This window comes from Anabrus simplex, chromosome 14 (genome assembly GCF_040414725.1).
Source record: "Anabrus simplex isolate iqAnaSimp1 chromosome 14, ASM4041472v1, whole genome shotgun sequence".
NCBI classification, from domain to species: Eukaryota; Metazoa; Arthropoda; class Insecta; order Orthoptera; family Tettigoniidae; genus Anabrus; species Anabrus simplex.
In genome coordinates, this window is record NC_090278.1 from 6,124,923 (window position 1) to 6,229,232 (window position 104,310).

The following is a 104,310-nucleotide window of genomic DNA, read 5'->3' on the forward strand; positions in this document are numbered from 1 at the left end:
GGACTCCCACGCTGAAGGAATGACTGAATAAAATTCGAGCAAAGAATATTCACTTCAAAGATTTGAGTAGCGAAGTCACTGATTGTATTAGTGCCTACATCTCAAGAATAACTATCCCAGGTGCATGTATGCAATGATGAGGTCACGGTACCTTGGTACGATTGTCATTCGGACTAACGCCGAGTATGTATGTATTATCCCATTATAATCACTGATTTTTTCTGTAAATTGATCCTTTGATTGACGTTACATTTCAATAAACCCTTATTTATCTTTTCTCGGATTTTTACTCCTAGTAGTGTTTGTTACTAACTTGTATTGCTTGAGGTGAATAACTTTTCCAGTTCAGGGTAATGTCTTTCGCCCTTCCTGACCGGGGTCCACGCCTAGTTTTCTCTTTCAATCCTCGTATTTAACTATGTGCGTACATTAGTTAGAGGGTGGGTGTGGCTCAGTACACAGTTTGCCGGGAAACGGCAACTCCTGAGGCGGCTGCAAGCTCCGCCGACAATTGCCTTGCAGGTGCACTTCAATTTCGTCGAGTGGTTAAGGCCAGATATCGATCCTGCTGTGGGGTAGTTACCCTTGGTCGACCTGGTACTGGCCTACAACTAACATCTCTTTTGTCTCGAAATCGTCTCCAAAGCCTGGAAATGCACTTTGTGGCACATTCAAGGATACGGCGACTTCAGTCTGTGTCTGGCCTCCTTCCAGGCGGCCGAGTATTCTACTCTGCAAAACGGGGTCCAAATGGCGTCGTCGTGCCGTTATTTTATCACGTTCACCACGAGCCTACACTCCGCACACTATAACAGGGCAAACACGACTGAGGAAACATGGGGCACAGGCACTGGCTGTGTTTACCTTATGATTACGCCACTAGTCAGAGCACGGAACACTCCTTTCCTATACAGAGCGAACACATAAGGTTGGTAGGTGCATTTGTCGTGCGATTTGCAGTCTATTTCCTGTTACCCTACTTGCTCGTAACTTGTGCTTAACTTTTGGACACTAGTGTATATAAAGAGGCAGTCTTGGGAGTGGAGTTGAGTTGTTAGCGATCATGTGAGTGAAAGTCGTTAGTCAAGTGTGTGAACTCATGTTGTGATTTTGTTGTGTTGGTAGTTGGTTGACATGCTAATATGGCAGTCCTTTTCTTCTTCTTCTTAGAAGCAGTGTTTTGTTCAAGATAGCAGTTCATTAGTGTATGTGTAACGTGTATATAATTGGTAAATAAAATGCAGACAATTGACAGCATTTCGTGTGCACGTCTTTGCAGTTACGACAGTCTTTGACTTTGACACAAGTAAACGAACATGGCAGCTCATCGGTGGCTGAAAGAAAAAGAAATTGAATCTTTGCTTGAAAGTGATAATAATTATAACAGTAACAGTGAAGTGAGCAATATCAGTTCTAGTTCTGATGATGACGAATTTAATACTGCCATAAATGAAGAGGAGGAGGAGGAGCAAAGAGAAGGTAAATGTGACGTACATGTGCAAAAAGTGTACAGCTCCGCTGCATTTGGAAAACGGTTTTGACGCATACCACATGCCTGAACTTTATAAGCTACAAATTCCATTCTTATAAGCTATAAATTTCATTTTTGTTCTGTATTGAAGTGCAATTATAAGAATAAATTGACAAGGGTGTCCACTTTTTCAATACAATATATACAATATATATCAAGTAGATGATGTTACATACGTCTTGGGAATAGTTTCAACCACTTAGTGGCCATCTTCAGCCAAATAAAAATTAAACAAATCATGTGATAACTAAAATATATGTATAACAGACAAAGACAATGTTGTAGGAATAATTATAACATTAAAATATATATACAGTAGTAATAAAAATTCAGGTTATGATCTTCTTGTCACAACATGATGTCTTTAAGTTGACTTAGAACCTCAGGCAAAGAAGTAAATCTGGAAATGATAGCCAGAATTAGGAATGAATACATATACCTCAAAGAAATTAAAAAGGAGAAAAATTATTACTTATGAGACTCACCTCAAATGTCTGATGTAGAACAAGCACTGACTTGCTGGACGAAGCAGGCAATGTGAACAAAGGAGTAGATAGGGAGAGGAGGGGACAGGGGGGAGGGGGAGGGAAGGGGTGTCTAAGGTGGGGCTGAAGGATAACGGAAGAGACTGCTGCTGAGAGGGGAATTTAAAGAGAATATAAAAGAAAGAATTATTTTTATCTGCAGCATGATTACCAAAGATGGGAATTAAAAGGTCACGCCTGAACTACTAAAGAGACTGGATAATATGTTTTAACATGCAATGTTCTGTATTTTGTCATATTCATTTTCTTTTTATGTTTTGAAAGTTTGAAAGTTTCCCAATTATAATTTTTTTTTTTTTTTTACAGAAAGTTGTAGACAGAAATTTCCTTTAAAATAATTCCAGCTACAGGGCATATTCATTGTGCCAACAATGTCTGCCTCGATGGGTGAAGTTTATTTCATTTTTAGGCCATTCAGAATTATTTATACAAGAGATAAATCTACTTAATAATAAGTACTTAAATATTATGTGTAACGCGTTAGGTTTGTTCTGTTGGTATAAATCACTGTCGTTCAGTCTATGTTCATGCATGGCTGCCGTTATGTGCACACTTTTGTCGAGTCAACACACGTCTGACATGATTTGAAAGGAAGAGTATGCTGCGTAGACCTGCAGTTTGCTGCCATCTATATATTTTTTTGAAAAATATATGAACCACATTGTATACCGCAGTGCCAATCAATGCACATAGTACGTTTCATTTGTAGTAACATCGATGAAAACCAGAGAAGGTTCGCCGTGTGGGCTTCGTTTTCTGCAATAAACGACTCAGCCCGTACAGCGTATGGCCTTCGACCTCAATGTGTTAATGGTGATTTGTCTATCAGATAGGGCCATTAAGCTTTGAGCAGACCCCTCAGTGTTATTCGACAGGAGTAGGCCATGTACCAACACTGGACATCACCTATCCTTACTCTTATCACACTCACTCTCTCACCGAGATCTGCAGGTCACCCACGTACGTCACCTAGAAAGATCTGCAAAAGGCCTCTCCAGAGAACACCCGACATCAATAAATTCTTTCGAGTGTACTGCAATGTGCCGCACGAGACTCCGCCGTGAGAAGTAAGTCTTCATACAATGCAAACATGAATACGTGTCTTTGTGTCTTGTGTTAGTGTGTCTTTGAAGATGTTTTAGCATATCTGACCTCCATCGGAAAGAACTATTACAAGTGTTGCATTCAAAAGGTTTGCCACCGGTATGAATCTGTTGATGCTGGACGAAGTTCTCTCTGCGTGTGAATGCGCTGTCACATACGGGACATTTATATGACTTCACTCCATTGTGGCTCATTGAATGTCTCTTCAATAATTCGTTTCGGGTGAAAGATGCATTGCAGATGGTGCAGCAGAATACCCATTGCATCCCTTTGTGTATCTTCCAGTGTCGCTTGAGGTTGAAGAATTTTGAGAAGGAGATATCGCAATTGGTACACTGGTATTTGCCATTCTCTGTATGAGCCAAACGGGCATGCCTCGATAGATGGAACCGATTCTTGAACCTCTTGTCGCACTGCGGGCAAAGGTTGGTCTTCTTGTCGTTCTCACTTTCCAGTGGACGAATGACATTTGTATCCTGCAGACTCTCAGGCTGGTCCCTGCAACATAGGAATACACCATTATCGAACCGCCAACAAAATGCTAGTCAAACCACAAGAAACATAAACAACCTGCAGACTGATCAAGTAATATTCCCTCTCATCTGCGCAAACCTTGTATGAGGTCCTTAACTCTTATAGTGCCAGGCGGCCAATCTATCGGCCATGTGAGTTGTTGCTAAAATGCTTTTCTTTTGGCTGTGTGCTCAATTTAATATTCTTACTGTTTTTACGTCCCACTAACTAGTTTTTAAGGTTTTTGGAGACACTGAGGTGCCGGAATTTTGTCCAGCAGGAGTTCTTTTTGTGCCAGTATATCTACTGACACGAGACTGACGTATTTGAGCATCTTCAAATACCACCGGACTGCCTGTGTGTTCAAATTCCTGCTGCACGATGGCAGCAAAAGTAATACCGCCGGAAAAATCGAAGCTTTTACTTGCTGGAAATATAAGTAACATGCGACATCAGTGTTTTATAAAAGCTTTCTTTCGACGCATTGCAAGTTTCGCGCATGGTAGCCCTGCGCTCTGCAGCTTGCGCGATTATACGTTTGTTTATTTACTTCCAGTAGCATAAAAGATGGGATAAGTATACGAAAGATTATTAACCCAATGAGTGCTACGCCCGCCTATAGATGGGCTGACGCGGCCGGTCCGCCAGTGCTACGCCCGTCTATAGACGGTGCGCGAGAATTTTAATCTTTTTGAGTTTCCCGGTTCACTTTTGAGTGCGAATTTGATCTCTGACATATTCTGCCATCTGTTGGACATTATGTAGAATTAACTGATCAGAGATTATAGCTTCGAGAAGTAAGTTACAGAGCTTTATGTAGACGTCTGTGGAGTTCATCTGTGATGTAAACAAACATGGCGGAACAACATTTTAGTTACTCTTGCAGCGATGTTATTTCGGATCATAGAATCTTTAAGTTATTAACCACAGCGGAAAATGATGATGGAGATAATCATTTTAAGGAATTGTTAAGCGATTTTGAAAGTGAGAGTGACAGAGTGCCGAAAATATTGTATTTAAGAGAGAAATAGAGCCTTCTTCTAAACTAAAGAAGAAAAACACGGTGAGTACAAAAGCTATTTTATCGCTAATTTTGTGGCGGATGGATTATTTTTCTTCACCAGAGTTTCAGGTAACTGTGACAGGCTCTGAGGGACAAGTAGTGTTTGATGACAACCCGAAAATCATTGATTTTTTAGAAACTTTTGTGCCAGTGGAGTTGGTGCAGATAGATGAACAAATCGGCATCACAAACAAACAGTAGAAAATATTTAACTATCACCACATTCCAGGTTTGGAAAGTATTTTAAAATATCAACTTATATACTTCTAAGAAGTTACATGTATTAGTTGCCTACAGATTTTAGGAAATAATATTATTTTGGGCTCTTTACTTTGTATAACGATAATGCACGAATGGGCACATAAGTGTAATTTTGTTTTCTCTCAAAATATTATTGAACATAGTGTAGGATTTTCCATTTGCATTTAGATTTATAAACAACCAACATTTATAAACATTTTAAGCTAATCACTCCACTGATAAGTTAAAAATTGAGGCTTCTACAAATTGTTTTGCATATGAATGAAAAACTCAGCACTTAAAAGGTTAAAATACCTAATGTTTTAATATTAAGTGATTCTTTAGAGAATAATTTATCGAGGTTATTGTGTATTTAACCTGCATGTGTATAATTTTGTAAAACTTCATAATTCTCAAAAAGTACTATCAAGAATTACATAAAACTTTAGATTTTTATTCAAAATTAGCTGAATATTCTCAGGTGGTGGTGGTGGTGGTGATTATTGTTTTAAGAGGAAGTACAACTGGGCAACCATCCTCTATATAAAACTAATCAGAGAGAAAAAATGGAAGGGATCCGACACTTCGAAAGATGAACATATCGGCCAAAGGAAGACAAGGGCCACGAAAGGCGTGAAAATGAAAGACTCCCTAGCCCTCGCAAACCTAATAGCGTCGGGGTCGGAAAAGAACAAGAGTTGACCAAGGGAGGTCGGACAGGATAGATTAAAGTGAGGAGCCTGGCACAAGTAAGTGGAAGCAATGCCAGGACTCAGCTGAGGGCCCCGTGGTCGCCAACCCACGCTCCAAAGTTCTGAGCCCCTGAGGCCCCTTTTATCGCCCCTTACGACAGCCACGGGATACCGTGGGTGTTATTCTACCGCCCCCACCCACAGGGGGATGAATATTCTCACAGAGGTATCATACTTATGATAAAAATACATTATAAAACTAACAATTACGTCAAATTTTGAAATTTAAGTTTTAAAAAAACCCAACATTTGTACACTTTTAAATGAAGAAAATAAAAATCTATTACAATTATAGTCATACTCACACGTTCTCTATTCATCTGTGTGCAACAGGAAAAAAGAACAGGGATTTACCTCCAAAAATGTAAGCAGGAGAATATTTTCATTTAGTGTGTGCATTTTCATTAAAATTGCCTTGGTATTCTTAGCACAACCACTACATTTCAGCCTGGCATCACAAGCATTAATGCAGTACAATCTTCACTATTCCGCAATCATTAGTCTGCCACAATCAGTAATATGGACTCCCTTTCCTCCTGACGTGCTATGTTGAAGCACCAGAATTTGAACTGTGACCCACTGTAGTGCATATAAAAATTCCCTTGAAAACAGGAAAAATTAAAATAAATTAAATTAAATTAAGTTAAATTATTCAATACAAATCATATCTAACAGACTTCAAAAAATCAGGATTAAAAAATTGTACCAGATCATCTTCAGCTGTACAAATTAAAATACAATGACTGATAAAATGGTGAATGAAGTCAAATGATACAGAGACGCCCTCTTGTGTGCTTCTACAACTGTACGGAGCTAACCTTGGTTACCCTCTTCAATTGAAGATCCTCTGCGTGGTAAGGGGGACTAGTAGCTCCTTTCTTGAGATGCTGAATGGAGCCCTAAGGTTTAGCGTGACCTGTGCCGATGGGGTGCATGGCACACGGGAGATGTGTCTTGAACAGAGCCTTCGAGATACCTGGTGTCCTCTCGAAGAAAGCAGCCTTACCCAGGTATGCGGGGCTCTGCCTGGGCAGACACCATATTTCCCTAGCTACTTGTGAGACCTACATGAGTACTGTAGTAAACCCAAAACCGGAGAGCTCCTCTGGGGCCTCTGAAAGAAATACCAGTTCAACCGATGGGGACTCTTTGGAGATTCCCTCGGACAGCACTACATCGACTGTAAGGGAGCTCACTCTAGAGGTGGTCAATCTTCCCCATGGAGGGAATTAGAATTCCCATAGAGGGAATTAGAATTAGAATTTTCCATTCAGAATTGCTAGGCGGGCAATAATTCCATTGTGGAGATTTATCTCCTGTATGCAGTTATCAGACTGTGCCTCTTATAAGGGCTTCTGATAAGTTCACCTGCATACACCCCAGCGTTAGTGGGTAGGGTCTGGCACATCCCACTCTGATGAGTCTAGTGTCAGACCCAAGACGAAGCGCTGGTTAACAGAGCAAACGCCTGAAAAGCCTTACATCTGATATGTTTTTGACATTTTTGACATGCTCTATTGGTGAAAAATATCTAATTCCCTCCATGGGAATTTAGAATTTTCCACAAGGCTCACAAGATCATGTGGGCTGGTCACACGGCTGTCGGTAAGACTTGAGGCCTAAGACCCAACCAGTGGCTTTATATTTCTATCGTACGGCCCACGATCACCTATGCATCTTTAGTCTGGTGGCCAGTTTCTGAGAGTTGAGCCACACCCTCCCTAACTAAAGGACACACATAGTGAATCACGACCAATGTAGGGAAACAAATTTGCCGTGGATCCCCGATCAGGAAGGGCGAAAGACATAGCCCTGAGCTGAAAACGTTATTCTCCTCAAACAATTAAATCTAACAGCTAACACTACAACGAGTTAAAATCCGTATAAATGATAGATGAGAATTTATTGTAATGTAACGTAAATCAAAGGGATTAATTAGATGAAATAACCAGTAATAATAACAAGGTAATACATACATATTCGGCGTCAGCCCAAAAGATAATCGTACCAAGGTCTCGTGACCTCATCTTTTCTTACATGCATAGGGCACAGTTACTCTTGAGATGATAGCATTTATTCCACCACTGACTTCGCTACTAAAAACTGCGAGCTGAATATCATTAACTCAATCTTTATTCAATCTTTCCTTCGGCGAGGAATAGAAACGCAATTTCAAGCGTGGGAGTCATTTTCAATATCCACCTTTTTTTTTTTTTTTTTTTTTTTTTTTAACAATCCCCTCTCATATCGATTCCCACACACCAAGGAGCAGATAAAATAATAAAGTGATTAAATCAGAAAACTGCCAGACCAAGGAAATAATCCACAAGGGGCAAAGACAATGCTCCATGGAGCAATGAACGCAAAGCAAAACAATAACAGAAAACATGGACCTGCACACGGCCATGAAAGAAATAAACCAACATGGCGAGCTCCAGGTCGTAAACAACTAGGATGCACACCATACAAAATAAAGACTTCGCACCCAGGAGAAAAAGAGGCGCGATAGGGAACAAATAGGCATAAATTCAACAGACCGATACGTCATCTTGGCACTCAGCTCATTCAACTACACATTCATTCAATCACGCGATCCTTTTGCCCCCAAAGGCAAATAATTCCGGCAGATTGGTGCGAGTAAATAAAATCAAGGCAACTCGTAGAGTGCAGTTCAACATTTCATCAATAAGGTCTCACGTCAATAGTAGATATATAGCCCACCTAGGGCAAATGACAGTAGGACGTTTGTGACCCCACGGTCACGCATAGATCCATCACCTACATACTGCGTACGGCTAGAATAGACCTTCTGGCCGACATACAGACCATACCTCCAAATAATGGCAAAATGTTACATAGAGAAATTCATTAAAAATAATCAGAGACCAGATTTTGACGCACCACCAATCACCTACACAACTCATACACATGCCATTCTCGCCTTGAGTGCCGAGATGGACTTCGGTCGGCCATAATAAAAAGAAAGATAATACATCAAATAAATTTAAAACGTAACATTACCGTCAATATCATTCATCGAAGCATGCAAATGATGCAGCAGTTTTGCATAGTTTTAAACTTATAAAACCACCATAAGAAAAGCAAAAACGCCGCTCCTGTGTGTGTGTGACACATTTCTTCATTCCCCAGCATCTCGCCGAGAAAGGATCCTTCACGTCGCGACAGAGGGAGCTGCCCTCTGTCGACAGAAGGTTGAAATACAATAACTATTGGAACAGCCAGATACCTACTCTTGGAGACATCGGTATAATCACATTAGAAACCATACTAAATTAGCATGTTTAATCATCACACCGCTCTGCCTTTAAAATGTGTCCGATCTTGATGATCAGTCAAGGGGACACATTTTAAAGTAAGGCCCCAACGCTAAATATGATTACTTATGTATATAGTGCGCACTATATAACTAAAATTAACTAACCTAATTACTAACCTAATTAATCAGAGTAACAACAAATAACATTGATCATCACCAACAGCCACAAGGGAGCATAGATTGGCGGAATACATATTGCTTAAAGTTCAATACTTTAAAAGGAAGGAAAGGCGTTGAATTTAATCAGTCTTTTTCCTATCATTAATACGACACTTTAACGAATCGGTTGCAGGCAGGTAAAGGATAACAGTAGTCATGCAATGTTCGTGTCGTAGGAGAACAGTAGTAATGCAATGTTCGTGTCCTATCAATAGGTCTGTTGTTTATTTTATATTATCCTTGTCCTTCGATACTGAAATATCCTTTGACTCTTCTTTTCTTTCCCTCTCTTTCCTTCTTTTCCTGAAAAGAAAAAGACTTTAGAACAACAATTCTAAGAGTGATAAATTAATCAAATCACGTTACCACCAGGTACTAATAGCTACTAGATCAATTATTTCTGGCCCCGTGAATGATAGTGCTTCAACAGACTCACGTGAGCTCTGGATTCCCTCTTATTTATTTCATCCTCCAACAACACGGTAACATGTCCCAAGAATTTCACAATACGGTTGGGACCAGACCATTTTAGGCAGAGTTTCGCTCCAATTTGGTCTGCTGCCGAGCTTGTCGGGAACCTTTTAATCATTACTAAGTCTCCAACCTTTAGGGTGACTTCTTTCCTTCCCTTGTTGAACCTTTTGGCTACACGATCTCTGGCATTGATCAGTTGCTCGACCGCTTCCTTCCATTTTTCTTCGACGCTCTTGGTCCTCAACGGTTCGGACAAATATCCAAAATTCCATTTTAATTGTAATGGGTCAGCAACATTCCTGCCCAAGAACAACTCCGCCGGTGTGTGCCGATGCGACTCATGTTGAGCACTGTTGAAAGCTAGAACAAAGAAATTTAAGTTTTCGTCCCAACTGCGCTGATCAGCGCTGTGGAATGCGGTTAGGCAGGCCTTAAGATTACAGTGAAACCTCTCTACATGAGACGGTTTAGGGTAGTGAGGGCTGAGAAATATCTGGTTCACTCCCCACTCAAAACACAATTGACGAAAGTTACTACCGCTGAAAGTGGATGCATTGTCAGTTACCAACTTTTTTGGGGGGCCATAAATTGCAAAGATGTGACGAGACAAGAAGTGAACGGCGTTATTAGAGTTGATTTTGCGCACTGGGAACAACCAGACGAATTTTGAGAAACCATCAATGACAGATAGGATACCAACGTTGCCTTTACGGGACTTGACGAGAGGGCCAAAATAATCTACGAATAACCTTTCTCCGGGGTACGTTGCCACATCAGCGGAATGCAACCCAACTTGAGATGATTTGGCAGGTTTAGACCGTTGACACACATCGCAGCTTTTCACGTAGTCGAGCACTTCTTTCTTCATATTTGGCCAGTAGAAGTCACGAGAAACGCGATGTAATGTCTTGTACTGACCCAAATTCGCCCCCAAATAAGAGTCATGGTAATAATGTAATACCATGCGTCTTATGTTATCTGGAATGTAAATCTTGTCCTTTCCCCTTTTACCACAACGACGAACTAACAATCCACGTTTAATACAAAATGATTTATCATGAAGTGACCCATCGGCGACACCTTTCATCAGTTTTTGACACTCGTCATCAGTATTCTGGTGCTCTGAAATATCAGAAAATGACCAAGGATATTTCTGCAAAATATTAACACATCCAGCACTATCAGATCTATGGTTTTTCTCCGCGTCCTCGGCTTCACTCATGTTTATTCCGTCAAACATACGTGACAGACAGTCAGCCACGACATTTTCCTTTCCGCGAACATGTACAATGGTGAACTTATACGCAGACAGTCGAAGAATCCACCTGGCTGTTCTTCCAAGTCGTTTGACGTTGGCACTCATCCATGACAGGGCCTGATTATCAGTGTGGACAAAGAAGTGACGGTTTCGAGGTAAGTTCTAAATTTTTCTACACCCAACATGACGGCCAAACATTCTTTTTCATAAATGGAGTAACGTAACTCGGCCCCGTGTAGTAGCTTGCTAAAATATGCGATCGGGACTAGTTTTCCGTCCTCATCGGTTTGGTTTAGCACAGCGGAAATCGCAATTTCACTGGAATCGCATTGGAGAACAAAATCCCGGGAGAAATCGGGGCTGTGGAGAACAGGGGCTCGACAAAGGGCATCTTTCAGCTGACTGAAGGCAAAGGTTTGGGCTTCACCCCAGACGAAACGACAATTCTTCCTTTTTAGAAGATTCAAAGGGGCCGAAATTTGAGAAAAATTCTCAATGAACCGACTGTAAAAACCCACCATACCCAAGAACCTTCTTACGCCGCGGACGTTCTTGGGCTGAGGAAACTCTTTAATACATTTAACCCTCTCAGGGTTTACAGTTATACCGGAATCCGAGATGACATGCCCCAAGAAATTCAATCGTTTGGAACAGAGAGAGACCTTTTTGGGGTTGATAGTAAACCCGTGTTTGCGCAGACGACTAAGTACCTCACGTAGGTGAGCCAGGTGTTTGTCAAAGCTTGCATAGTATATGAGGAGATCATCCAGAAAATTAAATACATAGGAGAACTTTAGATCGCCAAAGATCGAATCCATGACCCGGCTAAGCGCTTGTCCCCCGATCGAGATGCCCATGAAATGAAAGAGACCAAAAGGGGTGACAAAGGCTGTACAAGGGCGACTTTTTGGGTCCAAAGGAATCTGGTAATACGCCCAGTTAAAGTCGAAGACAGTGAAAAACCTAGCACCATGAAAATGCTGAAAGGCGCTTTCGATGGTGGGCAATGGGAAGCTGTCAAACACAATGTTACTATTTACCTTGCGGTAATCAACAATGAAACGAAAATTCCCGTCTTTTTTAGGGATTAGGAAGGCGGGGCTACCATAAGGTGACTTGGATGGACTGATGACCTTCTTTTCTAAAAGTTCGTCTACACATTCTCTCATGGCGGACAACTTTGGAGACGAACATCCGAAAGGAGGGGACCTAACAGGGGTTTTATCTTTGAGTTCAATTGAATAAGAAAAGTTTTTCGCACAACCCAACTCAGGCGTCAAAACATCAGAAAATTCCTCCATTAAACTGTTTAGCATCAAATTCTGCCCGTTGGTTAGGTCACACAACGCACTTGGAGTCACAAAAGTAGAAAGAGGGCACACAATATTACGCAGAAAGGGGGTTTCGAAAGGATAATTTACGTCAGACCGGAAACGGAAGGCGAAACTTCGAGTAATGAAATCAATGGATAGACCCGTCGCTTGCATAAAGTCAGTCCCTATAATGATCGGGACAGACAGATCAGTAACAACATAAAATTTCCAATTCCACGAAAGATTATTAATTTTGATGTGGCATACGACGCGGCCCACCGGACACACTTGACGGCCTTCAGCAGACATAAAATCTATCTTCCCGCAATCCGAGAGATACTTTAAATGCATGGAAGACACAAGGCTCAGATTCAAAAAGGAAACGCTGGAACCGGTATCCAGCAGGGCGTATAGCGTGCGGGACCCCATACAAACTTTGGCCCAGGGTGTCGACGAAGGAAGGCCCCAGATCCTTTTGTTAACACCGACATTTTGCGCCAACGAAGGGCCATTTCGCCGGCGCGCGTTCAGTTTCCCTGCCCGGAACTACATCTAGGACATACACGCGCAGTGACACCAATGAGGCCACATTTAAAACACTTCAGTCGCGATTTTGACCAACAATTTTTAGAAATATGTCCCGCCTTACCGCAATTCCAGCACTTTCTTGTAGCGGAATCACTTTCAACAGGCGACTCGGAGGGTTGGATGGCGTTAATACAGCGTCGAGCTGGAGACACAACGCTGGTCCTTCGCTCGGGACTACTCGAGGGGCGTGACGGCGAAGGGGGTGCATCAAAGGATACTGACTTGACGGATGTGGCAGGCGACGTCGGGGAAAGAGCATTTGGACGGAGTCGGAGGGGGGCGATATTGTTTATTTTGACATACGATCGATTCAAACTCGCGACCCAAGTTAATAACATCATCGACGCTCTGAACCTCGGATCTCTTAATGAATAATTTGTATTGAGGGGACAGGTTTCGGTAAAACTGGTTGAATATTTCACACTCAGGAACCTTCACACCCAGTCGGTTATACAGGGTCAAAATACCAGTTGCATAGTCGTCAACTCCTTCCCCAACGCCTTGGGTTCTTCTAAAGATCTCTTGTTTCAGGCGATAATCCATATCGGACAACCCGAAACGCTTTTTAATGCGATCAGCGAAATCCTCCCACGACCGGACATTTGCTTTAACCAACCTAAACCACCTTCACGCCGGCCCTTCGAGCATCCCCAGAATTACAGGAACAAAAAGGTTAAGGGGTATCGAGCTGCATTCAGCGATGTCCTCGACCCTCTCAAGAAATTCAACCACATTAGAATTTTCCCCTTCCCCGGAGAAATTGAGCTTCCATTTCCTAACTATACCGAAAATGGGGTTAATATGAGGACTACGTTCACTACTGGGTCCATAACAGGGAGAAACCAAATCGACACGATTCTCATCGAGGGCACAATTTCTATCAACAACAGCATTGTTATTTCCTAAGCACATATTACTCTCACTACCTGATAGGGCAGAAGCACTATCCCGATTAATACGTTCACGCCTTTCTCTTTCGACATCGGAGACCTCTCCAGCAAATACATTACTCTCACCACTCATGTCAACAACTTTATCACTTTCCATGTTTCAGCCAAGGTTTCGTCAGCAATGAAAAACCCACACATACAAAATGGTTATCGAAAGAGTTAATTAATAAACGACACACAAGATCAGAATTACTATAGCAAGTTTCAATAGGTTAAATCGAAAAGAAATAACGATTTTTCTTAACGCATCCGAAAAAGAATACCATTCCCAGTTCTATCTCACCCGTGCCCTTTTCCAGATGAGATATCCTGATCGAGCACGTCTCTGATACCATTTCTGAGCCAACCCTCCGTAACTAAAGGACACACATAGTGAATCACGACCAATGTAGGGAAACAAATTTGGCGTGGATCCCCGATCAGGAAGGGCGAAAGACATAGCCCTGAGCTGAAAACGTTATTCTCCTCAAAAAATTAAAGCTAACAACTAACACTACGAGTTAAAATCCATATAAATGATAGATGAGAATTTATTGTAATGTAACGTAAATCAAAGGGATTAATTAGATGAAATAACCAGTAATAATAACAAGGTAATACATACATATTCGGCGTCAGCCCAAAAGATAATCGTACCAAGGTCTCGTGACCTCATCTTTTCTTACATGCATAAGGCACAGTTACTCTTGAAATGATAGCATTTATTCCACCACTGACTTCGCTACTAAAAACTGCGAGCTGAATATCATTAACTCAATCTTTATTCAATCTTTCCTTCGGCGAGGAATAGAAACGCAATTTCAAGCGTGGGAGTTATTTTCAATATCCACCTTTTTTTTTTTTTTTTTTTAACAATACCCTCTCATATCGATTCCCACACACCAAGGAGCAGATAAAATAATAAAGTGATTAAATCAGAAAACTGCCGGACCAAGGAAATAATCCACGAGGGGCAAAGACAATGCTCCATGGAGCAATGAACGCAAAGCAAAACAATAACAGAAAACATGGACCTGCACACGGCCATGAAAGAAATAAACCAACATGGCGAGCTCCAGGTCGTAAACAACTAGGATGCACACCATACAAAATAAAGACTTCGCACCCAGGAGAAAAAGAGGCGCGATAGGGAACAAATAGGCATAAATTCAACAGACCGATACGTCATCTTGGCACTCAGCTCATTCAACTACACATTCATTCAATCACGCGATCCTTTTGCCCCCAAAGGCAAATAATTCCGGCAGATTGGTGCGAGTAAATAAAATCAAGGCAACTCGTAGAGTGCAGTTCAACATTTCATCAATAAGGTCTCACGTCAATAGTAGATATATAGCCCACCTAGGGCAAATGACAGTAGGACGTTTGTGACCCCACGGTCACGCGTAGATCCATCACCTACATACTGCGTACGACTAGAATAGACCTTCTGGCCGACACACAGACCATACCTCCAAATAATGGCAAAATGTTACATCGAGAAATTCATTAAAAATAATCAGAGACCAAATTTTGATGCACCACAATCACCTACACAACTCATACACATGCCATTCTCGCCTCGAGTACCGAGATGGACTTCGGTCGGCCATAATAAAAAGAAATATAATACATCAAATAAATTTAAAACGTTACATTACCGTCAATATCATTCATCGAAGCATGCAAATGATGCAGCAGTTTTGCATAGTTTTAAACTTATAAAACCACCATAAGAAAAGCAAAAACGCCGCTCCTGTGTGTGTGTGACACATTTCTTCATTCCCCAGCATAAACAGCCCAACATTTACATCAAGGAAAAGATATTAAAAAGGTCTCGCCGAGAAAAGATCCTTCACGTCGCGACAGAGGGAGCTGCCCTCTGTCGACAGAAGGTTGAAATAAAATAACTATTGGAACAGCCAGATACCTACTCTTGGAGACATCGGTATAATCACATTAGAAACCATACTAAATTAGCATGTTTCAGAGTAAGACTGTGAACAGCAAGTTAAACAGCGTCCAAAGATTTGTGTGTGTGTGTGTAGGAATAACAGGGGCAATGGACATCACACTGTTATGTGCAATGGAGGCCATCCTAAATCTGCTCCCCTTACATTTATATGTTTTTTTTTTTTTTTGCTAGTGGTTTTACATCGCACCAACACAGATAGGTCTTATGGCGATGATGGGATAGGAAAGGCTTAGGAGTTGGAACGAAGTGGCCATGGCCTTAAATGTGGTACAGCCCCAGCATTTTCCTGGTGAGAAAATGGGAAAACATGAAAAACCATCTTCAGGGCAGCCGACAGTGGGATTCGAACCCACTATCTCCCGGATGCAAGCTCACAGCCATGCGCTCCTAACCGCACGGCCAACTCGCCCGGTCATTTATATGTTAAGGAGATGGAAGGAATGAGAGCCTACTGCCTCTGGTCACTCGAAAGATGGCCTTTCAAGTATCCGAATAGTGGACATGCGTCTATTCTTACAAGGCTTCATCAGATAACGTCCGCGACAATGATGATCGGGGACCTGATGAAGCCTACTTTTAATCTGAACTACAAGTTCACAGTGGCGATACCCACGAGGGAGGAGTGGGTCATGGATGCTGGGGCCCGTCTCAAGTCTATGGGCTGTACATGGTACACAGATGGCTTGCAGACAGAGACTGGTGCGGGCGCTGGGATCTGGGAACCTAAGACAAGACTGTCCCTTCTCATGGGTAAATATGCTACTGTCTTCCAGGCCGAAGTATATGAATACTGGCCTGTGCTGTACATGTATGGAACATGATTGGGTGCAGAAGATGCTTCACCATTTGCAGCGACAGCTAGACAGCGTTAAAAGCATTATGTGCAGTTAGAACACGATCCAAAATGGTATGGGAGTGCCAAAGGATGCTAGATACACTGTGTGAACTACCAGTTACTCTATTATGGGTACCCGGGCACACAGGAATCTGTGGAAATGAAGAAGCTGACAAACTAGCGAAACAAGGCTCAAAATGTCCTTTCATAGGACCAGAGCCCTTCCTGGGAGTATCACTCCAAAGTGTGAAACTGGTAATGTTCCAGTGGAAAAACCAGTCTCACTTACACACTTGGAAGAGGTTAACCACAGCAAGGCAGGCATGCAAACTTATCAAAAGGCAGTCAAAGATATAAAAAGCTCCTAATAAACTGTAACAGGACCAGAATACAAATGTTAGTTGGACTGTTGACAGGCCACAACATCTTACAGAGACACCTACACATCATGAAAATTAGCCAAGATCCGATGTGGAAAGATGTGGTAGGGAGGAAGAGACCTCTGCGCATGTGCTGTGCCAGTGCGAGGCTGTTGCACACACTAGATATCGTTATCTTGGTTCACATTTCGTGAACCTGGAAAACATCAGGAATGCCAACATCTGGACACTGGTATCCTTCATAGGAGCACTAGGGCTGGACTAGGTGAACCTGTTTAAGGGACACAAAGGGTCTTCATAGACCTATGTGTGGAGTTCTGCGAAGGCAGGGCTCACCCATTCTTTACCTATCTATATAATGATGTAGAGAAACACTGTTTAAAAACTTCTATAAAACACAGTCATTTAGAAATAAATGTTAATCTTTATGCAACAAAAAAAAAAAAAAAAAAAAAAGTCCATTAAAACTGATAATTAATTTTTGTGGCTGAAGAAGGCCTAATGATGGCCAAAACAAGTACCACTGTTTCATCCAAATTTTGTCAAGTTTAACAGATATGATTTGTATTGGCTAAGGTGGACCTTTCTTTTTAATTCTTCCTTTTTTTTTCAAGGTTCATGACGGAATAATGAGAATACAAGATCCACAAACTGTCATTGTAGTGCGACGTTTAAAACTGTCCAGCATCTTGTTTGTTGCTACTGTGTAAGATTATCGTTACACAATATACTATATGCTATGGTTCTGAGATCCATGTGCAGCTGAATATTTTTGTGTGTGCGCATTAAATTATATAAATTAAAAAATTAATATATGTTTTGTGATTTTTTTAGTATATCAGTTTTAGGTTAATTCTAGACAGCTAAAGGTGGCCTAATGCGGGCAAACCCTGTCCTGTAATTTTAATAAGATGCTTTTACAACTTTGATTTGTAAATAAATTTATAAGTATCTACTAGGTGGACCCATAAACTAATTTTTTAATGTATATAATATAATTTTTTAGCAGTATTTTGGCCATCAGCTAGTATGAGGTCAAGTTGTTCCCAGCAAGCTAAGGTTCCGCCTACGGCCAGAGAGATCAGAGCAATCTGAGAGGATGGGGGCCATGGTAATTTTTTTTTTTTTGTTATTTGCTTTACGTTGCACCGACACAGACAGGATAGGTCTGGGAATAGGAAGGAAGCGGTCGTGGCCTTACTTAAGGTACAGCCCCAGCATTTGACTGGCGTGAAACTGGGAAACCATGTAAAACCATCTTCAGGGCTGCCGACAGTGGGGTTCGAACCCACTATCTCCTGATTACTGGATACTGGCCGCACTTAAGTGACTGCAGCTATCGAGCCCGTTCATGGTGAATTTAGCACATATTGAGGAGTCTTCCATCTTTAGAACTAATGCTCAGCATGAAGGCAGAAAGAAGACCATCACAAAGTAGTTGTCTTTTTTATTGCTCTCAGCTTGTTGGCAGTTCAGATAGCTAGTCACTCTGATTTCCAGTGTGCCAAGGTGGTTCGACACAGGTGAGAACAGAATATCAATATCAGGCACATTCATAGGTCTAGGTAGTAGGAGTACTGCTTCTTTTGCAGCTTGATCCACAAGTTACCTGCCCACAACCTCGACATGGTTTGCAGCCATGCGGAGGCGATTCTGGTGCCAGCATCGCATAACCTGGTTAGAAGAATCTGCTGCACCAGCAGATGTTGCGGGAAACAGGTATCAATATACTGCAGAGAACTTAATGAGTTGGTACATATGACAAAGTGGCATCATTTGTGACACAACGCAAACTGCAGAACTTCTAAGGTGGCAAAGAGTTCTGCAGTATATGAGCTACTGACGCTAGGAAGCAAGATCTTAGTGCTGATATCATCAAAAGCAAACGAGCATCCAACATTATCTCCTACCTTAGAACCATTCCTGAAGAGAAGTCGCACATCCAGATATTGGTGAATACCTCCATTGAACAGAGGCGTCCGTCTTCACTTTAGGACCACGGAGTACATCTAGCCGTGTATCTGATCATAGAAGCTTAAAGGGAATGTGGTTGGCCACTGCGAGTTTCCACCATTAACAGCCTACCGAACATCACGTGTGGCTGCTGCAATTTTGGCGGCCCACCATGGGACCTGTTTCCGGTGAGGAAGATATTGTTTACTCCGCTGCAACCAGAATTGCAGTTGACAGTGAAAGATTGTGGTGGTCAACAGATCCCAGTACCTCATCGGCCATTACTGCGCATTTTGTCAACTCTGGCCAATTCACTTGGCGAATTAGCTAACACTTCGACAATTTGTTTTGTTTTTTTAAATTCAAGAGCTAGAGAAGAATGGTCACTAGAGTGGTCATCATATACTTGCCACCATAACAGGACGACTAGTACACAGCCACACAAGGTGACATTTATGTGCACAACTGAACTGAGTAGGTTACAGTGTGTTAAGCACGCCTGGTTTATCAATCATTGAATAATCCTCCCACTAGTGCAGGAACACGGAAAGCCCTAGGGGGTGTTATAGGCCTTAACTCTTCCCGCAAGGGAAAGGAGGAGGCAACTGGAGCAGCCAGATCTTATAACTCATGTATGCGAGGATCGTAATCTGGTGGAAAGTACAGGTTGTACCGTTATTATCGACAACAGTGTGTGAACTGTAATTACTTCCAGCGAAGTACCTAGTGGCACATCTCCACTGAAATCAGATATTACTAAGGTTCAAACACCCCCAGGCCAACTCACCATCTACAGCTACTCGGTCATTGAAAAAAAAAGATGGCCCTCTCATATGTGTCATGTCCAGGTCTCAGAAGATATTCCTGTAGACAGACACTGGTGGCTGCACTGACATACATCACTTGATGTAACTCAGCTTGATGACAAATTTCATATTTGAGCATCTTCAAATACCATCCGACCTTGCATAATCTTGGGCTCAGAAAGCCCTCTGAGCTTTGCCCCTGAGATCTACTGCATAGTGCAACTCCATGGCTGAGTTGTCAACATCTTGGAATCGAATCCTTAGTTTAAGTCCCAGGCAGGTCGAAGGAATTAAATCCTAAATACTTAATTTCCTTGGCTCGAGGACTGTGCTGTCCTCAAGATTCCTGCAACTTACACATCACTATCCTCCAACACACTAATGTGCAGTTTCCCCAAAAAAGCAGATGCTGTCCACTCTAACAAGAGGGTCTACCTTAGAAAGGCTGTATCCGGCTAGCAAGATCAATACAAAATTATTATTTTAAAACATGTTCCTAGAAGGAAACCATAATTTAATTTCATTGATTGCAAATGTTAAAAACATTTAAGCTCCTTAAGTCTTTAGGTTTTTTCAATTGTGAAATTACCAGCGTTTCGCCCACGTGTAGCAGTGGGCTCATCAGTTGGAATGCTGCACCTTTCCAAGACGTGCTAGTGCGCCGTTGAGACACCGCTGCAAGCCTCCTGTGTAGGACAATGCGGTGGTGTCTCAACGGTGCACTAGTGCGTCTTGGAAACACTGGTAATTTCATGATTGAAAAAGCCTAAAGACTTCAGGAGCTAAGATGATTATTATTTAGAGTATTTTATTCGTATATTTTACATTTTATGGCCAATTATAAGAAGAAAAATGCTTCCAATATTTCTTCATCCTCTCAGATGCCGACGTCCTTTCTTCATAATGCCAATGTAGTTGGTCCGTAATTGGACATTATAAATTTTCCAGCTAACTCATTCCTGGTTGCCAGCGATTTGCCCCAATGTGCTAAGATGGGCTCATCAGTTGGTAAATAGCACACCTACCAAGATGCATGCACACCTGCCAACTTTACAAAACCAAAAAGTCAGGAGATTTAGAAATGAAAATCAAGCAAAATCGAGAGGACTCAGAAGATACAATTGGTCAAAACTGCTTATTCTACATGTCTTGCACAATACAAGAGTACTATGATATATTGTAACACTTATTGTCTCAAGATTTGACTGCTGCTATACGAGGCTACAAGGCTAAAAATTACACATCTCTATTCCCCCACAGGAAGTATGTGAGTGAGATCAGTTTGGGAAATTATTAAAGATTCGTTCTTACATCCTAAGGCCCAAAAACTAGCTGCCTATCATAGCCTAATATAAAGGGCACTAAAAACTCCCCTTTCGCCAAAAAGTTCAGAAACAGAACTAAATTACATAAGATAGTTGGCTCGGCACAATGGCTTTAAAGTAAATGTGCTCAATCGGTTAATTGATAAGATCAAAATTAAGTTATCGTCCAACCTAGTCCCAGAGAAATCAAAGACATACAGCTACACCACCCTTACGTATATTAGCCCAGCTATCCATCAGATCACGAATATTTAAAAAAAACGCAGCGTCAATATAGCCTTCAAGACAATAAATAATAATCGGAACATATTCCTCAACCACAGTAGAGTCAATAATAACAACATTTACTCAGAGTCAGGTGTTTATAGGTTAAAATGTGCCCAATGTGGGTTTACATATTTTGGACAAACCGGGAGGAGCTTTTACACGAGGTATCTGGAACATTACAATGCTTCCAAGCATAATAAGTATTCGGCCATGAGCCAGCATATGACTGAAACAGGCCATAAGTTCACCTCTACAGAAAATGATTTGACGGTCATTAAAAACCTAAGCAAAGGGAAATTATTGAACGAAACAGAAAACTTGTACATTTATTTGGACCAATCTTATAACAAAAATAATAATCTTAACGATGCCATCGATGACAAAAATCCGTTATATGAAACAACTCCGAGGTTAATCCAGACCATAAATCAGAATAAAGTTCCCAGTATGTTTAAATCACAGAACGCATGCGCTCCAATAGCCACACCTAATGCCGGGCCCGCCCAATCCAATTCAAGTAACGCCTCTCAAGCAACAATACAGACGCACAATTTGAATATCATGTCCCCTTCCCCACCAGGCTCCACCCCTCCGCTTCAGCATCGGTACTACACTAGGAGCAAGCTTAGCCGTTTAGACACAACCGGAACAATGCATCCCAGCTAACGTCGACAAGACAAGTAAGTTCATACGATAAACACTCACTCTACTTTATTACCGTATTGGGTTCCACATTCATCATTATAATTCCCCGTTTTTTCTCTTATCCAGTTACAGACAACTCATATTCCTCCCAGATTGAATATGCACCAATGGGAAGTTTATCCACAAGAATGACGGAATATTTTTATTCCGATAAACAATGATTGAAATCAACAATATGTATCCTACTTACACGCTTCAACCTTAGAACATAGTCATGCTTCTTTCTAAAGGAATATTCAAACTATTTCAAACCCTAACATGAACGACTTTAACCAAGGTTCCGGTATTGTTAAAATTTCTTACGATCAGGCGACCACATCAGCTGATGAAACCCCTATTCACGCTTGACCAATCCAATCCACAATTGGAATTCTAGTCATTATAAAATAAGTTAATACAAATTTCATTGTTCATAATACGAACAGAATTCAGAATAAGGTCAACGAGATTTGGATAAGAAATGTAATTAAAGCATTGTACAAAAGAAAGCCCTCTTAAATTTACAATTATATAAATTTCATTTATTTTTTGCCCAAATGTTGTCTTTGTTTGAATGGATTTCATTTCCAACTACATGTGGACTATAAATTGAATATTAACGATTTTATCCAAGATTCCGGTGTTGTAAAAATTCGTATGACTCAGGCGACTATAACAGCTGAAGAAACCCCAACTCACGCAGTGATAAATTCTAGTCAATACTATTGAGAAGCCCCAATTCAAGTTGTGATCAATCCAATCTGCAATTGGAGGTCTGGTCATTGTAAAAAATGTAATTCATTGTTCATAAATTCTGGCAAGGTTAATGCACTTATTGTATATACTGTACATATTGTAAACTGTGTAAATAGCATAAGACAATTGTATTTAGTATTAAGTTAGTTTACTATAAGTTCCAATGTTTATATTTTTAATTCTTGACCTTAGGATTAATATAGGCTGAAGATGCCCATAACTAGGGCGAAACATGTCCCTAACTGGTGTGTTTCATTCATGTAGAATTTAACCACTAAAAATATATATTTGTATTGAAAAGGTGGACACAATAATTTTAATCTTGAAAGAGTTTACTGATCAATTTACCTCGGAAACCAAATAACAGAGAGAGCAAGAATGCCAGAAAACAATCAACTGAGGTATCTAGATTAGACTTTCAATCACACATGCTTTCACCTACAGCTAATACCACTCGGACGTGTTGTTATATGAGACAATGATGCACGGCGTACCAGTCCGGTTACACATATTTAACTCGGCTGACAGAGCAGAAGAACAACACGGGTTCAGGAAAGGTCAAAGTACTGTCAATCTTACCTTTGCAGTCAAAATGCTCACAGAAAAGTACTGGGAATATGGAAAAAAATCTTGTTATTGCATTTGTGGACACTGAAAAAGCATATGATAGTGTTACTCAAAAGAAGATATGGGAATGTCTGGAAGACCTAAAGGTGCCAAAGTACTTCAAGTCAAGATGCTACACCAGAAGTGCCACAGCTGTGTCCAGATAGGCAACGGATGATCAAAATGGTTTGAAACAAAGAGAGGTGTCCAACAAGGAAGTGCCCTATCCTGTTTGTAATAGTAATGGACATGGTCATAAAATCTATCAAGAAAATGGACAGTGAGCCAAACACCCTGGTATTTGCTGATGATGTGCTTTTATAGGGAGAGACAGAAGCTGAAGTACAGAAGAAACTTAACGAATGGAACAATACATTCAAAAATTTTGAACTGAAGATGAGCAAAACAAAGACAGTGGAAATGACCATCAACAGCGAAGGAACAAGCTCAAACATATTTCTAGAAGCACAATCTTGAAAGAAAACACTGTTAGGCAGGAAATACTCACTAGGACAGAGAAGGCATCAAACTTCTACAGTCAAGTCAGAAATTTTTTCTGGGAATGCAAAATGCCACATAAAGCAAAAATAATCATGTACCACACTTATTTCATACCAATCCTCATGTACGGTTTAGAGACATGTACCCTACTAAACAAAGACTTCAGTAGAATCCAAGCAACTGAGATGAGATTCATAAGAATCATGAACCAAACTACCAGAAAGGACAAGATCACAAATGAAGTGAATAGGAAAATAGCTGGTATCGAGGTTCCTATTACCAGTGTCATAAAGAAATGCAGATTTCAGTGGTATGGGCACATAATGAGAATTAACAGGGAAAGAAGACCTGCCAGAAAATATTTTGACCTTCATCTCATAGGAAGAAGACCAAGAAAATGCTGGATAGAGACTGTAAGATCAGATGTGGAGGAGAGAGGACACAAATGGGAGGATGTACTGGATCAGATGTTGTTTTTTTAATAATTTTTTTTTTTTTGCTAGTTGCGTTACGTCGCACCGACACAGATAGGTCTTATGGCGGCGATGGGACAGGGAAGAGCTAGGAGTGGGAAGGAAGCGGTCGTGGCCTTAATTAAGGTACAGCCCCAGCATTTGCCTGGTGTGAAAGTGGGAAACCACGGAAAACCATCTTTAGGGCTGCCGACAGTGGGGTTCGAACCTACTGTCTCCTGAATACTGGATGCTGGCCGCACTTAAGCGACTGCAGCTATCGAGCTCAGTGGAACAGATGTATGAAGACAGAAGGAGATGGCGAGCACTTGTACACCACACCTGGGAAACTGGAGTTAGGAAATGATGATGATAGAGCAGTGTGTACCAGTCCGTTTACGGGTGCATATGGGTTAATATCTTTAATTTCTGTGATCCTGATATTGCTATTTAATAATAATAATAATAATAATAATAATAATAATAATAATAATAATAATAATAATAATAATAATAATCCCGTGGGGGGTTTGCCTGTTCCCCTATCGGGCGCGTCCCAGGTGGCGGATCGGGGGGCTCGCCGGACTTGTCCAGAGGGCTTGAGGGAAATAAAATACCTCTTGCGGACCAAAAACAGGCACAGCCAGAAAACATCTTGAGGCAACCTCTGAGGCTCAATACCTTAGTTGTAACTATGAGATTGACAAAGATCAATCTCCCCATTATCTTCAACTTACTAGCATGATGGCAACGTCAGTTAATGATACTACTACCCCAGGCCCTAATATTCATACTAGGTTTTCTCTGTCATCGGATTCTGGGGGACCGAGAACATCATGCGGGAATGTATCGGAGCTTCCCAAATCTCTTCGCCCAAAGGAAAAACATTTTATTGGCACTTTAAACATCAACACGCTTCGCAAAATTGGAAAGTTGAAGCACTTAACAGACACATTAGACCAACTCAACATCCAAATTCTGGCACTCCAAGAAACTAGGTACAGTGACGAAAATCATTTTGAATCAGGAAACTATAGAATTTATAAAGGTAAACCAGCTACCCTCCTCCCTAACAAAATATTACAATTTGGCACTGGTTTTGCAGTGAGAAAAAATATCACAAATTCGGTATTATACTTTACATCTCCTTCTGAAAGAATTTCGCTAATGACAATCAAATCAGGAAACAAAGCTTATACACTAATCAATGCACATGCACCTACAAACAATTACAATCAAAAAGACCCACAGAAGGTAGATGACTTCTGGGAATTACTAGAAGAAACTACAGCCAAAGTTCCAAAACATCATGTCAAAATTCTGCTGGGGGACTTCAATGCACAAATTGGCAAAGAGAAGAAATTTAGGACCACTGTAGGACTTTACCCTGCTCATAAAAGAACCAATAAAAATGGAGAACGTTTAATTGGCTTCTGCGAGAATTTTGATCTAAAATTGATGTCAACCCATTTCCTGGCACTTCCACAAAAGAAAATGACATGGAGATCCCCGAACATACATTTAGGAGAATTTCAACTAGACCATGTAGCTATTTCCAAGAAAAACCAAAAAGAAATTATGAACGTTAAAGTCAAAAAGGGAATTATTGACTCCGACCACCACCTATCTCTTGTTAAAGTAAAGTTTCAACCCAACAGGAAGAAAACCAAAACAATCAGGAACCCAAGAATCGACCCTGAATTTCTGAGACAGAACTCAGACAATTTCCTTGCGAATATCTCCAACGATGCTCCTTCAAACTGGCTAGAACTCAAGGACACACTCTTGAAAGCTTCACAAAACATCAGCAATCCCCCAAGGAAACGCAAACACAGGTGGTGGAATGACACCTGTGACAAGGCCATAGAAGTCAGAATTAGGTCCTGGCTAAACTGGAGTTCCCATAAAACTGATCAAAATCGTGATGAATTCTTCAAAACACAGAAACAAACCTCAAAAATCATCAGATCTGAAAAACGAAAATATGATCAAAACAGACTGGTAGAAATAGAAGATGATTTCAAGAAAAACAATACACGGAACTTCTACAGAACATTCAGAGAAGAATTATCCAATTACCAGGCACCTAGTCTCTGTTTCAAACGTACAGATGGGACTTTGGAAACAAGTAATAAGGGAAATTGTGAACTCCTAGCAAACCATTTCATGGACCTTTTAAACTGTGAATCTCCAAAGGAACAATTCACCTATGAAAAACCAACACCTAATCCAGATTCAGAACCCCCCACATTACAAGAAGTCAAACAAATAATCAGAGATTTAAAAGACAACAAAGCACCAGGAGAAGATGGAATAATCGCTGAAATGTTGAAAATTGGTGGTGACAAACTGGCCCAGAGTATTCAAAAAATCTTACAGGACATTTGGTTTTCTGAAGAAATTCCGGAGGATTGGAAATGTGCATTGATTCACCCACTTCACAAGAAAGGAGACAAATCAGATATTAACAACTACAGAGGAATTTCTCTCCTCTCACTTGTATATAAAATCTTCTCTAAAGCTCTACTTAATAGATTAGAGAAACAAACAGACCACCTGATCGGAGATTATCAGGCTGGATTCCGAAAAGGGAGATCCTGCGCAGAACAAATCCTAAACCTAAAAACCATACTACAGATTCGCAAAACCAAACAAACAGTAATCACCTTTGTTGACTTCAAAAAAGCGTATGATTCCATAGATCGGCAGACCCTGTTCAACATACTAGAGGAATTTCAAGTCGACAGGAAAACGAGGGAATTGATTAAACAAACTCTGACCAACACAACATCAAAAGTTAAGTTCTTGGGAGAAATTTCTGAACCGTTCGAAATCAGAACTGGCGTCCGACAGGGAGATGGACTATCCCCACTACTATTCAATTTAGTTTTGGAAAAAGTGATTCGTGAATGGAGAAAAGAAACTAAAGGTATAAACATTGGCAGACTTCTTAAAGACAAAATTCACCTTGACTGCTTAGCTTTCGCAGATGACCTTGCGATCCTTTCGAACAACAGACAAGAAGCAATCCAATCCATAGAAAAGTTGAATGAAATAGCCGCAAAAACCGGACTTCAAATTTCATTTGAAAAGACGCAGTTTATGGAAGGAACTAAATCAAGATTCGACAATCAACCATTAATCACCAACTGTGGAATAATTTCCCAAGTAGACAAATTCAAATATCTAGGTGAAATTATTCAGCCAGCAGGGTTAAATCAGGAAGCTAACAAAGAAAGAACTGCTAAACTGCAAAGGGCTTACAAAATCACATGGAACAGATACAACAAAAGATGTATATCAAAAAATGCAAAATTACGACACTACAATACAGTCATCAAACCAGAGGCACTTTATGCATCTGAAACACTGATCATTGGCGGCAGGTCACAAATGAAAAGCATTGAGAAACAAGAGAGGAAAATTCTCAGAAAAATCCTAGGACCAAAGTTCGAAAATGGAATTTGGATGAAAAAGAAACCACACAAAATTTTTCAATTCACAGAAAAAATCACAGATACCATCAGAAAGAGACGACTAAAATTCTACGGACACCTACACAGAATGGATAACAACAGGCTGACAAAGAAAATTCTAAATCTAGCTCTAACCCTGAAAATCCACAACAATTGGTTAGCAGAAATTCATGAAGATCTACAAGAAATGGGTATTGAGGACGAAACCATTCAAGATAGAATGAAATTTAGAAGCTTAGTAAACAAACATAAATTTGCAGAGAAACCAACAAGAAAAAATACAGGCTGGACAGAAACACGCAGAAAGGAACACAGTGAAAAAATTAAGAAATATTGGGAAGAAAAGAAGAAGAAACATTGTGCAAAATAAGTTCAAACGCGCTCCACAGCTGGGCACAACGAATCAAAAAAAAAAATATATATTTATTTATTTTTTACGAGGGAAAGTGTGGGAAATCTTTCATTAGACACTTGTGAGGGTCCGCACTCCACAAGCGTGTGATATTCCTACTCACTAAAACCTACACACCCTTTTCCCACGACGTATATTTCCGCCCCGGAACCGCTCTCGCATTACTTCAGGGCGGTGTCGTGCTAATTTCTCAGGTTTCTTCTTCCTTATTTCTCCTTACTACCGTTCAAGAACATTCATATCTCTCTTTTTCTGATGCAGGATGCCTTCTACATATACTGCTGTCTGATCCCAAGATTCTTGGTTTCGTAGCATCACCTGCACAATAGTTTCTGGTGTCAACTCTCCTGGCTCAGTATATAAACATCTTCTCTGAGTTGACCAATGATAGCATACGAAAAATGTGTGAAATACATCGTCTATATCATTGCAATAAATACACACCAAGTCGCTCGCTCTACCTACACTATGTAGAAATTTCCGGAAGTATCCGTGACCCGTCAATAGTTGTGTAATGTAAAAGTTAACCTCGCCATGAGCTCGGGCAACCCAATCAGTTAGGCGTGGTATCAACCGCTTAGTCCATTTTCCTCGAGGATCTTCCTCCCATCTTTGCTGCCACCGCTCCATTCGTTGCCTATAAGCTAGCTCCTTAGCGCGCTTCTTTCCAAGCTCTCCTTGAGTTTGCCAGACTTCCCGTCTCTCTAAGGCAAGTAAATCAATTGGTGCTACTGCTGCTATCGTAAGGACCGCAGGTTCGGATACTGTGCGATATGCGCTTGTAATACGCAAAGTTGATCTCCGCTGTACCGCAGCTATCCTTCGCCGGTATTTTTCAAACTTCAGAGATTCAGCCCAGACTTCGGCACCATAAAGAAGTGTCGAGTGAACTATCGACATCAGAAGTCGTTGTTTGCTAGACTTCGGACCTTTAACGTTGCTCATTAATCTACTCAGCACAATCGTTGTTTTCACCGCCTTACCTGTCACCCGTTTGATATGATCCCAAAAAGTAAGTTTGGTATCAAGTGTCACTCCGAAGTACTTTATACTTCTAGATGTTTCGATTTCTGTTTGTCCAATATACATTGGAATGACGGTCATGATCCTTTTTCTTCTCAAGAGAACAATCTGTTTTATGATCTGCCAGCTGTAATCTGTGATTCGCCATCCAATCTTTCACCCGTCGCATTTCTTGATTTAGCTTAAACTGAGCCAACTCCAAATTTCGAGCAACTATCAAAACAGCTATATCATCAGCATAGCCCACTAGCATTGTGTCTTCCGGCATCTCTAACCTCAACAATCCATCATACACTATGTTTCACAGATTTGGGCTAAGGATGGACCCTTGTGCTGCACCAGCTGTGAGCCGTTTCACTCTCTGCACATCTTCTGTGTGATATACTAGAGTACGATCTTTCAAATAATTTCTCATTATGCGCATGAGATACTCAGGTAGTTGAAAGTATTTTGAAGCGCTTCCAATGTCATTCCAACTTATCGAGTTGAAAGCGTTCTTAACATCCAGGGTCACAAGGAGTGTCACTTTTCGAGAGTGATGATTACCCATTTGTGCCCTTTTAGCTGTATTCAACACTGCCCATACTGCATCGATTGTCGAATGCCCTCCTCGAAAACCATGTTGACGATCAGAGAGGTCCCCAGCTAGTTGAACTGCTGAAAGTATTCTTGGCTGCATAAGTTTCTCTAATCCTTTATCAGCAGTATCCAGCATAAATAATGATAATAATAATAATAATAATAATAATAATAATAATAATAATAATAATAATAATAATAATAATAATAATAATAACAACAACAACAACAACTATTGCATTTCCTCCAATGCCTTCCTGTTTATTATATAGTAGAATTCATAAACACGAGTTCTGAACACAAAAGATAGAGCAAATAAAGAAACTATACTTACTTAATAACTGCAGTGGCTAAGCTCTCAACAGGATCACTGTCCATCTCAGCATCCTAAAACATGGAAAGAGAACAATCCTCTATTAATCCTACACTGCATGATTTTTTATTTTCTCCTTATTTTAATTCTGAACACACAATCTCATATAGAGTAAGGAAAAATACTTTTAAAATCCTTGAAATTGTTTTGGCAGATTTATATCCTGAAAGTCACATGTGACTAATTAGTACCACCATGCAGAGGTGCAATCCTTTGAAGTGGGTTTTCAGGATTCCCTCACCAGGAAAATTTTTGAGTCAAATTCAAAGTATCCTCCTACCTTCTCGATAATATATAGATTTATTAAACACACTGTGTACTTTTAACAAAGAATGGTTATAAGGTCCCTTGAAAGTTATCATCATTTGCATAGAAATTCAGGGAATTTATCCTCTCTTTACAATCAATCAAGTGGTACTGAGGGCAATACAAGCCGCAGAGCATACAGGAACACTGGGTTGAAGCATGATGGTAACCTCGTTGGTGACAAATTCTGTGGTGAAAGCCATGCGCTGCAGTCCGCATGAAGACATGTCAGAGTTCAAAGTTGGACTCTTTCCATACATCTGTGTTCATTGCAGGATCTATTGCTGCAAGCTTTTGCTGTCTTTGTTCGATGTGGGCCTCATATGCTGGGGTGGATTCTAGATTATTACTTATCATTATCCCCCTTATGAAAAAGTCCGTGTCTACCAGTTTGTACACTAACCGTGTCCGAACTGTTCTGTGTAGCTGTAATGCTCTTTTCAAGTAGGTGGCTTTCATAGCTTCCAGTCTCCCCAGGTTGGCCATAGTGAGGTGCATCCATATTTTCCTGATGGCACAGCAGGCTATTGGAGCTATCTTAATGTTAAAGAGAATGAGGGCAGTTCTTACTGATAGTTTCTCAATGCTCTTTATTTCAAATATGGATTTGATCGCTGCAGTGCATCGTTCCTCTATGTGTTTAGTAAATGTCTTCCCAGTTACTTGCAAGGTTAAGCCTAAATAACGATACGAGTTTACCAGCTCTAGTTTGTTATTGCTGCACTCAAAGACATCTTCTCGATGATGACACCCCCTTTGCCCTTCCCAACAACAATCTATTCTAAGGTATTTCATATTACACAATAAAATTTGCACATTACTAGTTATTTCTGTCATTAAACACTCTTTGCAGCTTGTTTCACACCCAGCAGCTGCTTTTCAGTGTGGATTTTCTTGAAACATCCTTCCCCTAGTGATGGCATTTAAGCCTTCTGAACCATACTTCAGTAAATACACATTTGATATTTGAATTAGCCTTGTCAATACTTTTAAGTTATTTGCCATATAATCTTCAATACCACTGAATAAGACCTGCACCCTTATTTTGAAAGAACTAAATTTTAAAAAAAAAGTGAAGCCAAAATTATTTACAATATTTACTAACACACATCAAATGATTAGAAAATACAAATAAAAATAAACAAACATTTCCAGAACGAAATCCAACGAGTTCATTCAACATCATCATCATCATCATCATCATCATCATCATCATCATCATCATCAGTACCAACTTCGGAACTTTCATCACCATCACCTTTCCACAAAATGTCGTCATCGCTGCCGTCCATAGCATTAGAAACGCTACATTTCCTGAAGTTCTTTCGTATGAGTCTCCAGGAATACGATTCCATGCCGCCAAAATCCATGAACACAGCAGCTGAACTTCCGGGTGCTGAATGTGACCAGTTGGCGTCAGTGCCAGTTAGACACCGACGAGTGATGAACCGACCGCGCAGGACACAAATCCAACTACGAGCTTTTTAACCGCAACAACTTTCATATACGCTATTGGAGCTGGAATTACCGCGGTTGCTGGCACCAGACTTGCCCTCCAATGGATACTCGTTAAAGGATTTAAAGTGTACTCATTCCGATTACGGGGCCTCGGATGAGTCCTGTATCGTTATTTTTCGTCACTACGTCCCCATGCCGGGAGTGGGTAATTTGCACGCCTGCTGCCTTCCTTGCATGTGGTAGCCGTTTCTCAGGCTCCCTCTCCGGAATCGAACCCTGATTCCCCGTTACCCGTTACAACCATGGTAGGCGCAGAACCTACCATCGACAGTTGATAAGGCAGACATTTGAAAGATGCGTCGCCGGTGCGAGGACCGTGCGATCAGCCCAGAGTTTTTCAGAGTCACCAAGGCAAACGGACCTGACGAGCCGACCGATTGATTTTGATCTAATAAAAGTGTCCCTTCCACTTCTGGTCGGGACTCTGTTTGCATGTATTAGCTCTAGAATTTCCACAGTTATCCAAGTGAAGTGGTACGATCTAAGGAACCATAACTGATTTAATGAGCCATTCGCAGTTTCACCTTAATTTGGCTTTCATGGCTTAATCTTTGAGACAAGCATATGACTACTGGCAGGATCAACCAGGGAGCTGGCTGGCTCAGGAGCCGAAACCGAGCGTCGTAGCCTGCCGCTGACGAGTGCGGCCTGCGGGACACAGACTTGCTTTGCTCCGTTGGCCGGCCAAGTGGCCGCCAACTAAAATTTCATAAGCCGCCGAGCACGGGCTCTCACCCGGCCGGCGTGCCTTCACTAGGGATCGAGTTCCTTTACCATCCATCGTCACACCTCCAGTTCGTCCGCTGCTGAGGCTGGCAGGACTGTACGAGAGGCGTACGACACTACATTCTCACGCCCGAGTAAGGGCGAGCAGTTACCAACATTACTGAGCGCCGCATATGAGCATGAACACTGGGTGTGCAGAGGCTCACAGCATTGCAGTCGTGGGCAGGGAGCCTGCCGCTCTCAAACACAGCAGCTGAACTTCCGAGCGCTGAATGCAACCAGTTGGCGTCAGTGTGTTATTATCATCTGTCATCCATTCTGTATAGAGCTGTTTCAAGGCTGTTTTAAATGAACGGTTCACGCAGACATCCAGCGGCTGTAGCGTAGACGTCATCCCGCCCGGAACGACTGCTAGGTCGCTTTTCCCATCCTTGATATGTTTCTTCACAGCGTCTGTTGTGTGGCCGCAGTAACTGTCGAGAACAAGCAAGCTCTTTTGTCCCAATAATGCACCAGGGCAATGTTGCCACACACACTTTACCCAGTCCATCCAGTCGGAGTTCTGAGATCTGACGATAACACCAGCGGGTAGATTTTTAGGAAGCGTCTTTCGTTTGAGAACAATGTACGGCGGCAATTTGGTTCCATCGGCAAGAATACACAACGTTAACGTACACTGTTATTTTTCATTACCACCTGTTCTAATGGTAACACTTTTCGTACCCTTAACATTCACAGTCCTGTCCACTGGCATTTCACAGTAGACTGGCGTCTGATCTGCATTGCCAATTTGGAAAAGCAAATATGCATTTTCCTTCCACAACCGAATTATGTGACGCTGAAAGGCAATAACTTCTCATCGAAGGCACCAGGAAGATGCTGTGAAATTGAGGTACGCCTTCATATGCTCAACCCATTTGTTTTATAAAAATTACAAACCCATCCTCGGCTTCCAAACCCTTCCGATGAAAGTTCCTTTGCAATCTCTAATGCCTTCAGCTAACACATTTTGGTTGACACACCATATCCCAATTTCTGCCGTTCTGTCACATATTTATTAAGTTTTTTTTCAATTTCTGGAAACTGTACACTCAGTCCATGAAAAGCTCTACAATCACCATTAAATGTTAATAGCACATTGTTCTTCTTACTCCAATTGCAAATACACGACTCGTCAATATCGTATTTCCTACCGGCGGCATGATTTCCAATAATTTTGGCTTCCTGAACTACTTTCAGTTTCTCACTCGCAGTAAAAGATCGCAACCGCTTTGTGGAATTCATGCTGATACTCCGAGAACGTGCGTGATAATGATGCCAAGCACAGAAGTAGCGTATACTGAGAGCGGAGAGAGCATTGTTGCCAAGCCGCGCCAGAGGTGATGCCCGATTTATGCGCATTCGGAAAGATAAATTTCCCAAAATTTTAAATAAGACCCGCACCCAATTTTGGAAGCAATATTTTCGAAGAAACAGTGCGGGTGGTATTCGAGATTATACGGTAATATCGTATTCACAAAGATGCACACACGAGATGCTGTCAATTGTGCACACTGTTTTATTTACAAATTATATACACATTAAAAGTTGCACATCAAATGAACCACCATCTTGAACTCAATCGATTGCCACATTAGCAGGTCAACCGACTACGGAATACTTGACAAGATCACACGAGTTCACATACTTCAGTAACAACTCAACTCAACTCAACAACCCAAAACTCCTTTATATATCTTGCCCGGCCAGGCTTCCAGAAAAGTGTGACACAACAGTTTCTTGTATCTTCTCGAGGATGTTCGTCGTGTGCTGTCTAGGGATCACCACTACTGCAGGCATGTCGGAGACGTGAGATCTGTACATTAAGAGTCTTCCATCAACCTGGAAGTTCCTGTAGCACATCTTGAATTCCCTCGGGGCGAGTCGACTATCAGTGTTCTGTCTCCTAATCCACTGCGTCACAGTCCTACAGGGCTTGTCTTGTTCTTGCTACTGCTTAATTACTCCCAGATCAAGTTCCTTTTTGATGATCGCAAGAACAGTTTCATTGGGTTTGCTCTGGTGTTTTTGTGGAAACTCCCTCTCAACAATGGTGCTACTAGCTGCAGGTTCCATTGCCGGGTGCCTAGATAAAGTGTCTGATCCTATTTTATTGGTGACGGATTTCATAAAGTCCTTTAAGGTGTGTCTCAGCTCCTCTTCTTCACTTGGTTGAAGATGCGTTAACTGGATATCTCCCAGGTCTACGTCGACTTCTACATCATTGCGAGTCCAGAGATTTCCATCGTGCCAGGCAACCCTCAGACGTCTATCTTTTCCCCCCAAAAAACTTCATGAGCAGCATAGTCTAGGATCACATTGTATTCTACCAAAAAATCATGACCTAATATAATGTCACGTATTAGGTTCTGAATCACTGCAATGTTAACTACAATAGGTAGGTCCATGCATTTAGCGGTTAGGTTAGTCTGTCCTTGGATGGAATAGGTTGAATGATCTAACACCGAATTTTCTCAAAAGACATAATAATATAGACACAGGAACACCACTCAAACACGTAACACACAGATAAGACCAACAAAATAGGGTTAAGAGACGAGATAAAATTCCTTCATAGGAAGAAACAATTCCTCAATGCCAAACTCTACGAAACACATCTTAAAGCATCCCATGATTTACCCCAAAATTATTGGGAAAATTTTCAACAACTTACTCAAGATAGACTAATAAATTTAGCAATCCATAAACAGAACACATTAAACAAAAAGTTAAATACACTGAGACATTCACAAACCCAATATAAACAAGAAAGAGTCCCCAACAGAAATCACCCCATTAAACCAAATGAAGGACAGTAAGCACATATTCCACCCGCCCATTAAAAACTTAACCGACAGACTTTAATGAAACAGAAACCAATATATTGAGCAATTGGGAAAAAACCTCAACTTTTCAAAATGTTACCACCATCAATTCAGAAACCGAAAATGCTCAAAACAAAATTCCATCCGACCTACGTAATGAAATTAGATACAAAGTCAAAAAAGATTACTACAATACATTAACAAACTCAACAATAGCAACAACAACAATAATGCTGTCGACGGCATACAACTTAAGAAACTTAAAGACAAAATTACGAACAACAGCTCATTAATATCAAAGGAAGATAAAGGTAACACTACCGTCATTGACAAAAATGAGTACATAACTAAAACCAAACAATGCTTTCTTGATGACACATTTCAAATAAAACAAGAAGATCCAACCACCAACTCCAGAAAAGTCTAAAATCATTACTTAAAAACACCCACTGAACAAGAAATCTAAAAATTAACCACAATGAATCCCAGACTACCAAAAGAAAATAATATCCTAAAATTCACAAGGAAAATGTTCCTATTAGGCCCATTATAAACTTTAGATCAAGTCCAACGTAAAAAATATCACAACTCATTCAAATGTTCCTTAAAAAGCAACAAGTATTTTTAGCTAAAAAAAGCAATTCGGAACTAAATAGAATTTTGCAAAATCACAAAAAAACAAAAAACAAAACAAAAACAAAAAAACAAAACAAAAAAACCAGTAAAACTAATTGAAACCACTCTAAAAAATTATAGTGGCTTTAGCATTTTAGAAATAGAAGAATTTGTAAATCTGCTAGAATTTGCTCTGAATAACAATGATTTCAGATTTCACAATAATATCTGTAAACAACAGGGCCTCCCTATGGGGTCACCGGCCTCAGAGATATTAGCTGAAATTTATATAGACCATCCAGAACAGGGCCTCTCTGGGTGCATGCGGCAGTGCACTGCACGGCACAAGGTACACGAGACGACTTCACTAGATTTTCCAGAGTGCGTACTCGAAGCAGTGCACGGTGTGCTCCCGACAATCACACAAATGACAGGCCAAGGCAGCAAGCAAGTAAGTAAGTAAGTGACACGCATATGCAACATTTTTTTAACATGTTCCACAGACATTCTCTAACAGTAAAACACTTTTCTTTCTTCTACATAGATAATCTGACACAGTCCAACAGATCGCAGTTATGAAGAAGGGAACATTCTCACTTTAGTTAATGGGACATCAAAATCAGACTTGACCCTGAGCAAACCACAAGAAGATTTTAAATTTATTTGCTCAAAACACGCGACTCGAACCTGTTTCACTGTACAAGTTCATCAACAAAATGATACTTTATTATTAAACTTCTTATTGATGCAAGTTTTACAAAACACAGTACCATTTAACATCGTATTAAGACGTTTTGAAATTTAAAATAAAAGTATCAATATTGTAACACTGTAATCAAATGAAAGAGTATGTGAATGAACATCAAAATCAATGACATTATAACAAAATGGTGAACATTTTAGACTATTAGATTTGTCTTCCAAACATATTTTAATACTAGAACGAATCAATGTAATTTAGACATAGCCATTTAAAATTAGAAAAAGTAGTGTTTTAATGCCGGCCCCGTGGTGTAGGGGTAGCATGCCTGCCTCTTACCCGGAGGCCTGGGTTCGATTCCCGGCCAGGTCAGGGATTTTTACCTGGACCTGAGGGCTGGTTCGAGGTCCACTCAGCCTACATGATTAGAATTGAGGAGCTATCTGACGGTGAGATAGCGGTCCCAGTCTAGAAAGCCAAGAATAGCGCCCGAGAGGATTCGTAGTGCTAACCTCACGACACCTCGTAATCTGTAGGCCTTCGGGCTGAGCAACGGTCCCTTGGTACGCCAAGGCCCTTCAAGGGCTGTAGTGCCATGGGGTTTGGTTTGTCTAGTGTTTTAATATTATACGTTATTTTTAATAAGACCAAGGTTCTTCAGAAGATGACCCACACATAGGATCGAAACTGGTATTGCAATGTAAAAATATTCTAAGTACCTTGTAATAAATAATAGTATTGATTAGGTGGAAAGTTTCAATCTTTATACTTGTGATCATAAATAGTTGCCAGTCAAAACCGATCAACATCTGCCTCTGTCGATCCATGGTAGAGTGTCGGCCTCCGGATCCCAAGATAGCGGGTTCAAACCCGGCAGAGGTAGTCGGATTTTTGAAGGGCGGAAAAAAGTCCATTCGATACTCCATGTCGTACGATGTCGGCATGTAAAGATCTCTGGTGATACATTTCGTATTTACTCGACAAAATTAATTAAATCTCAGCCATAGATGCCCAAGAGAGATCCGGTTTACTCGGTCTGCCATCTAGTGGGCCTAGAGTAAAATGGAACGACAAAATTGACGAGCAGACAGCCAGATGGCGTCAAATCGAAATGTCTGCACGGTAGCTGAGGCCATACGATTATTATTATTATTATTATTATTATTATTATTATTATTATTATTATTTAACATCTGAAACCAAACTACAGTAGGACCACGATAATCCGACATGCTCAGGGATCTGCAAATGTCAGATTATCAAATATGCTGGATTACCAAGGTCATTTTTGATTATGATGCTTGTTGTTCAAAGGGGCCTAACATCGAAGGTCATCGGCCCCTAAAGGCCATTTAAAAAAAAAAAACTGATTTAAACAAAGGGATATAAATGAAAACTACAGTTTTAACATACAAAAGTAAATAATCCTTATTTACTAAATACAACAGAAGATATTACAGTACAAAAAGATGAAAAGGATGTAGTACTGTACTGTAAAAAAGTGAATTAAAAAACATACTGTACTGCACAGTTAAATCAGTTTAAGGTTCAAAGTTTAGGAAAGTTCTTTTTTTTTTTTTTTTCAATTCACTTTATGTCGAACCGACACAGGTAAGTCTTATGGCGACGAAGGGATAGGAAAGGCCTAGGATTGGGAAGGAAGCAGCCTTGCCCTTAATTAACGTACAGCCTTAGCATTTTCCTGGTGTGAAAATGGGAAACCATGGAAAACGATCTTCAGGGCTGCCGACAGTGGGGTTCGAACCCACTATCTCCCGGATGCAAGCTCACAGCTGCGCACTCCTAACTGCACGGCCAACTCACCTGGTAAGGGAAGTTCAATATAAATATTTTTTTTAGACATACAGTAGAAGTCCGTTATAGCGAGAATTCACAACGGCGAAAAATTTACTCGCTATAACGGATTGTCGTTATATCCGATTTTGTATAAAAGTTGGAAAACCCTTCATGCACTTTAAAATCGGTATGAAACGGCAATCAGTTTGTTCAAAACTTGCGTTTCCGTAGATGATATCCACACTACGGCTTACTTGTTTGTTATTTTTCGTAATCCGATACTACGTGAATGTTTAATTTCATTCTGAAAAAAATATATAGTACCGTATATCTCCGAATCCAAGATGAACCCCACTTTTTTTCTTCAAAAAATTTAAATCAGACTCAAAAAGAAGTTTGTAAAATCAATATGAATGCCTTGTCTTACAGTAGGCCTACGCATTTTTAGACTATTTTTAGACACCGAACATTGACTTTCGTCACGCCGTATTTCTTTTTTTGGCGGCTGCACAATTATTTATTTCCGCGGGTTTAAGGACCAAAAACTCAACATTGACATCGTAATACCGAAGACAACTCGTTGAAAATTTTCCGGCAATACCTATTCCATGCGTCTCTACAATACAACGATCCATCAGGAAATTATTCTTACTGTCTATAAAACTGTTACTTTTACGCAGCGTCAGATATAACCGGCTGCCGCTACACGCACGTCTCGCTTGGCGGGTTCGGCCAAATTCAGCGGCTAGCGATGTATTGGCCTAATCGCGAAAGTTGAGAGTCAACGAACGAGTTTATTGTGCCACGGTATGGCCATTCCGCCCTTGCGTTTTTCGTGCACATCCTCACAATTTCACCTTCGACTTCTTTCAAGCGTCCTTGTTGCGGACCACTGAATGCATTTTTTGTACAAGACGCATTTTTTAGCTCTTTGTCTTCACGCTAACGCCAAATATTGGCTTTAGTTAGGCCTATGCCGTATTTTCTTGCGGCTGCACAATTATTCTACATTTCCGTGTGTTTAATAAACATTAACTTATATTTGGCATCATAATATCGACTAGAACCTGTTGAAAATTTGCCGGCAATACCTTTTCCACGTATCTTTACAATATAACTATCCATCACGAAAATATTCCTGCTGTCCATAAACCTTAATTTTACTAAGCGTCAAGTACAATAGAAGCGTTATGACTCTGCCACTGAGTAGCCATGGCTTTTCTAAGAATTCGAAGGATCGCATGCTTTGATGCCATTCTGCAGATTTGAGAAACACACAGGCTCTGTACAACCGGTTGTCGCGGCTAGCGATGTGTAGTAAAGAGGCGGTTGTTTATTTTCAACGAGTTCTGTGCGCGTGTGAAAAGAAGCAGCGTGGTTACCGCGATAGTTGCCAGTGGTATCCATTAACTTCCTGTTAGGTCGCGAATGCAACAACCCTTGAGTTTTCGCATTAGACTCTGAGAAAAAAAAAGTCTTTGATTCGGAGAAATACGGTATCACTCCAGAGATTTCTGTGGCAAACGCCTCAGCTTTCTTCTTCAAACAGCGACACCTAACCTAACCGTATATGTAGCCTATCATGAAAACATATTTGAAACGCATTACCCGAAAAATGTAAATAGCCGTAACTAGACAAGAGAAGATATGAAATATCCTCTAAAATCAGTGATGTACTCTGCCATATCTTGAGGTGTATCACATTCTTACTTAATTTCCGTATATAACATTAAAATTAAGATATCGTTTACTTCAGTCTTTATTTTTAACGAGTTAACAACTGCTATCGGCCACGTTATTTACGCATTTATTACAAAAACGTGTTTTCCTCTTTCATTTCCAATTTTCTTTAGAGAACAGCAGTCAATGGGTATTACTAAACTCCAACATCGCCTTTGAATGTCAAAGAGAGAGCTATTACAAGTTGTCCATTTCATGACTGTATCGATGTTTAATCAAGAAGTAAGTTCTTTATTTATACAGCTGAAGAGGACCACTAAGTGGTCGAAACATGTCCTGTAAGTTTTAATTTTATTCAATTTTGCCTGAGGCATTAATAAAGTATCGATTAGGTGGTTATTTATACTTACTTCTTAACGAGAGAGCTCGCAAATGCACAAAGTGAGAAAACTATACCGTACCAAAGATGATCGATAGCATTTTGTTGCAAACGTTTCAATTTTCTTATTCAAGCAGCGTCACGTATCCTAACTTAACCGTACTATACGTATGATGAAAACACACTTCAAGCGCCAGTAGAGAAATTATACCTTTCTCGCTATAAATTTTCAAAATAGCCTTTCCGTAATTTAACCAGGCGCAATAAAATATAAACTAACCTCTGAAATCAATTAAGCACTCTGCCATATCTCAAGGTATATCCCATTCTTACTTAATTGCAGTATTTAGCCTCAAAATTCAGCGGTCGTTTAGTCAGCCTTAATTTTAACGAGTTTACAACCGTTATCGGACACGTTATTTACGCATTTATTACGAAAATATGTTCTCTTTCATTTCGAATTTTCTTTACGGAACAACTGTCGACGGATATTACTAATCGACTCCAACATCGCCTTCGAATGTCGACGAGAGAAATCGCTAGTGCACATAGCGAGGAAACGATGCCGAAGGTAATCGATCGCATGCAATATCATAGCTGGGGTGCAAAAATATCTGTAACGGAAAAAACCGCACGCGCTTAATCGCTCGTAATAACGGATGCGCCCATGATAGGGTTCTCACTAAAACCGAAGGACGATACACAGTTTAATATAGGAATTTTGAAGTTCTCGTTATATGCCGTACTCACTATAGCGGACTTATACTGTATTATGAAATTTAAAAAAGACCACCACAGCTTTGAAAGAAAAAAAACAAGAACAAGTTAATTTTAATAAAATATAAATTGTTAAATACAAAGAATTTGGTACAGTCCAAACTGAATCACTGTCTGTAACTAGCATAGGTGTCTGATGATGTCGAGGGTGTGGAACATGTCGGACTGATGGGATAGCTTGAAATTTTTTTCTGAGCCCCCTGAAACATTGTAGGGATATTTAATTGTTTCTTGGATTAAGCTCTGTTTAGACAAAAAAATATTTTGTATAATGTGGAAAAGCATAATATCAGAAACGTTGTATTGCTGTGAATTTCACGAAGGTGTTTAAAGCTTGCGAAGACTCTGCCCATGAGATGTTCAGTTTAGAAAACATATTCACTGTATTTATGAATTTTTCACTGTGCTGTAGTCTATTTGACAACCGTACACACAGCTAAACTTTGATAGAGTACAATGAATTTATTAAATAACAGTACTGTAACTGTAGGTCTACTGAACAAAGAATCGTAGTGACATTAGCACGAAGCCAAGATGGCGACTGGCTGATGCCGCTAACAGCATACGCGCACAGTGACGCAGACAACAGTGACTGACAAAATGCTGACGGCTCCGATATCTCCCGAATGTATCTAACTGTACTGCCAACCGTGCCAAGCGCTAAATCCCTCTAAATATGGGAAAAAAATTCTTTCTAATACGTGCCGGACTATTGCGTTCTACTGTAAATGCATTATAACAGGCACGATGAAAACCAGCCCAACTTCCTTGTTGCCTGCCCTCGCAAGGGAACATCCACAATGGTGAAGTCGCCGATCGCGATGAAACTTAGAAAACACATTGAGGTACATGTAAAAACAATGCCAGCATCAATTTTAGGCGCCAACATTCATTAGCGCGTTAACTAAGGGGGCCTAAAAGTTGCGACATTTCAAGTTCCGCGCAATCAGCGATGAATACCTGCTGGCCAATGCTAAGCCGGCACACACACTTCCCGTCTGGAGACACACCCTCTGCACCGCCTTTTACCCTCCAATTGGTTCTCCCCAGCACGTTCCCCTCCCTTCTCCTCGCGTTTGCCGGCTGCTTGCCTGTGGAGCGAGACCGGCGCTATATTTTGCTTCTTTACGTACTATAATTATTGAAATCCTTTAAATCACGTTCCGTTTCACACATAATGATAATAAATAACCTAAACGTATTTACTCATATTTTATGCAAATGTTATATTTTCATTCCTGCTAATTCCGGTGAGTTGTCAATTCGTGGGTACAACCCCGAGTTAAGCACCATCGGGCGTGGACAAACATGGTATAAGGTACCGCGTCCGACCTAGGCTTAAATTATTATTTACGTCTGAAACACCTTGAAGCTGTCGGTAGTGTCATTTAGAGTGGACGTACATATGAAATTTATTAAAATAAATCACCCACCTTGAAACAACGTTAAATATCCTTTTATTTAAAGAAATTACGTGCCCGAGTAGAGGATCTCAATGAATATAATGAGATGTTGTACCTCAGAATCAAAATATGGTTACAGGTCCAGACCTTCTTTTCATGTCCACTCCCCTACCCCCATTTTGTGTACGCTATCAGTTGTGTCATAACGAAACAAAATCGCGAACAACAGCAATTATAAACTCCGAGTTAGAAACTGCTGGTATTTCCCGTATTACGTACTCTGGTATAAGGAATCTAGATAGAATGTTTTTATTTGTGCTTGTATTGAACGATGTATTTATGTTTTGCAGTGAAAGGCACAACACATTTCAATTGCAGCCATGGTTGTCGAACATAAATCAATTAAATGCATAGACAACTTTGATATGAGTATGACATGGAATGATTGACGTAATAAGCAACGTCTTTAAAAAGAAATAAAGATGTGCATTTATATATGCAGCAGATATACCGTAATCACAGGCAGAGCTGTAGTCCTACTTACTCATACTTTTGCGCTATAGCTGACAGAGGTCTATGTATTCAACAAGTAGCCATATTAAAGTATCACACTACAGTCTTCTGGGTACAATGGCAGTTAAATACGTAAAAGTGTACATGGCTATTGTACGAACTGGTACAACAACAAAAAATTACAAGGCACCACTATAAATGACTCCATACACATTACATCGGGCAAACTCCCCGTCAATAATAGTAAGCAAAAACAATTTATGGTCTATTCGACACATTACAAAATAGTGAAAAGACGACTGAAACAAAACACAATTAACAACAGGCAGCATACTTTTCTCAAGGGACGTATGCTTTACAATAGTGGTGTTCCTCGTAGAAGTGTGTGACGCACAAGTCCTTTGTACACCACGCACATTTGACAAAACCAGTATTCGGGCACAAAGAACATACGAAGCCAACACTGTCAAAGGAATACATTACCGGGTGTTCGAATTGTCCAGGATGATCATCAAGGTACCCACTGCGGTACCACGAGTACTTCCACATGTTTGTGAATCAAGGAGATGTCAGCTGGAAATGTAACAGCGATTGCAACTTTAAGATGGTGTTACGGAGATGCAGCACGATGCCGGTATTCATAAGTCGCAGCCCGGAATACATTTGTCTGGTGTATGTTTTCCAAATCCGAAACCCATACACGTCAAATGGCTGACAAACGGTTGTAGCGCCGGCCGGAATCTTCGTAACTTCAACTTCCGTGCCATGAACAAGCGCACTGTGGCCAGAGAAAGTATCTAACAATAAAATATTTCGTCCATCGGGTAAACTTGGTTTCAAGATGTCATTATACCAGCTCTGAACTTCTGTTTTGCCCATCTTTCCAGGCGTGGTGCACACGACATGAATATTTTCGTGTGAAAATATTCGTTTCTTAACAAGGGAACCAAAAACGCCATTTCTTTCCTTTAAAACGATTAGCAACGGGGAGAGTAGCTCACCTTCTGCTGACATGGTAGGCATAATCATGTAGCTGTGCGTAGTAGAGGGAATTGATTGGACCACCGAGTTAATCGACTTTTCTCCTCGGCGCGCTAATGTTCTGCCGGTGTACATTTCCAAATTAAAGCTGCTTTGGTCGCTGTTAAAAACATGTGATGGGCTGTGTAACTGTATTTTTTCTTTTGCGTTTTCCACAAACATTTGGGCTTCCACCATAACGTCACTTTCCCTATGAAGTTTTCTCGTTGTTGTCACGACAGTAATTTTTCGGGATGTGATCCCAAATTTCTTTTTGAAGTCGTACACCCAGCGTGAGGACGCTTTAAAGTCATGGAGCAAGCGACAGCGGGCACTTTGCATTGCCCAATGTTTGATTGTGGCATCATGGATGGTGGACGTACGGTACTCCGCGTCAAAGTTTTTCTTGCAATCCATCGCAATAAGACCAAATTTGTCTCGGAGAGAGCATCCTTCATCCACAACTTTTTTCCAGGCGGAGAGCTGTGACACACTATGCAAACGACGGAAGTGCTTTTGCACAGTTGTAAATTTAAGATTTTTCCATTTTCCACTCCTCCAGAAGTTGACTGCTCTTGTTTTATACTGTAAGTCTACGGTGTCTGCCGAACTGGCACTGTCTTGGCTTTGTCCCGGTTCTGGCTCGCTATATTCAATATCCTTTTCGGTTTCCTCCGACTGATCAGACTTATACGTCAAACTTGTAACGTCCTCCAAATAGAGACTGTCACCTTCAAGACAGCAACTTATAAGCTCTGAAAAAAATAAAACAAATAACTAAAATACATGTTGTTATGTGTATACGTATTGACAGGAACAACGGAGAACACAACTGTTCGTTTAAAAACAACGAGAGTGTTATCGGTAATGAAATGAAATGTCGTATGGCTTTTAGTGCCGGGATATCACAGGACGGGTTCGGCTCGCCAAGTGCAGGTTTTTCTATTTGACACCCGTAGGCGACCTGCGTGTCGTGATGAGGATGAAATGATGATGAAGACAACACATACACCCAGTCCCCGTGCCGTAGGAATCAACCAATTAAGGTTACAATCCCCGACCCGGCCGGGAATCGAACCCGGGACCCTCTGAACCGAAGGCCAGTACGCTGACCGTTCAGCCAGCGAGTCGGACAGAGTTATTGGTATCAACATAATATATAAGTAATGATAATAACAACATAAACGTTTCCACCTTTTCAATACTAAAATATATTCACAAAATTATAAATTACACGGTACTAGTTTCGACCCATCTAGAGGTCATCATCAGCCGTATTGGAGCAAAGATCAATTTTGGCGAAATCCTAAGAAAATGTTATTTTAAAGAATAACAAGTGAAATGAGATGTTAATATGGTAATAGTTAATAATACAAGGAATATACATACTAAGAGGTATTTAACAAAGAATAAAGTATAAATGGGGTGTTGTAAAAATTATAATCATGGAAATCAGTAAGTTCTTGTATTGAAATGACATATATAAAATTATATATGGCTTAGGAAGAGGGCTTAAGGTGGGGCTGAAGGGTGCGGAAGAAAGTGTAATTGTCTTGGAAAAGTACCTTTGATTAAATTTAGGATTGAGTTTAGGTTGGCTGCATTATTGTTTCTGAGGAAAGTGATAAATAGATCGAAGAGTATGTTGGGTTCCTCGGAGATTTCATCGAGATTGTGACTGGCATTGAAGTATTGGTCTAGGTGTATGTAGTAATTTTCCATTATGTTGAGTAAAGGGCCCTTGTTTGCTAATACGAGGATGTCCATGTCTTGTTCAATATTGGTGAAATTATGGTTATAATCTTGCATGTGTTGGCCGATGGCTGAAAACCTGTTGTATTTTATTGCGTTAGTGTGCTCGTGGTATCTGATAATGAAGTTTCTCCCGGTTTGCCCGATGTAGGTTTTTTTACAGGTGGTACATTTGATCCTATAAACTCCTGATTTTAAAAAACTGCTGGTCTTGTTGATGTGTGAAGTATTGTATAAAACGTTCATGTTCTTATTGTTGGTTTTGAAGGATATTTTAACGCCTTGTTTCTTAAAGATGTTGGTTAACTTGTAGATATCATTGTTGAACGTGAAGGTGGAAAATGTTAGAGGTTTGGTTATTTCTTTTTTGAGGGTAGTTTTTGGGCGATGTTTGAGTTTATTGATTATCCTTTCTATAAAATGATTGCTGAAGCCGTTGAATTTTGCGATTCCGCGGATTGTGTTGAGTTCGTTTTTTAGATCTTTATTGGACATAGGTATGCTGAAGGCTCGGTGAACTAGGCTGTTGTATGTGGCTCGTTTGTGGGACTGGGGGTGCACTGAAACTTGGCGAATGGTGGAGGCTGTTTGAGTGGGTTTTCTGAAAATTTCATAACTGAAAGAATCTGAGTTTCTAGTGATGGTTAAATCTAGAAAGTTGATTTTTTTTTTTTTTGATTTGATTCGGATTCTAGTGTGAATTTGATATGAGGATCAATATTGTTGAGTCTTAAGAGGGTGGTGGGTGCGTTAATTGATTTCTCATTCATGATTACAAAGACATCGTCGACATATCTGGTCCAAAAGAGAATGTTTTCGAATTCGTTGTCAATTTTGGTGTATTCGAGGAAGTCCAGGTATATTTCTGCTAAGATACCTGAGGCCGGTGACCCCATTGCCAAACCATTTTGTTGATATATGACACTGTCAAAAGTGAAGAAGTTATTGTCGATGATAAGTTTTAATATTGTGATAAAGTCTTGTAACTCTAGTTTGCTTAAGTGGCTGTTTTTGTTTAAATTGTTTATAATTATCGGAATTAATTTTGATACTTGTATGCTTGGGTACATGTTTACAATATCGAAAGAGTGGATGGAGTGATCCGGTTGCAAATTGAACTTGTTTAGTTTTTCTACTAGCTCAGATGTGTTTTTAATAGACTTTTTGGATAAGAATTGATAAATTTTTCTTAAGAAACATTGGATGAATTGTGATATATTGTATAAGGGGCTCGGTCTATAGTTGATAATTGGCCGGATGGGAATTCCGGTTTTGTGAATTTTGGGAAGAGCTTTAGCAGTGGGGAGTCCTGGGTTCATATGTATGAGTTTGGATTTTTCCTGTTCGGTAAATAAAAATGAAGTGTTTTTAAGAGTTTGTTTAAGTAGTTTTTGAATTTTTTGGGTGGGGTCTTTTTTGATTATGGAAAATGAGCTGTCTGTGAAAAAGTTTTTTGTTTTTTCAATATAAACTTTTTTATCCATGATAACTGTTGCATTGCCTTTGTCAGCTTTGGTTACGATGAGTTCGTTGTCTTTAATTTTCTTCTTGAGGGCGTATATGCGCTTTTGTTCAGCAATTTTTTCTCTATTATTGAGGTTATTTGCGGGGTTGGTTAAGTTGGGGAGGATATCAGTCAGTTTCCTTTTAACATCGGTTCTAACCTCATTTTGCGTGTCTTCCGGCATTTTGCTGATGGCTAGCTCTGATTCTGTGATCATAGTAGTGGCTATGTTGAGGCTTTAATCTACGTTATTACGGCCTATGTCCGCAGTGTGACATCTCTATTTGACTGCTTAACACTCACCCTCAATCGCATCATAAAGCTGCAGATCCCAAAAGTTCAGCGGACCTTCTTCACCGTGACTTCCGTGCTTTGCTTGAAGATGAAAAATAATTTTTGACACGCTCAGTGACACTGCCCTTAAGGACTCGTCGCAAACGTTTTCATAAATCTATATATATAAAATAACTTGTCCTGACTGACTGACTGATTCATCATCGCCGAGCCAAAACTACTGGACATAAAGGAATGAAATTTTGTGGATACATTGATATTAAGGTGTAGGTGCTCGCTAAGAGAGGATTTTTGGATATTCCGTCGTTAAGGGGGTGAAAAGGGGGGTGAAATTTTAAACTGAGTATACCTATATCTCAAAACTTTAAAAGTGTACAGATGTAAAAATTGGTATTTAGAATCTTCTTTAAAAATAACGAAACACGTATTTTTTTGTTTTCAGAAAATCCCAACAGGAGGGGTGAAAAAGGGTGAAAATGGAGAAAAATGGGTTGAATGCCTTCAATCAGGATACCGGTACTTATATCTCAGAAACTGAAGATATTACAGACCTGAAAATTGGTACATTTGATCTCTTTAAAAAATAAAGAAACACGTATATTTTTGTTTTTGGAAAATCCAATTAATCGGAGGGTGAAAAGGGGGTGAATTTTTAAAATGAGTGAATCTATATCTCCAAACTTTTAAAGTGTGCAGATGTAAAAATTGGTATTTAGAATCTTCATTAAAAATAAAGAAATACGTATTTTTTTGTTTTCGGAAAATCGCAATAGGGGGAGTGAAAAGGGGTGAAAAGGGGGTTGAATGCCTTTAATGAGGGTACTTATATCTCAGAAACTGGAGATATTACAGACCTGAAAATTGGTGTTTGGGATCTCCTTTAAAAATAAAGAAACACCTATTTTTTTGTTTCTGGAAAATCCAATTAAGGGGGGTGAAAAGGGGGTAATATTTTAAAATGTGTGTATCTATATCTCAAAACTGTTAAAGGTTATAGATGTGAAAATTGGTATTTAGAATTTCCTTTAAAAATAAAGAAACACATATATTTTGTTTTCGGAAAATCCTAATAGGAAGGGTGGAAAAGGTTGAAAAGGGGGTCGAATGCCTTTCATATGAGTCTACTTATATTTCAGAACCTGAAGATATTACAGACCTGAAAATTGGTGTTTGGGATCTCCTTTAAAAATAAAGAAACGCGTTTTTTTTTTTTTTTTTTTTGGAGAATCCCATTAATGGGGGGCGGGGCTGAAAAGGGGGCGAAATTTTAAAATGAGTGTATCCATATCTCAAAACTTTTAAAGTTTATAGATGTAAGAATTGGTATTTAGAATCTCCTTTAAGAATAAAGAAACACGTATTTTTTGTTTTTGGAAAATGCCAATAGAAAGGGTGGAAAAGGGTGAAAAAGAGGTTGAATGCCTTTAATGAGGCTACTTATATTTCAGAATCTGAAGATATTACAGACCTGAAAATTGGTATTTGGGATCTACTTTAAAAAAAAGAAAGAGGTATTTTTTCGTTTTTGGAAAATCCAAATAATGGGGGGTGAAAAGGGGGTGAATTTTTAAAATGAGTGTCTCTACATCTTAAAACTTTAAAAGTTTACAGATGTAAAAAAATTGGTATTTAGAAATAAAGGAACATGTATTTTTTGTTTTCTGTAAATCCCAATAGGAGGGGTGTAAAAGGGTGAATAATGGGTTGAATGCCTTTAATGAGGATACTTATATCTCAGAAACTGAAAATATTACAGAACTGAACATTTGTATTCGGGATCTCCTTTAAAAATAAAGAAACACGTATTTTTTTGCTTTTGGAAAATCCAATTAATGGCGGTTAAACAGGAGAGACAAATTGGGGTGAATTTTTTGAAAGACTATATCTACAGAATATCTGAGAAACGTAAAATGTTACAGACGTAAAAAGTAGCTATTTGGAATCTCCTGTAGATGTAAAGAAACATAGGTGATTTGTTTTTGGAAACTCCACTTAAGGGGAACTAAAAAGGGGTGAAATTTTTAAATGAGAATTTCTACAGTATATCTCAAAAAACTTAACATGTTACAGAGTGAAAAATGGTATTTTTTATCTCTATTAAAAATAAAGTAACGTGTATTTTTAGTTTTCGGAAATACCACTTGGGTGGAGGAAGGGGGGTGAAAATGACTCAAAATGGTGTTGAATTCTTTTAATTAGACTACTGATATCTCAAAAATGAAGATGTTACAGGCGTGAAATTTGATATTTGGAATCTGCTTTAAAAGTAAAGAAACACGTATTCTCGGAAAATCCAATGAAGGGGGGGTGAAAGAATTCAAAAATTAATTGACTTAATTGTATGAGAATACATACATCTAATAAAAACTCAAGTTGTTACAGACGTGAAAATTGGTATTTTGATCTCCTTTAAAAACAAAGGAAAGCACGTTTTGGGGGGAAACCATCTTGGGAGGCGGGAGTGAAAAGGAGGCGAATTCCTTTCATGAGGACACATAAATCAAAAACGGAAGAAGTTAGAGTCGTGATAATTGGTATTTAGAAGATCCTTTACTATTAAAGAAACAAGTATTTTTTGCTGGAAAATTCACCGGAGGGGGGGAGGGGGGAGTGTGAAGGGAAGTGAAAAATTGTGAATTATTGTTATGGGGATACTTAGATCTCAAAACTGAAGGTAATAGACGTGAACATTGGTGTTTGGAATCTCCTTTAAACATAAAGAAAGACACCTTCTTTTATTTTTTTTGGGTGGGGAGGGGTAAATAAACTTAACGGCGGTAGGGTGTAAAAGGAGGTGAGACCAATTGATTTTACTGTTCATAATGTACTTATAAGGAGCCTCTGTTGGTCAGGCGGCAGCACGCCGGCCTCTCAGAGCTGGGTTCAGTGGTTTAAATCCCGGTCATTCCATGTGACATTCGTGCTGGACAAAACGGAGGCGGGACAGGTTTTTCTCCGGATGCTCAGGTTTTCCCTGTCATCATTCATTCCAGCAACACTGCCCAATATTTCATTTCATTTGTCATTCACCGATCATTGCCCCAGAGGAGTGCTTCGGCAGCCGGTACAATTCCTATTGTCGCTGCAAGATGGGGCTTTATTCATTCCATTCCTGACCCTATCGAATGACTGTAATAGGCTGTAGATTTTTGATGTACTTATTCTGATCATAAACCGCTCATTTTTAATCTTTCCTGGGTTCGTTTTCAACAGCCATCTTTTCCTTCGGTGAACGTTCTTAGATTACAGTAGATTCTCCTGGCATATAAATAAAAATGTAAACACATTTGAAATAAACGATTGGAATGAGATTGACCGTCCAATTGTTCACCTCTATAATAAGATCAATAATGCACGGAAGTATGTCATTCGTATCGCCAGAAATCCCGCACACTTGCCTACGCGCGACAATGGTGCTGGTCATATTGTCAACAATGACAATGGCAGCAGATGTAATTTACCACCAAGTAGCGGTCTTGCATCTTGCTGTGGGGACCGGAACATCTATAATAATAATAATAATAATAATAATAATAATAATAATAATAATAATAATAATAATAATGTTCTGGACCGTCGTCAAATGTGCGGACCGCGCTGGAAACGGGTCTCGGACGGGTAATGACTAAGAATGCAGTCCGGTCGCGGGTTCAGTACAGCCAAGGCACCCAAGACGACACTACGCCGGATCTCCTGAAGGATTTGATCCGTATTAAAAATGCTTATAGGGAAAGATGGCAAAGATTTAGGGACCCAACTGACCGGGTGGAATACCTGGACCTAGCTTGGGAAGTACGAAATCGATTGCAGGAAAGAAAGATTGAAAAATGGGAGGAAACTTGCCGTAATCTATTAGAAAACGAGTCAGATCGCGAATTTTAGCGGATTCTCGCAGAAAAAAGTCAGATCGTGAATTTCGGCGGATTATATATCTAAAACAATAAGCATTCAATTATAAATTTCAATATAATACAGTAGCGAAGCACGGGTATCTTGCTAGTATTTCATAAAATGTAAACTGCCTATACAATGTGGAAATTCCAAGGGAGAGCTATGAGGAAGGCTGATTGCGTACGCAGTGTAGCACAGGTTCTGTTCGACAGCTAAGCAGACAGCAGCGCGGGGAGAGGGAAACGAGTGGTGCTGAACCAGGCGGGGCGGAGGGGAGGAGGAGCAGAGGTGTGGCACAAAGCAGTGTTCTGGCTAAGCATTGGTCAGGAGGAATTCATCGCTGTTCGCGCGGAACTTGAAATGTCGCAACTTTTAGGCCCCTTAGTTAACGCGCTAATGAATGTTGGCGCCTAAAATTGATGCTGACATTGTTTTTACATGTACCTCAATGTGTTTGCTAAGTTTCATCGCGATCGGCGACTTCACCATTGTGGATGTTCCCTTGTCAGTAATATTCAACCAAGGGTTAACCCCAATCAGTTTATCAATAAGGATACTGCAAGCTCCGTTCTCAACAACCTCCAAATAGAGCCTGGCAGCCACTAACTTCCACTTCAATCAGGCCTGGAAGCAAGAATGAATTATCAACTTCCCAACGCAACTGCATATTTTCTCAGAGGCAATTCTAAATTTGATTCTCCAAATTTGCCTCGCAGAACGTAGCCAACATTGAATGGGATCGGAACAAAGCCAGAGTCCAACATGTAAATGTTAACTTCTATACAATCAAAAATATCGTCCAGGAAAGTCCTGTCTTCCTAAGAAATTTATTTTCTGAATTTCCTGCATGCTACTCCAGAGACTCTACAATTAATAATGTGGACGTTAATTTTTAACCTTCTACTTTTTGTTTTTCTTTTGCTTAAGACGAATGTCAGAAATTCCATATGGCAAAAAAAAAAAAGTAGAAAGAATAAAGTTTTACATAATTATTATTAGTAAAGTATTAGCTCGCCCGGTGGATCTAAGGTGCTGAAGTCTGACATCATGGTTAGCCGGTTGAAATGAAATGAAACGAAACGGCGTATGGCTTTTAGTGCCGGGAGTGCCTAAGGACAAGTTCGGCTCGCCAGGTGCACATCTTTTGATTTGACTCCTGTAGGCGACCTGCGCGTCGTGATGAGGATGAAATTATGATAAAGACAGACACATACACCCAGCCCTCGTGCCAGCGGAATTAACCAATGATGGTTAAAATTCCCGATCCTGCCGGGAATCGAACCCAGGAAACCTGTGACAAAAGGTCAGCACACTAACCATTTAGCCATGGAGCCAGCCGGTTAGCCGGTGAAGTACCGCTGGTAAAAAAAAAAAATTTGCTTTAAGAATGTTGGCTGGCAAGGTAGGGGAGATGGTGGTATACAATTTTCTAATCACTAGATTTGTGCCAAAATTCTGGATTAAATTCCAAATGTCTCCGCAGTGCTCATATGGAGTGAGGGCATATGATGCTGTTGGTGATTCGTCTGTCAGATGAGGACATTCAACCTTGAGCCTTGGTGCTATTCAACAGGAGTAGGCTATGTGCCGGCACTGGGTTTCATCCTCTCCCTTCCTGCTATCATATACCACGTCATTCATTTCATCTCATTAACTCCTCTTATGATGTTGACATCAGGAAGGGCATCCGGTCATAAAAACACGCCACCACAGATTCATCTCACTTCATCCCCGACCCCATACAGAAACGGGACAAGGGTTGGATAAACAAACATTATTAGTAAAGTATTAATAATTTCTTTCACTTACTTGAAAGTCATCCTCTTTGGCATCTTTTTTACATTGAAATTCTTCAGCACCAGCACTATCACCATCCTCACATGTTTTCTTGCTTTCCACAAGTGCAAAATTTGCATCCTCAGAACTAGGTTCTCCTTTCTACAGTTATGGAAAATAAAAAATAAAATGCAATTACAGACTGAGGCAATGAAACAGAAGCACAGTAATGTATGAATTAGAAAACATACAAGAGAAAAAGTGATCACTGGAACTGCATTTTCTTGAATTACAGGGTTAAATATACTCAAAGATACAGTACAACCCCAATAAGAAGTTTCTGCAGGGGACAAGGAAAAAAAAAAACATGTTAAGGAGAAAATGTACTATTGAATACATGAATAAAAACTATCCAAAAGAGATATGGAACCTCGATAATTCGAAATCGGTTAATTCAAAATCCTGCCTAATTCGAAGAAGCTGCCGTTCCTGGAAATATGAGATAAGGTTTTGCATGTTATTTAAATTGTTTAATTCAAAATATGGATAATTCGCAATTCGAAGTAGAATGTCGGCCCCATTACCGAAATTCATACTTTTAATTCGAAACTGCCTTCACATTTTAAAACAATAGTATTTTACAGAGTACTTTAAATTCAAAATTTATCCGCGTCATAATAGAACGCGTGTTCCGGAACGTGAAATGTAGCTTTCCGCACTAACACTCACTTTGGTGTGTCTACAGTGTGCTTCATAATTGCTAAGTTGAATGAAATCAGAATTCTCTTGTATTCAAACTTTGAAGGAATGCCATAATATCACGCAGCAGGCAGTGTGCGGAAAAACAGAATCCGCGAACACTGGCGATGCTGACAATTGACGAAAAAGCATACCTTATACAACCAATTCGTAGGCACCAAACAATATTGTCATTTCAGATGAAACTGCATTGCCTTCTTTCAATGCCCAACTGTTTTATGGTTTTAAAGGAGAAAGTGCCAGCCGGAGAATCGTACAAGTGTGGGGGTCATTGTACTGTGTTGCAATGCACACGGAAGCGAGAAACTTTATCCCCTTGTCATAGGGGAGTTCAACAAGCCACAATGTTTTAAGGGCATCAGGCACTTTCCGTGCAAGTACAAGGCATCTAAAAATGCAAACAGTACAGTAATCCAAAAAATAATGCATTTGCACAGGTGAACCAGCATAATTTATCTTTGTCTCTTTTCTTTCATTGTGTGAGGTTATGTTTGTCAGCAATTCATCCAAGTGCATTATTTGAACATTGTAAATGCACCTTGTTGGACACATTTCGGAAATAGATTTTTCCACGGCATTTGAAAAGTTTAAACTGTGAATTGAGGTGACTGCATGCATTAATGGGTCTTAGAATACTTTGTGAAGCGGCAAGTGTTTACATTTCTGAAGTACGAGAGAAGTGCCATGCCGGAAATTGTATAAGGATAGTCATAGGAAAGTTTGATTAGCTACGTTGTTTTAAGGGCATTGGGTACTTTCTGTGTAAGTACAAGGCATCTAAAATGCATACAGTACAGTAGTCCAATGAATAAAACACTTGCACACGGGAGCCAGCATAGATTTCTCCTCGTCTCTGAATCGTGCTCTTTTTTCCTTTCGTTGTGTGAGGTTATGTTTGTCAGTGAGTTATCCAAGTGCATTATTTGAATACTGTAAATGCACCTTCTTGGATACATTTTGAAAATAGATTTTTTATGGCATCTGAAAGGTTTAAACTGTGAATCAAGATTAACTGCATGAAGTAACGGACCTTAGAATATTTTGTAACGCGGCAAGGGTTGGCACTTCTGAATTACCAATTGGCGGTTAATTCAAAATCACGTAATTCAAAGTCCAATTTTTTAGTTCCAACGACTTTGAATTAACAAGGTTTTACTGTATTTCATTTCAGTACCTAGTATCAAAATTAAGCAATCATTTTCTTCAGCCTTTATTTCTAAGGAGTTAAATGTTGTTGGCCAAGTTTTTTATGCATCTATTGCAAAAACCTGTTCTCCCAATGTCCGTGTACACCAGTTGGAGTAGGGAGTTGACAGGTATTCTTAAGTGACGTCGACAGCTCCTTTGAATGTTGGCGAGAGCTCGCTCATGCACGTAGTGAGAAACCGATATGGAAGAGGATCAATCATATTCAATACAAATGCTTGAGTGTATAAATATCAATAACAGAAAATATGGCGTGCCCTAATTTGCTCATAATAAAGCATGAATCAGTGAAAGGATTCTCACTGTAACCAAAAGATATTAGACAGACGAACAGAAGAATTTCCGAGAGGCATCAAAAATCTGTTCTCTGTTTTCGTAGGTTTGTTAATGTCCCATAACCATAATGAATAGAAATAAATACTTGAGAATTTTAACATCTCCTTATGTTAAATGTGGGTTCTAGTTCAAAGTGAATTACATTAAATTTAATTTTAAAAGTTACATAGCTTTTTATGGAATAATTTTCGGGACTTGAAATAACTCATGGAAAAACAGAGTCATACTGCGTACTGTATTTACCTGTGCTTGTTTGCAAACAATGACTTTTTAAAAATGAATGGTAACTACACACTCACCAATGATAGAAATTCAGTTATTTGAACCAATCCTGGCTCCTCTTTCTCTGTCAACCAACCTGGTTCCTCTTTCACAGTTAACATCTCCTGCATATTGCTAGACAATGGAGACAGCTGGGAAAAAAAATCACATATCATCAGTGATGCAGAACAGTCAGTGGAGGAAGGAACAAGGGCACTAGGAAAGTTTTGCAATACGCAAAAATGGTTGGTTGGACACCCCTGTTATGGTGAGGGATGAAAAGAGGGGTGAAAACTGGTCTAGAAGACAGCAAGGCACGACCTTCACACCAGTTATTACCCAGCAGTGGGATTGAAAGCAAGTTAAGATGTCAGTGTGGTCTAAAGGTGAATATTGCGCAATTATCCTTAAACAAACTCTTAAAAACACTTCATTTTTATTTACCGAACAGGAAAAATCCAATCTCATACATATGAACCCAGGACTCCCCACTGCTAAAGCTCTTCCCAAAATTCACAAAACCGGAATTCCCATCCGGCCAATTATCAACTATAGACCGAGCCCCTTATACAAAATATCACAATTCATCCAATGTTTCTTAAGAAAAAATTATCAATTCTTATCCAAAAAGTCTATTAAAAACACATCTGAGCTAATTGAAAAACTAAACAAGTTCAATTTGCAACCGGATCACTCCATCCACTCTTTCGATATTGTAAACATGTACCCAAGCATACAAGTATCAAAATTAATCCCAATAATTATAAATTCTCAGTTCAATACGGACCAAAAACATGAAATTCATAACCATTAACAATTATCCACTACAAATTTGCTCGTGGCTAACTGTTGACCAGTGCCTGGAGGAAATTACTCCTGTGCTGGGGAAAGACTGTCCATATCAGAAAACAATTTTCCGCTGGTACAAAGAGTTCCAGAGGGGAAATTTTGGGGTTGAAGACGATCCTCATTCTGCGCGACCGTCTGAATCGGTGACTGAGGAAAACATTGAAGCTGCGAGGAAAATGTTGCAGCAAGAGAGGCGGTTGACATATCGGCAGGCAGAAGAGACCCTCCACATCCCTGCACCAGCTATTCATTCAATTCTACATGACCATCTCCATGTTAGAAAAGTTTGTTCCCTTTGGGTGCCCCATTCACTTTCAGAGGAACAAAGGGCACATCGAGTGAAATGGTGCCGAAAAATGCTAAAACAGTTTGAAAATGGGACTTTGCAAAACGTCAATAGCATCGTTACAGGCGACGAAACTTGGCTTTATTATTACGATGTCCCAACAAAATCCCAGAACAAGGTGTGGCTGTTTGAAGATGAGGGTACTCTTGTGACTGTGCGAAAGTCAAGGTCAGTGAAGAAAAGGATGATTGCAGTATTCTTCACTAAACAGGGCATTCTGACTCGGGTTGTGCTATAAACACAGTTACTGCAAAGTGGTACAGTGAGACTTGTCTGCCTCAGGTCATCCAGGCTTTCAAGCAGCTCCGTCCAAGGTCACGGCTCAACTCTTGGCTCTTGCATCATGACAATGCTCCAGCACATCGTGTTAATGTAACAATGAATTTTCTTGCCAGATCACGGTTGACTGTGCTTGATCACCCTCCATACATTCCTGATCTTGCCCCATGTGAGTTCGCAATCTTCCCAGAAGTGAAGATGAAGCTGAAAGGGTGGTATTTTGCATCCGACAAGGAGCTCCTGGCAGCATGGGATCAAGTGTGTGAAAATGTAACGGAAGAAAAGTGGCAGAGTTGGTTCAGTAACTGGCTTTGACGTATGGAGAGAAGTGTATTGAGTGTGGTGAAAATTATTTTGAAAAAGTCTAAAGCGTTCACTCACACTGAAAAACTTTCCTAGTGCCCTTTGTATGTTGAAGTTTCTCTTACTTTTCAGGGGATATAAAAAGCTGCTTTATCATTAAAATATTGCACAGATCAAATTTACCTTGTTTATTCTACACTGTCGAATCAAGTCACAAACAGACAGACAGGAAGAACAAGAAAAGGAACACAACAGAGGACGAACATAACGGCAGGTCAATGTAGGAAGAGGGAGCAACAGAAAGAGGAGACAAGGACTAAGATAAAGACAGGGGCAATCCCATATCTTCATACACTCCCATTTACAGTACACTCAACTTTTAGTGATACCTGGTTTTACGGGGGTGAGGAGAAAGGAGGGAGCTCTCCGATTCCGATAATACTGCCGACAGAATGGAAATGAAATCTGAATTGAATTGATAGTATGTTTGATCTATATGAATTTTCTAAACCTTTATCTTAGCATGAATTCTCTGAAATATCACTTCCAAATCACTTTCACAATCGTCACTGCTAACTGCAGTACTGTTAATCACAATCATGTCCAAGGCTATTCCATGACAATGTCGTGCCTCCAGCATTCCTCTTTTAGGTCTTTCACCTTTCTGCAATATCCCTCCCAATCTGCGACAGATACTGAATGGAATGCCCCGATGGTCAGTCGTAAGATAACTGCTGATATGTTTCCGGTAATATTGTGTTGTTTGAATTCGCGTTTTATTTTTGCCCATGCTGATTCAATGGCGTTCAGATCACAGTTGTATGGGGGAAGACGAAGGACGACGCGACCTGTTTCACCAGCCATGACGTCAACAGCATAAATTTTATTAGGAGGCAGTTTTCCCTCACTCGTGTTCAATTCTAACCTCTATCTTGGCTTTGCTGTGTAAACAACACCAGTACCAGTATGTAAAGCGTACGTCAGATTTCTACGGCGATGCATAATCAATTCATAGTTTGTGTTTCAAAGGTTGCCAATATGAATCTTGAAGATAACCGAGGTCCTCCGATTCGGCACTAGGGAGCCCAGGTATCACTAAATCGCAGTTCTCCTACATCCATCCCTTCTTAGCTCGTTTCTGCTGCTCAGCTTTATCAGCGGAGGGCGGGCATCAACACTCATTGAGGGGCTATCTTGCGAGATTATCAGTCTTCATGTGGGATATGTAGTAACCTGTGTAAGTACAGGAAAAAGGTAAAAATATAAGCTAAGTAGAGATGGTTAAAGATTATGAACATAGGACAAACACACAAGGAGAATGCAGTGCAATTTACACTAAGTGGCCAAAAGTCATGGGAAAATAATGAATCTGATGTTAATAACGAGTTACTCCTTCGCGAGCCCTCAAAACGGCAGCAATACAGTGAGGCATCGACTCTACAAGGTGTTGGAATCGTTCTGGAGGGATCTGGACCCATGCACCTTGCACTGCTACCTACAACTGGTCTTGTGTAGGTGGTGCGAGGTTCACGGAGCATACACCAGCATGCACCTGTCAGCACTCCCTGCAGCCGGGCAATGGGGCCTAATTGCGACCATGAGAATGCCGCCCAGACCAGAACTGAGACACCTCCCGTCTGGACAAAACCTTGTTGACACGCAGGATCCACAGCTTCATAGGGCATACGCCACACTGTCCGGTGCCCATCAGCTCGATACAACCGGAAATGGGATTCATCGGACCATACCACATGCTGCCACTCTTTCATGGTCCATTGCCGATCTTCATGGGAACATGCATGTCGCTGAGCCCTGTGTCGAGGTGCCAGCAAAGGGACGCGAGTTGATTGTCGGCTGGTGAAGCCTATGCGGTGCAGTTGCCTCCTGACAGTCCTGGTAGAAATGGGTTCTTGATTCCCAACATTCAACTGGGCAGTGATCTGACTCACACTAGCCCAGTATGGTTCTGCTGAGGCGACGTGATGTCCGTTTGTTAAACATCCGTGGTCTTCTGGTGCAGCGGTTTATGCAGGTGATAACGTTCACTCTGCGATATTGAAGATCCACCCTCGACAATGTTGACCTCGGAAACCCGAATTTGCATGAAATCTCCGCAATGCTATGACCCGTGTGCCATGCGATCATCCGACGTTCAAAGTCGGTTAACTCATTACGTGTTAAGATCTTCACGGCACTGGTATCTGTGACAGACTGCTCAGCTACGCCGCAGCTATCTGCAATGCTCAGGGGTCATACACGGCACATTTTCTAATGGGACACCCCTTCCCGTGACTTTTGGTCACTCAGGCCCGGTTTCTTCAACGAATGTTAAATGTTAACTCTGCTCTTAAGGAGACTTAATACATAATTTAACAAAATGGTTGTCTCATCAAGGATTGTTAACTCTAACAAACTGTTAATACTCGTGTTAAATTAACCTGGCAGCAGCCCTGTGTTAAACCTCTTAACAACCGCTAAAATTTAAAAATGGAGGCATGTAGAAGATGTAAGTTTGAAGCTTTACTGCTGTATGAAGACTATTTATATACTGAAGAAGGCAAAGGACGACCCATACTAAGAAATAACTACTTTCTAGAGTTGTCAGAAGATATATTTCTAATTACCAAAGCCATAATGAACAAGATACTAGACGATTTTGAAAATAGGTTAGAGTTTCCAACAGTGAGGACAAATATCATGAGGCAGAATCCGCTTCGGACCACATGGAGGTGATAGAACACTAAAATGCGAACACATTTTACTCAAACGTGTCAGGTCTGCAACCCAATAATTTCCAAAAAAATTATGAATCCCTCGATATACTTGAAGACTTGCAACAAGTGGAGCAGTAGCCGAGTGGTCATCGTACTTGTCTTCGAACCCCAACGACTTGAGTTTGAGTCCCGCATAGACATACTTTTTTATACAAATTAAATCAATTGTTTTAGGGAATGTGAAGGTAAAATGCGAATAAAATGAATAATCAAATTGCAGTGGAACTTTATTTTCCACCTCAAATTAATATATATATATATATATAGAAAGAGATCCAGCGGTAACTGAGAATGTTTAGGCCTATATTAATTACAGGTAGAAAATAAACTGTACTGCAATTTGCGTAATATTTTTGTTCCAATTTTTATCTTGACGTTCCCTCAAAAAATAATTTAATCGTCGTCTTCTGCTTCTTCTTCTCCAGGGTCAGTTTTCCCTCGGACTTAGCGAGGGATACTACCTCTACCGCCTTAAGGGCAGTGTCCTGGAGCTCAGACTCTGGGTCCGGGATACAACTGGGGAGGATGACCAGTACCTCGCCCAGGCGGCCTCACCTGTTATGCTGAACAGGGGCCTTGCTGGGGGATGGGAGATTGTAAGGGATAGACAAGGAAGAGGGAAGGAAGTGGCCGTGGCTTTAAGTTAGGAGGAGAAGTGGGAAACCACGGAAAACCACTTCCAGGATGGCTGAGATGGGAATCGAACCCATGTCTACTCAGTTGACCTCCCGAGGCTGAGTGGACCCCGTTCCAGCCCTTGTACCTCTTTCCAAATTTCGTGGCAGACCCAGGAATCAACCCCGGGCCTTCAGGGGTGGCAGCTAATCACACTAAACACTACACCACAGAGGCGGACACATTAATTTATTTTGTGCAAAAATTATAGCTGCGACGAGACTCAAATTCACGTCTACAAGGTTCGCAGACGAGTACAGTGGCCACTTGGCCACCACTCCGTTCCGCTGTGATGCAACTCCCAAGTAAATATGCTTTGCTTTGGAATCGAGGATTCATCAATTTTTCAGAAGTTATTAGGTTGTGGACCTGACATGTTTAAGTAAAATTTGTTCGCCCTTTAGTGTTCTACCACCTCCACTTTGTCCGAAGCGGATTCTGTGTAATGACATCTGACCTCTTTTTTTTTTTTTTTTTCTTCTAAAATGAAAGCGTGTTGACTGCAGGGTCTGGCCTCTACTTGTTAGATATTATGCTTGAGACACTTTTCATGTAATTGTAGGCGACTATGTTCACGAGTGCAAGGAAAAGTGTGTAGAATCCTGCAAAGAATTCCTGCTGCCACTGCAGCATTAACAAGGCATTACATTATTCTCCCCGCAATAAAATAATGCCCGAAAACCATTCAAAACACATCAATTATCACATTTTCCTGGTGGTAAGAATATAAGAATAGGCTATATCGAATGTTGTGATATAACAGTCCGTTCCTTAATTTCTTAAGCACATTCGCATAATTGTATATTAAAATTAAATGAAATAAAAACTCGCATTCATCATAATGCTTTTGTTCCTCTTACTTAACATGTTTATGTCTTATCGGTCTCCGTTAACCATAACCTATAATAATGTCAACCATGTGTCTGTGTGACAAAATACTATTTCAACACACCACTAGGAGCGCTTTATGTAAAGAAACAAAAGATGCTCAATGCCAAAAGCATTCAGAAATCTCACTGAAACATGTTAATTTGTCTTTAACAATCCTTTCCTAACAAATGTTGGAAATGAGTTAGTGAAACAGGGCACTTTTAAACAAAGTGTTAAATTAATAACAATTGTTAGTTAACATTTGTTAAGTAAAATTTAACATACAGTTGAAGAAACTGGGCCTCAGTGTATATTGCTTATATCAAATACAGTAGAGATAATACGCGATACTGAGCGAGATATCGAGGGACAGCTACTGGAGCTCACTCTAGCGGATAGACCTGAACAGTACTGATTCTCTCATAGGAGCACGTGTATTTTTGTGTAAAGTTTTTGGTGTTATTTATGCATTTTCAGTGAGTTGACATAAATAAATAGTAGTGTGTGTCATTCCTTGATATCTCCTCTCAACATGAGGGGAAAGGTATGTGCTGTGTTTGACGGCAGTTATTACGAAGTAGAGAAAAATGCGCGGTCGTTCTTCAGGTTCCCTCGTGACAAGAACATGTAAGTAATATTGTGTTTGCATATATATTCTTCCAATGACGAAGTTACTTTTATAGTACTTCATAATCTTCTGACCTCATCGACCCATATTTTAACTGGCATAAAATGTAATACGCATATTTTATTCTATAGTGCAGCAGTTAACCTTCAATACCGATGTGTTGTTGTAGGTGTGATCTGTGGGTTTTGAAATGTCACAGACGCGATTTGGATAAGGTGTACAAGAAAGAAGGGACTTTACGCTTATATAAGAATTATAAGATCTGTTCAGATCATTTCCAGGCCAGCGACTTTAGAAATCCTCGACAATACAGCCAAGGGTATGTTACGTTTTTGCTCTAATTGTATGTAAATATTCCTTAAAGCATCACTATCGACAACATTTTCATATTTTTCTTTCTTTATCCCTCTTCTCAGATTAAAGCCGGGATTTTATAGATTATCTTTCTGTTAGTAGGCTTCATGTTAGGAGGAAAATTGTCCAGCTATTAAATGTTAATTTGCCGGGCTGAGTGGCTCAGACGGTTAAGGCGCAGGCCTTCTGACCCCAACTTGGCAGATTTGATCCTGGCTCAGTCCGGTGGTATTTGAAGGTGCTCAAATACGTCAGCCTCGTGTCGGTAGATTTATTGGCACATAAAAGAACTCCTGCAGGACTAAATTCCGGCACCTTCTCCGAAAAAAGTTACAGATTTTGCCTTGCTAAAATGGGGACAATTCGACGGTGGCGCTCCTAGGGACTTGACCTGAACAAATCGCGCTAAATTCAAATATCAATGGAAATGTATATACGGAAATGGATAAATAAATTACGTCTAGAAAGAAAGTGTTATTGAGATATTAGCTTCGAAAGCAATTCTGGATATATGAATGAAGAATTATTTAAAAGGTTATTATTCAAAAACTGAAATTAGACATATAAACAAGAAGTGAAATGGACTGGTGGGAAATGGCTTGATCTTTCATTTATGCATTACTTTTTTAGCTTTAGCATTCCTGCCTGAACTCTTACGGTTGGATTTGTCTTTTTTCTCATTTAAAAACATTGTACCATCACATTAAGACACTTGTCAATAAAAATATCGGCACATTCCTTTCACATATGATGCAATGAATTAACATTTAATAGCTGGACAATTTTTCTCTTAACATGAAGCCTACTAACAGAAAGGTATTCCTTACACATATGATGCAATGAATTAACATTTAATAATAATAACAATGTTTTTTGTTTTACGTCCCACTAACTAATCTTTTACGGTTTTCGGAGACGCCGAGGAGCCAGAATTTAGTCCCGCAGTTCTTTTACGTGCCAATAAATCTACCGACACGAGGCTGACGTATCTGAGCACCTTCAAATACCACCGGACTGAGCCAGGATCGAACCTGCCAAGTTGGAGTCAGAAGGCCAGCGCCTTAACTGTCTGAGCCACTCAGCCTGGCGAATTAACATTTAATAGCTGGACAATTTTCCTCCTAACATGTAGCCTACTAACAGAAAGATAATCTATAAAATCCCGGCTTTAATCTGAGAAGAGGGATAAAGAAAGAAAAGTATTAAAATATTGTCGATAGTAATGCTTTAAGGAATATTTACGTACAATTAGAGCAAAAATGTAACATACCCTTGGCTGTAATGTCGAGGATTTCTAAAGTCGCTGGCCTGGAAATGATCAGAACAGATCTTTTAATTCTTATATAAGCGTAAAGTCCCTTCTTTCTTGTACACCTTATCCAAATCGCTTCTGTGACATTTCAAAACCCACAGATCACACCTACAACAACACATCGGTATTGAAGGTTAACTGCTGCACTATAGAATAAAATATGCGTATTACATTTTATGCCAGTTAAAACATGGGTCGAGCAGGTCAGAAGATTATGAAGTACTATAAAAATCTCTGTCACTGGAAGAATATATATGCAAAACACAATATTACTTACATGTTCTTGTCACGAGGGAACCTGAAGAACGACCGCGCATTTTTCTCTACTTCGTAATTACTGCAGCCAAACACAGCACATACCTTTCCCCTCATGTTGAGAGGAGATATCAAAGAATGACACATACTACTATTTATTTATGTCAACTCACTGAAAATGCATAAATAACACCAAAAACTTCACACAATAATACACGTGCTCTTATGAAAGAATCAGTACTGTTCAGGTCTATCCGCTAGAGTGAGCTCCAGTAGCTGTCCCTCGATATCTCGCTCAGTGTCGCGTATTATCTCTACTGTATTTGTTTATACTAAGGCCCACGAGAGTTGAGCCTGATGTTTAGTGCTACCGGCGAGAAAAAGTTGACTAATGATGCTCGAAAATAGTCTGCTGCTATGGCAATGATAACAGCGATGCCACATTTAAGGATGCAATCGCCACGTGGGTTGGCTTGCTCTCAGCAGCTTTTATAATATTATTCGGAGTGGTACTGTGTTAGTTGATGCTGCTTTATGTATTTACGTGTTCGTTTTCTGAATATTATTTTCGTTTTTTGTTTATGTTTTTGTAAGTTAATCAGTGGCTAGCTGTACAGTTCTATTCCATATTTAACATGTGCATTTGTTGAGGTTATTGTCAGAAACATGATTTTGTCGGTGATTACGAAATCTCATACTTATTGGCAATGATGTGTTCTGTCTTAAATGCTCGAATTATTAGCTTGAGCTTCAGAACGGGTCATTAGGCCTACATGTTTTATTAAACACTCAGCCTGTATTAAAGGGTGATATGCCACAGATGGAGGTAACTATGACAATGCAGCGTACTTCACAGTTACCGCTTTCGCCGCTCAGATGGCAGACTCCAATTCTCGTGGGCCCAACTATAGAAACGTGGCATAATTCGAGAAGCATGAAAAGTAATTAGCAAGACTTTTAGACAAAAGTGATGTTGATATGAGCGATTGTGAGAGCTACTTTTAATCAAGTGGTGATGAAGATATTGCAGAATTAGATTTTGTTCATGAATTCAACGATGAAGACCCCGATTAGGAGAAAACTGTACAAAATAACAGTGTCGGTACCTCTAGTGACGGCTGGAAGGAATACCGTGACTCGGACTTCGACTTCAAACGAATGCCACATTCACAGGTTCATCTGATTATAAACCACACCATAGGACTAAACCTAAGAGTGAACTTGATTCTTTTCAATTATTCATGACTGACGAGTTATTGATGGAAATTGTGCGCGAAACCAACTGGTATGTTAGCGTAAACATTCAGAAGGTTAGGCACCTAAATGGTCGTTCATACTTCATCTATTCTCATCCACAGAGGAGAAGTGAAGACTGGAGTTTGCAGTGACCAAAAAGTAAAGGGACGACTACGATAGACAGTGTTTTCCAGTAATGCATGTACAAGAAAGCCTGAATTACATCCTGACAAGTGTTTTTAGAAATTTCACACAAAACATCATTACCGATGAAAATGTGACTGTCCGGGATAATTTCAAGGTTAAAAATGCTGAACACTGCATCTGAGTAGTATATTATTTTGTATTTGTTTTATTTGATTTTTATAAATAAATATGCTGCTCATATGTTTGTGCAGTCACGTATCCCTCTGTAAGCAGATGTCTAAATGGAGCTGCAGAGGCAAGTGTTAAGAAAAAAAGGAGGGCTAAGGGTTAAATGTAGGGAAATGTCATTTGTGTATGTTTGAACTTTTGACAGATTATTTCCTGTAGTGGCAATTTAAAAAGCAAACTATGATGTAGTATAATTGTGATGACCCACTGGAAATGATGGAAGTAAATATTGACACACCCATTTTAACCACCCCCGGGCCCGATTTCGTCAACACGTGTTAAATCACTTTAACATACAATTTAAGAAAATTTGCATTTCATCATCAACTGTTAACGTTAACATATGTTAAACTGCGTATTAAAGTTAACATCAGCCATTTCCCAAGTTAAATGGCTAAGATTAGCATTTAGCAACCTGTTCCAAAATGGCTGCTGTGAATCTCCCTTTAGATGCAGAATTGCTCTATTTATATCTTTTACACAATAATCCTGATCGAAGAAGAGTTCAGCGACGTAATGACATTGAAAATTTGACGTATGCAGAATTTCTTGATAGATACCTACAGGTTATCGAAAATAGTCGTTGCTAAGGATGTTGATGAAATTCAAGTGAGGTTGGAATATCCTAGGAAGAGAAACTTACCTCTTTCTCCAATGTTGCAGGTACTGATAACATTACGAATTTTTGCTACTGGTTCTTTTCACATAATGGTCGGAGACAATGCTGGAATTTCTAAAGCCACTGTTAGTAGAGTTGTTTGTCGAGTGTCTGCAGCAACAGCATCCATGAGGAGGTATGTAACATTCCCTTCAGTAGAAGAACGTCAGCAAATTATCCACGACTTCTATGAAATAAGCTGTTTTCCTGGTGTTCTAGGTGCAATAGATCGCACACATGTAAGAATCCAATCACCTGGAGGCAATAGGGCCGAAATATATCGTAATCGGAAGGGATATTTCTGTGTTAATGGTAATGTTCAGGTGATTAGTGATCCTAACCTCCAAATCAGGGATATAGGTGCTAGGTGGCCTGGTTCTGTACAAGATAGTACAATATTTAATAACTCCCATATCAGAGCACAGTTTGAAGTGGGGACAATTAATGAAGGGATTTTGTTAGGTGATAGTGGATACCCACTAAGAAGGTATCTGTTTACCCCATTGAAACCATCGCGGACTTTCTCCCATGCCTCATCCTTTTATCGTCAAGCCATCTGTGCACTTGCACTCAATAACTTTCTCTATATTTACTAATTAATTCAATTAACAACTCCTTTTTGAAGGAGGAAAAATTAGAACTACGAATCCATTTCACTTCACGCGCCATATTTAACAACAGTACTCAAACAAAACCGCATCAGAGCACGCTCTAAAACAACATGTTCATACCACTGCCTCCTTGATTCCCTCCAGTTCGCAATGTTGGGAGAGTTAACAGTCGATTAGTTAACATTTCACAGGAAAAGTTTGATGAAACGCAAGAAACCTAACAAGACGTTAAATTTTGAACTCTTTATTAACTAACTACTTGTTAGTATATATTTACCATGTGTTGATGAAACCGAGCCCAGATTTAATAGATCCTCCAACTATCAATGAGGTACAACTCGCAATTAAGGAACTAAAAAATTATAAGGCATGTGGTGAAGACCTAGTCTTTGCAGAAATCTGAAAAAACGCAGGGAAACCAGCAATCATAAGTCTACATCAGCATCTAGTCAAAATGTGGATCACAGAGAAAATCCCACAACATTGGACCTCAGGCATAATCCATCCATTATTCAAAAAAAGGAGATAAAACTAATCCAGACTATTACAGAGGAATAACCCTTCTGGAATGCACTCACAAAATTTTCTCTGCATAATTTACAATATGATAAAAAACATTCTGGAACCACAACCTGGAGAATAACAAGGACGACTTCGTTGCCCAGACCAAATTCTCAGCCTGAAACTAATAATGGAAAATTACAAACACAGAAATAAACAATTGTTTATTTCATTCAAAGATTTCAAAAAGGCTTATGATAGTACATACAGACCCACTCTTTTACATATCCTCAAATCATATGGTCTTCATTGTAAATTAACATAAATTACTGAACTTTAAACAACAAAATTTGAAAGGTAAAGTTCAGGGGAGAAATGTCAAATGATTTTACAATAAATACAGGCCTCAGACAAGGTGATGGATTATCTTCACTGCTTTTCAATGTGGCTTTAGATTACATCATGAAAATGTAGCAAAAAGAAAACCCACCTAAAATCAAAACTGGAGCAAAACCCTCAATAAGAACAAACTGATTAGGGTTTGCAGATGATTTAGCTCTCACGGCTGGTCTCCACTGATTAAAATTTAACACCAACATGTTAAATTTATCATGTTGCAATTGACATGTATATTGTGTTTGTGTCTTCCAATTGACTTTGCATGTTAACTCAGAATGTTGAGGTTAACACCTTTAACATCTTGGCATGTCTTCCATGTGCCATCCTGACCATGTCCAATAACGATGATGATGATGATGATGATGATGATGCTTGTTGTTTAAAGGGGCCTAAAATAAAAAAAAATAAAAAAATTGTCATGAAGAATGAATGGATGGACATGAACCCTACAAAAACACAAAAACAAACAAACAAACAAACAAAAACGGTGGATCAGACTCAAAAAGAGGTAGTTAATTAGAGTATTACTGACCAAGGGACCATCTATAAAGCACAATGATGCTTGATGTCTGAATGGGTGCTAAATTCACGTCTAAGGCCCCACAGAATGGTACATATCGCGAGTAAAGTAGAACCATGGTATTTGTCATTTTGGGGTACTGATCAAAAGTAGCGAAGACTCACGGTGGTCCACACAAGATGGTACTACTCACAAGTATTGCAATTCGTACAGCGAACGCAGACCTATGGTGTTTCTCACACAATGGCGCCACTCATAGCCAACGCAAACCGGTAAGGTTCCTCACCTAGGTGTACTAGTCACGGGTGCTGGTATTCCCGTGGTGTTCCTCACATGGTGGGTACCAATCACAGGCAATGTTGACCCACGGTGCCGCTCATATAGCGGTACAACTCACAGGCTATGCCCAGACCCGCGGTGTTGCTCACATGGGTACAACGCACGGGTACTGGAATCCACCAGGCCAGGCTTTTTACTGCAACTAATCACAAACCTATTTCGTACCAATTTAGTGATACTACTCGCAAGTACATGCAACCCATGGTGTTCCCCGCATGATGGTACGAATCAAGAGTAGTTTCATGGTTCTAATTCAATCATCCCTTGGTCGCCCCTTGTAGTCGCCTCTTACGACAGGCAGGGGATACCGCGAGTGTATTCTACATGTGCGTCCCCCACCCGCAGGGGGTAGTGTGTTTGGTCCGCGAGAGGTATTTTATTTCCCTCAAGTCCGCCGGCAAGCCGGTTAGGACCCCCCTATCCGCCACCTGGGACGCGCCACGTGAGAGTATCACCTCTCCCCCTGCTACGCCTGCGTAGCAGGTTCGTGGATGTCCAATAACATTTCAGCATGATTTAACAAGCACCACGAGAGCAGCTCATTTTATTACTTTGATTGATGTTGAAACAACATCTAGCATTTCTCCGTCAGCTGGTGGTTATTTACAGCAGCGTCCAATGACTTGCAAACGGCTAACACCACTCAAATAGATTTGGTGATGAACTACGGGATCAACATTTACCAGTTTATTGAGAAAGTGGACGCTAATCCACACCTGAAATATGTGCAAATCGCCCAGATGTTGGGCTATCCTGTGACAGCTTTAAACCGTTGTAAGCAACATGTATAGTTCGCGTTACCGGGCGAGTTGACCGTGCGGTTAGAGGCGCTGTGAGCTTGCGTCCTAACAGTGCCTTCAGACCTATCTGTGTCAGTGAAATGTAAAGCAACTCATTAAAAAAAAAGTACCTTACTAGTTTCAAAATTCATTCCAAACCAGACGTAAACATCACTTTCCATGGCTGCCGCATAAATAACTATTAGTAAAGTATTTTTCATAATTTATTCTACTTACTTGAGAGTCAGCCTCGTCAGCATCTTTTCCACATTTAAATTTTTCAGTACCAACGGTATCATCACACATATTTTTGCTTTCCTCAAATGCAAAATTTGCATCCTCAGAATTTGGTTCTTCTTTCTACAGAAATGAAAAGAAAAGAAGCCTGGTACAAACTCTGGTAATGAAACAAACATAGTGAAATATTTTTCAAAAGACACGACTAAGGACCCCAAAAAGTGGTGAATAAAATGCTCCATACAGACAAGATATGGGCTTTTGGGTTTAAAACAAGAAAACAAGGTAGAACTTTGTTGTATTCTATCCAGGTGTTTTTCATTGCATTTTATTTTATTAGTTTCTATTTATTTCTGCTACCACATTCATCCCGCATTCGTCTGACGTACTTCTTTTTTAAGTTACCTTTACAATACAAAAAAAATTTGTTTAATTAGCAATTAAAAAATGTCGAGACTTGTTTCGTCCTTCTTCGTGGACATCATCAGCTGAAAATACTTATAAGATAAGTAAAATAGACAAAGACAAATACACATCAGAAAAGTGATGTCCTTGCATATTTTTAATTAACTTAATCTTATAGTTGAAACAGATGTTAGCTTTATTTGCCCGGTTGGCATAGTTATTGCATAAAAAGAACATCGAAAAGCCTGTATTGTCATTAGTGTACTTTTTTAAAGGTACAATCAACGGTTCCATCTTTATTTATTTATTTTAATTTTTAGCCAACATAAGACTACTTAGTCAGGTTTATGGAGGTTTTTCTTCTTCTTGTCAGCCCAATACTGTTTCATCCTTTCTGAACATAATTTTCTTTCTGCTTCTGGAATCACTCTTCCTATTCTCTGCTTGTTGATTTTTGTCAGTAGTCTAGTGTGTTTATCATTTAATATTTTGAGAGCATTGATCTCGTATTTTAAATCTTCTATTGTAATATGTAACTCTCTCATGTCTTCTTTAAGTTCTGTGATCTGGTTCCACCTTTAAAATACAAAATATTATTGGTTTAATTAGTAATTAACAAATGTTAGGACATATTTAATTTAACTGACATACATACATACATACATACATACATTATCATTATAGACTGTTATGCCTTTCAGTGTTCAGTCTGCAAGCCTTCTTGAATTTACTAAAAGTCACCACAAACCTCTATTTGCAGCTAGTGCTGTGGCCTCATTTAGTTCTATACCTCTTATCTTTAAATCGTTAAAAACTGAGTCTAACCATCGTCATCTTGGTCTCCCTCTACTTCTCTTACCCTCCATAACAGAGTCCATTATTCTCCCAGGTAACCTATCCTCCTCCATCCGCCTCACACGACCCCAACACCGAAGCCGGTTTATGCAGACAGCTTCATCCATCGAGTTCATTCCTAAATTAGCCTTTATCTCCTCATTCCGAGTACCCTCCTGCCATTGTTCCCACCTGTTTGTACTAGCAATCATTCTTGCTAATTTCATGCCTGTTACTTCTAAATTATGAATAAGATATCCTGAGTCCACCCAGCTTTCGCTCCCGTAAAGCAAAGTTGGTCTGAAAACCGACCGATGTAAAGATAGTTTCGTCTGGGAGCTGACTTCCTTCTTACTGAATACTGTTGATCGCAACTGCGAGGTCACTGCACTAGCTTTACTACACATTGATTCAATCTCACTTACTATATTACCATCCTGGGAGAACACACAACCTAAATACTTGAAACTATCAACCTGTTCTAGCTTTGTATCACCAATCTGACATTCAATTCTGGTGAATTTCTTACCTACTGACATCAATTTAGTCTTCAAAAGGCTAATTTTCATACCATACTCATTGTACCTATTTTCAAGTTCCAAGATATTAGACTGCAGGCTTTCGGGACAATCTGCCATTAAGACCAAGTCATCAGCATAGGCCAGACTGCTTACTACACCTAACTGAATCCCTCCTTGCCATTTTATACCTTTCAGCAGATGATCCATGTAAACTACAAACAGCAAAGGTGAAAGATTACAGTCTTGTCTAACCCCTGTAAGTAACCTGAACCAAGAACTCATTCCACCACCAATTCTCACTGAAGCCCAATTGTCAACATAAATGTCTTTGATTGATTTTAATAATCTACCTTTAATTCCATAGTCCCCCTCATTTAATTAAAAAAAAAATTGTAATGTAAAGGTGGAACCCTTGACTGAACCTTTAAATAAAGTATATTAATGACAACACAGTCTTTGCATTGAAATTCATTTTGAGAGAGAGAGAGCGAGACAGAGAGAGAGAGTGTGTGTGTGTGTGCGTGTGGTAGAACCTCTTTTTTTTTTTTTTAATCTATTTGTTCGGGATGTCAACTTGCGTCTTGCCCCTACTTGCACCATACGATATGAACCTGCGTGTAATTGGAATTGCGGAAGTGTACAGTGTTTAATGTGAGGAAAGGAACATTAAGGACGACACAAACACCCAGTCCCCAGGCCAGGGATATTAATCATTTACAATTAAAAACCCCTGACCCGGCCGGGAATCGAACCTGGGGCCGCCGGGTGACAGGCGGACGCGTTGTCCTCTATATGTCATAAAAGGAAATTCATAAATCAAGATTGTCCTCTATACTGCGGGGCCGGATGGTAGAACTTCTTAATTGGAGCTTAATGTTGTAATACAGCGAGCCACCTGGTGACGAATGAGCATACCACTACAGCTCCAATGGTAAAGCAATCTTAAATTCAAACCCTCATTATTGTAGAAGACTTCCTCGTGAACAGTCGAGATTTTCTTCCGAATACGCGGAGCAAAGTTCTCTGTGAAATGTAAAGAGTTTCACCTTGTTTTCATGACACGGTATAAGCCCAAATGCCATCATGTCTACAAGAACGGGTGCAAAAGTATCAATATTAACAAAATGCTTCATTATCGGTGAAAAAAAAAAAACAAAAAAAAAAACAACTTATATGGTGGTTAAAAAAAAACACCAAAGAAAACAAGGCAAAAAGGAGTAAATCTGTTAAATAAGCCAAGATAAGTTTCATACAACGAAGATTAGAGCCTTACATGGAGCATGAACTGTCCAAAACTCAAGCTGGTTTTAGGAGGAGCAGAGGAACCAGATGTATCGTATTGGATGATAGAGAGAGTAAAGGAACACCAGATTCATTGATTATAAGAAAGCCTTCAACAGTGTGAATCACAGGAAGATGTGCGATTCCCTTAGACCAGTAACATCCAGAGCACTTCATACTGTGCAAATTTGCACAGCTGTACACCTTAGACAACAATGCGTGTGCATTATGGGAAGAAGTATCCCGCAATGCTACTCATGTGTTTCATTATTAATCCGTTATCAGAACACTCCCCAGTACTAGTTTTTAACTGGTATGTAAAATTAGTTGTAGGTTAGCCATTGTAGAAACATTAGGTTTATTTTGTAACGCTGTTATTGTGTGAATTTGGCACAATGGAAATATGTTTTCTTGTGCCCTTTTGCATAAGGGAGAAATTTGAATGAATAAATATTTTGTGTGTGAGACAGTCCAGAGTTAACACGAGCATAATTGTGAAAGGAAATTTTTTGCAGTTCTTTCCTAGCCCCTCCCTTCACACGACAAACAATTTGATTAACTGAAAATAATATTTCACGAACAATAAGTTTGGTGTTCTCACAACGTTTACTGCAGAAAAAATTGTAAATTTTATTTTTAGAATTTGCTTTACTTCACATCGACACAGATAAGTCTTATGGTGACGATGGGATAGGAAAGGCCTAGGGGTGAGAAGGAAGCAGCCGTGTCCTTAATTAAGGCACAGCCCCAGTATTTGTCTTTGCCTTGTGTGAAAATGGGAAACCACGGAAAACCATCTTCAGGGCTGCCAACAGTGAGGTTCGAACCCACCAGCGCCCTTAACCGCATGGCCAACTCCCCGCAGTGAATACATTTGTCATCTAATATTTGACCTACAAACATTTCTTGAACGAGGACACTCCCGCACTGCAAGGAGTGGCGGGGGAAGGAAGGACAAACAGTAAGGGAGGGGAAGCACAGCTGTTATTTTGAGACACACACTGTCTGCACAGTGCAGACCAAACTTGGACGGTGCTGCCTTAGACGGATGGGTACACCTGAACATCTCGTTGTCCAGATTCATAACCACTACCTGCAACGAGGGGCTACAGAACTGAGCACGGCGATACAGATTGGTTTTAATTTGGTAAGGAGGTACAGCAGGGATGCATACTCTCTCCTTATCAGTTCAACTTATAAGCTGAGTACATTGTGAGCGAAGCTGGAACATATGAGACCTTTTGTGGATTAAGGATTGGTTAACTGAATATAAACATAACTGCCAAATTTTCAAAACCAAAAATCAGGAGATACAATTGGTCAAAACTGCTGAATCGGCATGTCTTGCACAATACAAGAGTACTATGGTATATATTATAATACTTATTGTCTCAAAACCCGACTGTTGCTGTACGAGGCCACTTGATGATGATGACACTTGTTTAAAGGGGCTAACATTGAAGGTCATCGGCCCCATACGAGGCTACAAGGCTAAAAAAATCGCACATCTCTATTCTCTCACAGGAAGTATGTGAGTGAGGATAAGCCATCCGAAAATAGTATGAACTCATGCTCCACACGTGTGAATCAGTCATGCACTTGGATGCCATTACTAAGCAAAAGCATAGACTAATATACTGCATCACGTGCCTGCGCGATTATGCAAAGTGCAATGCTATTTTTATCAAGTAATAAATTAAAATATTCCAGAACTGTCTCCAATAGGCTCCTAAAATCTCTGGAAATGTCACTAGTCGCTATCTTTGAAATTCTGTCACTAAATTACTAAAAAAGACTCCAAATCTAGCGACTAGTCTCTTTGCTATTTTGCTTTACGCCGCACCGACACAGATAGGTCTTATGGCGACGATGGAATAGGAAAGGCCTAGGAATGGGAACGAAGCAGCCATGGCCTTAATTAAGATACAGCCTCAGCATTTGCCTGGTGTGTAAATGGGAAAGCATGGAAAACCATCTTCAGGGCTGCTGACAATGGGATTCGAACCCACTACCTCCCGGATGCAAGCCCACAGCTGCGCGCTCCTAACCGCACAGCCAACTCGCCCGGTCGACTAGTCTCTAGGCTGATGTGAACGAACATGAAAATAGCACACGAGAATGACAGATTGACAATCGATATACAGGTTTCTATAAACACTGCACATTCGTGTGCATCTCTCGTATTAATAAACGTTGATATTTCATTTGAAAGTGGGCAATGATCGAAGGACTTCTGGCCACTGGCCTACAAAGCTGAAATGGAAGAATTTGAAAACAAATGTTTGAAGTTCAAAAAAGAGGCAAACTAAAATTGGGAGAAATAATAGAATAATCGAAAGGCAGGAAAACTGTTGAAAATCAGGTGTCTCCCACTTAAATCGGGAAAGCTGGCAGGTATGTATAAAGAACCTATGTTGTAAAAGACACCACTGTGATAGCTGAAAGAAAGGATGTCCTGGAGGCTCTTATACTCCATTTGCCTGTTGGAAACTGACTAAAATATACTGTACTCGTCACTCTATGGCTCTGTCAATTGCTAGATATGAAATTCTGTACTTCCACTTGAGGTTCCAACAGACAAATGGAGTTATAGGACACAGTTTCTGGTCTCAATGGACAAATAATAGGTGTTCAACTGGCTTGCATGTTTTCCCAATTAAATCAACAGAGGTCAAGGACAACTTTTACTGAAGTGAAAAGCTAGCATACCAATAAGAGATTGTTCGAGGACAGTTGATCTTACATGGAAGAAGCCGCAACATTTCAGTGTAGACGTAAACTTTGAGTTGGACGATTTTTGTAGTTTTTAAGTGAAAGAGATACTTATTTTAAGAAAATCTGATTATACAGTAGAATCCCTATTTAACGTTTCTACAGGGACCTTATTTTTTAAACTTAAATGGAGGTTTACCTTAAATCGAGGTTTCAGTAAATAGCACACCTTTTCCAGAGCTCTTTGCCTGTATTAATATAAACTGTACCATCATATATTATTTACAAGGAGATATCTACCCTACACACTGTACTGTAGTTACAGTTTGTGCTTCATTTTGACAGATCTTTGTTGGTGAAAGCAAAACCGCTTCGTTTTAAGGTTCTCATAACGTTATACATGATTTTTTCCATAAAAGCCTGGAAAGATACCAAACTCCCACAAAAACACATTAAAATTGGTATGAAACAGCAATTGGTTTGTTTAAACATTTTCACGGATGTTTTCCAAGCAGCGGCTTAATCATTGGCACGTATTTACTAATTCCAACAGTCTGAACATGCATATTCAGTTTCATTCTTAAAATCCGTAATAGCATCACTCCAGAGGCTTGTGGCAAACATTTCCATTTTCTTACATCAAAGGGCATTTCTTAACCCAGGCTTACCGCGCACATATTATGAAAATATATTTCAAGCTCCATGTAGAATAATGATAACATTTTCACTATAAATTTACATGGGAACAGTCTTTCTAGAACTTAACAAGACGCGAAAGTTCATAACCTAATCTCTGAAATTAGTTAATCGTTTACTCAAGCCTTTATTTCTAAGGAGCTAACAACTGCTGTTATTGCACTTATTGCAAAAACACGTTATCCTGATGTTTGTTTACACCAGTTGGAGTTGTGAGACGTGAGCAGTCTTGCTTAAGATCGACTCGCTCGTAGCGAGGAATCGATATGGAAGATGATTGATCATATTCAGTATAAATGCTGGAGTTGAGCATATGAATATTATTACAAATACAGTAGAGACAATACGCGACACTCAGCGAGATATCGAGGGACAGCTATGAGAGCTCTCTCTAGTGGATTGACCTGAGAACTACTGATTCCGTCATAACAGCACGTGTATTTGTATGTGAAGTTTTTGGTGTTATTTATGCGTTTTCAGTGAGTTGACATAATTAAATAGTAGCCAGTGTCATTCCTTGATATCTCCTCTCAACATGAGGGGAAAGGTATGTGCTGTGTTTGGCTGCAGTAACTATGAAGTAGAGAAGAATGCGCCGTCTTTCTTCCATTTACCTCGTGACAAGAAAATGTAAGTAAATATTGTGTTTGCATATATATTCTTCCAGTGACAAAGAGTTTTTTATAGTACTCCATAATCTTCTGACCTGCTCGAACCATATTTTAACTGGCTTAAAATATAATACGCATATTTTATTGTACAGTGCAGCAATTAACCTTCAATAACGATGTATTGTTGTATGTGTGATCGGTGGGTTTGATTTAGTTCAGAAAAATACATATGCATATGAGTGTGGCTGGTTGTGTTCCAAGTTACCCCAATTGGAATGCCGTAATGCACTGAAGAAAATATGGGTGATTTAAGAAATGTACATATTTTATTGAAACAATATGATGCAAATTTGCTTTACCCTAATGTAATGGAATTATGGCAAGTATTGCTTATAGGGAAAGGATGAATGTTTTTGAGGCTAAATTTATGGATTTTCTTTCTGTTAGTAGGCTTCAAGTTAAAAGAAAAATTGTCCAGCTCTTAAATGTAAATTCATTGAATCATGTGTGTAAGGAATAATAATAATAATAATGTTATTTGCTTTACGTCCCACTAACTACTTTTTAAGGTCTTCGGAGACGCCGAGGTGCCGGAATTTAGTCCCGCAGGAGTTCTTTTACGTGCCAGTAAATCTACCGACACGGGGCTGTCGTATTTGAGCACCTTCAAATACCACCGGACTGAGCCAGGATCGAACCTGCCAAGTTGGGGTTAGAAGGCCAGCGCCTTAACCGTCTGAGCCACTCAGCCCGGCTGTGTAAGGAATGAGCTGATATTTTTTGTTGACAAGGGTTTTAATATGATTACACAATGCTTTTAAATGAGAAAAAAGAAAAATCTAGCCGTGAACGTTCAGGCAGGAATTCTAAAGCTAAAAAAGTAATGCATAAATGAAAGATCAAGCCCTTTCACAGCAGTCCATTTCACATCTTGATTATATGTCTAATTTCAGTCTTTAAATAATAACCTGTTAAATAATTCTTCATTCATTTATCCAGAATTGCTTTAGCAACTTTGAAGTTAATATTTTAGGAACACTTTCTTTCTAGACATAATTTATTTATCCATTTCCGTATGTACATTTTCATTGATATTTGAATCTAGCACGAATTTTCAGGTCAAGCCACTAGGAGCGCCACTTGCGACTTGTCTCCCATTTTAACGAGGCTAATTCTGGAAGCATCGCGTATTGTCTCTACTGTATTTGATATTTATAATGGATAAAAACGAACATGCCCAAATTTGGCTGTAGTAACGGATGAATCAGTAAAAGGGTTCTCATTGTAACCAAAGGATATTGCACAGAAAATAATATAGGAATTTTCGAAGATTATAACAACATTGTAATTAAAACGGAAGGGGGGGTTCTCTTCTACTTCAGCTGCCGCGGTCGGATGTGTATCCGAGTCCGACATCTCACTTTAGCCTTAAGTGCCTGTGCTCTAAATTCCTCTTCTGCCTTGAATCATCCTTAGCAAGCTTATGACGCCTTTTTCATAGGTTCTTAATATCCCATAACCAAAATGAGTAGAAATAAATATCTGAGTATTTTAACATTTCCTTAACGCTAAATGCGAGTTTTGCCCTATTGTGAATTACGTTGAATTGAATATAAAATAACACTGCTCTTATGGAATAATTTTCGGGACTGGAAATTTCTTCCGTTAAATGAAGGTTTACGCTAAATCAAGGTCACGCAAAATCGGGGCTATACTGTATGTAGTTTTAAATGTTTGAATTAATAGAGAAGGCTGGTATTTTAAGAGAACTGTATGTAGCAGATTGTAGTTTACAGTTTACTGACTGGCATATATTTTAATTGGAGTGGTTTAGTATAAACAGTTTTTACATGTCTTAAGAGGACATGTCATGAGACTGACTGGTGTTAAATTTGAGGTCCAAAAAATATCTGGTAGTCTGGGAGCCACTAAGGAAGAGAACGTAAAATATTTTTGAAATATGTATGGTGTTTAATGATGAAATAAATAATTAATTGAGAATTTTAACGTATTGACAGGGCTGATTAGAAATATAACAGTGATTTTCATTAGTGAACACAGATAGGTTTTAAGGCGACGATGGTACAGGAAAGGGCTAGGAGTTGGAAGGAAGCGACCGTGGCCTCAATTAAGGTTCAGCCCCAGACTGCATTTGCCTGGTGTGAAAATGGGAAACCACGGTGTTGAACGTCATGGGTCTTTTTCGTCAGAGGTCAGCACAATCTGACTGCTACAGTCCCAGTGGAAGGGGGACAGAGTCACGCGCCTCACCGGCGTCAGTGAGTTCCGAGACTTGGATGAGCGTGGGTAACAGTATTGTGTTTGTGCGCTACAACATGGACCACGGCATCCTAATGTATATTTTGTACAGTGTAAATAGTTTTGTGAATAAATGAAGTATGTAATGTACATTATGTTGGCCTTCCCTTTGCACTTAATGAAGCACATTTCGTGGACTGTGGGAAGAGCTAGGCCTCGTTCAACACGAGTAAGCAACTCTAAAACGAGACCGAACATTTTTGGTCCTCCGTGCCCGATGTGATTCAGTGACGATATTACATCTCATAATCTGCGCATTTAGGCCTATTAGTGATTACAGTTTATTTACAAGATTTTACATTTGTGTAAAGTACGAATGTGTTCGTTTTACCGCCAAACTTAACAACCACCCACGTGCTAGGTACTGCACAGTAAAGTACAAATGAGTGACTTCAACTAACGTGCCGTGTATGTGATTCACAACCATTTTCTACATGAAACACAGTGACTTGTGATGTGATTAACTGAGTTCTAATACAGTTCTCATTCATTTTAAACTTCGAGATTGAAGCGTGTGTTGCCGCCATCTTGCGCGGAAGAATACAGTCTTGCCAACCCAATTGGTGGAAGTTCCAAGGAGTAGTAATCCAGATCCGTAGCAGTAGTTCCAGAAGTGACCACCAGAGTGCAGCCCAGCTGCGCAGTGCTCTTTGGTTTTCAGCCCTGCTGTGGAAGGATAAATCCTCCTGATCTGTAAGTAGTCTGGCATTCCCAGTCCTTTATAATATATCCATTATTTCTTGTTATCCTTCACCATGGATCCTGTCCAGCGAAAAGGTCTCATAAAAAAGAGAGCAGTTATTAAGTCTCATATAAAGCGTATAGCTAGTTTTGTCCGTACATTTAATGAAGGCTCAAATCTGAATGATATTCGAGTTAGGCAAAGGCTGCTATGTTCAAGTAAGGAGGAATACAACAATGTTCAAACCCAGTTAGAAATTAGCGATACTGAAGAAGTTCATGATGCAGATAGGGAATCCACTGAAGAACTCATCCTAGAAATAGTATCTAAGATGGAAACTCTGTTGAATGCAAATTCGAATGCAACTTCCCCCGCAACATCTAGTTCTTCAAATACCAGTAGCATACATTAAATAAGACTCCCTACAATTTCACTGCCAAAATTTACAGGAATTATTTCTGAATTTATTCATTTTCAAGATACCTTCCAGAGCCTAGTAATTAATAATCATGCCTTAACAGACATACAGAGGTACTATTACCTACTATCATGCTTATCGGGAGAACCTCATAAATTAATTGAAAGCTTGCCTGTCACTGAAAGCAATTTCAAGGTAGCTTGGGAATTAATCTTTCAGAGATATAATAACCCCAAATTGATTGTAGACCTACACGTTAAGCAACTGCTAGATCTTCCGTCAGTTAAAACAGAATCAGCTAAGGATTTAAGAGTGTTGCTAAATCAACTGCTGAGCAACCTGAGCGCTATTGAAGTAATGGAAATAGATGTGCCTCTGCATGAAATTTTGTTATCTCGCTTAGTGCTAGATCGAATCAGCCTCGGTCTAAGAAAACAGTGGGAAGTTAAATCCTCAGATAAGAAGTTCCCTCGCTTGAAGAATTTAGTAGCTTTCTTGGAGAATAGTTGTCAAACTCTGGAGCTAATCAACCCCGAAAAACAGCAAAGCGATAAGCAACAGGTTGTATCCAAACATGGTGGTGATAAGAGCAGTAAGAAGTCCTTTGTCACAACAGCAACTCATTGTGAGTTTTGTAAGGCTTCTCACACCCTAACAAAATGCGCTAAGTTTCATGAAGCCAGCATTGGAAATAGAATAGATTTCACCAAGAAGTGTAAACTTTGCTTTAACTGTCTGGGTGCTAATCATACTTTAAAGGAGTGTAGTTCAGGAAATTGTCGAATCTGTAATAATAGACATCATACTCTGTTGCACAAGGAGCAAAGTACATCCTACAATGCTTCTACTATATCAGAAACCAACCAGACTCAGCAGCAAACCTACTGTGCTGTGAAGAGCAACTATACTCATGTAGAAGTTCTACTGTCAACAGCTCTCGTAGTGGTCACAGACAAACGTGGGAATGCACATCAGTGCCGAGCTCTACTTGATAGTGCATCTCAAATGCATTTCATGTCCAGGCGTTTGGCAGATCGCTTAGGGATTGAATTGAGTCGGCACTCAATGCCTGTAAGGGGAATTAGTGATACTAAGGCAACTGAATCATCACATATTTGTCATATCCAAGTTACATCTAGGGTCACAGACTACACTACCCCTATTGTTTGTGCTGTACTTCCTCGCATAACTGGTCAGCTCCCTACAGTACAGCTTGACACGTCTGACTGCCAGCTACCACAGGACATTCCCTTGGCGGATCCTCAGTTTAATACACCAGGTGAAGTTGATTTACTACTGGGGGCTTCTGTGTTTTTTGGCATACTGCGTCGTGGTCAACTCACGAGAGAAAATCATCCTGTACTACAGGACACTGAATTTGGTTGGATCTTATCAGGCAAGATACCACCACACTCTCTAAAGTCTACCAGCAAAAAAGTAATGTCTTGTCTTGTGCGCGGCAATGAACTGCACATACAGGTCGAACGATTTTGGCAAGAAGAGGAAGTAAAGATGGCTCCCCCGCGTTCTAAGGAAGAAAGTCAATGCGAAGAACACTTTGTGAACAACACTACTAGGGATAGCACCGGAAGATATGTTGTAAGACTGCCTATTAAACCACACCATGAGGGACTTGGAGATTCATTTAAATACGCCACTCACAGTCAAATTGAACACCGGTTACATCGCCAACCAGACTTGAAGAAGGACTATGTTGAGTTCATGACAGAATATGCTGATCTTCACCACATGGAACTTGTGACAACGCAAACCAATAAGCCAACATCTTACCTGCCGCATCATGCTGTAATGAAGCAGTCCAGCACTTCCACTAAGGTCAGAATCGTCTTCAACGCCTCTGCTAAAACTACTAGTAACTACTCACTGAATGATATCTTGATGGTTGGACCTACGGTGCAAGAAGACTTGTATTCTATCAACTTGAGATTTAGAACACGTAAGTATGCCTTCAATGCAGATGTTACAAAAATGTACAGGCACATTCTAGTTCATCCTGATGACCAAGATCCGCAACGCATTGTATGGCGTTCATCTCCGAATGAACCTATCCAGATTTATCGACTTTCCACTGTAACTTATGGTAACTCAGCAGCGCCTTTTTTTAGCCACGAGATGCCTGGTACAACTTGCCAACGATGGTGCACTGCAATACCCAAGAGCATTGGAGACATTACGAAGAGATTTCTATGTTGATGATGTTCTGAGTGGAGCAGATACCATTGGAGATGCACTCAGTCTGCAACAAGAGCTGATCGAACTACTCAGTAGCGCAGGCTTTCCTCTTCGTAAATGGTGTGCTAACCATCCCACTCTTTTAGAACACATACCTCTTGAGCACCAATAATCACAACTGCCCTGGAGTCTGGATGACAAGGAAGAGGGTACCATTAAGGCCTTGGGACTACTGTGGCATCCTCTAAAGGGCATCTTCCAGTTTGTAGCTACCAGTCACACCCAGAAGACCACAACCTGGACAAAACGTAGTGTGTTATCCTGCATTTCATCCATTTTTGATCCTTTGGGCCTTTTAGGTCCAGAAATAATAAAATGTAAAATTTTCTTGCAACATGTATGGCAGGCGAAAGTGGACTGGGATCGGAGTTTGCCTCCTGAGCTATTAACTGCTTGGGAACAGTTTCATGCATATTTGCCATCACTCAACGACATTCGCATCCCTCGAAGAGTGACGGGAGACGGAGAGATTAAACAATATGAGTTACACGGATTCTCTGATGCTTCAGAAAGGGCCTTTGGAGCATCTGTTCACCTACGGAGTATAGATGTCAAGGATAATGTAACAGTAGTGCTGTTAAGCTCCAAATCCAGAGTAGCACCACTGAAACAGATTTCCCTCACTAGACTTGAACTATGGTGTGCATTACTCCTTGTAAAATTAATGAATAAGGTTAAAACTGCACTTAACCTCAAAATTGAACAAAACTACTATTGGACTGATTCTACCATAGTACTAGCTTGGCTTGCAGGAGAGCCCACATCTTGGTTGGTAACCGAGTGTCTGAGATACAACAACTTTCATCTGTAGAACAATGGAACCATGTGACGTCACAGGACAATCCAGCTGACATCATTTCGAGAGGGATTGAACCACATCTTCTTCAAGACAATCTGTTATGGTGGGCGGGATCATCCTGGCTCTACCAGCCACCGTCAACCTGGCCTGTCAGCGACATGAAGAAAACTTCCGAACTCACTGATGTACCAGAGCAACGGAAACCAGCTGTTTGCTTACTTGTTGTCAGTCATTTCCTTGAAGATTTCGTCCAACGCTTTTCTTCTTGGTCACGGCTGGTGAGAGTCATGGCCTTCATACTGAGATACATGAACAACCTCAGGCTTGCTGCTTCAAGGAGACAGGTGGGAAGTCTGACTGTAGTAGAACTTCAAGAGGCATCGCACAGGATCATTCGTACTATATAAGTAATAATAATAATAACGTAAATGTTTCCACCTTTTCAATACAATATATTCACAAAATTACAAAATTATACGGTACTAGTTTCGACCCATCTAGGGGTCATTATCAGCCGTATTGGAGCCTTGGCAGACCGATCGCAAAGGACAGCAAGTTGAAGTCTCTTCATCCCTTTGTAGATGCAAACCAGATTCTTAGGGTGGGCGGCAGATTGGAACAATCTCAAGCTCCGTACAGCCAGAAACATCCCATCATCCTACCACCTAATCATCATGTGACCAGGTTGTTAGTAATGTGTGAGCACATGCGACTTCTGCATGCTGGACCCCAACTTTTGCTTGCAACCATTAGACGATATTGGATACCTAATGGTAAGTCTGTCATTAGGCACATAACACACAAGTGTCTCCCTTCCTACAAGTTGAAGGCAAGTACATCAACTCAACTCATGGGCCAGCTCCCACACCACAGGGTAGAACCCAACAGACCATTTTTGAACTGTGGAGTTGACTATGGGGGTCCACTTTACATTAAGCAAGGGACTCGTAAGAGCAAAACAAAGCTAAAATGTTATATTGCTCTATTCATCTGCATGGCTACCAAGGCGATCCATCTTGAACTTGTCTCTGACCTGTCTACTGATGCGTTCCTAGCTGCTCTGCGTAGATTTACACCGCGTCGGGGTATCTGCCAGAATATCTACAGCAACAATGGAAGTACCTTCGTGGGAGCAAGAAACGAGCTACGGGAGCTTTACACCCTTTTCAGATCTCAAGTACATCAGAGGAAGGTGGATGACTTCACATCTCAATGTGGAATCCAGTGGCATTTTATTCCACCGCATGCCCCTCATTTTGGTGGGCTGTGGGAGGCTGGCATAAAGTCTACTAAGTCCCATTTGAAGAAGGTTGCAGGAAATCTTGTACTGACTTTTGAAGAAATGTCCACGTTGTTAGTCCAGATTGAGGCATGCCTGAATTCGAGACCAATAACCAAATTGTCTGATAATCCTGATGACTATTCATTCCTGACTCCCGGTCACTTCCTGATTGGAGAACCTCTCACAACCATCCCAGAGCCAGATTTACTTACAGTTTCAGGTTCTCGTCTGTCCAGGTGGCAATTACTTCAGTGTTGCAGACAGTACTTCTGGAAGCGATGGTCAAGGGACTATCTATGTCAACTCCAGCAGTGGACTAAGTGGTCAGCAGGAAGGGTCAACCTTCAACCCGGAACTCTGGTTCTTCTCAAGGAAGACAACTTGCCACCTCTCGTGTGGCAGACAGGGATCGTGGTAGATACGCACGCAGGTGCTGACGGCTTGGTGCGAGTTGCCACTATTCGCACTCCCAAGGGGACCTTCAAACAGCCAATTGCAAAACTTTGTGTCTTCCCAGAAGAGGTTAAAACTGTATATAGTGAAAAAGTGTAATTAGTGAAAAGGTGTAATCTTTTATGTGCTAAAACTTTGGTTTTTTCATTTGACTTTTTCAGTGTGAGTGCTAATTTTTATTGTTCTTAATAATATTTATGTTTGTAATTTATATATAAATTAGGTGGGCGGTATGTTGAACGCCATGTGTTTTTTTCGTCAGAGGTCAGCACAATCAGACTGCTACAGCCCCAGTGGAAGGGGGACAGAGTCACGCGCCTTACCGGCGTCAGTGAGTTCCGAGACTTGGATGAGCGTGGGTAACAGTATTGTGTTTGTGCGCTACAACATGGACCATGGCATCCTAATGTATATTTTGTACAGTGTAAATAGTTTTGTGAATGAATGAAGTATGTAATGTACATTATGTTGGCCTTCCCTTTGCACTTAATGAAGCACATTTCGTGGACTGTGGGAAGAGCTAGGCCTCGTTCAACACGAGTAAGCAACTCTAAAATGAGACCGAACACACGGAAAACCATCTTCAGGGCTGTCGACAGTGTGGTTCGAAGCTACTACATCCCGAATGTGACCCAAACTATGCAGCCAATTGCTTGGAGAAAAGCTATCTGACAGCATGGATAGAAGTAAACTGAATGGTTTGGACATGCTAAGAGGATAAGAAGGAAGTATACTGATGATGATGATGGAGCCTAAGCCTGAAGGAAGAGCAACAAGAGGTAGATCCAGAATAAGATATACTCAATCAAGAACAGGATAATAAGAAATAATCCTGAATGAAACAAAGATTGAAGATTTGCATGTAGTTACATAGAGAAAGATGGAAGGTGTCACTAACATCCCGACCTCGCTGGAGCTGGAAAATCTTTTGCTTTCGTTTTACACTATGAAAGGAAAACTGATGACGGCAATTTACTGAGCCGATTGCAGGAACGGTAGTTAGACGATGTTTACCATTAAAAAAATGTCTAAGTATGTATGCCGTGTTACAAAGATGTTATTTAACATTTAGACACTGTCTAAAACCAATGTTCAAGCGGCCATGTTCAAACACTGTCGAGAACACTGTTTAAACTCAAATTTTAGGAGTGAATCACAATCAGAGTTTATGTACCACAAAACATAGAATTTGTATTACAGTGAAACCTTGTTAGTGCATTCCTCATTAACATGTTTTCCCACTTAGCACATCGTAAATTCAAAGCCCCGATTCTCATCGTATTAAATCTATATAAAATTACCTCACTTATCACGTCATATATTTTCGCTATACAGCTTAGTACGATCACATTTTTCCTAGAGCTGAAAATGTCATTTGTCATCTCTTGTGAAACAAACGTGTTTTCCAACTCGGATAAGATCCATCGCCACAGATGCGTGATTACAGAGAACGGCATTAAATTCCTGAAGTTCATAGGATAAGTCGCACATTCAGGGAGCAAGCCGTTAGCCTCAGGAATGTTCAGTTTTGCTTCCGCAGCAAGATTGCTGAATAACACAGCGAGTCTATTTGTCTTGTATTTCGCATTCTGCTCAGAAGTTAGAAATGTATTTTGTGTTGAAAGGTACAGTGACTACGCGTCTGGATTAGGAACATATTCGTCCGAAATTGACTAGCGTGGTGCATATTGTCTTGTGATAGCCTAGTTAAATATATGGAAAAAATCGTCAAATTCCTTGCTAATGAAGACAAAATTAAAATCTTTCAGAAATTGGATTGGCATCCGCATCTTCAAGCGCGCAGAGGTTATGAATGTTGAACTCGCACCTTCGAGTTTCGACTCGATCATTCGACTTGGTCGAAGTTCTTCAAACTGGCGGTCAAAGTCATTCCTCCCGGTCGCACATGGTCGAGTGTTACCTCCAATTCATTGTCTAAGAGGTCTCTACTACCATTTGGTTTAGAAAGAGTGTGATCTGCAATAATACTTGGCCCCCATGCATATGTTTTCATATTTAATGTTTGGTGTTCTTCGCTCAGTGCCTTTGTTATTTTATAAACCACAGCAGAAAATGTTTTCATATTTGTTCTCTCGTGTTTTCACACCTTTTAATACTTTCCTCTCATCTTTAGAAATGGTGGATATACTTTTCACTGTACCCGTGGATACTTGATGTAAAATGCCCTCATGTTTCCACATCCCAGTTGGATAGTTTTTATTCGTATATTCAGTAGTACGTTTTCTCGCTTAACACGTTCATTTTTGTTGTCCCCTGCAAAAACATCTTAACAAGGTTTTACGGTATCATGTTGAGATGATTCCGGGAAGAAAGGTTAGTCCGACGGCCCCCTACTGCAAAATCACAGCAATTCATTTCAAATGTACGGGGAGGAACAGTTTAAAATAAGATTTTGTTTTTCAAGAGATAATATAAGGGACTTACAGTAGTTACCAGACTGTCCCTTGTGTCAGGCTCAATAAATGTCAACTTGACTACAATTCTTGGCAACCAATTTATTTTATTATACTTGGGATAATTTTCTTGGAATTATAGGTTACATCGACTAGGCCTACATCCATCCATATCATAAAACCTGTACCGATCATCAGATGGCTGTCACATACATCAACTGGGTGGGATTCAGTTACATTATATTTACTGCCAAGTAAGCACACATAATAGTGACACAAGAAAGTTTTTTTTTTTTTCCAGATAATCGTCCCGCCATTTCAGATAAATTTTCAGCAACTATGAGACAGGAAAATGCAAGGACTGGGAAGGAGGAGCCGTGGCTACAATAAAAGCCCCAGTATTTGCTTGGTGTAAAAATGGAGAAACTACGGAAAACAATCATCAGGACTGCTGATGGTGTGTTTCGAACCTACGATCTCCAGAATGCAAGCTACATCTATTTGGCCTATACAACTCATTTGGCTGCACAGTACCATAATTCCATCTTCCCTTCACCAATGCTATTTATATTACACTTACTGTAACAACACTATAATGAAAGCTACACTTCCCAACACGGTTGCGTGTCGCTTTACTCTCGACAATATTACAAGATTTAATTTCCACCAAAAATGATAGACAAACCATGCACGCGCTTAGTCATATTTGTGTAACGTGTAGGACGACGTCAGCTGACTAAAGTTTGGCGCGCGTACAGACGAATTTCATTGGTTGCGACAATATTGAAACTTTAAATGACGTCTAGCTAAACAATGGCTGAACATTGTTCGTAACTTAGATAAACGTTGTCTAAGGCTTAAAAACAGCTTCTTTCTTTTTTTTTTTTTTTTAATTTTGCTTTACGTCAAACTGACACAGATAGGTCTTATGGCGACGATGGGATAGGAAAGGCCTAGGTGTGGGAAGGAAGCGGCCATGGCCTTAATTAAGGTACAGCCCCAGCATTTGCTTGGTGTGAAAATGGGAAACCACAGAAAACAATATTCAAAGCTGCTGACAGTGGGGTTCGAACCCACTATGTTAGTTAGCAAACAATAGTTTTTTTAAACGAATGGTAAGTACACACTCACCAATGATGGAAATTCAGTTTCTTGAACCAATCCCGGCTCCTCTTTCACTGTCAACCAACCTGGCTCTTCTTTTACGGTCAACATCTCCTCCTCATTGCTAGACACTGGCGACAACTGAAAAAAAAAAAAAAAATCACACATCATAAGTGACAGAGAACAGTCAGTGGAGGAAGGAGCTAAGTTGGTTTCTCTCACTTTTCAGGTGATATAAAAAGCTGCTTTATCATTACAGTATTGTGGAGACCAAATTTTACATGTTTATTCTACAGAGTGGGCGAGAAGTCCCCTACCCATGTAACTGTTTAGTATCAAATGCTATTTATGCTATGTTATTTATGCAGGTTGGTAGCTGTATTACTTCTCATTAATAGTTGGAACCAAGTGTTGGAATACATACTGTCGCAGTCAAGTGTTAGTGTGAAGCCATGGCAGATGTGAGCGGTAAGAGTTACACTACTGAGGAGCGGTTAGTGGCAAGTGTGTGGGTGCACGAACGACAACACACAGGGCAAACAATGAGACAGATTATGGGAGCATTCCAGGGAAGATTTAATAAGGCTCCACCGTGAAAAGCAACACTTATCGATTGGGATAGACGTGTTAAAGAAAGGCCATAGAGTCTAAGGAAGAAGATACGAGAAGAAACGTGCTGGAGTCTGTGCTTCAATTGAACAATCTTCAATGAAGTCGATGCGTAAACGTCTTTCGGAACTCTGTATACCGAGGATAACAGTGTGAGATTACACTAAAAAAAGACCTTAAGTTCAGACCTTTTTGACCAATGTTCATAAACGAATTACCGGATAAAGACCAAAATGAGCACGTTTTAGCATGCTGTGATTTGTTAACCAAATTCCCAAATGCAGTGAGACATACCAAGGTTATGTTTTCAGTTGAATGTGCTATTTATCGCAGCTCACGTGCTAGAAATGTCATGTGGGCCAAAGAGAATCCTCATTACAGAATTGAGTTGGAAAGGAACCACACCTGACAACTCGTTATGGGGAGTCACTAAGTTGCATGTCGTTATTCTACAAACGAGGAACTGCGCAATGCTGTTGACGATACATTTCGCACTATAACACCAGATATGCTCAAAAATATGTCAAGAAGAACATGGAGGAATACAGAAGTGTGTTTACAGCATGATGATGGCCTCTAGCAAGACCGAAACTAGTATCAAATATATATAACTTTTTTTTTTTTTTTTTTAAGGTTACAACAAACAGTATTGAATACGTGGAAATCTTTTAGCTTGTTTCACTCTTTTTATCTTTTGTAAATAATAATAAATAATAACCAAACCGCTACAATGGGGAACATACAGATATATTGGACACTTAATATGTAAGTAATAATGTTATTTGCTTCAAGGCCCACTAACTACATTTTACGGCTTTCAGAGACTACGAGGTGCTGGAATTTAGTCCTGCAGTAGTTCTTTCACATGCCAGTACATCTACCGACACAAAGCTGACGTATTTGAGCAGCTTCAAATACCACCGGACTGAGCCAGGATTGAACCTGTCAAGCTGAGGTTAGAAGGCCAGTGATCTACCATCTGAGCCACTCAGCTCAGCTAATAATAATGATAATACATATGTAACATAACATCTGATACTAAACAGTTACAGGGGTACGGGGACTTCTCGCCCACCCTGTACGCTGGATTATGAATTTTAGTATCAACTCAAGTCATATACAGATAAGACAGGAGATAACTAATGGAAAAGCAATGGGAGTACGGGGATGATATAGTAATGACATTCACTGACATTGAAAAGGCATATGACATTGTCCCCAGGACTAAAGTTTGGAACAGTCTGGTGTAAAATGGAATTGGACAGGTATTAATAAAAATGATCATGACAATGTACAAGGAATGTTGTAGTTGCATGCAAACACAATTTGGCAGGACAAGTTGGTTCAAAATCACTAGTAGGCTGCTAGTGGCTTTACGTTGCACGGACACAGATAGGTCTTATGGTGACGATGGGGTAGGAAAGGCCTAGTAGTTGGAAGGAAGGGGCCGTGGCCTTAATTAAGGTACAGCCCCAGCATTTGTCTGGTGTGAAAATGGGAAACCATGGAAAACCATCTTCAGGGCTGCCGACAGTCGGATTCGAGCCCACTATCTTCCAGGTGCAAGCTCACAGCCGCGCGCCCATAACTTCAGGGCCAACTCGCCTGGTACTAGTGGGCTGAGACAGGGAAGTGTTGTATCGCCAACCCTGTTTATAATAGTAATGGATGACATCATGACAACAGCAGAAGCAGCATATGAAAGAAGAAAAATGAACATGTTATTTGCAGATGATATTGTAATTTGGGGAGAAGAGGACATGAATGTTCAAGAACAGTTGGATGTGGTGAATTTGAAGATCGAAGAATGTGGTTGAAAATAAGAGTAGAAAAGAGTAAAACTCTTGTTATGACTACAGGGGAGAAAGAAGGGAAAGGTCAGATTAGACATGCAGACAAGCCCCTGGAAGTAGAGGAGATGTTCAAATACCTGGGGAGTGAATTAATGGAGAATGCTCGACTGGATGCTGAAATCAATAAGAGGAATCAAGCTGGATGGTGTTTCTATCATAGTGTAAGATATATGTAAAGGGACAAAGATGTGCCAATGGAAGCAAAGAAAATTATGTACAAGATGTATTACGTACCCATAACAACTTACGGAGCAGAAACTTGGACATGACAAAGAAGGATGAGAGTCGAATACAGGCAGCCAAAATGAAGTTCTTGAGGAGTATGATACAGAGTAGAAGAGAGAAAATAAGGAATGAGAAAATCTGGGAAGAAAATGGAGTGGAAAAAATGAATGATAGAATAGAGAAGAGCCGAGTAAGATGGTTTGGGCACAATAAGCGAATGAGTGATGAAAGAATGCAAAAAAAGGTGATGGAAATGCAAATGCAAGGAAGGAGAGGCCGCGGACGACCGTGACTGAGATGGAAAGACACAATCCAACGTAGTATTAGGGAAAGAAACCTGGACTGGGACACAGTTTGGAGAAGCAGCTCGATAATGGAAAATGATGATGATGAGGAGGAGGAACAAGTAAAGAAACATAAAATAGGATGAACATAACGACAGGATAGTGTGGGAAGAAGGAGCAACAGAAAGAGGAGACAAAGACAATCTCCACATCTTCAAATAGACAGGCTCTCTTCTCATTGATCTCAGTTCTCCTACGTCCATCCCTCAGCCTCCGACAAAACTTTTGTCTGCTGCCCAGCTTAATCAGGAGGGAGGGCATCAACATTCACTGCTTGGTCATCTTGACAGATTTTCAGTCCTGATGTGGGACAAGTGTAGGATAAGAAGTACGCCAGGTAAGTGTTGGAAAAGGGAAGATAAGTACAGGTGGTAAAAGTTTAGGAACACAGGACAAACACACAAGGAAAGCATAACGCAGTTCATATTACTATAAAGCCAGGTTCACACGGAGTCGTAAACTGGGAATCGGTCAGCCGGTTGTGATCGCTACCTCATGTTAACAGGCAGTAATGGGAGTGGGAGTCGACTGGTTGGAGTGAGCACCACCGCTTCAGTCATATTCCTGCCGAAGAGGTGACAACATGACAATGTATAAAATGAGTATCGCACAGTTGATGAAATTCGTCGAGTTGTTTCACAAAAAGGAATGTTTGTGGAATGTAAATTACAAAGCATGAAAGATTCTGACATGCAAGGGAGGAAGCATTATACACTGAAATGAACATTGATGGTTTCAAGATTCATGGAGTGGCACCCAAAAAAAACCTTCCTGTTATCAGGAAATTCAAAATATTTTGTGCAAACTCGAAGACATCTAGAGCCTCTGCTGACAATATATATAAACAATCTAGCAACCCACGATTTTCGATAGTGCATTCATTTTAAAAATTAACCTGGAAATGAATAAAACTGAATCAAAACCAGAAGTTCCAAGTTCCAGGCAGCACAACATAGAAGCGGCTAGAAGAAAGAAATGTTTTTGATAATGATGTCCCTCCAGCAAGAAGCTCGTCAAATGAAAAAGGGACACATGAAAATTTTAAGTTTCTTCTTCATGAAGTTTAGATTCTGCCGGAATTGTTCTTCTCATATTAGTGTCTTTTCTCTAAATTTCACTTTTAATTTATTGAGCAAAAACCAAAACTGATTTAGCTCCTTCCTGAACACCTTTCTGTAGCAATTTTGATTTTACAACGATAACTCCCTGCAAATACATTTTCAAATGATTTTTCAACTCATGTATTAATAGGCTGCAAACAACTTTCGCAGCTTCACATTCTGCCATGATTGAACGAGTGAGAAATGTACGAACGAGGGAACTTGTTTCGAATGAACTGGAAAAGGTCTTGAGTCCCTGAGTTGAAAAAGCAAGTTGTAGCTCAAAACAATTAGTGTTCTCGCCCAGTTAACGACTCCGTGTAAACCCGTATTAATACTGATTTAAACAACGTCATGCATGAAACAGGATGCTAAACATGGTTTTAGATAAGGTGACCAAACGTCCTTATTTGTCCAGACATGTCCTCCTTTTTAGACCTTTGTCCGGCGTCCGGGTGGATTTTTAACCCTCCAAGTACTATTGTCTCGCTATGAGATGATTGGGATCCCAGCTCAAGTGCTATCGTCTCGCAGTGAGACGATTAATAAAATCGGTATAACAATCGATTTTACGAATATTCTCGCTGCAAAATGAAATTCTCTATTCTGGTAGGCAGTGCAAGTTGGTCTTTGGTTGGGGAAGGAAATCAGTAAGCAGCGATCTTGTCAGCTGTGAACTGGTCTTTGTTTATGTCTGCTCAAACTGTGCGGTTGCTTCGAGCGTTTGAAGGTTATTGTTTGCTAGCCGATTTGTGATAATTGTGTGGCTGATTTACTTTATTTTAATTGGTTTCTTTTAGTTTAGTGATTATTATAATACAAACATGAGTGAACTAAGTGGTTCAAGTGCAATTAGAGAAGCAGTGGAGGAGCTTGGGAGTGATGAAAGTGAAGACGACATTGGTAATGTAGAAGATTTTCCTGATGATTTATCATTAGACAACTTTTCTTCTGGAAGTGGGGAAGAATATGACCCTAATTTAGATACCCATGACTATAGTGATGCGTCAAGTAGTGATGTAGGCAATCCAAACTTGCTAACTCTACCAGGCACATCTAGACCTAATAACCCACCACAACAGACTTTCTCTGAGTTTTTTTTATTATTCATTGAAGTTTATATTATTATATATTATTGTGCTTGTAATGAAATTTGGCACATTTTGTAAATCTTGGAATTTAATTTCAGATAATGTAGTGCTTGTGACCAACCTCAAAAATTGAAATATCTTTTGATTTTTTTAAAAAAATGACTAATCATCCATTATACTTTTACTGGATAGTTGTAAATAAAACATCCTACTATTATCTTATTCTCTAATTCTTCCTGAAGAAATTGATATATAATATGCCCTAGGCCTTATATAGTTAAAATTTGTATTTATTATGTATGTATGTTCAGTCTTCAGCCCTAAGGCTGGTTGGATCCTCAACAGCTCCGCCATCAGCTGTCATAGATGGCCTAGTCATCACTGAAGAGGCGTACTAGGGAAATGAGGAGTGAAGTAGTTTCCCGTTGCTTTCCTCACCGAGCCATAAGTTGCTATTACATATCAGTCTGCCAAGCCCACTGAAATGCATGCACCAACCGACCCTATGAGCAACATTTTCACACCATTCATAACAGGGACTGGCTGCAGAAAGAATGGCATTACTAGCATCGCTCATACCTCAGTCACTTTCATACTGTCAAAGCCAAGGATAAGACAGAGACAGATCAATGAAAGTAACAAAATTACTCTAGCCCATACCAGAAGACATAGTGCACTGTAAACACTAGGTCCTGCCAGCAAAGGCAAGTATTTATTATAATTTTTTTTAAATGTATCAGCATGCTGCCTCAAGAATGTTCAGCACCTAAGAGTGAAACGATCAGCGCTTGGAGGGTTAAAAAAGTTTTCCTTTTTTAATGAATCTGCTTATTTTGGGGTAATCCATTTTACTACTTCGGTTTTACAAGTGTTCTTTATTATTTCTTAACTGCATGTAAATCACCTATGATATTTGTTCCATTTTTTGAAAATAGATTAAGAGAAGCCTACGTATGACATTTAAATTCATTGATGTCCGTATTTCATGCACATATCATGCAAAGAGAAAGGAAAGAAAAGTATATTCTTGAAATAATTGCAGATTGCAAGAGATGTTCATTTGCTAGAAAAGAAGGTTTTGATTAAAAAAACGTTAGTGTTCATATGGAGAAAGCTATGATGTTGTATGAATCATGCTACAAATACTTTAAACAATGGGTTTTTGTTTTAAAAGGATGGCGTTGAAAAGTGAGGTAGATTATTGTAATGTTGGAAAAAAAATCTGTATTTGTAACCTGTGTAACTTTTCAAACTGATGATTCCATTTCAAAGAATTCCTGAATGAGAGTAGTAATCACCCTGAATTTAACAAGTTACCTTGTGGTCAGAAAAGGGCAAAGTATTTCAAGGAATTTACATGTGAATCGTTTTGTAAGTATATGTTAGACAAGCAACAATACCCGGGAAACAGATAATCATGATGTTAGAAAAGCCAAAACTCCTAAAGGCAATTGGATCTTCAGAAAAGTCCCATCACGGTGTGTAAACTAATTTTGTAGTTTATATTTTGTAAAAATTTACTGTATAATATGGAAATGGATACATGTATGTGAAAATTAGAATATACTAGAAGATATGTCTAAATTCAGACTCTCAATGGAGAATTTTTGTGTCTTTTTTTGGGGCATTGTCCTTTTTACATAGTTTTGTCCTCTTTTTTTTATCTATATGCATTTGGTCACCCTACTTTAACACCATCAACGAAGATTATTATTCTTTAAGGATGGCAACATAGCTTATATGTTACCCAACACATAAATCTAAATAATAATAATAATAATAATAATAATAATAATAATAATAATAATAATAATAATAACAACGACAACAACAACAACAACAACAACAACAATAATAATAATAATAATAATAATAATAATAATAATAATAATAATAATAATAATAATAATAATAACATTCTATGGGCATCTAGAAAGAATGGATGAGAAACGGCTAACTAAGAAAATATTCAAGTACATCACTGGACTAAAAGCTTCAACGAAGTGGGTGGAAGAGGTAAAAAGAGATGCAATAGAAAGTGAACTTACAGTGGATATGGTTCACTAAAGAAAAGAATTTAGAAGTCGAGTGGACAGCATCAAAACATTTCAGGAGAAACCACCAAAATGTAGACCCAAACTGGTCATATCTGAGAAGAAAGAAAGATCAGAAGTGAAAGAATGAAGAGGTTCTGGGAGGAGGAGAAGAAGAATAAGAAGAATAAGAAGAGAAAGTCTTAAGTTCAATGCGGTCCATAGGCGGCCTAATTCGGAAACAATAATAATAATAATTATTTCATGTGGCTATTTCTAACCGACTGCAGTCCTTATAAGGCAGACCCTCCAATGAGGGTGGGCGGCATGTGTGATGTGTAGGTAACTGTGTTATTGTGGTGGAGGATAGTGGTATGTGAGTTGCAGGAATGTTGGGGACAGCACAAACACCCAGTCCCTGAGCCAAGGGAATTAACCATTTAAGGTTAAAATCTCCGACCCGGCCAGGAATTGAACCCGGAACCCTCTGGACCAAAGGCCAGCATGCTAACCATTTAGCCATGGACGCAGACAGAAATCTAAATAATCTATATATATAAAATGCTAACAAGGGTGTTAAAAGGTGAGGTTTGTACCAAAATCTCCAAATCGTCTCAATAGTACTGTACAGGAAAAATCTTTCATTTCTTGAAAAGTCAATGGAAATATATTTTTTTTTTTTTCAAGATTAAATCATTAAATGATCACACCAATAATTGCAAGCAACGGCTTACGGTAACTAGCAATACATTCTGTACTTAGCAGGTTGCTAAACGACTAACGCTTTCCTCTGATGATGGAAGAATACTATCTCTGCTAGATACTCTTTGATTCTCTGACCTTCCCCAGCTGCTGAATATACTCAACAGATGGCAGTACGTTCTTAATAACTTACATGCTGCTAAGAGAAAACATTCTACGTACATACAGACGGGAAGGTATGAAGTCGACTAGCCTTCTGTGTGACCATTAATAAAACGCAGGGACAAAAGTTTGAAAAAGTGGGTAGTCTACTTTCACGAACCCGTATTCAGCCACGGTCAATTGTATATTGAACTATCTGAGACAAGACAGTTTGAAAATGTTAAAATCGAGATACGCCCGAATGGTCGAAGCACAGAGAATGTAGTATGGAAAGAAGTGTTATAAAAATAAATTACAAATGAATCGGTTATTAGGTACCGGTATTAAATGTTCACAATACTGAAAAGGGCAGGCAAAAGAATATGACTGTGACAGGCAAATCAAGACAAGTTATCTGACCTATATATAAGAAATGCTGCTGAGCAGTACGGGTCCACAAGTAATTTTAATTAATGTAACAGATATATTTGAAGACTCTAATTTATATTAGGGCAGAAATTATTTTCTTCTTGGTCCCATTTATAACTTGAGAAAGAAAACTACAAAATACTCCGAGAATTTTTTTTGCAAATTTGCAGTTTGCACTGTTGATTTTTTTAAAATGTTGCTTTAAATGTTGCACTGACATAGATTGGTCTTATGGCAACGATGGAATAGGAAAGGGCTAGGAGTAGGAAGGAACCGACAGTGGCCTTAATGAAAATTAAATTAAATTGCCTGGTGTGAAAATGGGAAACGACGGAAAACCATCTTCAGGGCTGCCGACAGTGGGTTTCAAACCCACCATCCCGAATGCAAGCTCATAGCTGCGCACCTCTAACCGCATGGCCAACACACTCAGATTGCAATGTTTTAATATGAAAGCCCTAATTGAATATTACTACGACCTCAACCTGCAGAGAAGTTGGCGATGAATAAGTTGTAAGTGCATAGGTGTTTTTTGCAAATGTGCACATTTTATTTAATTCCAGATACAGTTCAGTATATAACATTTCTCTGTGGATCAGTGGTAGTGTCGGCCCTCAGATGCCAAGATTGAGAGTTTGAACATGACAGATGTATTACAAACTATCCACTTCATGTCAGTATCAATATGACGAACTAAGAAGCAATGAATTGTTTAACCACCTTATCGATACCTTTATTTGCCTTTGGCAATTTTATAAAATCATTCGTAGTACATGTTTCGTACATCAGGTACAAAAATATGAAAGTATACACAATTTATTGTTCTCATAACAGCCTTGATCTCTTCTAATTAGAAACGTATAACTTTATCTAATGGGGGGATGGTGGTGGTTGGAGTGGGGGAGAAGAATGCTTAAAATGTGTAATTAAAATCTTATCCTTAACCAAAATATTATTAAAACATTCGTTCAGCTTCCGATTAAAAAGATAAAAAGTCTTTATAAGTCTCTTTCATACTTCTGCTCGAAAGCATGTTTAACTAGTTAACTTGTTACGAACTTATTACTAACGGTATAATTAATGTGTAATTAGAAACTTGTCCTTAACTGTTCACGTGTTTAATGTTCAGTGTATTGTTCCTACGCAATTTTCATTACATGAGTGTGTATGTACATAATACCTTCATACAGTACGGGAAATCTTGTTCAAAAACACCGTACGACTCAGAGCTGGGCGAGCGCTGGGTGTATTATGGCAAATGGTAGTGGTGGTGATTACTGTTTTAAGAGGAAGTACAACTAGGCAACCATCCTCTATATAACACTAATCAGAGAGAAACAATGGAAGGGATCCGACACTTCGAAAACTGAAGGTATTGACCAAAGAAAGACAAGGGCCACGAAGGGCGTGAAAATGAAAGACTCCCTAGGATTCGCAAACCTAAAACTGACGGGGTTGGAAAAGAACAAGGGAGGTCGGATAGGACAGATGAACGTGAGGAGCCTGGCACAAGTAAGTGGAAGCAATGCCAGGACTCAGCTAAGGGCCCTGCGATCGCCAACCCACGCTCCCAAGTTGAGAGCCCCTGGGGCTATTATGGCAAAGTGCTTGATGGGAGACACCATTGCTGCAAACTTTTAGAAATGAAAAATAGGAAGATTTTTTTATTCTTGGATTTCATCACATATATTGCATCACAGTCTAGTGAAAAAAGGACACGAAAAAGGGCATACATATCTACAGTTACAATGTGAATTGACCATTAAATTTAAAATCTTAAAACTAAAAAAAACATTAAATGGTTACAAGAAAATATACCTAATCACTCTCATTTATGACATACATACATACAATGATGATGATGATGATGATGATGCTTGTCGTTTCAAGGGGCCTAACATCTAGGTATTCGGCCCCTGATGGTACGAAATAAAATTACAAAACAAAAGTTTTAAACCATCCACTGATCAAAAGAAAAAAAAGATGACATGAAGAATGAATGGATGGACATGAACCCCAAAACAATCAGTGGATCCTACCCAAAAACTACCAGAAACAAACAGCGTTACCGACCAAGGGACCATTCCAAAGTACAAACCTGATGATGATGATGACGCTTGTTTTCTAAAGGGGCCCAAAAGCCACGTCAACGGCCCCTCATAATGGTACATGCCGCTAGTAAAGTAGAACCATGGTATTTGTCATGTTGGGATACTAATCAAAAGTAGTGAAGACTCACAGTGTTCCACACAAGACTTTGTACAGGTAATGCAGACCTATGGTGTTTCTCACACAATGGCACCACTCATAGCCAACGCAAACCGATGAGGTTCCTCACCTAGGTGTACTAGTCACAGGTGCGAGTATTCACGTGGTGTTCCTCACATAGTGGGTATTAATCACAGTCAATGCAGACCTACAGTGTCGCTCATATAGTGGAATGAATCACGGGCAATGCCCACACCCATGGTGTTTCTCACAGTGGAACTAATCCCAGGCAATGTAAGCTCGTGGTGTTCCACATAGAGTAGTACTAATCACTTTTTTTTTAAAAATGTATTTCAGACAGCTCTTATGACAACAACGGGATTGGGAAGAAAGCAGCCGTGGCCTTAATTAAGGTACAGCCCCAGCATTTGCCTGGCATGAAAATGGGAAACAACGGAAAACCATCTTCAGGGCTGCCGACAGTGGGGTTCGAACTCACTATCTCCCGGATGCAAGCTCACAGCTGCACGCCCCTAACCGCACAGCCAACTCGTCCGGTGGTATTAATCATGGGTACTGTAAAACCCACACTGATTCACCCTGTTGCTACTAATTACAAACCTATTGTGTATCTAACATAGTGGTACTACTCGCAAGTAAAGGCGACCCAGGGTGCTCCTCGCATGATGGTACTAATCTCAAGGTTCTAATTCAATCATCCCTTGGTCTCCCCTTCTAGTCTCCTTTTACGACAAGCAGGGGATACCGTGGGTGTATTCGTTTGCACCCCTACCCACAGGGGTAAATCTTCATTTAACCCAGTTAGAATACCTAGTATGATTTTGATGATGTACAAATGATTATGGAAGGTTAGATTATTCATCGAGTAGCGAAACTGGAAATGAAACTACACTAGAACATAGCTCAAAGAACATAATAAAAAAATTAAAATACTGCATATTAGGGTATTAGAACTTCGCTTGTGATTTGATAGTCAATTTTTAGTAGAGATAAGAAAGCATTGTACTCCGAGTTTCGAATTTGCATGCTCTATATTATTGCGTCTTCGCTCATATGCAAACCAAAATGTCAGCGAAATGTTCATGAAAAATTTCATTCCCGGAAGTTAACAATAGTTTGTTTACAAACATGGCCGAAAAGTTTAAACACGCTATTTTGTTTATTAACAGTAAAAATTATACATAAAGGAATTACATCAATATCATTTTCCAGAGATAGTCTTGATAAAAACTGACACTTTGATCTGCTCAGTCCTTCTATGGTGATCTGCATTATTTGAATACTTTGACCTAGGTTTCTATATTCATGGAAATTCATGGAAAACACTGAAGAAACACTGACAGCTGATCTTACCACCCTGGGACAGTACTTTCGCAAATGGAGATTACAACAGAATCTAAATAAAACTGAAGTTATGCCTACTTGTTTTCACTTTAGCAACAAAATGTCCAATCGTGAACTGAAGGTTCAGTTTGAGAACATTTGTCTTGCCCACAACAGACAACCACAATATCTAGGGATTACTCTTGACAGAACTCTGTCCTTCAAGTAACATCTTCAGAAAACTGCTGCTAAGTTATGATCAAGGATCACCATCTTACAGAAGCTGTGTGGAACCACCTGGGGATCATTAGCATCTACCCTACGGTCTTCACTCTGTGCACTCTGCTGCAGAATACTGCTCATCGATATGGCTGAACAGCAGTCACACCAAATTAATTGACACTAAGCTGAATGCGTATGATATCAGGGACAATATCTACTCCCACTTCCTGTTCTATCCCATATTCCACCACCTCACCTCCGTCGGGAAAATGCTCTCCTCCGAGATTAAAGGAAAATAACTAACAACAGTCAGTTGCCAATCCATGGCAACATGAATGATGCTCTTATCAACAGGCCAAAATCTAGACATCCACCTGTTAGAACAGCCAGAAATCTAGCAGACGCTAACTTTAATCTGCTCAGGCCTAGAAGCAAGCATGGATATCAAGTGCTCCACCAGAATATCACAATCTACCATGATTGAAAAACAAACCAGGGGTTTTTGATTTTTCACAGAACCGGACAACCTTCAACACTGGCCATGGCAGTGGGGAATACTTAATTCGGCAGCGTGCAGTTGTGGTGCTATGAACAGTTTGGCACATAGTGGAGCAGTGTCTTCTCACCACCTACCAGGGAAACCATAGAGACTTTTTTTTTCTCTCACCTTTGTGTGTTGACTAGGTAAATAACTTGAACCTGTAAATACTACAAACTGTAAATATTATGCATTACTACTGTATTTATATGCAATTTGATGTGTTAGCCATATACTAAATAAAATAAGTATAAACACTGTTGGTTAATCGTGTTTCTTGACGAAAATATCCTGGTGTGAACAGACCTAGGCCTGATTCAATTGAAGCCTATGATCATTAAATTTGTCGTACCTCCTTCCGATTATTTCGCTTTTGTGTCCTTATTCCACGACCTTTACAGGTCTGACTCGCTAAACCGTTACTATTCAGTGGAAAATGTAAGTGTGGTACTGCTTCAGGTCTTAAAACACGTCTAATAGGAAGGTTTAATAATTCGTGCTTCAAGTCCCTTATGTAGTCCGAGTCGTCAAAGTGGACAGAGCACACACGAGCATTTCCAACAGTAAACGAGTTAGCCCGTTTGCAGGCATTAATCCACTTCAATTGAATTTCACTGTTCCTCGGAAAGCGATGGAATTTAATATCCAAGTCCTTCTGGTGTCTATCGTGGTTAGAGCAACCGGCGACAGCACAAATCACCATCGCACAGGTGGGAAAATTGGGTACAAGGCTGCGAAGGTAAACACTACTACTTCTTCCTCTTCCTCTTTAAAATTTAATGGGTTTCGCCTGTAATAGCGATTCACCCAGTCACTGACACTATAATGAACATAAAAGCAAATACAGTACAGAGAGACAATACGCGACACTCAGCGAGATATCGAGGGTCAGCTATCAGAGCTGTCTCTAGCGGATTGACCTGAGAACTACTCATTCTGTCATAACAGCACGTGTATTTGCGTGTGAAGTTTTTGGTGGTATTTATGCGTTTTCAGTGAGTGGTCATAATTAAATAGTAGCGTGTGTCATTCCTTGATATCTCCTCTCAACATGAGGGGAAAGGTATGTACTGTGTTTGGGTGCAGTAACTATGAAGTGGAGAAGAATGCGCGGCCTTTCTTCCCTTTCCCTCGTGACAAGAAAATGTAAGTAATATTGTGTTTGCATATATATTCTTCCAGTGACAAAGAGAGTTTTATAGGACCCGCTCGACCCATATATTAACTGGCCTAAAATATAATACGCATATTTTATTGTATAGTGCAGCAATTAACCTTCAGTACTGATGTGTTGTTGTAGGTGCGATCTGTGGGTTTGATTTAATTCATGAAAATACATATGCATATGAGTGTGGCTGGTTGTGTTCCAAGTTACCCCATTTGGAATGCCGTAATGCGTTGTCAAGCACTGAAGAAAATATGGGTGATTTAAGAAATATACATATTTTGTTGAAACAATATGATGATGCAAATTTGCTTTACCCTAATGTAATGGAATTATGGCAAGTATTGCTTATAGGGAAAGTTTGAATGTTTTTTGAGGCTAAATTTATAGATTTTCTTTCTGTTATTAGACTTCAAGTTAAAAAGAAAATTCTCCACCTCTTAAATATAAATTCATTGAATCACGTGTGTAAGCAATGTGCCGATATTTTTGTTAACAAGTGTTTTAATATGATGATACAATGCTTTTAAATGAGAAAAAAGAAAAATCTAGCCGTGAACGTTCAGGCAGGAATACTAAAGCTAAAAAAAAGTGATGCATAAATGAAAGATCAAGCCCTTTCACAGCAGTCCATTTCACATCTTGATTATATGTCTAATTTCGGTCTTGAAATAATAACTTGTTAAATAATTCCTCATTCATTTATACAGAATTGCTTTAGCAACTTTGAAGTTATAATCTTTGTAACATTTTTCCTTCTAGACGTAATTTACTTATCCATTTCCGTATATACATTTCCATTGATATCTGAATTTAGCGCGAATTTTCAGGTCAAGCCACTAGGAGCGCCACTTGCAACTTGTCTCCCATTTTAACAAGGCTAAATCCGGAAGTGTCGCGTATTGTATCTACTGTATTTGATCAAAGTATGGAGGA

At 39.8% G+C, this 104,310-nt stretch overlaps 1 protein-coding gene across 7 annotated transcripts; it reads right to left on the bottom strand.

The window, feature by feature from the left end:
* Positions 1-1,550: 1,550 nt before the first annotated feature.
* LOC136885706 (uncharacterized) lies at positions 1,551-102,962 on the bottom strand. Of its 7 annotated transcripts, XR_010861592.2 has the most exons (9): positions 102,562-102,689; positions 92,832-92,965; positions 89,398-89,511; positions 70,587-70,709; positions 56,325-56,438; positions 53,758-53,886; positions 30,171-30,223; positions 2,017-3,678; positions 1,557-1,931 (listed from the first exon to the last, which is right to left on the bottom strand). XR_010861592.2 is itself a non-coding variant. In XM_067158424.2 (8 exons), exons 1-8 carry the CDS (start codon positions 102,910-102,912, stop codon positions 1,880-1,882), a joined length of 1,386 nt encoding a protein of 461 aa, XP_067014525.2. In that variant the 5' UTR covers positions 102,913-102,962; the 3' UTR covers positions 1,560-1,879. The 7 variants fall into 7 exon arrangements, 2 of the variants coding, with proteins under 2 accessions (XP_067014525.2, XP_067014523.2); XR_010861589.2 differs by lacking the exon at positions 92,832-92,965 and having other exon boundaries at positions 102,562-102,962; XR_010861593.2 differs by lacking the exon at positions 92,832-92,965 and having other exon boundaries at positions 102,466-102,565.
* Between the last annotated feature and the right edge of the window lie 1,348 nt (positions 102,963-104,310).

What these genes read in the sequence shown, in the direction of transcription:
- LOC136885706 (XM_067158422.2), bottom strand. Translation starts at nt 102,912, where the DNA reads ATGGTGATTTGTGCTGTCGCCGGTTGCTCTAACCACGATAGACACCAG. An exon ending in AGCGAAATAATCGGAAGGAG is followed by an intron (nt 89,512 to 102,561) that starts GTACGACAAATT and finishes TTTTTTTTTCAG; the next exon opens with TTGTCGCCAGTGTCTAGCAA. An exon ending in CTGACGAGGCTGACTCTCAA is followed by an intron (nt 56,439 to 70,586) that starts GTAAGTAGAATA and finishes TTTTTTTCCCAG; the next exon opens with CTGTCTCCATTGTCTAGCAA.